Source organism: Ahaetulla prasina, chromosome 3, assembly GCF_028640845.1.
Source record: "Ahaetulla prasina isolate Xishuangbanna chromosome 3, ASM2864084v1, whole genome shotgun sequence".
NCBI classification, from domain to species: domain Eukaryota; kingdom Metazoa; phylum Chordata; class Lepidosauria; order Squamata; family Colubridae; genus Ahaetulla; species Ahaetulla prasina.
Window position 1 is genome coordinate 88,455,215 of NC_080541.1, and position 144,179 is coordinate 88,599,393.

The following is a 144,179-nucleotide window of genomic DNA, read 5'->3' on the forward strand; positions in this document are numbered from 1 at the left end:
AAAACCAACAAAGGCCGGCGGGGCCCGGTAGGCCCTCAGATCTCCACTGGGCCTCCTCCGGGCTCCGGGCTCCTCCTCGCCCCGGAAGCCGCCCGTCCTCCACCTCCCTCCACGACAGAAGCCCCCCCCATCAGGGCGGGAGATCTAAGGGGGCCCAAGGTGTCAAAGGCCCCCACCGCCGCCGCCGCCGTCGCCGCCGCCGCCAGAGTGCCAAAAGGGCCGGCGGCAGCCAGACAAGCCGCAGACCGCCCAGCAAGCCGCCCGGCTAACTGCCAGGGCCGCCACTGCTTCCTCCCACGGGCGGGGTCCAAGGGGCCTGGACATCAGTGACCCCCGTCGCCCGTCGCTGCCGCCGCCGCCGCCGCCGCCGCCGCCGCCGCCGCCGCCGCCAGAGTGCCAAAAGGGCCGGCGGCAGCCAGACAAGCCGCAGACCGCCCAGCAAGCCACCCGGCTAACTGCCAGGGCCGCCACTGCTTCCTCCCACGGGCGGGGTCCAAGGGGGCCTGGACATCAGTGACCCCCCGTCGCCGTCGCTGCCGCCGCCGCCGCCGCCGCCGCCAGACCGCCGAAAAAGGCCGGCGGCAAGCCGCGACCGCCCGGCAAGCCGGCAAGCCGCCCGGCCAGCCGCCATGACTACCGCTGCAGCAGGACGCTCCGGGGCTCCTCCCAACGCCCCCCGGAGTCGTCCTGCGCCAAGTCACCCCTCCTCCGGGTGACTGGATGCTCCTCCATCAGGTCCGGGGGCCTAAGATGTCACCAAGGCCCCCCCAGAACCGGACAGGGCCCGAAAAGGCCCACTGCCGCTCCCCCGATCAGCAGGGCGGCGCCATCTTGGACATGCTCAGTAGAGGTGCTGTTGTAACTTTGAACCCTCCCTAAATGAACTGGTGTAAATTGAGGATTACTGGTGTAATTCTTGGGGCTCTTGCTCTTGGTTCATCTGGTGCAAGGAGGCTATGCCTCACCATAAACCACTAGCTTTCAAATAATAAAATGATCGTTGAATCTTCTCCAGCTTCTGCCTTCTGTTGGGTGAGTTTCCCACCACAGATTGGAGCGCAAAATGCCAATTGTATACACAAATGAATTATGGCAGATCAAACCCCTGAGGCAGCATTTCCAGAAGATTTCCCATCACATCAAATACAAGGACTTTCAGTAGAAGCTGTTTCACAGACTGAGTTCCACATCATTGAGAGCCGATAAGTAATTAAATGATGGGAAATGATATGAAATGAATGAACCCGTTCTCGGATCTTGCCAGACGGCAGCAGTAAATCCTTGAAAAAGATTCTGTTCACCTAAAACTTGAATGGTGGTCTCTCAGCTGCTTGTTGGGTAGGATGGCAATTCTCAGTGTCTGATCAATGATGCGTTATCGTAGATGCTTAATTAAAGCCTAGCCCTTTAGAGGAATCTCCATCGGAACTTGTGACATACACTGTTATTGGTGCCCTGCCAAACTTAGTTTTATTATGAGTAATATAATGATAAATTCAGGAATGTGGCTGAAAAAGGGCAGAATAAAAGCCAAATAGAGACAGAATTTAGCGGGCTAGAATAACAACACAAGTACAGCCATTGCGCTAGTTAAAAATCCAGAAAAATATTGAGGTCCATAATGGAGCAGTGTGATTGGAAATGGACAATGGAAGTTTGGAAGAGTGATCCCAGAAGTGGCCTTTTAAAAAAAAAAATACATACTGTATTTTAAAACTTTTTAAAAATGTTAAAAGCACAAATTAGATACAAGTCACTCCCTGAAATGCTCAGTCAATTTAGCCAGCTCAGTTCATTATATGATTGTCTCCCATTTAACCTCATTTAAGTGGTTATCGTGAGAATAAAATAGATGGAGAAAGAGAAGACTGCTCAATATCCTGGGTTCCTGGAAGGATGATACAAAATATACTTTTTTTTTTTTTTTAAAGGAAAAATACAGGAAGATAAGGTTTCTAGCCAAGTCTACTTTTCTGCACAAAATTGAATAATCACTTTTCGGTTTTCTTCGTTGCCATCTAGCAGTTATGTTATCTGGATTTCTGTAATATAAACTACATAGGTTCCAGTTTTCGGCATGTAATGAATTACCAATGTCTGTTAAGAAAGGTAATAAAAACCAAAACATAATTTACTACCTTTATTTACTGTCTTTGGAGAATGACAGCTTTTCCATCCAGCTGCCATTTTTACTCTGTAATCCCTCACAGACTAATTCCAAACAATATGGGTTGAATTGGACTATAATCAGACCCTGGAATTAAAGTATCAAATGTTAGATGTCTGAATGTTTTGTTTGAAATGGTATGGGGTTTCCTGCCTGAGCAGGGGGTTGGACTAGAAGACCACCAAGGTCCCTTCCAACTATTCTATTCTATTCTATTCTATTCTATTCTATTCTATTCTATTCTATTCTATTCTATTCTACTCTACCCAATCTACCCTACCCTACCCTACCCTATCCCACACTACCCTACCCTACTCTACTCTACTTTAATCACAGTTTCAAGAAAGTGAGGTGCTTTCTTGAATAATAAGACTTCATATTATGATTCTGTGTTCTGTTCCCATCAAACGGATGGAAGAATTTCCTGTGTCCTTTAAAGGAAATCTGAATGGATTTTAGTGATTCAAATTCCCAGTTCCTGCACACAACATTGTTATAAGAATATTGTATTGGGGTGGTTTTCACTGAACGTACTTATCTTCATCTAATTGTAACATATATGGCTGCAAATCCTCACTAAACACATCTCAAAAGACTAATACCAGATTGCACTATTAGTATAAAGAATTGGAAAAGTTTGTAAAAATAAAATGCACATGTATTTCAAAGGATATGTAAACCATTTACTTTCTCTCAGTAAGTTCATACATGGGACAAGACTTGGAGAATTTCCTGTTTAATATCTGCTTACACATAATGACATTTTACTTTGTTATTCTTGCTGGACTACCATACATTACCTATTATGGCATTGAGCTGTACTTTGATATCAACTCAAACTGTATCTGTATTATATTACACAGTAATGTTGAAGTATGTAGCTGTGGCACTTATAGCCTGGAAAATAAGGGCAGTAAACCAAATATAATTCACATGAAACACAAAAAGTATCCTTAAACAACATCTAGAGATAATCAACCAGCTTGGATATCTGCATCTAAATTCTAGTTGCTAGATAGGGCTCCCTTGTTTGGGAGCTTTTTGAAATATCTTGCTTAAAGCTGTTGAAGAAAGGGTGCTGGGCTAATTGTGCCTTGGTCTGATCTAACAAAGCTCTCGGGATATTCTTAAGCTTTTCAAAAGTAACGACACTTTTCAAACAGATGGTTCATTGCAATTTTAATTGTTCTTTTTGCCCTGAGCTTCCTTTTGGAAAGTTATTTTGTAAATTTCATAACATAGCAAGCAAGGTTAAGATTAAGTGTCAGGTGATTGAAGACAAAAAACATAATCAGGGGCTGTGGTAAAATTAGAAATGTTATTAATGAAAATCTCCAAGTTAGGCTGTCAAGGATAGCTATAGTCAGTCCGCCATTGATAACAATTGCCACTGAAGCTGCTCACCTGGATTAAGAACCCCATTTGATCTAGGGCTGCTACATTGGGCCTACAAAAATCTGGATAATCAATAGGTGACAGGAAAGAGATATGGAAAATTCAAGGGCCTGTGTAAATCTTTGCCCACATTTGTAGCTGTAATTTAAACAATTGATTGCTTCCTTTTGCTTATCTTTCACAAATAACAATGCAGCTTGCAAGACTCACGATTATGAAGAGGATCTGTATTCCCTTCTTCTTTTGTTCCAAAAATGAATAAACAACTTTGATCAGTACTCCCCATCCTCTTTCCATTATAGCTGCAGCAAAAGTAATTGGGGATAATGGAACAAATAGGACTAAAGATAACAAACATTCTGTTAAACAAGAGTTAAGCAACTTGTTGGTGGGCTGGCATGCCATCACACAATCCTAGGAAGCTGGAATCCTATATCCGTTTATCCAAGAGCCAAACCTTTTGCATTCAAAGGAATTTCTGTCAAACTGGGGATTCAAGGCATCAAATCTATTATATCCCAAGAAAAACAAATTAGAAAAAGCTGCCCTATGGCATTCAGTAATATTTTAAGTGTGGTTCTCTATACTTATTTTACTGTGCAGAGACATAATTCTTGGGTACTAAGACTGTTCGTTAGTGCTATCGGATCTGACCTAAAAATATGGATGACTAATAGATGGTAGTGAATTAAGAGAGGTTATAGATCTCTTTGTTATCATCAAATGGTTGCCCAGATTTTTGAAGCCCAATTGCCACCCTGGAAAAATTACTTTTCTTTATATCCCCCCTCTAAGCAAGGCATAAATATGTCATGGTAAATATTCTTTTAAGTCATATCATAACACTGCCTACCTCTCATCCCCAGCCAACAGCTGAGAACTTTTTAAAAAATGTCTTTAGCTGCTTCAGTTTTAAAGCAATGCTTTCTGTTTTCTCCTTATGGATTTTTTTTTGGGGGGGGAGGGGGACATGGATATGACCCAAGATTCTTTATCAATTATGCAATTGCTCATCAGTAGTTGGAATCTTCTCAGCACCTATTGGTCAATTTAGCTTGTTGTACACACCATCCCTCCTCTCCAACCACCGATGCTGTCCTTCAAGGTTATTTTGTCTTGGGCTGGAGCAGAGACTTGACAGGTGGCTTCCATAGAATGTCCAACTCACATTTTTAAAGAGAGAAAATCCATTTAAACCAGGGACCATTTCGTCCAGCTATGTGTTCTAGCTGTTTCACCAATGGATGAACTTCAGGTTTTCAAAAGCTGCTGCTGAGTTGTTTCAAGAGCTTTTATCTCCTCCTGCTGCTTTTATTATTTGGGGTACATAATTGGTCTACTTTACAGACTACTTCCAGCTGCTGCATCCAAGACATCACTGCAAGTACTACTATTCTCTCAGAGCACTAGCCAAGGATGGAGAAAAGTAGGAAATAGTTATTTAGATGAATGGCTGTGGAAATAGATATTAATAGATAAATATTGTTTTTACTTCGTAATCTTTCCATGTAGTTTGATTTTTAAAGAGATCTCCTGCATATCTCTATATCTCACAGGAGAGAAGAGTCATTTATAATCTCTTTTCTCTCACATATGGCAGCCATTGTGGCCTAGTGATTAAGATCCTCGTCTAGAAACTAGGAGGTTATGAGTTCCAGTGCTACCTTAGACAAGTAAACTGGCTAGGTGCCTTTGGACCAGTGTCTCTCCCTTTCAGCCGAACCTACCTCACAGGCTCGTTGCTGTGGGAAAAACAGGAGGAAGAAGGATTAGCTATGTTTGATCTCTTGAGATACAAAAGCAAAAATGGTGGGATAAAAATATAATACACAAATCACTGTGGATTGCAGGAAAATACTAATGCTGCAGTAGCATTGGAAATGAAAATGTAAAGCTTAATGGGACAATTTAGGTAGCGATCATGACAGTATCAATCAAACAAAGACATGTTTTGGCCTTGTGTCTCTGAGCATTACCTTCACATATCATGTGTTGTTAGCCTGATTCCTTTCCGCATATCACTCATCTTTAAGTAGAAGTGCATATGAAACTCAATACTCTTGCCAACCATCTGCCTGCTGAAATCTCCGTTAATAGCAATGGTGGAATCTGAGCTGTGGCAAGCATCCATCACAAATCTGGTGGGACCAAAATTTCAATCTTGCCTTCATAAAGGCTGCTGCTGTCCGTAGCTGTTATTGTCAGCAAAAGCACTGCAGCTAATAACCTATTTAGTGTCCATCAGATAAAGATTGCCTTAAGTGGATTGAGACAGGTGTCTGAAATATGACCAAAGCTTATTATATTAGGAAGAGAATTTAAGCTGAACTAAGTACTTTAAATAAAGTAGTCAGCCCAGAAGCAGATTGATTTTTCATCTTTAGCTTTGTTTCCCTTCCTTTTATTGGATTGGCTCAAGATATATAGCATCTTTCATGGTACATCCAGCAAAGATTTACAAATATCAAATTCTTCCCTTAAAAGAACTACTTTGAAGATCTAATCAGAGGGTAACCCAAATTGCACACTGCACTATCCTTTCTGTGTGTAAAATTTGAATTAAATCCTTAGTGCACTATTTGGATTGACTCAGTCTAATTTTTTTCTGCATCATTTTTTTTTAAAATACATATCCATACATACTCATAACTTTAACTGGAAAAGTATAGGGTCAGCATGATGTACTAAGATTAGAAAAAGACTGTAATTTGTTTACATCCTGATGTCTTATTTTGGATTTGTCACAGATGGTCCAAAAATATTTTGCTACTATCAACGTTTTTAGGAAAATGAAAAAGGCATCCTATCTCCAGCACTTCAGGAACACCTAGGAATATTGTGATCTACAAATAGTTACTTGTGGTTTTGGAATATTTGATGCTTGCATTAATAAATTGGGAGACAAATGGCATATGTTAGTTACCTTGAACAAAACTAATTAGTACAAGAATGGCTTAAGATCTTTGGTAGAAGCTTTCCAAAATGTTTTGAATTACTTGTCTAACCTCCAGTGATCTAAAAATGACATTCATATATGAGATATAGTCCCCTATAAAATTGTAACAGCTCTGTGGGAGTCCTTCGGGAGATAGGGCGGTATATAAATATGATTAAATAAATAAATAAATAAATAAGGATTATCTGGAGCCATAGTAGTCTGGATTCTGTCCTTGATATAGGACAGTATTGGCGAACCTATGGCACACATGCCAGAAGCGGCACGCGAAACCATCCCGCGAAGAATATGCGGCCTCGCTGGCTCCACTTCTGCATTCCTGTGATCACATGCATGCTGGTCAGCTAGCCGTTGCGTGCGTCGGAGCGGCAGAACCTGGAAGAGTGGCGTTCCAGTACACATGCGCAGGCCAGCACCCGACCTTCCAGGTTGCATGCATGCGCAATGGCCAGCTATTTGTCGGGGTACTTCCATGCTGGTATCTGGGTGTTTGGGTGCCGGCTCGTGCATGTGCGATGGACCGCCACTCTTCTGGGGAATCACCACTCCAGTGCATGCAAAGGCCAGCAGGGCCATGCATACCTCATGGGATGATTTCGCAGGGCACTTCCAGCACACAGGCCAGCATGTGGGAACATCAAAGGTTCACCATCACGGATATAAACCATATTGGTTATTCTCATTTATAGCCTCTAATGGGACATCTAGTGCATGAACATTTTCATCTTCCTAGACCTTGTTGCTATCTTTGATACTGTCAACAAGTACTCTTCTGTACCATTTATGGAGATTAAGAAATGATGACATCATATTGTTCAATAAGACATTGCAGGTAGAGAGATCAGGCCTTTGGGGTTCAATTATTGGATATTTCAGAGCTTAGCCCTTTCTCCTGTTCTTTATATACATGAAGTTGTTGGAAGAGGCCACCCATCAGTTTGGGGTGAGGTATCATCAGTATGATAAAATCCAATTATTTATCTCTATCCCAAGCCAAATGGAGATTCAACAAAAGTTCTATGAGCCATGTTGGTGCAGTGGATAGAGTGCAGTACTACAGGCTACTTCTGCTGACTGCCGGCAATTTGGCAGTTCAAATCCCACCAGGCTTAAGATTGACTCAGCCTTCCATCCTTCTGAGGTGGGTAAAATGTGGACTCAAATTGTTGGGGAAAATATGCTGATTCTGTAAACCACTTAGAGAGGCCTGTAAAGCACTATAAAGCAGTATATGAGTCTTAAATGTTCTTGCTATTGCTAATCCAATGGTTAGAAACTGGATAATGAATTACTAGTCCATATTCAACAAGATGAAGTGGCTCTTTATCCAGAAACCTTACGATTTCAAGAAATTACTAATTGTGATCTCAACAGGATTATGCTTCCCTGAAGAGATCAGGTATATATAATCAGGAGTTCGTGCTGCACTCATGGCTCCTACTAGAAGGTCAGATGGTGGCAGGGGCCACAAAATTCTTTGCTCAACTCTAATTAGTGTAAAGTTTTCATCCTAACAGGAAGAGATTACTATGAGAACAATCATTCATGAGCTGATTATGTTTACATAAATTATACTTTGTTTTATACATGGCTGCCCTTGAAGACCACTTGAAAACTAACTATTGGTGTTTTATCATTGTGATTTTATACTATAAAAAGAGTTCCTACCAACTCAAACTTTGAGGCACTTTTTGACCAGAATTAAATTTTCCGTCTGTTTGGATAAATCAATTTCTTGGGACAAACAAGTCAATAGGGTGTTTGAATTAAACAAATGAGGAATTCTTGACTTAAATCTCAGGCACTTAGTGGACATATTGTTTTTTCTGAGTATGTTCTTCCTGAAAACAACAGTTTCAGAGTACTAAGGACTCTGGCTCCGAGTTTTCTAAAAACTATCAATGTTTTAGTAAGCAAGATGACAAGAAGTCTCAGGAAGTTGCTTAACTATTTGACTTAGTGAGTATCATTTGACATAATAATATATAAGTCTTCTTTAGTTTCAGTAAAGTCCCTGCCAGTCAGGAAAGCATTAAATAGGATACAAAAAGTACAAGTATATATAGGTAGAGTTTGTTGGAAAGAGTTAAGAGACTTACAGGTAGTCCTCAATTTATAACCATTTATTTAGTGACCACTCAAAGTTACAATGGCACAGAAAAAAGTGACATGACTAGTTCTCGCATTTATGACTATTGCAGCATCCTCATGGTCACATGATCAAAATTAGAGTGTTTGGCAACTGCCATGTATTTGACCCATCCCAGGGTCATGTGATTGCCATTCCCAACCCACTTCAAATCTCACAATTGATTTAACTGCAATGATTTGCTTAAACGCTGTGGCAAAAAGTCATACAATTAGGTGTGATTCACTTAGCAACCAACTTGCTTTGCAACAGGAATGCTGGTCCCAATTGTGATTGCAAGTAAAGGACCAGCTGTACTTGTAGATGGCATGAAATCAGGACTTTCAGAAGGAAGGACTGGTGAAGTCAAGAAAAAGAATTAGGTTTGGAAATAGAGAATCGGTGAGTTTAAAAATCCCAGTATTGGAGTGCGGGAAAGCAGAAGAGAAAGAGAGCAAAAAGGAAGAAAGGAAGCCAGAAAAACATTGGCTGGCCCAAAAAATTACTTGTGAATAAAAGGAAAAAGAAGAGAAAGCATGGGACTTTTCCTCCTGCAGCTCTTTGTTCAAGTAGGGTTCTACTCTCTAAAGTTAGCAGGCAAGATGGAAACTTAGATGGGGAGGCAAAGAATTTGAAGCATTGCACCTTGTGTAGGAATGGGGAAGTAGAGCAACGAGGCCGGAAGTTTTATCTGTGAGGAAATTGTCCAATGCTGTGGCAAATGAAGGTTTGAAAAATCAGATGGAAGGGAAAGGAGGTCAAGAGTAAATGGGCCAGATGGATTGGAGATTGGATTGAGGCAGAAGGCTGTAGCATTCAGGGAAGTAGTTTCCCAAGACTTTCTGCAGTGAGTACATTTGCCAAGAGAGGAAGGAGGGAGATGGTGCTCTTAACCGGTGATGGATTGATTATGTGCCATCAAATCAGTGTCAGCTCTTAGCAACCACACAGATAATATCCATGATGATTTATCTGTAACCACAACTTGAGATTGCAGGTTTGTTGTATGTGACAGAAGTTAGTTCTGAGGAGAGAAAGTGTCCCTGAAGAACGCTAGGAGATTCATCCCCAATGTTAACATTATTGTGGTAACTTACGTTATATTCTTCCTATGACTTTATGCTCTTTCCTATTTATATAAGTGAAACTTTAAAAAATTTACAACTTGCCAAAGAATATATATGTATATTTATATCAGATGCCCTAAAAGGGGCAAAACACACACCTTAGAGCAGTGGTGTCAAATTCGCGGTCCACGGGCTGAATGCGTGACACACTGGCCACGCCCACCTCCCATTTTAGCGAAGGGGGGAAAGTTGTGATATGTCACATGACGACAACATGTGGTTGTGAGTTTGACACCCCTGCCCTAAAGCCTCACTTGCTATGGTGGAAGGTATGGCAGGGACGTTTTAAAAATCAGTTTTACAGGAACTGAAAGAGATCCTGCTTGAGAGATTCTTGGAGAGAAATCACCTCTTGAATTTGGTACCAGGTTCTGCTACAGCAGGAGCAGTGGTGAAATGCTCCCAGTTCGGACTGGATTGGCTGATCTGGTAGTGATGGCAGAGGGTGGTTCGCAGAACCAGTAGCAAAAATTCCTGCCTCCCCCCCATGCCCAGCTGAGCCATGAGATCATCAGAGCCTTTTTTTGTTTTGTTTTTTACTTTTAAAAGCATTTTTTTAACAACCTCTTCAGCTGAAGATGTTGTAAAAAAATGCTTTTAAAGGGTTGAAACAAGGCTCTGACAATCCCAGCTGAGTTGTCTGATCATCAGAGGCTTTTTAAAAAAACTTTTAAAAGCATTTTTTAAAAGGTAAAAAAGCTGAAGCCTGCTAGGCAAAAAATGGGGGGGTGGGGGTTGATTTGAGAGAGAGAGAGAGAGAGAGAAAGAGAGGGGGGGAGAGAAAGAAAAAAAGAAAGAAGGAAGGAAGGAGGGAGGGAGGAAAAAGGAGGGGAAGGAAGGACTACAAACCTGGTACTAGACGCAGCTTCAGAGGATAATCCAGAGCTGGAAGGTACCTGGAGGTCATCTAGTCCAACCCTGCTCCAGCAGGACATTGTTAGTGAGTTTCTGTCTTTTGATCCCTCAGTCACATAGTTAAATAGCCACGCCCACCCAGTCACATGACCCCCACTAAGCCACGCCCACCAAGCCATGCCCACAGAACCGGTAGGAAAGAAATTTAGATATCACCACTGAGCAGGAGCTACCGAACTGTTAGCAAGTAAAACACATGTCAAAAGGGATGTTCCAACACTGCTGTGATCTGCCTTGCTGCTGAGAAAGCTTGGGGCTTGAATTTGCTCATTTACAGAGTTCCTCATGTAATAATTGACTGGCTAATTTAATGATAACTAGGTTCAATCTACTTATACGGTTCTTTTCCTGAGAGTGAATCTGTTTAATCCAGGGGTAGTCAACCTTTTTATACCTACCGCCCACTTTTGTATCTCTGTTAGTAGTAAAATTTTCTAACCACCCACCAGTTCCACAGTAATGGTGATTTATAAAGTGTATAATCGTCTTCACATGCCTCTCGTGCATCGTGGATTGGGTTGTGGGGGGGCACCAGCTACCAGCTCTGCTTGTCTGTTACAGCTGAGTGGTGTGGGGGGAGATGCGCGAGCTGTTCTGGGACGAGGCTCTTTTGTTTGCGGTCGCACTATAGCGCCATTTAAGTTTCACCTACGTAACGTGAACTAAACTTATGCGCGGGCGATACAAATAATATATTTTCAGAAATTTAAATTGTCACAGAGAATTTTATGAAAACCTAATAGAATAGAATAGAATAGAATAGAATAGAATAGAATAGAATAGAATAGAATAGAATAGAATAGAATAGAATTTATTGGCCAAGTGTGATTAGACACACAAGGAATTTGTCTTGGTGCATATGCTCTCAGTGTACATAAAAGAAAAGATACGTTCATCAAGGTACAACATTTACAACATAATTGATGGTCAATATATCAATATAAATCATAAGGATTGCCAGCAACAAGTTATAGTCATACAGTCATAAGTGGAAAGAGATTGGTGATGGGAACTATGAAACGATTAATAGTAGTGCAGATTCAGTAAATAGTCTGACAGTGTTGAGGGAATTATTTGTTTAGCAGAGTGATGGCCTTCGGGAAAAAACTGTTCTTGTGTCTAGTTGTTCTGGTGTGCAGTGCTCTATAGCGTCGTTTTGAGGGTAGGAGTTGAAACAGTTTAATGAAACAGTAATGAAAATGTTTTTAAATAATGCTATGAATTTTTTTTAGAAAGTCATTTAAATTAAAAAAAAGGAAAGTGCTTCAGTATCGGACAAAACCCCCATTGCCCACCATGAAAACAGGAACGCCCACTAGTGGGCGGTAGGGACCAGGTTGACTACCACTGATTTAACCAATGGAGGAAGCACGTTATTCTTTTTATTTAATCAGTGGAGGAATTATATATACTTTTAGATTCTGATTGGTCTGCTGTTCTCCATGGCATCTGCTTCTTCTAGAACAAAATGTATTCTTGAACTATAGTAATGTCCACTGGAAAGTAGAAATAGAAGGCATGCTCACATTTAAATCCAATAAAAAAAAAAATCCAAACTTGACTACAGACAAATAGCTTAGTCATGCAGAACCAGAATAACAAATTAGGAAACTTGCCATGAAGAGAACTGGAATCTTGCATTTTAAATCATTTTCCCCTGTAAAAAAAGGAGGAAAATATGGGATGGTTATATACAATCTTCTCTGTGGGGGCTCCCATCCTCTGGAACGATCTACCCCCCCCGGACTTCGTCAGCTTTCGGACCTTCGGACCTTCCGCCGCGGGCTTAAAACATACCTATTTAATTGTGCAGGACTGAGCTAGTTTTTAAATTTTGGGTTTTAAACTGGGTTTTACTTTTATATTTTTAATTTTTAATTTGACGGGCGTTAGAATAAGTTTTTTAAATGTTTTTATATTGTATCTATATTGTATTTATTTGTTTTTAGTGCCTGTAAACCGCCCTGAGTCCCTTGGGAGATAGGGCGGTATATAAATACGATTAAATAAATAAATAATAAATAAATAAATAAAATACAATATATATTTCGGCCTATGATCAACTTGAAGCTTTTAAGAGTCCTGTGGAGAACACTGCATTACCTGTTTTTAATTATTCACTTGCTTTTATTACTGCATTATTTTTATTTTATTTTGCTCATTTGAAATGTTTTGACTATTTAGAGTTGTAATCCCTAATTACCTATTATTATTATTATTATTTAAAAAATATTTTATTTTGTTATAAAAATAAAAGTATAATAATTAAAAGAAAGATAAGAAAAAGAAAAAAATAAGAAACGGAAGAAAAAATAAAAAATATGATTCCTACCCTTTTTTCGATCAAATAGTTGCTATTTTTCTTTTCCCACTCCATTTTTCCTTTTCCTTTGTAATTGTGTTCCCCAACCTTTTAACCATTTTTAGTCCTCAAGCCATAAATTATCAATTCAATCTTTTCTTCTTTCAACAAAAAATCCATAAAAGATTTCCAGTCTTTCAAATTCCAGTCTTTACCATTTTTTTCCTGACCAAAATAGTCCTCAAGCTTTGTCCATTTTATAATCAAATCTCCCACTTCTTCCATCATTGTGCGTGCAATAATCCTGCACAGTTAATTACTTGTAGAATTATGTTCTAATTTTAGTTCATAAAACCCAAATAAAAACAATACTGATTTCATCATGTTACTCCTCAATATTTTTTTTCAATCATTGTATTGATTTCAATCCAAAATTTATTTCCTTTTTCACAGATCCATCATGCATGATTGAAAGTCCCCAGAACAATTATTCTTGATTGTTTAGAACAGTGGTAGTCAACCTGGTCCCTACCGCCTACTAGTGGGTGTTCCAGCTTTCATTGCGGGCAGTAGGGGTTTTGTCTGATACTGAAGCAATTTCCTTTTTTTTTAATTTAATTGACTTTTTTAAAAAAATTCATAGCATTATTTAAACATATTTTCATTAGGTTTTCATAAAGTTCCCTGTGACAATTTAAATTTCTGAAAATATACTATTTGTATTGCCCGCATATAAGTTTAGTTCATGTTACGTAAGTGAAACTAAATGGCACTATAGTGCAACCACAAACAAAAGAGCCTCATCCCAGAATAGCTCGCACATCTCCCCCCACACCGCCCAGCTGTAACAGACAAGCAGAGCTGGTAGCCAGCACCTCCCCCAAACCCAATCTACGATGCGCAACAGACATGCGCAGATGATGATACATGGCGCATTACTGTGGAACCGGTGAGCGGTTAGAAAATTTTACTACTAACAGAGATACAAAAGTGGGCGGTAGGTATAAAAAGGTTGACTACCCCTGGTTTAGAATCTCCCATTAATAATGTGAAATATAATGTGACAAAGAAACAGGGGACGTTGTGCATGAAAGCAGCCAAATGAAAATGATGAAAACCCTTCAGAGGATTTTGAATACACCCAAACCTCATTTTGTTTCCACAAAATTCACATCTGGTATGTCAGCATTGATGAGGTTTTGTGTATAGAATTTTGATGGTATCAATTTCCAGTACCCTCAAGTGAAAGCTGGCATGTTTCCTATAATGTTTTGAAGCTTTTCAAAATAATGTCTTTACTTGCATTCCTGGGAAACAGGATTTTTTTTTTCATTCAGGCCTGATAAATCTGACTCCTTAACCGGAACTGGATTCAATGCTGCTTTACAGCCAATGTAATCAATCACTTAAGGGATGAGCCATTGTGAAGCAGCACCAGAGTCTCAAAGCTAGACACCATGCTAATAAAATAAACAATGAGAAACACAGGAAAGTGAAGTGGACCAAAATTGGTTTCTTCAGCCTGTAATCAAACCTGACCATCAAGAAAAAATGAGTTCACAGTCAAGGTACCAAATGTAAGGCTCATGTATTGAAGACTTAATATTGCTTTATTGCACATGATCTGGAGCATCCTTTTTCAATTGGCACTGACATAATGAAACCAGTCATGGCAAGAAGCAGCTGATATGCAGGCAAAGCAAGACTATATGAGAAGAATGTTTCCTATGTCAGATTAGAAGCTTTCACTATTATAGCTGTGCCATGTCTACCTTACTATTTCAACCCCCTCTCCTTAAACTGAAGAATTTCTTTGAAAAGCCGTGCTTCCATTGAGAATAAATGAACGCCTGCAGGGATATATGTACTTGGTATATTAGCAAACAAAAATTAACCCCAAAGCCTGTAGGCTACCCCAAACTGCATTAGATTCTTGAGAAAAAGTAAATGAACATTTCATAAATTGAGAGAGAAAAGCAGCTGGGGGAGGGAGAATAGTTATACTTTAAGGCCCTATAGATAATATACCATATTTTTTGGAGTATAAGACGCACCAGAGTATAATACGCACCTTAGTTTTTGGGGAGGAAAATAAGAAAAATGCTGATTGGCAGGTGGATCGGCCTCCTGGAATACCCTGAATAGCTGTTTCCAGAGGTGAATTTTAGCAACAGGTTCCTTGGTTGTGAGCTCTGTGCCTTTTTTTTTTCTTTTTTTTTCTGCCTCTGAAACTCTGTTTCAGAAAAAAAAACCTTTTTTCTGCCTCTGAAAGCCTCCAAAACAGAACTTCAGAAAAAAAGCCTCTGAAGCTTTGTTTGGGGGCTTCTTTTCTGAAGCTTCTTTCAGCCTCTAAAACCTCCGTTTGTGAAGCTGGGCGGGGCTATATTTGGAGTATAAGATGCACCCAGATTTTCACCTTCTTTTTTGGGAAAAAAATGTATATTATGTACTCCAAAAAAATATGGTATCTTAAAGTGCAGGAATACATGGGTGTGTTTATCTTCTTCTTGAGTACATTTTGAATAATCCACCAAATTCTTATCCAAAAGACCTTAATTTTCTTGCAAGTCCACCAAATATGAAAATATGTAGCATCATCACAATCACACCTCCAACATTTCGCTTGGATATTAGGATACATACATGATAATTTTTTGGGATCTAAATGCCATCTATAAAACATCTTATAAAAATTTTCCCTTAAATTCTGTGCTTGTGTAAACTTAACATTTCTAACCCAGATTTTCTCCCATGTTTCCAACATTATTGGTTCCTGAATATTCTGTGCCCATTTTATCATACAATCCTTTACCAAATCCTTTTCCGAATCTATTTCAAGCAACACATTATACAATCTCTTTATATGCTCCTGGGTCTGATTTCTAATTTGCTTTATTAAATTTTCCTCCCTTTGCATTATACCAATTTTTTTGATCTTCTTTCCATCTAGCACTTATTTGCCCATATTGAAACCAAGTATAATTCCTCCCTTCTTCATTTAATACCTGTAATGATTTTAATTGCAATCTACCTCCTTCAGCATACAAAAGTTCTTTATATACATGAAGTTGTTGGAAGAGGCCACCCATCAGTTTGGGGTGAGGTATCATCAGTATGATAAAATCCAATTATTTATCTCTATCCCAAGCCAAATGGAGATTCAACAAAAGTTCTATGAGCCATGTTGGTGCAGTGGATAGAGTGCAGTACTACAGGCTACTTCTGCTGACTGCCGGCAATTTGGCAGTTCAAATCCCACCAGGCTTAAGATTGACTCAGCCTTTCATCCTTCTGAGGTGGGTAAAATGTGGACTCAAATTGTTGGGGAAAATATGCTGATTCTGTAAACCACTTAGAGAGGCCTGTAAAGCACTATAAAGCAGTATATAAGTCTTAAATGTTCTTGCTATTGCTAATCCAATGGTTAGAAACTGGATAATGAATTACTAGTCCATATTCAACAAGATGAAGTGGCTCTTTATCCAGAAACCTTACGATTTCAATAAATTACTAATTGTGATCTCAACAGGATTATGCTTCCCTGAAGAGATCAGGTATATATAATCAGGAGTTCATGCTGCACTCATGGCTCCTACTAGAAGGTCAGATGGTGGCAGGGGCCACAAAATTCTTTCCTCTGTTAAGTTAAACCAGTCACTTATTACTGAAAGGGTTACTGCTTCATAATATAGTTTAAAGTTAGGCATTCTTAAACCACCTCTTTCCCGTGAGTCCTGTATTATTTTCATTTTAACCTCGCCTTTTTACCCTGCCATATAAATTTATTAATCCCACTCTGCCAATCTTCCAAATTTTTATCCTTTTTAATTATAGGTATCATCTGGAACAGAAACAAAATCTAGGTAACACATTCATTTTAATAGCCGCAATCCTTCCCAATAGGGATAACTGCAATTTCTTCCAGCCACTCATATCATTCTGAACTTTTGCCATAGCAAGTCATAATTATTCTTATAAAGTTTCTTGTTCGATGAGCTAATATAGACCCTAAATATTTAACCTTTTACTACCTCAAATCCTGTCATTTCCTCTAGTTTTTGTTTCTGTTGTATAGACATATTTTTAATTATCACTTTTGTTTTATTCTGATTTATTTTAAATCCTGATACCTTTCCATATTTATCAATTACTTCCAACAAAATCTACTTGAATTTATAGGATTCGTTAACGTAACCACTACATCATCTGCAAAAGCTCTAACTTTGTACTCATATTGTCTAATCTTAATTCCTCTATTTTCATTAATTCTCGTATTTTATCTAATAATGGTTCCAGAGTCAAAACAAACAATAATGGTGATAAGGGACATCCCTGTCTTGTTCCTTTCGCAATCTTAATAACTTCTGTCAAACTACCATTTACTATAATCTGTGCTGTTTGCTCTCCATAAATCGCTTTAATTATTCTAATAAAACAGTCTCCAAATTGCATTTTCTCTATTAATTTAAATAAAAAATCCCAATGCAATCGATCAAAGGCTTTCTCTGCATCCAAAAAAATAAGTGCCGCTGAAGTATTCTTCTTTCCAAATATTCCAATATATTAATAATCTGTCTAACATTATTCCTCATCTGCCTCCCTTTTATAAAACCAGATTGATCAGTATGAATTCTTTGTTGTAAAACTAACATTAATCTATTTGCTATTATTTTTACAAAAATCTTATAATCATTATTTAAAAGTGAAATCGGCCTATAGTTACCAGGTTTAGAGCAGTCTTGCTCCTCTTCGGTATCAGTGAAATAAAAGATGTTTTCCATGACGGGGTATTCCCACCCTAATTGTATCTGATTAAATAATTCTTTAAGTGGGCCTAATATTTCATCCTGTGTTTTTATAATAAGTTGCTGTAAGACCATCTGTACCAGGGTTTTCCCATTTTAATTGTTTAATTGCCTCCACTATTTCTCCAGTAGCTATCGAACGGTTCAGCTCCTCACGCTGTTCTAATGTTAGAATATTCACCTTATAATCTTTCAAATGATCATAAATGTCACTATCCAATATTTTGTCTTTTGCATATAGTGCAGTATAAAATTCTGAGAATGCCTTTTTAATTTTATCCTGTTGGTATATCTCTTTACCTTATATTCTATTTTTGTATGACACGTGCTTTCTGTTTCTTCCTTAAATTATATGCCAACCATCTCCCAGGTTTATTTGCATTACAAAAGGTATTATGTTTAGCATATTGTCTAATCTTAATTCTCTATTTTCATTAATTCGATTTTATCTAATAATGGTTCCAGAGTCAAAACAAACAATAATGGTGATAAGGGACATCCCTGTCTTGTTCCTTTCACAATCTTAATAACTTCTGTCAAACTACCATTTACTATAATCTGTGCTGTTTGCTCTCCATAAATCGCTTTAATTATTCTAATAAAACAGTCTCCAAATTGCATTTTCTATTAATTTAAATAAAAATCCCAATGCAATCGATCAAAGGCTTTCTGCATCCAAAAATAACTGCCGCTGAAGTATTCTTCTTTTCCAAATATTCCAATATATTAATAATCTGTCTAACATTATTCCTCATCTGCCTCCCTTTTATAAAACCAGATTGATCAGTATGAATTCTTTGTTGTAAAACTAACATTAATCTATTTGCTATTATTTTTACAAAATCTTATAATCATTATTTAAAAGTGAAATCGGCCTATAGTTACCAGGTTTAGAGCAGTCTTGCTCTCTTCGTATCAGTGAAATAAAAGATGTTTTCCATGACGGGGTATTCCCACCCTAATTGTATCTGATTAAATAATTCTTTAAGTGGGCCTAATATTTCATCCTGTGTTTTTATAATAAGTTGCTGTAAGACCATCTGTACCAGGGTTTTCCCATTTTAATTGTTTAATTGCCTCCACTATTTCTCCAGTAGCTATCACGTTCAGCTCCTCCTCTGTTCTAATGTTAGAATATTCACCTTATAATCTTTCAAATAATCATAAATGTCACTATCCAATATTTTGTCTTTTGTATATAGTGCAGTATAAAATTCTGAGAATGCCTTTTTAATTTTATCCTGTTGGTATATCTCTTTACCTTATATTCTATTTTTGTATGACACGTGCTTTCTGTTTCTTCCTTAAATTATATGCCAACCATCTCCCAGGTTTATTTGCATTACAAAAGGTATTATGTTTTAGTATATTGTATATTCGTTGCCACCTGGTCTGCCATTAACATATTAAATTGACTCTATAATATTTTATAGCCTCTTAAGTTTATGATCTTGTGGGTTTTGAATTAATAACTGTTGCTTCCTTTGAATTTCTTCTTCCAAATATCTACGCTGCCTTTGTTTATTATTCCTTTGCCTGTTGTCCAAGTAAATCAATATCCTCTAATAAACGCTTTGCTCGCTTCCCACACAGTTCCTATAGGTGTCCTTTGTACATATTAAAATCAAAAAATTCTTTTAACTGTTTCTTACAATAAGTTACATTATCCTCATATCTAAACAGATTTTCATTCAACCTCCATGTTCTACCACCTTTTTTCCCTTGTAATAATTCCATCCATACTGGGCTATGGTCAGTTAAACACCGGAAATATCTTCGTTTTCTTCACCCTAGAAAGCAAGTCATTAGAAATTAAAATAAAATCAATGCGTGAAAAAGATTGATGCCTATCAGAAAAAAAAGTAAAATCTCTCTCATCTGGATTCCGTAACCTCCATATATCTCTAAACTCAAAGTCTTCCATCATTTCAAAAAAGGATTTTGGTAATTTTGCATGTATAGGTATCTTCTTAGAGGAGGTTCTCTTATCCCTTCTTGTATCAATTACTCCATTCCAGTCTCCTAATAAAATAAACGAACTATAATCCCAGAGGGTCAACCTCTCATGTAACATTTTGTAAAACTTTTCTTGTTGCTGATTAGGTGCATAAATACCTATCAACAAAGTCTTTTTTGCATCTATCACCAGTTCAATAGCAATAAATCTTCCTTGAATATCTGCCTCAATTAGCTTAGCTGGTAAATCCTTCCTGATATATACAACAATTCCATGCTTCTTTTCCAAAGCTGATGCAACAAAATGGTTACCCAATTTTGAATTAATTAGATATTTTTCGTCTGATAATTTTATATAGAATAGAATAGAATAGAATTTTATTGGCCAAGTGTGATTGGACACACAAGGAATTTGTCTTGGTGCATATGCTCTCAGTGTACATAAAAGAAAAGATACGTTCATCAAGGTACAACATTTACAACATAATTGATGGTCAATATATCAATATAAATCATAAGGATTGCCAGCAACAAGTTATAGTCATACAGTCATAAGTGGAAAGAGATTGGTGATGGGAACTATGAAACGATTAATAGTAGTGCAGATTCAGTAAATAGTCTGACAGTGTTGAGGGAATTATTTGTTTAGCAGAGTGATGGCCTTGGAAAAACTGTTCTTGTGTCTAGTTGTTCTGGTGTGCAGTGCTCTATAGCTGCTTTGAGGGTAGGAGTTGAAACAGTTTATGTCCAGGATGCGAGGGATCTGCAAATATTTTCACGGCCCTTCTTGATTCGTGCAGTATACAGGTCCTCAATGGAAGGCAAGTTGGTAGCAATTATTTTTCTGCAGTTCTAATTATCCTCTGAAGTCTGTGTTTTTCTTGTTGGGTTGCAGAACCGAACCAGACAGTTATAGAGGTGCAAATGACAGACTCAATAATTCCTCTGTAGAATTGGATCAGCAGCTCCTTGGGCAGTTTGAGCTTACTGAGTTGGCGTAGAAAGAACATTCTTTGTTGTCCTTTTTTAATGATGTTTTTGATATTAGCTGTCCATTTGAGATCTTATATATGATAGAACCCAGAAATTTGAAGGTTTCTACTGTTGATACTGTGTTGTCAAGTATTGTGAGAGGTGGAAGTATGGAAGGGTTTTTCCTAAAATCTACCACCATTTCTACGGTTTTGAGTGTGTTCAGTTCCAGATTGTTTTGGTTGCACCATAAGGCTAGTCGTTCGACCTCTCGTCTATATGCGGATTCGCTATTGTCTCGAATGAGACCAATCACTGTTGTGTCATCTGCGAACTTCAGTAGCTTAACAAATGGATCATTGGAGATGCAGTCATTGGTATACAGAGAGAAGAGAAGTGGGAGAGCACACAGCCTTGGGGCCCCTGTGCTAATTGTACAGGTATTTGATGTGATCTTGCTTAGCTTCACCTGCTGCTTCCTGTTTGTTAGGAAGCTTGTGATCCACTTACAAGTCTGTTCCGGTACCTGTAGCTGGTTTAGCTTAGTTAGAAGAATGTCTGGAATGATGGTATTGAATGCTGAACTAAAGTCTACAAAGAGGACCCTTGCATAGGTCTTTGGAGACTCAAGATGTTGTAGGATGTAGTGCAGAGCCATATTAACAGCATCATCTGTTGATCTATTTGCTCGGTATGCAAATTGCAAGGGGTCTAAGAGCGGATTCGTGATGGTTTTCAGGTAGGAAAGCACTAGCCTTTCAAAGGTTTTCATGACTACAGATGTTAGAGCAACTGGTCTGTAGTCATTCAGTTCCTTGATGGTGGGCTTCTTTGGCACTGGGATGATGGTAGAGCGTTTGAAGCAAGAAGGAACATAGCACATCTCTAGTGATTTATTGAAAATATGGGTGACGAAAAGGCAGCACAGACTTTTAAGCAAGAAGGAGTTATCTTGTCTGGGCCTGGAGCTTTTCCTGGCTTTTGTCTGTGAAATAGGTCCTGCACTTCCTTTTCTGTGATCACTAGTGTGATCCCAATGAAATGGGGTCAGTTGTAGGAGGCTTGGCTGTTGTTGGTGTGTCTGAGATGGGGGTTGTGGAGATAGGTGGCTGTAGTTTCCTTTCAAACCTGCAGTAAAACTCATTCAGGTCATCTGCCAGTTGTTGATTACCTTCAGCCTGGGAAGGAGGTTTGCCATAGCCGGTGATATTTTTAAGAGTTTTCCACATGTTTGCTGGTTCATTTGCTGAAAATTGATTCTTTAGCTTTTCAGAGTAGCTTCTTTTTGCTGCTCTTATCTCCCTTGTTAGTGCATTTCTGGCCTGATTGTACAGCATTTTATCACCTTTTCTGTAGGCTTCCTCTTTGGAATGTCGTAGCTGCTTAAGTTTAGGTGTAAACCAAGGTTTGTTATTACTGTGTATTCGCAAGTTCCTTGTCACAAGGACACATATATCCTTCCTATATGTGTCTCTTGCAAACAAATCACATCATTTTTAAATTGTTTCAAGTAGTGAAATATTTTCCTTCTTTTCTGAGCTGAATTCAAGCCATTAACATTCCATGACAAGATTCTATTTGCCATTACTGGCCTCCTGAAGCTTTGAAGCAGACAACGGAAGCTCCTCCTCCGGTATCTTCCGTCTAGCTCCTCCCACAGCTTCCATAATGGGATCCTGACTTTTACTTTGAGACTGTTGCTCTTCTTTACGCTTAAGGGCTCCTCTTGTCACCCTTTGCTCTTGTGGTTCCTCTAATACTGGCAGCAATAAAGGCTCTTGGGTCACCACGCCTTCTTGAGTCTCTTGAAGTTTTTCTATCACTTCTATTTCGACTTTCAAAACTGTAGAAAGAAAATCCTTTGCCTTTAAAACAGTGTCAATTCTATGTCTCCTTCCTTGATAGAATAGTGTCAGTCCAACTGGCACCTCCCATCTGAATTGAATCTGATGTTTTTTAAGTTCTTGTGTAAAAAAAGCAAATTCCTTCCTGTCTCTTAACATCTTTGAAGGAATCTCTTTCAACACCTTCAACTCCTGTTCTCCAATTTTTAAAGTTGTCTGATATGAAACTTGCAGAATTTGATTTCTCATAGTCCTTTTCACAAAATAAACCACAATGTCCCGAGGAAGCTTTCTCTGTCTTGCAATCCAAGAATTAACTCTATATATTTTATCAATTTGGTAAGCTACCTCTTGAGGGTCCGCTTCAATAAATTCAGCCAATGCTTCTGATATAATTTTTCTTAAGTCTTCCACGCTCTTCTGCATACCACGAATTCTAAGAGCTCCTTCCATAAGTTTATATTGTAATATCACAACCTGATCTTCATTTTGATCCACTTTTTTCTGAACACCTTTCATTTCGTCTTCTAAATGCTTATTTGACTGAGAGATCTGTTGCATTTCCACTTCCAATCCTTCAATTTTTTTACTCAGTCCTTGAACTGCCATAAGAATATCTTCTCTTATTTTTGCATTAAAATTCTCCATCAACTCCTTTTGCCTATCTTCAGAAAGTTTTAATTGTTCTTTCAATATTTCCTCAAGACTTGGTTCAGATCCTTCTTCCAGAAGGCTTTAAAGGTTTAGCTGCCATTCTGTCTTCAAAAGAATCAGGAATTCAAACTTAATAACTCTCCTTCCCTCCTTTCAGTATAAAAAAACTCCGTTTGTAACAATCCACAAGTAACGCTGCTTCATCGTACTAAAAAAATTTTACTTTCACTTTTAGACGCCATTTTAAAAGTCAATTAATCAAAGACAAAGAAAGGTTTCAAGTTTCAAAAAGGGAGTCGGTACTTGCCGTGCTGATTCTGCATCAAAGTTCGAACGCTTGTGAAATTCCCGTCTGCTTGGAATATCAATCAATTTAATAAGTCCTCTAGAGCAGAAGCGACATTCCTCTCCTTTTCCCTGATAAAAACAGGGGCGTGCTGAAGTTGGAAGGAGTGGAATTCGGTGGGGTCATAAATCCAGGAAAATTCGCTCTTGAGAGCAAACCCCCTGTCAGACCTGCCACTCTTCCACAATTCTGATAACCTCTTTCACCCAGAGATTATGCTAAGCTCAGTGAACAGTGATTTATTTTCTGTTTCACTGACTTTTACAATCTTCTAACACGGAGTGCTCTGTTAGAGCACCCAGCAGGAGGGTGACGTCACTGGAGCCTCACATGGGTGTGTTTTAAGGGCTGTCTCAAAATCTGGATATAAAGTAATGTAATTTGTACTTTTTTTCAAGGTTAATCGGCTTCCTATTTTCATGTAAACACATGTTTCAAAGATTTCGGTATGCATTGTTAAAATGTTTGGCAAGCCTTATATGGGCATAGTCCTAATTACTTAGGTATAATGGGGGCAATGGAATTGCCTATGACCAGAGGTGCACTTTTGGACCAGATGACATGATATTATTCAGGCTGTGGATCTTGTAACAATGCTTCATCAAAAATCAAACCTGGAATGCAAGCTTGTTGCCGGCTTATTGTTTTGGCACCACAGGGGAAGTAATTATGCCATTTTCTATTCACAGAAGACAATTCACCAAATCCAGATTGTCTTATATTGCACACTTACATTTCCACTCAAACAAAGCTCATTTCCCCACTGATTGAATAAATATTTAATTAACCTATGTCGATAGGTTTTCTCCAAGACCTGTCCTCAATCTGGCCAATTAGGTTTCTCAATGACCTTAAATGTTGTTCAATCAAGTCCTTGCATTTTCTTGCTACTTATCTTATTCTATTTCCTTCCACTTGTCTTAGCATTATGGACTTCTCAAAGGAGCTTAGCGTTTTTAAAAGAGAGTTGGACCTGGTGATTTTTGCCTCAGGTGAGATCTCTAATTGATTTGTTCTATGATCCTTTTGCTTGTTTTCCATGGAATTCTCAGGAGTCTTCCCTAATACTCAAAGTTCAAAAACATCAATACTCTTTCTATCCTGCTTCTTCAAAGTTCAATTTTTGCATCTACAGACCACAGGAAAAATCATTGTCTGCATGATTCTTGTATCTGTAGCTATAGGCCCATCACAACTTCTAAATATCTCTGTCCTAGTTCTTGACATATTTTATTTGCTGTTGGCAAATTCATTCAGTCTTAAAATTCAGAAGTTATCCACCCATTCAATGTCTTTATTGTCCATTCTAAGTTGGTTGCTATCCCTGTTAATTTGGTCTTCTTTACATTTAATCATGGCCCCATTTTTTTATTGTGTTCTTTGACTTTTATTACTAGATTATTTGCATTTTCAGATATCAGTGAAATTGAAATAGTGTTTATTTAAGGTCAACAAGGTAGCCAATATTTCTTCTAATTTTTGAGTTGTCAAATACAGGAAAAAATGGTTTCTATAGCTTTTCTCAATCTAAGTACAAATTTGTGTGCCACAATATGAATATAAAATAATCATGCCATCCATACACAGGCATTATAAATCTTCCTATTGTGTTCTAATAATTGATAATGGCAACCAATATTTTGTAAGCATTTAAAATTTCTCTCTTTTTTAGATTTTGTATTATAATGAAAGAAAAATAAAATAAAAAAGCAAGTGAAGCCTTATGTAAATTGCATCTAGACAGCCTCCTTTCTTTCATTTCCCCCCCTGTATTTTCATTTTTCTCTGGATATATTGTGAACCTGGTTAGATATTAAAGGTGATTAGTTTTAAAATTGAATATTTTGTAAAGTTAACAGTAATTGTGGATGCTGTATAGCTCAAAACTAACAGATATTAATTAAAAATTTGTTTGAGGGGAGAAAAGAAAGTCAAGCTTTTTTAAAGTGAAAGAGCTCTCAGTGTTGTTTGTTCATTCCTGCAAGAAATACCTTCCAGTCATATGAAGGCACCATAGGAGAACTTATTTATTTGTTAAATTTATTTGCTGCCTATCTCCTCATGGGGATATTCTAAAGACCTTGCTAATTTCTTCCTTTACACACACACACACACACACCAGGGATGTTATTCAGAAGGTTCTGGCAGGTTCTGGAGAACCAGTAGTGGAAATGTTGAGTAGTTCAGAGAACCGGCAAATGCCACCTCTGGCTGGCCCCAGATTGGGGTGGGGATAGAGATTTTGCAATATCCTTCCCCCAGGAGTGGGGAGGGAATGGGGATTTTGCAGCATCCTTCCCCTGTCATGCCCACCAAGCCACATGATGCCCACCAAGCCACGCCCACAGAAGCGGTAGTAAAAATAATTGAATTTCCCCCAGTGACTCACAGATATTCATTTAATTTAATTCTCTCTTGATGAGCCCAGAAATTAGGAAACAAAGTTCAAGTGAAGTGAAACAGGAGAAGGGAAGAAAAGGGAAGAATTTTTTGGAAGAAGACTACCTTGATTTCTCCCTGTCAGTTGCCATCCTAGTACACCAAAATACTTCCTCTTTGAAAAGGAACCAGTCAGACTGTGACAGCTGTATGGCAATAATATTTGAAATGGAAATTCCTTATTTCTATTTGAGTGTCCTTCATGAACCTTTGGCATACCAAAAACAATGGAAACTATTTTGGCTAAGTTTCTACCATACCACTGACAAGATTTCGACCCATTTTTGCAAGACCATTTTAGAGCAGTAACTAGAAACATTAAGGATATCAATGAGTAAAAAAGATAATGAAATGTAGTTCAGGGAGTTAGTTACCCTTTTAAGTTTTTTTTCTATCCATTTTTCTTTTAGCATTCTTTTTAGAAGAATTTTGAACTGCTACCATTACCTTTATGTTGAGAAATTCCTCAACCCTCTCTCCCTATTACTAGATTTATCTTTAAACGCATGCAATTTTTAAAACATTTATTTTAATGAACCAATATCGTCCTTAGTAGTTTGTCCCCCCCTCTTTTTTTTAATCATCTCCAACAGCCTGTTGAGTAGCAACTGTCATTATGGATGCTTTTGAATACCTTTCCTCCAATAAAGGAAACATGCATCATTTCTCTTTATAAAATATACTCATGGAGCACTTTTAATCATTATATTTTATAGTCTAAATCAGTATTCATTTGTATTTTCTCTCATATGCTTCAGCAACTTATATATTTTTTGCTCTGCCTGCATGCTTTTAATTAGAAAGTGACTTATGGAACGACACTGCAAACAACTACACCCACCTGCTTTTGTAACCAACACATTATTGAGACAATAATAACACAATGTCAAAACAGTTAGGATTCCTTGTGCAATTATTCTCAGTATCTTTTAATAGACAGGTATGCATTTCTGGTTATACGTTATTTTCAAGACATTTATAGAAAGCGATGAAATGCATATACATTCCATTTCAGAAGTTTTCATTCAAGCCATGACATGTTCAAAGCCATTTTTATTTTTCCCCTATCCATCTTCCTCTGAAGCTATACATTTAAATAGCAAAGCAAGTTTTCTACTTGTCAGATAGCAGAAGCTCTCCTTCATGTAACAGTGTCTTCTAAAACAGTTTATGAACTAGTCTAACAAATAGATCTTGTTCACACACAACTGAAACAGTCCAGACTGTCCCCATATCTGTATCTCCATGAAGCAACAGAGGGTTTTATTTAGGGGGAATCAAGGATACACGCCACACCTTTTGTCTAATCACTTTCTTTCTCTGCTCTATTCCAGGGGTGAAATCCTACCGGTTCAGACCAGTTCGGGAAGACTACTAGTTATTATGGGCATCAGTTCGCTGAACCTGTAGTAATTACCCCTCCTTGGCCCCACCAACGCCCGGCTGGTCACCACTCACCTCTTCCAGCCATTCAATATTCCACAGAATTCAATGTTAAATGCAGCTGAGAGAATGCTAACTTTTCTTTCTCCATTCAGAATGGAGCTGCTGCAGCCTGTCCCTTTAAGGTAGTCCCCAGGAGGGAGGGGGCAAGGAGGGAACCATAAAGGGAGCAGTAGCTTTATTGTGAATGGAGGGAGAAAAGTTAGCATTCTCTCTGCCACAGAATTCAATGTTAAATGCAGCAGAGAGAATGCTAACTTTTCTCCCTCTATTCACAACGGAGTTGCTCCAGCCTATCCCTTTTAAGGTAGTCCCCAGGAGGGAGGGGGACGGGGAGAAGCAGCTGGAATGGACCTGTTTTTGTGAAAGGCAAGAAAATGGGGAGGGGGATTTTCCTGCCTGTCATCTATTCTTCAATCTCAGCACAGACTTAGGGAAGGATGGTCGGCAGGAATATTCCCCTCCCCATTTTCTTGCCATTCGCAACAAGGAGTGGCTGGGAGGGGAGGGGCCAGTGAGGAGCCCCTTGATGTGAGTGATGTTGAGTTGGCCATGCCCACCCAGTCACATGACCTCCCCCCAACAAGCCACGCCCACAGAACCAGTAGGGGAATTTTTTTAATTTCACCCCTGCTCTATTCAATGAAGACTTTGTTACCCTCTTTGCTCATTGGCTAATCAGAATTTTTTTTATTCCGCCTCCAAGCCGCTCTGATTGTGAAAATAAAGTTCAGCTCTACCTATCAGAATTCTTTCTATGATGGTAAGGCTAACATTGCTTGGGATTCATTTGTTTGCTAACTGTCGGAGGGGCCCCATAGAACTAGCTGCAATACGGCAGAGTATCTGAGCAATGTGAAATCATGACTGTTATTTCCTATGAACTGCATTATGATGCAGACTAAATTTGTGTTATATTTTTGCAGTGATATTATATTGCTTATCTGATTCTGCTACCTTGTGAAAGACTTTGCATTTTTCTTTATTAAATATCATTTTGTTGTTTTCAGCCCATTTTTAATCAGAAATTTTATTTCTGTCATCCAGGGTGTTATTTATCTTACTAACAAAGACCTGAAATTTGTGACACCTTATTTTATACTTCACATCATTTTCATAAAGAAGCACTGAAAGGAATTTTACATACAATTTTGAGTCAATTGTGTACTCTTTTAGCTGTCATACCATATTTAGCAATCTTGCTAATCATAACAGGATGGTGCACTCATTTCCAATCTCCTCAGGATTCCATTTAAAGATATACCTTATTATGCTTCACCTAAACACATTTCTATCAGTTCTTGTCAGTGGGACGTATTTCACATTAAAAAACATTTTTTAAAAAGTATCTCTCCAAATTATACAATTTGTTTCTGCCAGTCATTTGTCTGCAGGCTTCTTTTTTCCTCTACGGTCTTCTTCCACAGACTAGAAGTATGGATGAGAAGATCACCAAGTCTCTACTATCTTGAAATTCCTTTTTTACATCTTCAAAGTCCATAATCATATGGTTGTATTTGCTTTTTATTAGTGTAATTTGCCTCATAGATGTGTAAGAAAGTTGTCAGTGTACTTCATAAAGCTTCAAAGTCATAATCCCGGTCATTGGTCAAATCAAACCACACAGTTCACAAGCTGATATATCTTATCAGAAGATATTACTTTCAGTGTCTCTTCCTTTTAGTTGTCACTCCCATCCCCTAGGCCCGTGATGGCTAATCTATGGCACACGTTCCACAGGTGGTACACAGCACCCTCTCTGTGGGCATGCGAGCCACCCCTCCCAGTTCAGCTCTGCCGCGCATCCATGCATACCTCCCACTGGCCAGCTGGTCATCGGGTCTCTGCTGCACATTGCTGCACATTGCTGCACATTGCATTTTGTGGGTTTGGGTGCATGCGCATGCATTTGCGTGCACACTTTGGGTACTCGGTCCGGAAAAGGTTAGCCATCACTGCCCTAGGCTTTCTCCTTTGCTTGACTCTCCTCCTTATGGAGAATTACTGCCTCAATCTGTTCCTGTTCTAGCACTTCCATCATCAGATAGGAGAGCAAAGTTCTGTTTTACTTTCCTTATTAGTTCACTTTGTGACTTTTTGGATTTCTTCTACCTAGAAAAGTTCCCTGTACAAATGTTGTTTCTACCAACATTGTGCACTACACTTTTCACACAATAATATTAAACATTCCGAACAAGTAAATAGCACTTTCCAGATACTAAAAAGTTCAATAAAATCCTTATGAATTATCAAAATGTTATATGCTTATTTCTAAGATCAAGCTAGATACAAAGAAATCACATTGCTGCTCCTGCCTGTCTGAAAATGATGGATGAGCTATAGACTTCAATTCAAAAATGATGATAGAGGATCTAATTTATTTAAATATGAAAAAAAAATTTCCAGGATATAATTTTACATTAATTATTAATAATTCACATTTCCAGAAAATAATCATAGCCATAAGACTGTGGCTCAAATTTCTACCTCTCATTACATTCTGCGCTTATGCGCTTATGCATATATGGGGAAAACATTTTAAAAACAACAAATCAGCTTGTAACATAGCAGCATATGCTAAATAAGGATTCACAAGCCAATCTGGACTCTTTTCACCAAAGAAAATCTTGTTTATCCCACTTCATAGTCCCTCCAGCTGAACTAGTTTCTGGATTGTGTACAAACCTAATGAAGCTATTTGTCATTTGACAAGTTTGCAGCTCACAAATGTTACAGTGCTCTTTCTTCTTTACGCTCCCTGAGTCACAAAGTCCAATGTCTAATATTTTTGTCATCTATACTATCAAGGTTTCTAAGAGAGACAGAGACACTGAGAGAGACAGAATAGTAGATGGGAAAACAAAAACAACAACAGAACCCTGACCTCAAATGTCTTCCACGGTAGAAAAGATGGGGTGATGAGACATAAAATGTCAGATAATCTTCTTTTTAATTCATCTGACATAGTTTATGATCTTTGGCTTAGTTAGGAATGTTTCAGGCATGTGGCATTTCTATAGCAATGAACAGCTTCAAGGATCTTGTATCTGCAGAGCCTGGAAACAATACATTTTGGGGCTGTATCCATCAAATGTGACTGTAGTATCCCAGTGCAAGCAGTGTCTGAGGGCTCATTAGCAGTGTAATTTCAACTCCAACAAACTGTTTATTTCCTAGCAAGATGATCACCGTGCTGTCAATAGGTATAGCCTATTAAAATAAATCTTAGGTTCTGTAATTGAGCAGGAAAAAGAAGATAAATGAGGAGTTGTTTCTCAAGGAATTCTACATTTCCCCCTGACTGAAACCATAAATACGGCAGCCATATTTACACCTGTTGAACAAAGGGCAAATGCTTCAGTGGTGGCCGCTTATTTTGTTTCTACTACTAGTAAAGAAATGAGTGAGAAATCATCATTTGTATAATTATTCCTGAAGGTGTGTGTGTGTGTGTGTGTGTGTGTGTGTGTGTGTGTGTGTGTGTAAAAGGCAGCACTAATCACTGATCATAACAGATCACAACAACACAAGAACAAGCACTGAACACCAGATTCATAGAAGCAGGGGTTACCACACTAGTCAGAACCCAAGGGGTAGATGAGTGTGTCTCAGATGAGAGATGCATGGACTTTAACTCCCAGAATTCTCCAGCCAGCCATCAAGGAGTTTCCACAGAAGATTGTGGAGAATAACAGAGCTAAGAACTGTGGGAGTTCCGGATACAGAAGGACAGACAGGCATTAGATAATCAACCAGATACTGTAATAGTAGACAAATTAATAGACAAAGACCAGAAAATCTCGGGAGGCCAGGCAAGCAGGGCAAGGCAAGGCGCCTCTCGATGTGAGTGAAGTGGAGTTGGCCATGCCCATCCAGTCACATGCCCACCCAGCCACGCCCACCAAGCCACGCCCACAGAACCGGTAGTAAAAAAAATTGAATCCCACCACTGAAATGCCTATATGGCAGGCTATGCCATCACTGCCACTGAAGAACAAGGGCCTAATTGCCACAAAAAGATATAAAAATATAGGGCTGACCAGGATTCTAAGAACCGTCTCTTTTATTTCTGGAGCTCCTTGTTCTGTTCCTTGAAGATGCAGATGCAGATCTTCAAAGTGCATCTGCTACAAGGTAGATGCAGCTCTAAAGTTAGCCAGATGTGGCTCAATTAAGTGGCTTAACTATATTATATATTATAACTGTGTTGAGCAACTGCTCAAATGCAGAGTTTCTGTTCTGATCAGGAATACGAAGAAAATAATATCAGGGAAATGAACAGTGTCCAACCGCAGGAATTGGGCTGGACTAGAGAAAGCTGGTAAATAGACAATAGTGACAACAAGTATGAAGATGCACCCACCCCAATATGGAGTTACCATGTGGATGTACAGCGTAAATAGAGTTTAATGATTAGATAAATGTAAGCTTCACATTCCTTTACAGCTGGTTTGACTTTTCTTTCCACTCATTTAGCCTATGCTTTATTCTCTTCAGTTGTCTGGATTCTTTCCTATCTGCTTTTGCATCTCAGTGGATTTCTTTTAGTTATTCATTCATCTATGACTCATTACTAGTGGTCATGACAGGTTTCTCTTTCCCCGTAAGTATCATGGTAATTATTGGATCGCCTAACAGTGTAACTAAAGCTTGTCATTCCATGGTTGGGAATACAAATTTTAGGCATACTGTATATAATGTTCATCTCCAAACCAAGAAACAACATTTAAACTCCCAAAGTTTTTTTTTTTTTTTGGATCAACTTGAAATCCAATTCAAGGAAGAATCCCTCCAGCTCTAGCTCTGTCTCCTTCCTCCATCCCTCCTTCTCCTTATTTGATAACTAAAGTGGGAGCAACAACGGTGATTTTAACTGTGCCTCCATTTTTACTCTCCCTGTGACTATAGAAATATTTGTTTCCTTCCTTTCTTCTCTGTTGCATGGCAGAAATTATTTAAGAGCAGCTAGAGATAAAAACACTTTTTCTTTCTCCCATATATAAAAGTTGTGCCATAATTCCAAAGATAGTATTTTAGAATTCAACTTCTGAAGAACTTTAGTAAAGTCACTAGGGATTTGCTTGCAAAATTTTAAAAGTGGCCAGAATTGCATGTAAATCAGGGTTTTTTTTAGTATTTAAAGAGGTAGAGTTTTAATTTCCATATATCAACTCTTCCTTTCCCAAACCCCCCCCCCCAAATTAAACAACATGAATAGGGAAAAAAATGATGCATGATTCTGAATATGCATAAAAATACATAGGTTACTTTTTTATAGGATACTGAAGTTATTAAATTAACAATGATATGTGATAGGGTGGAGAGTAGTAATACTCTACAGTAGATCATTGATTGTCAGAACCGAATTGTTATTTCAGTTCTAAAGGTAGCCAGATGTGGCTCAATTAAGTGGCTTAACTATATTATATATTATAGTTATGTTATGAAGCAGCTGCTCAGATGCAGAGTTTCTGTTCTCATCTGGAATACAAAGAAAATAACACTAGAAAAGAGCTTATCCAGATCAGAAAAAACTGTGCCTTGGTGCTTTTTTAAAGTATATTTTAAATTAATTAAAATTATTAGTAATCATAAACTGCCAATTATCTTTTTATTTGCTTGTTTGTTTCTGGCATCTGCTTGATGCTAGATCAAATGAAACTCAAATCATTTGGGACTGCATTTCATTGAATGCTACAACCAGTATAAGATGGAGAGAACAAAAGACTTTACTGAGCATGCCAATATTTGGTCTAGAAAAAATTCTAAGATAAAATTTGCCTTCTGATACTTGTTGAATAATTCTGCATTCTGCTGATTGATAAACTTAAAAACAGAAGAGTCTTGATGATTACATGCCACCGGGAAGCCCAAAAGTAACTTGTGCATGCAATAGCCTTTTCTGTTGTTATGTCCCGTGAATTAGAATAGAATAAAATATATTTTTTTATTGGCCAAGTGTGATTGGACACACAAGGAATTTGTCTTGGTGCATATGCTCTCAGTGTACATAAAAGAAAAGATGTTCATCAAGAATTCTAAGGTACAACAACACTTAATGATAGTCAAAGGGTACAAGTAAGCAATCAGGAAAAAATCAATATCAATATAAATTGTAATTATTTGTTTAGCAGAGTGATGGCATTTGGGAAAAAATTGTTCTTGTGTCTAGTTGTTCTGGTGTCCAGTGCTCTATAGCGTTGTTTTGAGGGTAGGAGTTGAAACAGTTTATGTCCAGGATGTGAGGGGTCTGAAATGCTCTCTCTAATTAGTATTCAATGGCATACTTCCTGCATTCCGAAACAAAAGGTAGCTATTGATCACCTTATATTTTATTCCTCTCTATTTGCTTTTCCCAATCTCCCCACTGAGCCTTCTATACTGGTAAAATATCACCACTTCCTGGATTGGAAAAATCCATAGTTTAAGTGTGGTAATCAAAGCTAATATTACTGTAAATTGGTGGGAGTTCACTGGAAGCTCATCTTTCAAACATTTCCAAGTGGTAAGGAGATGGCTTATCATTCGCATAATAATTCCATCTTTATTTTCGGTTTTCTTTTCCTGGTTAAAAACAGTCCCTATGAGAACACTCTGGCCTCTTCTTACTTAAATTTATTTTGAACATAGAAACAGTGATTGCCTGAGCATTCCCAACATTGTTGTGTATATTTAATTAGATTTCATTTCCACATCTTTGTAAACAAAATGATTCTAATTTAAAAGTAGTAAATTATTTTTATACAGTGGTAAATATATTTAGTAGTACCTGTGAGAGGGATCTTGGAGTCCTAGTGGATAACCATTTAGATATGAGCCAGCAGTGTGCAGCAGCTGCTAAAAAAGCCAACACAGTACTGGGCTGCATAAACAGAGGGATAGAATCAAGATCACGTGAAGTGTTAGTGCCACTTTATAATGCCTTGGTAAGGCCACACATGGAATATTGCATCCAATTTTGGTCGCTACGATGTAAAAAAGATGTTGAGGCTCTAGAAAGAGTGCAGAGAAGAGCAACAAAGATGATTAGGGGATGGAGGCTAAAACATATGAAGAACGGTTGCAGGAACTCGGTATGCCTAGTTTAATGAAAAGAAGGACTAGGGGAGACATGATAGCTGTGTTCCACTATCTCAGGGGTTGCCACAAAGAAGAAGGAGTCAGGCTGTTCTCCAAAGCACCTGAGGGTAGAACAAGAAGCAATGGGTGGAAACTGATCAAGGAAAGAAGCAACTTAGAACTAAGGAGAAATTTCCTGACAGTTAGAACAATTAATAAGTGAAATGACTTGCCTGCAGAAGTTGTGAATGCTCCAACACTGGAAATTTTTAAGAAAATGTTGGATAACCATCTGACTGAGATGGTGTAGGGTTTCCTGCCTGGGCAGGGGGTTGGACTAGAAGGCCTCCAAGGTCCCCTCCAACTCTGTTGTTATATTATATTATATGAAAATTATCCTTTCGTGAACATAATACCTGAACATCATCTTCATTAAAACTTATTTCAGTTTTGCTATTATTAAAAAGAGAAAGATTTCCAATTCTGACTAAATTGATTCTCTTATTGGCTTCTTGCTTGGACACTAATATGATTTATTAACTCAGACTGAATAGCATGCTATATATTTGATTTCCTCATTCATATGGTTGTCAATTCACTGTGAGTCTGAGTGTATAATCAGAAAGAAAAAAAATATAATGCTGGTGATTGTTGAAATAATCCTTTCACGAAGTTGAATTAATATATATTTAGTATAATTTAATATAAACATTAATAATAGAAATTTAATATAAACATTAATAATAATAAAAATAGAAATAGAAAATAATAGAAATAGAAATAGAAGAATACTTGCTTCCTTAACAAGTATTTTAAAATTCTTCTTACTGTACTAGTATTTCTATCCTGTGGCATCAAATGTGTCAATTACATTATAAATCATATTTGATATAATGTCCCACCCAGGGATTACATTTTAAACATATACATAAATATACATATATTAATATCAAATGCATTTTTTAAAAAATAATATTTTCCCATGCAAAAAGATTTCAGGTAATTCTAAATCTTTACATATTCAGCTGCTGACATATAAATGTGTTCACAATGCATAGTGAATATACATTACATTTATAATTAGAAGATATAAATGCTGTAGAAATGTGTTAACAAAAACTATAACTATAATTTTATTTATAGCTAGGACCACTATCTGAGTCCATTCTCTTTAATACCAATTGTTTAAATATAGCAACATAGAGAACTGTCTAATAGAGAATAAGAATCCTTCCATACAAGGTCTGATATGTCACTTTGGAGTCAGTTTTGGGCGTCTTTGTTTATACAATGTCAAGTAGATTAGAAGGATAAGCTGATTTATTTCTGGTTCAGCTTTTATGTATTTGAAACCAGAGTCTTAAATACTTTTTCCCAATTTGGAGGAAATTTTGCTTCATTTCATCTCTTGGCTTCCAACATTCCAGCAGATAGATAGATAGATAGATAGATAGATAGATAGATAGATAGATAGATAGATAGATAGATAGATAGATAGATAGATTGACTGATTTTACAGAGATTGGTCGGTTTTCAGTTCTCTTACATAGTTACAATTCCTTTTTTGGGTGGATGGGAGTGTGGGGAACGGAATTGCTTCAAACCAAAAAGGCAAAAATAAAACAAAAAAATTAAGTAAGACTATTGATTAGGCTTGGGGTACAATCAATTGATTGTATTTCCCTTTTAAATCAAAAAGAATGACAGGAATTTTTTGGGGTTCTTTCATTCACATGGCAGGATAGTGAATTTTATTCTTCTCAGCACACTGAAGTTGACAGCATTAAAATTATTACTGATCACCTTTGAACAGTGGTGGGATTCAAATAATTTAACAACCAGTTCTCTGCCCTAATGACAGGCTGGGTGGGTGTGGCCATGGGGAGCATGGCCAGGGGATGTGACAGGCAGCACTCGGCCTCCTGCACATCCCAGGAGAAAAAATGGACCATGGGAGGTGCTCCGCCCCGCCCGCCATTTTGGACCTAGGAGGCTTCAGCCTCCTGCGAGCAAAAATTGGCCACAGAGGGGCATGACCCCCATGCCCCATTTTGGGCCTAGGAGGCCTCCCTACACTTACCTGGAAGCCAAAATGGGGCACATGGGGACTTCTGGAAGGGGCAAGGCTAGCCAGTAATTTAACTACCAGTTCGTCCAAATTGGCCCGAACCGGCTGAATCCCACCACTGCCTTTAAACCATTTTTGAGAGATGAAGGGCACTTTGAAATATCATCAGTCTCAGGTCCTTTCATTGACAACTGATTGGAATTTCAGGCAGTTGTTTCCCATTCTGAATCTTCCCAAATTCACTCAGGAGATCTTATAGGCGTTACGGAGACCTGGTTGGGCACTGAAGGGGGCGTGCCCCTGGTCGAAGTTGAATTAATATATATTTAGTATAATTTAATATAAACATTAATAATAGAAATAGAAAATAATAGAAATAGAAATAGAAATAGAAATAGAAATAGAAATAGAAATAGAAATAGAAATAGAAATAGAAATAGAAATAGAAATAGAAATAGAAATAGAAATAGAAATAGAAATAGAAATAGAAAATAATAGAAATTTAATATAAACATTAATAATAGAAATTTAATATAAACATTAATAATAGAAATTTAATATAAACATTAATAATAGAAATAGAAATAGAAATAGAAATAGAAATAGAAATAGAAATAGAAAATAATAGAAATTTAATATAAACATTAATAATAGAAATTTAATATAAACATTAATAATAGAAATAGAAAATAATAGAAATTTAATATAAACATTAATAATAGAAATAGAAAATAATAGAAATTTAATATAAACATTAATAATAGAAATTTAATATAAACATTAATAATAGAAATAGAAAATAATAGAAATTTAATATAAACATTAATAATAGAAATTTAATATAAACATTAATAATAGAAATTTAATATAAACATTAATAATAGAAATTTAATATAAACATTAATAATAGAAATTTAATATAAACATTAATAATAGAAATAGAAATAGAAATAGAAATAGAAATAGAAATAGAAATAGAAAATAATAGAAATAGAAATAGAAATAGAAAATAATAGAAATAGAAAATAATAGAAATAGAAGAATACTTGCTTCCTTAACAAGTATTTTAAAATTCTTCTTACTGTACTAGTATTTCTATCCTGTGGCATCAAATGTGTCAATTACATTATAAATCATATTTGATATAATGTCCCACCCAGGGATTACATTTTAAACATATACATAAATATACATATATTAATATCAAATGCATTTTTTAAAAAATAATATTTTCCCATGCAAAAAGATTTCAGGTAATTCTAAATCTTTACATATTCAGCTGCTGACATATAAATGTGTTCACAATGCATAGTGAATATACATTACATTTATAATTAGAAGATATAAATGCTGTAGAAATGTGTTAACAAAAACTATAACTATAATTTTATTTATAGCTAGGACCACTATCTGAGTCCATTCTCTTTAATACCAATTGTTTAAATATAGCAACATAGAGAACTGTCTAATAGAGAATAAGAATCCTTCCATACAAGGTCTGATATGTCACTTTGGAGTCAGTTTTGGGCGTCTTTGTTTATACAATGTCAAGTAGATTAGAAGGATAAGCTGATTTATTTCTGGTTCAGCTTTTATGTATTTGAAACCAGAGTCTTAAATACTTTTTCCCAATTTGGAGGAAATTTTGCTTCATTTCATCTCTTGGCTTCCAACATTCCAGCAGATAGATAGATTGACTGATTTTACAGAGATTGGTCGGTTTTCAGTTCTCTTACATAGTTACAATTCCTTTTTTGGGTGGATGGGAGTGTGGGGAACGGAATTGCTTCAAACCAAAAAGGCAAAAATAAAACAAAAAAATTAAGTAAGACTATTGATTAGGCTTGGGGTACAATCAATTGATTGTATTTCCCTTTTAAATCAAAAAGAATGACAGGAATTTTTGGGGGTTCTTTCATTCACATGGCAGGATAGTGAATTTTATTCTTCTCAGCACACTGAAGTTGACAGCATTAAAATTATTACTGATCACCTTTGAACAGTGGTGGGATTCAAATAATTTAACAACCAGTTCTCTGCCCTAATGACAGGCTGGGTGGGTGTGGCCATGGGGAGCATGGCCAGGGGATGTGACAGGCAGCACTCGGCCTCCTGCACATCCCAGGGAGAAAAAATGGACCATGGGGAGGTGCTCCGCCCCCGCCCGCCATTTTGGACCTAGGAGGCTTCAGCCTCCTGCGAGCAAAAATTGGCCACAGAGGGGCATGACCCCCATGCCCCATTTTGGGCCTAGGAGGCCTCCCTACACTTACCTGGAAGCCAAAATGGGGCACATGGGGACTTCTGGAAGGGGCAAGGCTAGCCAGTAATTTAACTACCAGTTCGTCCAAATTGGCCCGAACCGGCTGAATCCCACCACTGCCTTTAAACCATTTTTGAGAGATGTAGTCATAGAACCTTTGTCATGGTCAGATCACTCTCCTTCGCCTGGACTTTCTGACCGCCACTCAACACCGCGGGAGGCGGAACCAGCGTTGGTTCCGTCCCAGGCGCCTGATGGACCCGGAGAGGTTCCGGACGGAGCTTGGGCCACTTCCTGAGGGTCTGGCTCACGGCACGGCAGAGGAACCAGCCGCAGCCTGGCAACGGGCTGCGGCTGGGGCTTTAGACCGTGTCGTGCCTCTGACCTCTGACCCGGCGCAGATCCCAACCGCCCTTGGTTCTCCGAGGAGCTGAGGGGATGAAACGCCGGAGAAGACGCCTAGAGAGCTCCTGGAGGTCTAGCCGCTTAGAGGTTGATCGACACTAGTTAGGTCCTATACTAGGACCTACCTAGTGGCACTGAGGGAAGCGCGTTGCTCGCCTCCTCCCTCATTGCGCCGGCAGATAACCGCCCAGCCGCCCTGTTTGGTGACCCGTTCCCTCCTTCACCAGGGGAGCGGGATGACCCGTTGCAGGGGCGTGCTGAGGAGTTTAACGGTTACCAATAGGATTGGTCATCGTTCATGACCAATAGGATTGGTCATCGTTCATGACCAATAGGATTGGTCATCGTTCATGACCAATAGGATTGGTCATCGTTCATGACCAATAGGATTGGTCATCGTTCATGACCAATAGGATTGGTCATCGTTCATGACCAATAGGATTGGTCATCGTTCATGACCAATAGGATTGGTCATCGTTCATGACCAATAGGATTGGTCATCGTTCATGACCAATAGGATTGGTCATCGTTCATGACCAATAGGATTGGTCATCGTTCATGACCAATAGGATTGGTCATCGTTCATGACCAATAGGATTGGTCATCGTTCATGACCAATAGGATTGGTCATCGTTCATGACCAATAGGATTGGTCATCGTTCATGACCAATAGGATTGGTCATCGTTCATGACCAATAGGATTGGTCATCGTTCATGACCAATAGGATTGGTCATCGTTCATGACCAATAGGATTGGTCATCGTTCATGACCAATAGGATTGGTCATCGTTCATGACCAATAGGATTGGTCATCGTTCATGACCAATAGGATTGGTCATCGTTCATGACCAATAGGATTGGTCATCGTTCATGACCAATAGGATTGGTCATCGTTCATGACCAATAGGATTGGTCATCGTTCATGACCAATAGGATTGGTCATCGTTCATGACCAATAGGATTGGTCATCGTTCATGACCAATAGGATTGGTCATCGTTCATGACCAATAGGATTGGTCATCGTTCATGACCAATAGGATTGGTCATCGTTCATGACCAATAGGATTGGTCATCGTTCATGACCAATAGGATTGGTCATCGTTCATGACCAATAGGATTGGTCATCGTTCATGACCAATAGGATTGGTCATCGTTCATGACCAATAGGATTGGTCATCGTTCATGACCAATAGGATTGGTCATCGTTCATGACCAATAGGATTGGTCATCGTTCATGACCAATAGGATTGGTCATCGTTCATGACCAATAGGATTGGTCATCGTTCATGACCAATAGGATTGGTCATCGTTCATGACCAATAGGATTGGTCATCGTTCATGACCAATAGGATTGGTCATCGTTCATGACCAATAGGATTGGTCATCGTTCATGACCAATAGGATTGGTCATCGTTCATGACCAATAGGATTGGTCATCGTTCATGACCAATAGGATTGGTCATCGTTCATGACCAATAGGATTGGTCATCGTTCATGACCAATAGGATTGGTCATCGTTCATGACCAATAGGATTGGTCATCGTTCATGACCAATAGGATTGGTCATCGTTCATGACCAATAGGATTGGTCATCGTTCATGACCAATAGGATTGGTCATCGTTCATGACCAATAGGATTGGTCATGAACATAGGATTGTCATCATTAGCATGAAATGCATCACACCTGATCTAGTTGGTATTAAAATTATTACTGATCACCTTTGAACAGTGGTGGGATTCAAATAATTTAACAACCAGTTCTCTGCCCTAATGACAGGCTGGGTGGGTGTGGCCATGGGGAGCATGGCCAGGGGATGTGACAGGCAGCACTCGGCCTCCTGCACATCCCAGGGAGAAAAAATGGACCATGGGGAGGTGCTCCGCCCCCGCCCGCCATTTTGGACCTAGGAGGCTTCAGCCTCCTGCGAGCAAAAATTGGCCACAGGGGGGCATGACCCCCATGCCCCATTTTGGGCCTAGGAGGCCTCCCTACACTTACCTGGAAGCCAAAATGGGGCACATGGGGACTTCTGGAAGGGGCGAGGCTAGCCAGTAATTTAACTACCAGTTCGTCCAAATTGGCCCGAACCGGCTGAATCCCACCACTGCCTTTAAACCATTTTTGAGAGATGAAGGGCACTTTGAAATATCATCAGTCTCAGGTCCTTTCATTGACAACTGATTGGAATTTCAGGCAGTTGTTTCCCATTCTGAATCTTCCCAAATTCCAAAATCTTTGGAATATTTAGGTCATGCTTTGTCATGAACTTCAGTCTGCTGTATCCCATTCTGGCATTATTTTATTTATAGCTAGGACCACTATCTGAGTCCATTCTCTTTAATACCAATTGTTTAAATATAGCAACATAGAGAACTGTCTAATAGAGAATAAGAATCCTTCCATACAAGGTCTGATATGTCACTTTGGAGTCAGTTTTGGGCGTCTTTGTTTATACAATGTCAAGTAGATTAGAAGGATAAGCTGATTTATTTCTGGTTCAGCTTTTATGTATTTGAAACCAGAGTCTTAAATACTTTTTCCCAATTTGGAGGAAATTTTGCTTCATTTCATCTCTTGGCTTCCAACATTCCAGCAGATAGATAGATAGATTGACTGATTTTACAGAGATTGGTCGGTTTTCAGTTCTCTTACATAGTTACAATTCCTTTTGGGTGGATGGGAGTGGAGGCACCGTTTATCGGTGGTTCTCCTCTATCTCTCCGACCGTCGCAGACGGTGTTGACAGGGGCAGAGGTCGGCCCGGGCGCCTCACTTGTGGGTGCCGCGGGGTCGATTCTCTCGCCTTCTGTTCAACATCTATATGAAGCCGCTGGGTGAGATCATCAGTGGCTTCGTGTGAGGTACCAGCTGTCGCTGATGACACCCAGCTGTACTTTTCACACGGGCCACCCCAATGAAGCTATCAAGTGCTGTCCCGGTGTTTGGAAGCCGTCGGGTCTGGATGGGGAGAAACAGGCTCAAGCTCAATCCTCCAAGACAGAGTGGCTGTGGATGCCGGCATCCCGGTACAGTCAGCTGAGTCCTCGGCTGACTGTTGGGGCGAGTCATTGACCAATAGGATTGGTCATCGTTCATGACCAATAGGATTGGTCATCGTTCATGACCAATAGGATTGGTCATCGTTCATGACCAATAGGATTGGTCATCGTTCATGACCAATAGGATTGGTCATCGTTCATGACCAATAGGATTGGTCATCGTTCATGACCAATAGGATTGGTCATCGTTCATGACCAATAGGATTGGTCATCGTTCATGACCAATAGGATTGGTCATCGTTCATGACCAATAGGATTGGTCATCGTTCATGACCAATAGGATTGGTCATCGTTCATGACCAATAGGATTGGTCATCGTTCATGACCAATAGGATTGGTCATCGTTCATGACCAATAGGATTGGTCATCGTTCATGACCAATAGGATTGGTCATCGTTCATGACCAATAGGATTGGTCATCGTTCATGACCAATAGGATTGGTCATCGTTCATGACCAATAGGATTGGTCATCGTTCATGACCAATAGGATTGGTCATCGTTCATGACCAATAGGATTGGTCATCGTTCATGACCAATAGGATTGGTCATCGTTCATGACCAATAGGATTGGTCATCGTTCATGACCAATAGGATTGGTCATCGTTCATGACCAATAGGATTGGTCATCGTTCATGACCAATAGGATTGGTCATCGTTCATGACCAATAGGATTGGTCATCGTTCATGACCAATAGGATTGGTCATCGTTCATGACCAATAGGATTGGTCATCGTTCATGACCAATAGGATTGGTCATCGTTCATGACCAATAGGATTGGTCATCGTTCATGACCAATAGGATTGGTCATCGTTCATGACCAATAGGATTGGTCATCGTTCATGACCAATAGGATTGGTCATCGTTCATGACCAATAGGATTGGTCATCGTTCATGACCAATAGGATTGGTCATCGTTCATGACCAATAGGATTGGTCATCGTTCATGACCAATAGGATTGGTCATCGTTCATGACCAATAGGATTGGTCATCGTTCATGACCAATAGGATTGGTCATCGTTCATGACCAATAGGATTGGTCATCGTTCATGACCAATAGGATTGGTCATCGTTCATGACCAATAGGATTGGTCATCGTTCATGACCAATAGGATTGGTCATCGTTCATGACCAATAGGATTGGTCATCGTTCATGACCAATAGGATTGGTCATCGTTCATGACCAATAGGATTGGTCATCGTTCATGACCAATAGGATTGGTCATCGTTCATGACCAATAGGATTGGTCATCGTTCATGACCAATAGGATTGGTCATCGTTCATGACCAATAGGATTGGTCATCGTTCATGACCAATAGGATTGGTCATCGTTCATGACCAATAGGATTGGTCATCGTTCATGACCAATAGGATTGGTCATCGTTCATGACCAATAGGATTGGTCATCGTTCATGACCAATAGGATTGGTCATCGTTCATGACCAATAGGATTGGTCATCGTTCATGACCAATAGGATTGGTCATCGTTCATGACCAATAGGATTGGTCATCGTTCATGACCAATAGGATTGGTCATCGTTCATGACCAATAGGATTGGTCATCGTTCATGACCAATAGGATTGGTCATCGTTCATGACCAATAGGATTGGTCATCGTTCATGACCAATAGGATTGGTCATCGTTCATGACCAATAGGATTGGTCATCGTTCATGACCAATAGGATTGGTCATCGTTCATGACCAATAGGATTGGTCATCGTTCATGACCAATAGGATTGGTCATCGTTCATGACCAATAGGATTGGTCATCGTTCATGACCAATAGGATTGGTCATCGTTCATGACCAATAGGATTGGTCATCGTTCATGACCAATAGGATTGGTCATCGTTCATGACCAATAGGATTGGTCATCGTTCATGACCAATAGGATTGGTCATCGTTCATGACCAATAGGATTGGTCATCGTTCATGACCAATAGGATTGGTCATCGTTCATGACCAATAGGATTGGTCATCGTTCATGACCAATAGGATTGGTCATCGTTCATGACCAATAGGATTGGTCATCGTTCATGACCAATATGATTGGTCATGAACATAGGATTGTCATCATTAGCATGAAATGCATCACACCTGATCTAGTTGGTATTAAAATTATCCTAAAATAAATTTTATTTTTTTCCTAATGTACAGTACAGGCTCAGGAAAGCATATGTGCTACTTCATTGTGTTTTCCATAGTTGTTATTTTTGTTTTATTTATTTTTTAATATTTATAAACTACCTTACTTGTAAAGGATATTGGGCCACATTCAAAATGAGATAGAAAAAATAATCAAAAGAAGGAAACGTAGGAATAAAATCCAATAAAGCCTCCAGGATAGATACTCACAATCAATAAACTGATTAAACTAATTTTTGGAATGTAAGCAAAGAGGGGGATATAAATATTTATGTGGGGAAATCATTCATCCTTCCAATTTTATGGAGAATTTTCAACAGAAGCATATATTTGAAAATACAAAACTCTGAACTAAAGCCAATAAAATTTGCCTTCAGTTCCTTAACTTTCTTTCTGTATGTTTTAAAAATTAGGCTATAGAATAAGTTTTTAATTGTTGTTTTAATCTGTATTTATATGTGTTTTAACTGCCTGTGAACCGCCCTGAGTCCTTAGGGAGATAGGCGGTATATAAATATAAATAAATAAATAAATAAATAATTACATACAGAAAGCCTTTGGTTACTTCTAGTTCAACATGGGCTTGCCCTTCACAGTCTATGGGATTTAAAACTTAAAATTGTAGTCACAGATTACATTTGATATAGGAAAACAGTTAGCAGTGGTATTTATATACCAACAGATGAGGAATTAGTGTTCCTGAATCATTACTTTGCAAAAATTTTCATTCCATTGTTTCTCGATCTCCAAGCTGTCCCAAGAAATTTTACTGTTTGGAACTAAAGGATCCCAAAGGACTAAATTGCTAACCTCCTTCTTTATGGCATATAAAGATTTACAGCTTGGGTCAAAGCTTGACTAATAGGACAACTGTCAGACTTGCCCCAATCTGATCTCCTAGGAAACTAAAACTCTCAACTCCATTTGGCTGAACTGAAAAGACAATTTTACTAAGAAATTGCAATAGACTCAGGCAAAATCTAAAGTTCCTGTGCATCAATACAAAACTAACCTCTTGTTCCCAGCTTTATCACCCATGGTCAGTCTGTGTGTAGCCAATCTGGTACCACTGAGTTGTTTTGGGAGACACTGAGGTAATTTGGACTGATAAAATTCCATTCTCAGGGTAAATGGCCTTAAAGATGCCAGCATGAACTAGATTCCAAAACGTTCTTCCTCAACTGTCAATTTGCCCTTCAAATTGCCAATCATAAAGATATACAACTTTATTGCCCATTTTTCCCCCCTCCCTTGCACTGATGATGGGAATGCCAGCGAGGCACCAAACTGAAGGTGGTAGATCTAACAACATCCTTCACTGTTAATTTTTTCAGAAGGCACATAGCATAAAACAGCTTGAAGCATCTTTCTCTGCCCCTGTAAGCATATCTCCCAGGGGTGGTTAGATCATTTTGTGAGCCTGGGGAAGACTGAATTACAATCTCATATTCATTCAGAAGCAAAAGAAAGATTAATTGGATAGAAAGGGAAAGATCAATTTATTAATCTTTCACTTTCTATCCAGTTGGAGTTCACCAGTTTCTGGCAATGTAAAACTCAGATGTTATATGAAACTGAGAAGATTAGTTACTTTTTATGTAGTTAAATTAGAGGTGTAATTGGGTGAAAATGATATCCTGAACATTTTGCAAAAGTCTTCTATTTTTGTGACATTTCACATTACTGTATTTTGCAAGCTCAGTAGCTATAGACACTTAATATGAATAGTAAAACTACAACATTGGATAAATAAATAAATAAATAAATAATAAACAAATAATTACATACAGAAAGCCTTTGGTTACTTCTAGTTCAACATGGGCTTGCCCTTCACAGTCTATGGGATTTAAAACTTAAAATTGTAGTCACAGATTACATTTGATATAGGAAAACAGTTAGCAGTGGTATTTATATACCAACAGATGAGGAATTAGTGTTCCTGATTCAAATGTTGCTGAATTATAATTTTCAGTCTTCCTGAGTTTTGGCCATGCTAGCTGGGAGAGTAAGACACTGTACTAGTCAAGTAACATCTGACCACAGTTTTCCCACTTTTGAAGCTCTATTTCGGAGTGTTCCGAATATTACACACACACACATTTTGTTCATCAGCTTAACAGGTGAAGTACATCAATACTAATTATACCATGCTGCAGATGGGAATTGAGTCTAAAAGAATCATTTGATGTAGTTCACCAAATAAATTTAAAAGAATTATTAGAATTAAGCATATGAATTTCTGAATCATTACTTTGCAAAAATTTTCATTCCATTGTTTCTCGATCTCCAAGCTGTCCCAAGAAATTTTACTGTTTGGAACTAAAGGATCCCAAAGGACTAAATTGCTAACCTCCTTCTTTATGGCATATAAAGATTTACAGCTTGGGTCAAAGCTTGACTAATAGGACAACTGTCAGACTTGCCCCAATCTGATCTCCTAGGAAACTAAAACTCTCAACTCCATTTGGCTGAACTGAAAAGACAATTTTACTAAGAAATTGCAATAGACTCAGGCAAAATCTAAAGTTCCTGTGCATCAATACAAAACTAACCTCTTGTTCCCAGCTTTATCACCCATGGTCAGTCTGTGTGTAGCCAATCTGGTACCACTGAGTTGTTTTGGGAGACACTGAGGTAATTTGGACTGATAAAATTCCATTCTCAGGGTAAATGGCCTTAAAGATGCCAGCATGAACTAGATTCCAAAACGTTCTTCCTCAACTGTCAATTTGCCTTCAAATTGCCAATCATAAAGATATACAACTTTATTGCCCATTTTCCCCCTCCTTGCACTGATGATGGGAATGCCAGCGAGGCACCAAACTGAAGGTGGTAGATCTAACAACATCCTTCACTGTTAATTTTTTCAGAAGGCACATAGCATAAAACAGCTTGAAGCATCTTTCTCTGCCCCTGTAAGCATATCTCCCAGGGGTGGTTAGATCATTTTGTGAGCCTGGGGAAGACTGAATTACAATCTCATATTCATTCAGAAGCAAAAGAAAGATTAATTGGATAGAAAGGGAAAGATCAATTTATTAATCTTTCACTTTCTATCCAGTTGGAGTTCACCAGTTTCTGGCAATGTAAAACTCAGATGTTATATGAAACTGAGAAGATTAGTTACTTTTTATGTAGTTAAATTAGAGGTGTAATTGGGTGAAAATGATATCCTGAACATTTTGCAAAAGTCTTCTATTTTTGTGACATTTCACATTACTGTATTTTGCAAGCTCAGTAGCTATAGACACTTAATATGAATAGTAAAACTACAACATTGGATAAATAAATAAATAAATAATAAACAAACAAACCTCTCTTTACTTGAAGTTTCAAAACTATCAATGTTCATCCATTAATAATGAAAACTTCTGTCTACTATGCACAGGTTTTTACCCGTCAACATAACAGTCATCTTTCTTACAGGTACTCTAGCAAACCATAAACTGAACAAGTAACAAGAGAATTATAACGTTTTACTATCTTAATTATTACTGTACATTATTTTAAATTTCTCAAGACACAACTAGATAGATTCAAAGAATATGGCTGTTTTATGAGGGTTTTAAAAAAAAAAGATGTGAAAAATGATGGTTAAGTGCTTGGTTAGTGAAGCCTCACAAAGTAAACCTGTCCGAGAATCTAAATAAATGCTGAGTATTAGGCAAAGTTTATTAATATTTCATGTAAAATAAATGAAAAATAGATTTTTATATATATAAATAAGTAGCGGTATTTTTATTGAACAGATAAAAATCCCAAATCAGGCAAGTAAAAATGTGATAATGGGATGGATGATGATATGGATGGATGGAGAGAGGGAAGGAGGGAGCCAGGCAGGTAGGCAGGCAGGCAGGCAGACTTTACATTAAATTGCTTTTCTGTTTTCATAAAACTGTATTTTCGATATATACACATTGCAACATGCAATATGTATGTGTATTTAATATATAGTCAAAGGCAACACTTCCTTAATAAATGTCCATCTATCTAGAGAGACCAAAAGAAGATTTTTTAAAAAACATTGCTTCATCTTTGATCACTGATAGAAAAATCAAGAATTAAAAACACATGCTAAGGGCAAAATGATACTGCACAGCGTATTCATTAGTTCAGTTTTTCAGGAAATTTAGTATTGTACTAATCCTAAACAAATGTGTATTACAGTTCCTGTACATGTTGGATCATGCAGAGCCTACCTGCACTTTCTATTGTCTGACTGCTGAAAGTTTTGTAAATATGAGAATGCTATATATTGCATGGATTTATTTCATTGGTCAGAATCATTGATATAAATGAAATAAACCTCTGCTGGAGAAATGTGACACTAACACGGTATGCTATAGGTTACACATGAGATCCTCTGTTTGTGTTTCTTGACTTTTTTTTAATTAAAAACCACGGAAGATAAATAATTTAATTTCATTTTTTACTCTTCTAATTTAAAAAAAAAAATTAATGGGTCCTAGGCACTATGGATACTCTCCCTAATGGGTAAGTTGCTCCTGACTTTAGGACTTGATTTTAATCTTTAATTTAATATTGGTATGGATAACATAGAGATGGGGGATGTATTGGATAAATTATGTTGGTTAATTGTGAAAAACTGAAGGAAAACGCAAAAGACAGAAGAACTGAAACTAACTGAAGTTACTTCCTGCCATACTTTTATAACTCCCTAGCTGGAGGATTGAACATAGGGCTGCTCTCAAAGATAATCTATAGATTTCAATTAATGCAGAATATGGCTGCCGGAATGTCAATGAGTATAATCACATGGGATCATATTATTACTCTTTGCGGTTTATTTGATGCTGAATTATTTGCCAAAAAGTGGTGTAGCTTATTATTGAAGGCCAATATTGCATGCAACCTAATACCTCAAGAAAGGCCACTTCCTGTACCATTTTTACTACTTTCAGGATGAGGTTTTATATTATCTAGGAAAAAGCTTCTGTAAGCCACTCATATATTCTCTTATAATTTTGCTAGTATGTATCTTCTACATACTAGCAAAATTATAAGAGAATATATGAGTGGCTTACAGAAGCTTTTTCCTAGATAATATAAAACCTCATCCTGAAAGTAGTAAAAATGGTACAGGAAGTGGCCTTTCTTGAGGTATTAGGTTGCATGCAATGTTGGCCTTGAATAATAAGCTACATCACCTTTTGGCAAATATGCTAGTATGTATCTTCTACATATTGGGACACGGTGGCTCAGGGGCTAGGACGTTGAGCTTGTCAATCGAAAGGTCGACAGCTTAGCGGTTTGAATCCCTAGTGCTGCCGTGTAACAGGGTGAGCTCCTGTTACTTGTCCCAGCTTCTGCCAACATAGCAGTTTCGAAAGCACCTAAAAATGCAAATAGAAAAAATAGGGACCACCTTTGGTGGGAAGGTAACAGCATTCTGTGCGCCTTTGGCATTGAGTCATACTGGCCACATGACCACGGAGATGTCTTCGGACAGCGCTGGCTCTTCGGCTTTGAAACGGAGATAAGCACTGCCCCCTAGAGTCGGCAATGACTAGCACGTATGTGCGAGGGGAACCTTTACCTTTATCTTCTACATAACACCATGATTGGTGGCCTAATCAAGATTTTATAGGAGAAAACCACCCTTCTGGACTGTCTAATCTAATTTACATATCAGGGGACTAGTGGCGAGTTGCTACCAGTTTGCACCGGATCGGACAAACTGGTAGCAACAGCGGCAAGAGGCTCTGCCCACCCACCCGGGCACTTCTGCGCAGAAGCACCGCACATGTGCGTGAGTGCGCGCGCACATATGAGCGAACCGGTAGCAACAGGATTTAGAACCTGCCCCTGCAGTGGACTTTTACTGTGGTTTGTTCATCAAGCCATTATAGACTGGATTTACACACCAAGACAATAGGAACAAGATTATGGAGATTCATGGAGATAGTTTTGAAGAAACTATCCAAAAACCATTTAGACCATGGATACATTACCACACATTGAGACTCGGGAACTATTCCATTACAAAGAGAGGAATGGATGAAAAAGCATAAACTTGCAAGATTCTGTCACTATAATCTTCCACAATAAAGTATAATTCTTATCTTTTAATATGAATGGAATCTAAAGAAGAACTATATACCACTCAGAATTAAATTCATTTGGAAACTGAAGCCTTGTAAATAAAAAAATAAAAAATATCAAAAAATAAAAACCTTTTGGTGCACTGAAACAAAATGGCCTACCTATGAAAGGCCAAAAAAAAAAAAAAACAGAGGCCCTAGTTAAAGCTTTATAGTCTCTTAAAGTTGAAGAATTTACAAAGAAGCCAGCTGATTTTCTTGTTCTATTTTCACATTTAAATCACAAGTAATTTTCCAGATTCTGAACGTCTAAAATTGTTACTGAAAAGTGAGAGCAAATATTCATCTTCCATGAAAATTGTATTCAGGTTTTCAAATTAAACCTTAGAAGTACCTCTGTCTATGCAGAGTTTATATTTCCACACTCCATATTAAGTACCTTATTTCGCTTCATGAAAAATGAACCCTCCATTAATATTTTCAGTCAAATAGCTGCAACCATGCCATTTCTAAAATAAGCAACAAAATCCAAATTCAGGTTTCATTATATTATCTCATTCACGTTCCAAACAATATGTTACTCTTTCAACTGAAAGCCATTGAGAAATAATCAAGGCTCTAACCATTGTAATATACTGGAGTTGGCAGGAGCTGTATTATAATAATAAACATTGCAATATTCTTGGTTGACAAGGAAGTCATAGAATATATCATATTAATGTACGCATGGATATGATTCTGAAAAGTGGAAAGATTCAGCGCAAAAGTACTGTGGCGCCTGGAAAGTTTGCTCTTACTAGAAAAGGACATTTCCATACCACAACCAATTTTGGTTCACTGATTCATCAAAAGGGAAGGAGGGAGGCAAAAAGGGAAGGAAGGAAGAATATTTTGAACTGGTTTAGAATTCTTGTGTTGAAATACAAGTAGTCCTTGACTTAAAACCATTCATTTAGTGGCTTTTTGATGTTACAACAGCACTGGAAAAAGTGTCTTATGAAAATCTTATGAAAGGCCCTAAGAGTTGTAAACCTAATCCTGTGTAGCTTCTTTTCCAAAAACACTACACTACTAACCAGAGCATATAAAACATTTGCTAGACCAATTCTAGAATACAGCTCGCCTGTTTGGAACCCTCACCACATCTCTGACATCAATACAATTGAGTGAGTCCAGAAATATTTTACAAGAAGAGTTCTCCATTCCTCTGAAAACAACAAAATACCTTATCCCACCAGACTTGAAATCCTAGGCTTAGAAAACTTGGAACTCCGTCGCCTTCGACAAGACCTAAGTTTAACTCATAGAATCATCTATTGTAATGTCCTTCCTGTTAAAGACTACTTCAGCTTTAATTGCAACAATACAAGAGCAACCAACAGATTTAAACTTAATGTTAACCGCTTTAATCTAGATTGCAGAAAATATGACTTCTGTAACAGAATCATCAGTGCTTGGAATACTTTACCTGACTCTGTGGTCTCTTCCCATAATCCTAAAAGCTTTAACCAAAAACTTTCTACTATTGACCTCACCCCATTCCTAAGAGGACCATAAGGGGCGTGCATAAGCGCACAAACGTGCCTACCGTTCCTGTCCTATTGTTTTTTTCTTTTTTTTCTTTTTTTCTTTCTTTTCTTTTCTTCTTCCTATATATATATTGATGCTTATACCTCCTAATATTTACTCATATATATGCTTATATACTATATAATCCTTTTTATATGATGTTGTGACAAAATAAAATAAATAAAAAATAAAATAAAAACATTTTTCACACATACCGTTGTGACATCCTAGTGGTCATATGATCAAAATTTGGACACTTGGCACCTGGCGTGTATTTACTACGATTGTAGTATCCTGGGGTCATGTGATCACTTTTTTCAGCTTTCTGATAAGCAAAGCCAATGGGGAGGTCAACTTCACTTAACGAGCATGTTACTAACTTAGCATCTATGGCAAGAGAGGTCAGGCCTTTTTTGCCATAGTTGTTAAAGTGGGGCAAAACTCACTTAACAACTGTCTTGCTTAGCAGCAGAAATTTTAGGCACAATTATCAGTAAACTGGGACCATGGCATCAGAGAAGCATGATTTCAGTTTTGTAGGTTGGGATCTGCCCAGTGTTCGCTATAAAATGGGCATATATATAAATGTTTTAAATAAATAAATTCCACAGTCTCATTCTTTATCTGTTCAAAACTTCCATAGGATATTTTTTAATGATTTGCTAAGAACTTCCTAAGGCTAATCCAATTCAGAGGTATTGTAATAATGATACACTACTAAAGAATTGTAAGGGATGCGGGGCTCAGTGGCTAAGATGCTGAGCTTGTCGATCGAAGGGTCGGCAGTTCAGCAGTTCGAATCCCTAGTGCTGCATAATGGGGTGAGCTCCCGTTACTTGTCCCAGCTTCTGCCAACCTAGCAGTTTGAAAGCACATAAAAAATTCAAGTAGAAAAATAGCGACCAACTTTGGGGGGAAGGTAACAGCATTCCCTGCGCCTTTGGCATTTAGTCATGCCGGCCACATGACTACAGAGATATCTTTGAACAGCACTGGCTCTTCGGCTTTGAAATGGAGATGAATACCGCCCCCTGGAATCGGGAACTACTAGCACATATGAGCAAGAGAAACCTTTACCTTTACCTTACTAAAGAATTCTACATTCCAACACTGTTTAACTGTGATATCGGTTATATTAATAATTATTATGCTTCTGATTTTTTGGGCTAGTAGCAAATTCTAACTGAGTTTGGGAGATCAAGAATGCTAAAAGCGTTTGGAAAGACAAATCATTGTTCGTTGTATATATATTCCTGCAAAGCTTTAATTTAAGGGATTTAGTCAATTTGCAAGCCCCACAATCTGATACTTCCCTCTCACTACTTTTAAAAACAGAAAGTCTCAACCCATTCTTACATCTTTTAGCCAACTTGCCTCTGTGCAAATAGGAACCAATGAGGACATTGAGGACAGGAATAGATGACATCAATCTTCACCCAGTCCATTAGAAAGGCAAACTCTAATCTATTCCAGTTCTGCAGCAAAAAAAACCAGTTTCTTGAGTTCTGCAAACAGAAGCAAAATTGTTTGGTCTATCTTATCTTACTGTAGGCCAGGCCTGCAAAATTCATAGGAAGGAAAGAGCTACATTAATACCTCATAAAGTATCACAAAGGAACACCCAGTGTGCCCATCAACTATTGTGTGGCTAGAAGTACGGCATCAGCGAGGGAGCCAGCAATGAGTGTGAGGCGTTGGAGGCATTCAGCTTTTTTAAAAATGAGTGGCTACAAAAACCTAGATGGCAGATCCTTTATGTCAGCCGTGACATTTACTGGCAGTGGATTGGTTATTTTTAAAAGTAACAAAGCGGCTCGGTAGACTACATAAAGTACAGCCCTGATGTAGGCCAACACCTTATGTCATAGCTGTGTCAGTATGCCTTTTTTCTCCTTTTTAAAAAAACAGATTGGCTGAGGAAATAGTGGGGAAAAAAATAGATGACTTTTTTCTAAAAAATAAAATAAGGTAAAATAAGTATATTGATAGAAGAGGAAATATGGGCCTGCTTTTTTTATAAAGCCCATTGACAAAAGTTCTGCCATTTCTCTCTTTTAATCTCTGAGACAGGAAAAAATGATAAAACTGCAATGCCCCCCTCTTTTTTTTTTTTTAGATTCTCCAAGAGGAGTAAAGAAGCAATGGGATCTACCAATCATGCCTCTGGTAAATGTGGTTTGGACAGAATATCAGGCTATCACAATGGCCCAATTGGGAGGAAGTGGTTGAAATGTGAAAATGAATTTCTTAAGCCATCTTTATTTCTAGTCAGTTTGGGCATGGAAGTTGAGCAGCTAAAGCTATAGTGTCAAAAAAAATCCTCTCAAATCTCCAAATGTTAAGTATACTACAATCTTTATTTTAAAAGGTGGTGCGTCTTCTTGGTCTGAGATCTTAAACATTAATTTGATTATTTAAAATAACACACTCATGTCATCTCATGTATCTTATCATATCATGATGTCATACTGTATTATGCTTTTCTTTGAATGTTTCCATAGTGGAAATCTCACTAACCTTTCTATTTTGTTCTCCTTCTTTCTTGCCATATAAGGCATTGTTTCATTCTCCTTATATAATCACATTTCTCTACAATGCCATATACATCTTTAAACATATACATTTTGACTTGTATGAAATATTTCATAGTACAATTTATACACTAAATTCTACATAATGTGGGAGGTATGTTTGTAAAAGAGGGCAGCCTTGACAGGGAACTAAAACTTGTATAATGACTTTCTCAAACAAGAAATGAGCAGGAGGCTCCTCAAATCTCTATAAGCAAAGAAATCCGTAGAATATTAGGTTAAAAAGCCTGAGGAAATTCTTCTTGAGGGTAACCAGATCATTCGCTTCTAACCAGCACTAAGCCACTGAAACATAAGATCTTCTGTTTCTCCCCCCTCCCCCAGGAATGTCATTCTTAAGTTGGCTGAATTAGAACAGAGTTGAGTGATTTTCATTAAGAGGATGCAGTAAGATGGGCCACACCACAAAGTTGTAGTTAACAACATTTCATCAAGAAGTGGTAGATGTCAGATTGTTACCAAGGACAGTGATTATTGTCTTCACATTGTGGTATAGGCCAGTGGTGGGTTTCAAAAATGTTTAGTACCAGTTCTGTGGTTGTGGCTTGGTGGGCGTGGCATGGCTTGGTGGGCGTGGCAGGGGAAGGATACTGTAAAATCTCCATTCCCACTCCACTCCAGGGGAAGGTTACTGCAAAATCCCCATTTCCTCCCAATCAGCTGGGATTCGGGAGGCAGAAAATAGATGGAGGCTGGGCTAGTCAGAAGTGGTATTTACCGGTTCTCCAAACTACTCAAAATTTCCACTACCTGTTCTCCAGAACTGGTCAGAACCTGCTAAAACCCACCTCTGCTATAGGTAGGCCTGAAGGAAGGAGAGATTTGATAATGTGTTTTAACCTTATCACAATACAACAGAATATACATTCTCAGGCTGCTTCTGTGGGTGACATAACTGTAACCAAGGCATCAAATAAAACCTGAATACTTGGAATGCAGATGGTGAAGAAGAGATTGATTGAAGGGAAAGCTTTGAATTCAAAACAGCTAACACTCTTTCACTCCCTAAGGGTCTACAAGACGAGGGAGAATTGTACAAACTACAGTCAATGGAGGTATATGAGGAAGTACACATATTTTTTTTCAAAAGTAACTCTCAAATGGCATTAATTCTGACATCTGATTTCAAATCCTTTGACATAAATCTCATTGTTACCTGCCACATATAGTTCTAAGGAAAGCAGGTAGAAGTAAAAAAACAAAACCTCAGCAATTACAGAAGATTTTGAAAAAATTATGAAAACCAATGGCGAACTATAAGTTTGGCCTTTTGCATTTGGTAGTCTTTTGAGCAACTATTCTCAAAGTTCAATAGCAATAATTTCTTCAGAAAAAAAATGAAGCCATGGATGTATAGAACCGATCTTAGATGCAGCTTGAGCTCATATTAATTTCTTTTCTTAATAAATTAGGTTTCACCTGACATACTGCTTTTAAAGAGTGCAAAAAACCAGAAAATGAGGTTGCAATCAAAAAGGAAAAATATTTTGATTTATGTTCACCAGATCACATGTTAGTTTCCTGTGAGAAGAAAAAGACAACCAACCAGCTGTCTTTTCCCCTGATTTTAAAACATTCAGAGCCAAGTGGAACATATTGTAGTATATTTTAAAGCAATTAAAAAGCAAGATTTTTCAGCATATATTTGAGTGCCAAAGATATTGCTGTCCATAGCTCCAGGCAGTATATATACAAGAAATAGTAGCATAATTTTAGGACCACTTGGAAGAATACACTATAAAAAGTGCTTTGGAAATGCAAAATAAAGGATAGAAAATATGGTATGGATAGCAGCAATCAATAATATAAACCAATCCAGTTTATCTCTTCTCTTAATCATTAAGGGTAGAGGAATAACTCCAGATAGTCAATGAGAAATATTTGACAGACCATACAATCACAGGTACAAGGTTGTGACTTCTGAGATTAATATTTCTCTGTTACATGGCTTAATTTTTGATTTACTGTTAAGTTACTCAGCAACAACACAAGTTCAGTACATTAGCAAGGGATGAGTTTATACAAAAGGGTAGATGACTTTATCTTTACTGTGGTGTTGTGCTCTCTATTTCTTAAATGAGAGAACAGAATATAATAGGCAATTTTCATAACAGCAAATACTATAGAGTTGTTGTTTTTTAATGAAATTAGATACAATGATTAAAAATGATTGAAAATGAAGGCATAGAAGTGTTCTGTTCCATTGGGACAATAGCTTCAGATCTCTATTATCTAATGACAACAGCTGCAGAAAGCTGAACCAATTTATTTCTGGCTGGGAATTTGAAATCCAATTGGAATTGGTCATATTTACATCTTTGTTTTATGGTGTAGTTCAGGGGAGCCTGTGCGTTGGCCATATCCTCACTTGCAGAAATGTCTGCCTCATTGAATGGGCTTCAAATCTTTCAACAGGATTGGTGGCTTGACATCTTTTCAGCTACTCCTCAGAGTTACTATTGGGATCTTTTTAAAAAAAGAAATCAACCAGACAAATTAAGTTAGGATGTGCAAGAGGAAATATTTATTTTTTATTTTTTAGTGAATAGGTTTAAAGAAGACTGGGGATTATTTTCAAACTCCCTTTGAGGATTTTGGGCATGAAATTGCTTACTTTATAAAAGAGATGTGAAAGAGAATTATAGTCTATTTTGTACGTATGTAATAATTATCAGAACTGACATTCAAATTGGAGGGCATCTGGTTATCCAGCTTTAATTTAGAGATTGGTCTCTTGGTCCTGAATTGTGAGAGATCTTAAGGCAATAATTGATATTTTAACAAAGTTTCTTCCATAACGTAATGTGACTACACGTACAATTTTTCTTTAATGCTTCCTCTATTTGTCCACCAATTGATTTCTTGGGAAGAAAGACTATCTGTTTCAAATGTAGACAAATGTATATTCACTAACCAATCACTTCTGCAGAATATTGGAATTGGGTCAATTTTAGCCACGCCAGTTTAGCTGATGGCAGAAGATGGTGGAGGTAAATTTCTAATTGTCTACAATCAAATTAAAGCTAAATGCCATTTTCAAATATCACCTTCTGCCACATGGCATCTAGAGGCTACATATTTGAACAAAGGAATATGTGAACTGTAGTAGTCAGGAAATCACAAAAGATGATTTCTCAGTAGAACTGAGTCTTGAACATTCTCCAAAATAGATAAAAAGTAATCGAGTTGTTAACTTTTTTGATATTAATTTGATGCTTGTAAAATGTTGTACCATATGTCAAATATTCATTAGCCTGCAACTAAAGAATGGTTAGACTTCTAGAAATACTCAGCTCTTGTTGAAATTTATACCTGAACTTTGCCAAACCTCATTCCTTATAAATCATTGGATTGATCTCATTAATCATTATATGATTTCTCCCTCTCTACTTATTAATTGCTACGCATTCAGATTAATTAATGGTTATAATGTGTCTCAAACTAGCTTTAAACCTGGAGGTTTATGTTACAAACTATAAATTGTGCTATTCCCTATAATTTAGCCCAAAATTAAAGCAATTAACACATTTTCAGAATTGTTACCATATTATATTATCCTGTTAAACTAATTATCAGCATATTTGAAACTACATTTTGCACCAGTTTCTAGATTGTCTTCAAAGCCTGTCTATATAAAAAGTTATCTTTATCAAGTTATATTTATCACAAATATGTGTCATACAAGATGAAGCTAAGTAAAGCTAGCCAATGCTCCTTAGGTTATCTAGATCCCTAGTAATGCAAAAGAAGGAATACAGCAAGACATATGAACTTGCTACTTAAGAAATAAGAATTCTAATCCAAAACAGGCTTTTAGCTTAATTTCCAGGAAAAAAAATTAACTGTTTTGGGGCATCTATCAGACGAAAAGAGTGATGTTGTGTATTCCTCAATAATGCCTCATCTCAAAGCTACCTGCTGACATTTGATTAAAGAAAACCATTTACAGCCTTTGATAAAATACTGTAGTAAAGCATACAGTAAAATGTCTTACCGGAGGTGTGACCAGCGTCGCGATGAGATGGACATAAACCCCGGGAGCTCTGGGGGAGTGCCGAAAATCCCATCATTATGGGGGTCTGTAATGGACCATAGCTGTCCTGCAGGGACAGCGAAGAAAGAAGGAACCGTCGGAGCGAACAGGGAAGTTGCAAATTCCCTGCAGCACCGGTCTTTTTGCCTTCAACCCAGTGATGAGGACCACAGCCATTACAAGCTGCCAAAGTCGGGACGGCCACATAAGATCGTGCAGGAGGTTGAAGCAGTAAATTGGACAAAATGTTGAAGCCGGGTGAGTGAACACCAACTCATGGTGAGGCATCTTAAAATTGATATTTGCAACAAACTTTTAAAACCTTGGAATAGCAGCTAAAATGACAAGGACTGTTAATACAATTAAATAAAAGAAACGGAAACAGTACCCAAAGACCTGACAAAATTCGGCTTTTGAAATTGATGTTTAGAGCCTTCAAATAAAAAGAGAAAAATAGAACTTTTAATTAAAGGTGGAATCTGGACAATCTGGAAGTTTTTAGCAACTGATTAAAGATTATGAACAAGGCAAAAAGGGAAAAAGCTGAGGATTTAAAATTGAACTTTGATGGAGCATCGACTTCCTCTCCCTTCTATGGATTTGAACTAAGTAAATTATTAAATTGAAGTTATGAATTTTAAATGGAATAAATTGGAAAAAGAAAAAAAAAGTTGAAACAAAATAAGGTGCGGCTCTAAGTAAAATAAACAAAATGGATACTTTTGTTAATTGTGGATTGATCTGTGGACTATAAAGTGACATCTAAAGGCGGAAGAGGAGCTACAAGCACTTGGTCATTGTTGAAAATCTTTTATGATTGTGATAAGAATGGTGAGAATTTTAAGGGAGGTCTCTACCAAGAAGCTGTCTGACCTTCACAAGAACAAGAGCTACAACTTCAAAGAATGAAATAAAGAACAACTGAAAACAAGAGAAACATACAAAGGATTTTTAAGCAAGGAATACAAAAAACAGCTATAAGATTGGATGGAAAATAATGACGTAACAAAAACTAGAGCTGTTTTTAGCAGTGACAGTGAATAAAGAATTTATGATGTTAAAATACAAACTTAAAAGATTATACAGAGGCTACCAGAGAAATATAAAGATGGGGTGAAGAGGAAAAAAGGAGAACTAATAGAAATACAGGATAAGGTAAGAAAGCATGGAATTTTAAGCAGATAAAAATTGAATCGAAATAGTTTAAGAATAAAACTTCTGAGATGGGAATACACAAGTATAAGCATGAAATCTTTTAAAATAAGAGAAATGTTTGCTCCTTTTTACTTTTTTTTAAATAAAATTAAGAAATTAAAATCTTCATTGATAAAGAAATGACTGATATTGAAGTTTTGGAAATGGGCAGAATTTATTGAAATATAAGATATATTGTTTTAAAGCAAGGAACTTTAAAGAAAAACAAGAAGGGAATTAATATAGATTAAGATTGAAATATTAAAGAGATGAGAATTATTATATAAGAAATCATTTGAAATAATGAATATTAGCTGGTATTATTTTGTCTTTTTTGTTTTTCTTCTGATAAAATTAAGAATAATATTTTTTTTAAAAAGTGTTTATGGAAATGTAATGGAATTATGGATGTTGATGATACAGTATAAGGATTGAAAAGAAAGAAATTTGTAAATGGGAATATAGGGTTTTAATATGGATGGTTGAGATAAAGGGGGGCAAAAAATGGGAGGGACTAGACTTGATCAAAGGGTTAAATTCAGGACAGAGGGTTAGACTGAACTTTATATTAGAGATATGCAAATAGTGAAATTAAAAAAAGGGGAAGGGAAATATAGCTGTTAAAGTATGAAAGAGGGTGGTGGAAAATTGAATTGGGTTTGACTATGTTCCTGACTAATATTTTGTTCAAAAGTATATTATATGTGGTTTGTTTTTAAAAAATAAAAATATAAAAATAAAATGTCTTACTGTAGGCATAACTATAGAATAATTATTTAAAGAGGGTTTTTTATTTTATAAACTATATTCATTATTTTGAGAGGAGTTGGCACGGTGTGCAAAACCTGCATAAAAACATCTAGATGTACTCAGATATAAGCACCTCAGGACAGATGTTGCATTAATGGTTGTTAACATAAGGCAAAGAAAGGAAATTAATGCAAATTAACAGGAAGAACCCAAAGCTGGGTCAGATATTTCTTCCAATTTCAGCATTACTGTCAGCTATTGAAAAAAAATGATCACTAGGGGAAAAAAAGCAAAGAAACAAACAGGATTATTTTTTCCTCTCCATTTATGGAACGTTGGATATTTGCTCTGGATTATGGGAGAGCAATGCTACCAGACTGATCTTCTTATATCTTTCTGGGGATTTTCTAGCTGTTGATCATAAGACATTACTTGGATCAATGAGCATGGAATTAGGAGCCCTGGGATTTCAGGAGGTACACACTTATCTACAGAAGCTCTTCCATGGAATGGCAGTTGCAAATCACTGCCTTCACTGCTGTTTAGTGTTGACATGGATGAGATCATCTGAGTGGTCTGAGATGCATGTGATCTGTAACGGATCAGACTTTTTTTACTTCTTTCTTTTCCATCTCAGTCAGGAAATAGTATATAGTTGTCTGGGGGTAGTGCCAATCTAGAAAAGGAGAAATAAAGGTGAATCAAGATAAAAAGCAAATGCTGGGAATTTGCTGCAGAGGACTGCAGAGTATGTACATTATGTACACTGAGAGCATGTGCACCAAGACAAATTCCTTGTGTGTCCAATCACACTTGGCCAATAAAATTCTATTCTATTCTATTCTATTCAGAGTAGAAATGAGCCTCATCTGGAAGAGATTTATTACTATTGAAGTAACAGTAGATCCATAGCTTGTGTTGAATAGGGTGAAGTTCATGATTCCAAAATATCACTAGATGCATGTGTCTTCATTTTCTAGGAGAAACTGTGTCAGTGCTGGGTTTCTACTGGTTCGCCACGAGTCAGAAGAACTGGTAGTGGCGGCGGCGGGAGGCTCCACCCACCCACCTGGACGTCATCATGGATGATCTGTGCATGAGCAGAAGGTTCTGCACATGCGCAGAAGCTCCGTGTGTGAACGCTTACAGTTCCAAACCAGTAGCGAAGGTAAGTGGAACCCACTACTGAACTGTATCTATCTTGACCCGTTCCAGTCTGGCTTCCGACCCGGTTATAGCACGGAGACGGCTTTGGTCGCGTTGGTGGATGACCTCTGGAGGGCCAGGGACAGGGGTTGTTCCTCTGCCTTGGTCCTATTAGATCTCTCAGCGGCCTCGATACCATCGACTATGGTATCCTGCTGCCCGGTTGGAGGGATTGGGAGTGGGGGCACCGTTTATCGGTGGTTCTCCTCCTATCTCTCTGACCGGTCCCAGGCGGTGTTGACAGGGGCAGAGGTCGCCTCAGGCGCCTCACTTGTGGGGTGCCTCAGGGGTCGATTCTCTCGCCTACCCTGTTCAACATCTATATGAAGCCGCTGGGTGAGGTCATCAGTGGTTTCGGGGTGAGTTACCATCTGTACGCTGATGATACTCAGCTGTACTTTTCCACCCCGGACCACCCCAACGAAGCGGTCGAAGTGCTGTCCCGGTGCCTGGAAGCTGTACGGGTCTGGATGGGGAGAAACAGACTCAAGCTCAATCCCTCCAAGACGGAGTGGCTGTGGGTGCCGGCATCGGTACAGTCAGCTGCATCCGCAGCTGACTGTTGGGAAAGTTAGTGGCCCCAAAGGAGGTGGTTCGCAACTTGGGCGTCCTCCTGGATGGACGGCTGTCTTTTGATGAACATCTGGTGGCCGTCGCCAGGAGGGCCTTTTACCAAGTTCGCTTGGTTCGCCAGTTGCGTCCCTTCCTTGACCGGGATGCCTTATGCACGGTCACTCACGCTCTGGTTACGTCTAGGCTGGATTATTGCAATGCTCTCTACATGGGGCTGCCCTTGAGGTGCACCCGGAGGCTGCAGTTAGTCCAGAATGCGGCTGCACGAGTAGTAACGGGAGCCGCTCGTGGCTCCCACGTGACATCGCTGCTCCGTAGCTTGCACTGGCTTCCTGTGGTCTTTCGGGTGCGCTTCAAGATTCTGGTAACTATCTTTAAAGCGCTCCATGGCTTAGGACCCGGGTATTTATGAGACCGCCTGCTGTTACCCTTTGCCTCCCACCGACCCGTACGCTCTCACAGAGAGGGTCTCTGTTATATTCTGGAAGTAACGAGGCTGGAGACCAGGGTAGTGACAACAGCTCTTTAATATAGGGTGAACCCAGCAACAGGCTGGGGGAAAAACCTCTCCTTTTATACAGTTCTGTTGAGGTTTCCCAATCAGCAACGTGCTGATTTCCCGCTCAAATATTTAAAGGTACAAACGTTAATACATAACACTCCTCCCCTCCCAGAAAACACTTTGTCTCTATTTACATATTTATTCACATGTTATTTTTCGACGTAGTCACGCAAATAACCTGGGCGTCTCCTAGTTCTTTCTGACCTGCGCGGTTCAGTTCTGGTTGGTTTTGAGCTGGTCGGAGGGCTGTTTTCTCCTCCCAGCTCTTCTCTGGGCCATCGGGCCCGGATTATTGGCCGACTTTTTCTTGGCCATCCGCCTTGGATTAATTTTGAATTTTCCTGCTTCCTCGGGACCTGATGGCGCCGCTGGAACTCTGGGACCTCAGCTAAGTCTTGCGCCCCGGTCATTGTCAGCTGTGGATTCAAAGTGGTATTGGTCATTACCTGTCTCTGTTGGTTTGGTTTGGTCAGTTATTCGCTTCTTAACTGATCTATGTGGCGCCGCCACACTCGGTTGTCTGGTAGCTCTACCACGTACGATTTTGGGCCGTTATCTTTATTATTTGTCCTGCGAACCAACTCGGGCCGCCCCATAGTTTCGGCCCACACCCGTCGCCTATGCTCATTTCCTTGTCTTTTCTAGTTCCCCTTGTAACCCTCGGTGTGTAATGGGGTTCAAACGGTCAAGTGGGCACCGGAGTTTCCGCCCCATTAGCAATTCGGCTGGGCTTTTCCCAGTGGCCGTGCTTGGGGTTCTGTGCTGGACGGCCAGGAAAAGTCTATTTTGTTTGCCAGTCACCTGGCTTGAGCCTGGACAATGCCTCCTTAGCGCCCGGACGGAACGCCTGCAAGGCCATTCGACGAGGGTGGAAAGGCAGAGAGGGCATGTCGGATGCCTTCCTCTGCCAGGTATTCTTCAAACTGGGCTGCCGTGAATTGGGGCTCATTGTCGGACACCAGAGTGTCCGCAACCCGTGAGTTGCGAATAGGTGGCGAGGGTTGCGATTACTGCTCGCCGTGGTGGACTTCATGAGTATGATCTCCAACCATTTGGAAAATGCATCCACCACCACTAGGAATGTTGGCCATGGAAAGGGCCAGCAAAATCAATGTGGATTCTTGACCAGGCCCTTGGGGCTTTTCCCATTCTCTGACTGGGGCTGCTGGTAGAGGTCTGACCTTGGCAAGCTTGGCATTTCCCTACCCTCTCAGCAATCTCTGCCCATGAGTGGCCACCATACATAGCTTCTAGCTAACCCTTCATCCTTACGATCCTGGGTGACCTCGTGGAGGAGGTCCAATACCTTTCCCTTAGCTTATCAGGAATTATTACACGATCACCCCATAACAGGCACCCCTTGAGCCGAGAGCTCATCTCGCTTTTTAACAAATTCTTGAACTGCTCGCCCGGCGCAGCGGGCCACCCTCTTTGTACCCAACCGAGTACAGTCCTTAACATAATGTCCCGGTATGATGCCCGAGCCACTTCCTTAGATGTGACTGGGCCAGAGTCCAAAGAGTCAATAAGCAGGATGGGCGTCCCCGGAGTGGGGTCTTCGATCGCCCCTGGTAGTGGGCATCTGCTTATCGCGCCTGCATGCCCCACTTCTTTCCTGGTCGATGCTGCAGCTTGTACGAATAAGCTGCCAAGAATATAGTCCATCGGGTCAAGCGTGGCGACAGTGCCACAGGCGTTGGGCGGTCGCCAGCCAGTATCCCTAGTAGCGGTCTGTGGTCAGTCACGATTTCAAAATTCCGTCCAAAAACATACTCGTGGAATTTTTTGACCCCTGACACAATGGCTAGTGCCTCTTTGTCTAATTGGCTGTAGTTCCTCTCTGGGGAGGACATCGTTCTAGAGTAGAACGCTATAGGGGCTTCTGTGCCGTTTGGAAGTCTATGGCTGAGTACAGCCCCACCCCATAAGGGAGGCATCGCAAACCAGCACTAGGGGTAATGAGTCGTGATATTGATGAGCAGGCTATCACTTGAGAGCAGGTTCTTTACTGCTTCAAAAGCCCTATTTTCTGACTTTCCCCAAGACCAAACAGTATTTTTCCTAAGAGCCTATGCAGCGGTTCCAAGAACGGTTGCTTTGTTCTTTAAAAGACCGCGTAAAATTAACCAATCCCAGGAATGCCTGCAGCTCTGCTTTGTTTTTGGGCGCTGGAGCCTTCCTAATTGCCTTAACCTTGCTCTCAGTAGGGTGAATTCTTCTTGTCTATCCGTAGCCCAAGAAATCGAGATTCGACCCCTATCTGGCATTTATTTGTCTTGACTTTTAATCCGCTGTCCGGAAAATGCCAAGACCTTTCTTAACGTTCCCCAATTCCTCCATGTTTTCCCTGAAATTAGGACATCATCAAGTAGGGAACTACCCTGGGAGCCCTTGCAGTAGTCGCTCCATCAGGTTTTGAACAGCCCTGGTGCCACACTGACCCCAAATTGCAATCGGTGCACTTGAATGCCCCCTGTGCGTTACAATCGCTTGGGCTTCTGTGCGGGCGCTACGGCAGTTGTTGGTAGGCTTGGGCCAAGTCTAACTTTGCAAAGACTTGCCCTTGCCCCAAAGAGTGCAATAAGTGTTGCACCACGGAACCGGTAAGCGCTTTTCTGTAAGGCTTTGTTAAGCGCCGCCTTGTAGTCAGCGCAAATTTAATTGACCCGTCCGACTTTATTGGGGTGACGATTGGCGTCTCCCACTTTGCGTGATCGACTGGCACCAAAATCCCCTGATTTATGAGCTTGTCCAGCTCCTTATCGATTTTTGGTTTTAGGGCAAAAGGGACTCTCCTCGCCTTAAGCCTAATGGGGGCTACCTGGGGGTCTAAGTTGAAGGAAATAGGGGTCCCCTTGTACTTGCCCAGGCAGTCCTTGAAGACATCTTCGAACTCGTTAAAGAGAATGTCTTTCAGGTTACAGTCACTTCTGTAGATGCCAGTCACTCCCATGCCCAGGGCACGAAACCAGTCTAGTCCCAACAGACTGGGCAGAGTTCCTTCGACGATCGTGATGGGCAGGGTCTTCTTGTGAGGGCGTGACGACTCGGACGGAGGTGGTCCTCGAACAGGGATGCGATTCCCTGGTAGTCGTGGACTCGTAGTCGTTGTGCTTGCAGGTGGCGCGCGACGGACGGCAGCGACCGCCAAAGTGTCCCAGGACATGATGGTGATCGCTGATCCCGTGTCTACTTCAAGCCGGCACCGCACTCCTCTATTTTTGGCTGGTGAAGATCTTCTTCTCCACTTTGGTCGAGGCGCGGCCTATGACCACAGTTGTTTGGTTGAATCAGCCTTTTTGTTTGAGCCAATCATGGTCGCCTTGCCGATTCCGCGCCTGATTGGCCGATTTGAATTTTCGGCGGGAAGGTTGGGCGCTCGACAAACTTGAGCTAGGTGCCCTTTCTTCCCACACCGCCGCATGTGCCTTTAAACTTGCAGCGTTGGCGCTGGTGTTGACCTCGCAGCTTCCGCATTCGCTCGGTCCCCTTTGTCGCGTTTCTCTGCGGCAGACCCTTCCTCATCTTCACCGTCGGATTCGGTCTGAACCTCCTCCTGGTGCACCGGAGTTGCCTTCGCTCGCCTTTTGTGGAACCGCTTCTGCAGCGTCCTGCCGCTTGGGATGACATTTCATGTGCTCTGGCTTCGTCCAGGCGTTGGCCAGCGTTAGGTTGCTCTTTGCTAGCAGCCGCCGCCGAACGGATGTCTTTGACCCCTCGGATGAGTTGCTCGAGGAGCACCTCGTCTAGTCGCGGTATCCGCAGTCCTTGGGCGCTTTCTTAGGGGCGGCCATGTAGTCACCGATGGATTCGCCTCCATCTGCCTTCGCTCTCCAATTCAAACCGCACGTATTTGGACGGGCGTTGGCGTGCGGGTTCTTAGCAAAGTCTGCAGAGTTGGCCACGACACCGACTGCAACGGCGTTGGCTCTGCCAGGGCTTCCGCGATGTCGATGACCTCCGGACCGCAGTGGCTTAAGAAATAAGCCCTTTTCGGTTATCTGGAACTCCTTGCAGTTCGTTGGCTTCTAGAAAGCTTTGAACGGGTCATATATTCCCATTTCTCCTTAGCCGGGTCAACGGTGCGGGCGGAGTGTAACTGGCCATCTCGCTTTTCTGCCCTGAGTTTGCTGGGTTGGTCTATCGTGCTTCAGCTCGCTTCAGGTTCTCCTTAGCCTCGTAATCCCATCCTCGTCGCCAGTGGTAGGTTCTGGAAGTTACGAGGCTGGAGACCAGGGTAGTGGCAACAGCTCCTTAATATAGGGTGAACCCAGCAACAGGCTGGGGAAAACCTCTCCTTTTATACAGTTCTGCTGGAGGCTTGTCCAATCAACAGCGTGCTGATTTCCGCTCAAATATTTAAAGGTACAAACGCATGCCCCAGGAGTAGGGCCTTCTGTGGGGCAGTGACGCCTGGAGGCGCCATGCCTGATCTTCGGACCTTCCGTCGTGAGCTCAAAACATATTTATTTATTAAAGCGGGACTGGCATAATTATTGATGAATTTTAATTGGGTATTCTTATATTTTTAAATTTTAAATCTAAATTTTAATAATTCAGCCTTTTAAAATTTGCTCTTTTTAACTGTTGTTTAAATTGTATATATTTTGTTCTTATTTCGGCTGTACACCGCCCTGAGTCCTTCGGGAGAAGGGCGGTATAAAAATCTAATAAACCATAAATAAACCATAAACTGTATTCATCTGTGTGCAAGCCATAATTTTTCCTTGACCAAATATCTAAGATTCTATCATTCTTGCTCTAATGATTTCACCAAAGAACCCTGACCCCACACAGCTTCTCCTTCCAGCCCTGTGCATTTGGTGAAATCAGAGGCATGAGGCTGGTACCTGGCTATCAGCAGAGAGGCTGGCCCTTGCAGCGGGTACACTAGGATGAAGTGGTAGTGGTGACATGCCTCCTCTTGTAGACACACAGTGCCCTCGGCCTGGATTCACGCAGGGACTGCCACGCTTCCAACAAAGGGATGCCACTCTTGCTCCACAGCTTGGCCACTGGGACTCCACACCAGGGGTGAAATCTAAAAATTTTCCCTACCGGTTCTGTGGGTGTAGCTTAATTGGTGGGCGTGGCTTGGTGGTCAGGTTACTGGGTGGGTGTGGCCAATAACAATAAATAATAAAAATAATAAACAAAGTACACAAACCAATAAGATGTACCAAAAACTAACTTTCACACTTTACACACACACAACACAACACAACTGACTCACACACAATGTAAAAGCAGCTGCACCTCACCCAAAATGGCCCCTGCAACAAGTAGGAACCTCACACAGCCACAAAAAGCCCCAAAACTAACTTTCACACTTTACACACATACAACACAACAGACTCATACACACACACAAAAATGTCACATAGAGCTTTGTGAGATTTTGTGTGTTTGTGTAGTTAGAGAGAAACACTACAGAAACACACCAAATCTCAGAAAGCTGCACAAATATTTTATTTTATTATTTTATTTTATTTATATTTTTAGATAAAAGCAACTAAATTTAAAACTTCCTTAACTTTAAAACTTCATTAACTTTAAATTGCTATGTCTAAAAAAAAAAAAACTCCTAAAAAAACCCCAATTAACTATTTTTTTTTAAAGCTCCCCCCCACTGTACTTATCTAATTCAAGGGAAAAGGCAGGCAGATTGAGTTGCTCACTGATGAGATGGATTGCAGGCAGGCAGATTCAACTGCTAGCTGATGCAATTGATTGCAGCAGCCGAAGCAAGGCTGGAATAGCGAGAGAGACCGAAAAAAGCAGGAAGCTGCCAACTGGGAAAGTGGGGACTGGGCGATTAGGTGGGCATGGGCGGGGGGGAGGGATTTTTGCGACTGGTTCTCCGAACTACCCGCTCCCATAGCTACCGGATCATGCAATCCAGTCCAAACCAGGAGCATTTCACCCCTGCTCCACACTCTGGCTCACCCTAGCCTCAAGGACTTCTACCTTGAGAAGATTCAAACTTAAAGCAAGACAAGGCCCATTGCGATTCATTGTGTCCTTCTCTTGAGTTATCCTGCATCAAATTGTCTTGTCGCAAGTTGGCTCTGGCAAGTTGGCTGCGGCAGCTTGACTTGGCCAAAGCAAAACAGTCAGGGAGAGATAACTGGACAAGTTGGCCAGGGTGGGTCAGCCAAGATGAGTTGTCCTAGACCCATGTGGCAGAGCATATTCTTCTGAAACCTCTACCTTTCTTTGATTCCACAGGTTGAAGTGAATCCCACCTGCCTTCATCCCACCATCTCATCAGATTCTGCTCATGTGATATGTAATATGGACTGATTTTTTTTTTATTTTTTTTTGCAAATTATCTAGCTCCAGGAGCCAAAGGCAGGCCAGGTGGAAGAGGTAACAAGGCCTCCATCTCCTGTATCTCCCCCCGCCCAGGAAATTCTTCCAGACCCAGCTCAGGACAATCAGTCCTGGTTAGATCCCAGGTTTCATAGACAAGAGAGGCGGAACAACAGAAGCAGGGCTGGGGCAATTGGATTTGTTCGTCACGAAGCAGTATAGCAGCCCCTCCTGCTTTTATACCCTGTATACTGCTTCGTAACGAACAAATCCAATTGCTTAGAGAGAACTTGAACTGAAATGCTGTTTATTTCTGACTTCCTGGTTGACACGCCAGCATCAAGAAAGATAACAGAAAAACCTTGGCAGACGCTTGCTAGGTTGCTGCCAGAGCTGATAGCTGCCGTGGACTCAATTGCCGGCTAATTGAGTCATTGCTCGTGCCTCCCGGACTGCGGTGGGGGGACAGAACAGGCTCTGCCCACTCAGCTGGATGCTTCTGCGCATGTGCAGAAGTGTTGTGCATGTGCATGAGCACTTGTGCGCCTATGAGCGAACTGGTAGCAACAAGTTTTGAAACCTGCCCCTGCTTTGGACCAATCTTTCTCTTTCTCTCTCTTAGCGATAAGAAGGAAGCAATGACAAACTACTTTTGGGGGGCAAAATACTACCCCATAATATTAAAAAATATTATTATTTTTTGTACATTACTCTGGATCTTTGAGGAAAAATAAAAATATAAAGCTAAAATACATAATATAGATAAGCATCAGTCTGCCTACATGAAAGGCATTTGCATGCAAGTAGATATGAATCCACAAGGTAAGTATTTGCATGCACATACTATATATAAGAGACAAAGCCATAGTAACAGCACATGCAGTTTTTACTGTTCTTTATGAATGTAATGATAATTATTTATGACCACATTTTTTGCGACCAGTCTTCAGTATACAATACAGTGGAAATAACAGGGCAAGATTTTAAAAAATCATGTTGTTTTTTCTTACTTCCTTTTTATTTAGTACAGAAGGAAGAAGAGCTTGATTTTTTTATCTTGCTGCAAGGCAAAAAAAAAAAAAGTTTCTTCAATCTGTTTATGCCTTCAGGTAAAATAACAATACAAAATGCTTGCCTTCAGATAAAAAGAAGGGCAACAAACAAAATAAAGCTATATGAAGCATATGGAACAAAATCTAATTATAGCTCTTAATTTAAATAGCATCCATGTTCATTGTTTAATCCCCAAGTAAACAAAACAAACTTATTTGTTATTAACCAGCACCTATAAGGTTAGAATATCACTGTAAGACCTATAGATTTATTCTGCAAAAGTGAATGGCAAATACAACTAGAGCCAGAGGTGCAGCAACCCCATGTTTTATATAAATTACAATTTATTACTAAATAGTGTTCTGCAGTTAGGGCTGGCCACAGAAGGCTAAAATAAGATTAAATCTCCATCTTGCTTATTGATGCAATAAAAGGGGGAGGGTTGATTGGATGGTTGTAGCTGCCACTTTGACATTACAGACTCCGATGTCCTAAATCATAGAAACCAAATTGTAGTAAATGGTCATAGTTTATTGTTGCTAGACTGATAAATGCTGAATAGCCAGGCGCAGAAATGGAATGGCCATTTAAACTGTGTCTAATTAATAATTATGAATGTAATAAGATTTTCAGAATAAGTGCACAATTTGTACAAAAAAATAAATAAAATATTATGAGCCAATAGTATGAGCTTTGTCAGCAGCACTACTGAGTATTAGCTTTTATATATGTTGGTTTGTAATAGATGCCAGAACATGATGATATACAAAGGATCTGAAGTTGTATATTAGAAATGTACTATTTTATGCATGCTATGTAATATATTAGCCCATATTTTCAGTAAGATATTACCACTGCTGTCAACATCTTAGAGCAACTCATTTGTGTGACTTCAGTTTTGATATTTTTCACTTTTATTTACATGCAGCTCATGGAAGGCGTTCTTGCTTCAAGTAGGGAGAAAAACATTTGGCTTCAAATATTATACTGTGGTGCCAGAGCACAGTGTGATCCCACTAATTTAATTAAAATTTTCTCATAGACACTGTCATTACTGCATAAACTTATCTAAAATTATGAAACCTCCCGAGACTTCATAGACCTTTAAGGTCCAAATAAGTTTTTTTGAGCCAGTTTTCTTCTGCAAATTAAATCCCTATGTGCTGTGTGTGTGTGCGTGTGCGTGTGCGTGTGTGTGGGTGTGTGTGTGAGTGAGAGAGAGAGAAAGAAAAAAAGGAAGGAAGGAAGGAAGGAAGGAAGGAAGGAGAGGGAGGGAGGGAGGGAGGGAGGAAGAAAGGAAAGGAAAGGAGGGAGGGAGGGAGGGAGAAAGGAAGGAAGGAAGGAAGGAAGGAAGGAAGGAAGGAAGGAAGGAAGGAAGGAAGGAAGGAAGGAAAGGTTCATTGTCACAGGAAAAAAGGTAGATAAAAGATTATGGTACCATATCTTCAAATTACTGACTGCATTCATTGTCTCAGAGATTTCCCCCCTAAAAAATAATAAGCCTTATAAAATGGCAGGACATGAACAGTACTGCATGCAGCTCCAATGAATCTACATTGAAAGACTAGTCTGATTCCCGTCCTGCCAAAGTGAAATATAATCCCTAAAATGATCACAACCCCAATATAACAGAATAGAATATTTATATTGCAAGAGCTATGTTGATAGCAACAAATCCAGATGACTCACTTACTGCAGCTGAGCCATCACTAGGAAAGGAAAAATTCCAAGTGAATTATTTGCTATGAATTAAGTTAAGCTATTGCAACTAGATACCACTTTGATTAAAGATTTAACTTGGGTCCTAGTATCTTTTTAATGAGGTCATGTTTATGTTTATTAATGCATATCTCCACACCAAATTGCTTAAATATATCTTTTTTTTTTAAATCACCAACATATAAAATGTCTGATCCTATTAAACTAGGGCAGCTGAAGGAACTGTTTCACTATCGTAATTCCTGCCAAAATATTCATTGTCACCATAATATTCTTTGGTAATTTGCTTTCATTCCAACTTCTCTGCAGCATAGAACAAATGATCTCCAGAAAGCCCGCTCTGGGGCATCCAGGGACAATAGGACGCTACAAATGGAGAAACCCTTCCATACTTCCACCTCTCACAATACTAGACAACACAGTATCAATAGTAGAAACCTTCAAATTTCTAGGTTCTATCATATCGCAAGATCTAAAATGGACAGCTAACATGAAAAATGTCATTAAAAAAGGACAACAAAGAATGTTCTTTCTGCGCCAACTCAGTAAGCTCAAACTGCCCAAGGAGCTTCTGATTCAGTTCTATAGAGGAATTATTGAGTCTGTCATTTGCACCTCTATAACTGTCTGGTTCGGTTCTGCAACCCAACAAGAAAAACACAGACTTCAGAGGATAATTAGAACTGCAGAAAAAATAATTGCTACCAACCTGCCTTCCATTGAGGACCTGTATACTGCACGAATCAAGAAGAGGGCCGTGACGGGTCTGGAAAAAATATTCCTATAAATTAGAATACAAGATTCCTATATGGGCGAGCCCTAGACATGCAATAGAGAATATAAATATAGAACAGAAACAGGAAATGATTACTTATAAAGAACTTTTGTATGCTGAAGGAGGTAGATTGCAATTAAAATCATTACAGGTATTAAATGAAGAAGGGAGGAATTATACTTGGTTTCAATATGGGCAAATAAGTGCTAGATGGAAAGAAGATCAAAAAATTGGTATAATTCAAAGGGAGGAAAATTTAATAAAGCAAATTAGAAATCAGACCCAGGAGCATATAAAGAGATTGTATAATGTGTTGCTTGAAATAGATTCGAAAAGGATTTGGTAAAGGATTGTATGATAAAATGGGCACAGAATATTCAGGAACCAATAATGTTGGAAACATGGGAGAAAATTTGGGTTAGAAATGTTAAGTTTACACAAGCACAGAATTTAAGGGAAAATTTTATAAGATGTTTTATAGATGGCACTTAGATCCCAAAAATTATCATGTATGTATCCTAATATCCAAGCGAAATGTTGGAGGTGTGATTGTGATGACGCTACATATTTTCATATTTGGTGGACTTGCAAGAAAATTAAGGTCTTTTGGATAAGAATTTGGTGGATTATTCAAAATGTACTGAAGAAGAAGATAAAGTTCCTGCCACAATTTTTCCTTTTGGGAATTATAACGGATTGTACAGGGATTGAGACTAAATTGATTCTGAATTTAATAACAGCAGCAAGACTGTTGATTGGACAATACTGGAAGAAAGAAGAGACCTACAATAGAAGAATGGATACTGAAAGTCATTAATTTGGCTGAGATGGCTAAAATCTCAGCTTTTTAAAAGACAATACGCAGGAAAGATATTTAATTGAATGGAAAAATGGATTGATTATCTACAAAAACAGATATCAGATTAAGAAATATCAGATTGCCTTTGAATAATTAGAAAGTTATTTTATGTAATGGGAGGGGTTGGGAGATGAAAAGCTTTGGATGTGGTTATTTGGGGAAAATTTTATTCTATGTTTGGTTTATGTATAACAATACTCAGGATTGACCCGGAAGCCGGGGAGGAGGGGGAAGGGTTTTGGGAGGGGGGGAAAAGGGGGGAAAATGTTTTTTTTTAAAACTCTTTCAATAAAAAAAAAAAAAAGAGGGCGTGAAAATATTTACAGACCCTCGCATCCTGGACATAAACTGTTTCAACTACTACCCTCAAACGACGCTTATAGAGCACTGCACATCAGAAAAACTAGACACAAGAACAGTTTTTCCCCAAATGCCATCACTCTGCTAAACAAATAATTCCCTCAACACTGTCAAACTATTTACTAAATCTACACTACTATTAATCTTCTCATCATTTTCATCACCACTCTTTCCACTTATGACTGTATGACTATAACTTGTTGCTGGCAATCCTTATGATTTATATTGATATATTGACCATCAATTGTGTTGTAAATGTTGTACCTTGATGAATGTATCTTTTCTTTTATGTACACTGAGAGCATGTGCACCAAGACAAATTCCTTGTGTGTCCAATCACACTTGGCCAATAAAATTCTATTCTATTCTATTCTATTCTATTCTATTCTATTCTATTCTATTCTATTCTATTCTATTCTATTCTATTCTATTCTATTCTATTCTATTCTATTCTATTCTATTCTATTCTATTCTATTCTATTCTATTCTATTCTATTCTATTCTATTCTATTCTATTCTATTCTATTCTATTCTATTCTATTCTATTCTATTCTATTCTATTCTATTCTATTCTATTCTATTCTATTCTATTCTATTCTATTCTATTCTATTCTATTCTATTCTATTCTATTCTATTCTATTCTATTCTATTCTATTCTATTCTATTCTATTCTATTCTATTCTATTCTATTCTATTCTATTCTATTCTATTCTATTCTATTCTATTCTATTCTATTCTATTCTATTCTATTCTATTCTATTCTATTCTATTCTATTCTATTCTATTCTATTCTATTCTATTCTATTCTATTCTATTCTATTCTATTCTATTCTATTCTATTCTATTCTATTCTATTCTATTCTATTCTATTCTATTCTATTCTATTCTATTCTATTCTATTCTATTCTATTCTATTCTATTCTATTCTATTCTATTCTATTCTATTCTATTCTATTCTATTCTATTCTATTCTATTCTATTCTATTCTATTCTATTCTATTCTATTCTATTCTATTCTATTCTATTCTATTCTATTCTATTCTATTCTATTCTATTCTATTCTATTCTATTCTATTCTATTCTATTCTATTCTATTCTATTCTATTCTATTCTATTCTATTCTATTCTATTCTATTCTATTCTATTCTATTCTATTCTATTCTATTCTATTCTATTCTATTCTATTCTATTCTATTCTATTCTATTCTATTCTATTCTATTCTATTCTATTCTATTCTATTCTATTCTATTCTATTCTATTCTATTCTATTCTATTCTATTCTATTCTATTCTATTCTATTCTATTCTATTCTATTCTATTCTATTCTATTCTATTCTATTCTATTCTATTCTATTCTATTCTATTCTATTCTATTCTATTCTATTCTATTCTATTCTATTCTATTCTATTCTATTCTATTCTATTCTATTCTATTCTATTCTATTCTATTCTATTCTATTCTATTCTATTCTATTCTATTCTATTCTATTCTATTCTATTCTATTCTATTCTATTCTATTCTATTCTATTCTATTCTATTCTATTCTATTCTATTCTATTCTATTCTATTCTATTCTATTCTATTCTATTCTATTCTATTCTATTCTATTCTATTCTATTCTATTCTATTCTATTCTATTCTATTCTATTCTATTCTACTCTATTCTATTCTATTCTATTCTATTCTATTCTATTCTATTCTATTCTATTCTATTCTATTCTATTCTATTCTATTCTATTCTATTCTATTCTATTCTATTCTATTCTATTGTATGTTGATGTTATTTATCTCTATGTGCCTGTTGATGGCCAATTAACAATTCCTGAGTGCCATGTTTCCAGGAATTCTCTAGCATTTTTGGGCATGGCTTGGTGTAGGATGCTCACAGTTTCCCAGTTGAAATTATGGTCTGTGCATGTGTTGTGAAATTCATCATATCTTCTGACTGGTAGTTGATGTTCATGGATGTGCTCTGCTAACCTTCTGTTAGCCCCCACATAGTGGCTGTTAGAATCCTCACACTTTGTGTTGTAGATGACTTTTCTTTTTTCCTTTTGGAGCTGCTGGGTCTTTTGGCTGATTTAGAATGTTTTGGTTGGTTTGTGTACGATGACAATACAATGTGTTTGTAATAGTCTGTTGGTAGTTTCTGAGATGTTTTTGATGTATAGCAGTGTTATCCTTTTCATAGCTTCTGTACCGTAGTAGATTGAGCAGTCAGGCACTTTTTGATAAAGTTGCATGGGTATCCCTTTTGTTGAAAGATGTTATATTAGATTTGTTTCCTTTTTCTGATGTTCAGGGTTGTTGTGGTGTGCATATGCTCATCTAAATAGCGTTCTTACACAACTTCTCTTCTGTGAAGTTAGTTTATTATTTTATTTTATAAACTATATTCATTATTTTGAGAGGAGTTGGCACGGTGTGCAAAACCTGCATAAAAACATCTAGATGTACTCAGATATAAGCACCTCAGGACAGATGTTGCATTAATGGTTGTTAACATAAGGCAAAGAAAGGAAATTAATGCAAATTAACAGGAAGAACCCAAAGCTGGGTCAGATATTTCTTCCAATTTCAGCATTACTGTCAGCTATTGAAAAAAAATGATCACTAGGGGAAAAAAAGCAAAGAAACAAACAGGATTATTTTTTCCTCTCCATTTATGGAACGTTGGATATTTGCTCTGGATTATGAGAGAGCAATGCTACCAGACTGATCTTCTTATATCTTTCTGGGGATTTTCTAGCTGTTGATCATAAGACATTACTTGGATCAATGAGCATGGAATTTTAAGCAGATAAAATTGAATCGAAATAGTTTAAGAATAATATTTTTTTAAAAGTGTTTATGGAAATGGGCAGAATTTATTGAAATATAAGATATATTGTTTTAAAGCAAGGAACTTTAAAGAAAAACAAGAAAAAGTCAAGGAAACAATTGGCCCATTGCTGGGAGAAAGTGGCAAGAAGATGACAAGCAACAGGGAGAAAGCAGATCTACTTAACTCATATTTTGCATCTGTCTTTACACAAAAGGAAAAACAATCCAACCTATCAAAACAGCACCACAAAAACAGATTAGAAACACAAGTTAAAATAGGGAAGAAAATGGTAAGTGAACACCTGTCTACCCTAGACGAGTTCAAATCACCAGGACCGGATGGATTACAAGGTTCTGAAGGAACTGGCAGACGGATCTCAGAACCACTGAACTATATCTTTCAAAGATCCTGAGCACAGGAGCTGCCAGAGGACTGAAAAGAGCTGATGTAGTTCCCATCTTCAAAAAGGAAAAACAGATCCAGGAAACTACAGACCTATCAGTCTGACCTCAATACCGGAAGATTCTGAAAAGATAATCAAGCAACGAATCACCAACACCTAGAAGTAAACAAAGTAATAACCAAAAGCCAACATGGGTTTGTCAAAACAGATCATGCCAGACTAATCTTATCGCATTCTTTGACAAAATGACAAAATTAGTAGACCAGAGGAATGCTTTGATATAATTTACTGGGATTTTCTAGCTGTTGATCATAAGACATTACTTGGATCAATGAGCATGGAATTAGGAGCCCTGGGATTTCAGGAGGTACACACTTATCTACAGAAGCTCTTCCATGGAATGGCAGTTGCAAATCACTGCCTTCACTGCTGTTTAGTGTTGACATGGATGAGATCATCTGAGTGGTCTGAGATGCATGTGATCTGTAACGGATCACACTTTTTTTCCTTCTTTCTTTTCCATCTCAGTCAGGAAATAGTATATAGTTGTCTGGGGGTAGTGCCAATCTAGAAAAGGAGAAATAAAGGTGAATCAAGATAAAAAGCAAATGCTGGGAATTTGCTGCAGAGGACTGCAGAGTATGTACATTATGTACACTGAGAGCATGTGCACCAAGACAAATTCCTTGTGTGTCCAATCACACTTGGCCAATAAAATTCCATTCTATTCAGAGTAGAAATGAGCCTCATCTGGAAGAGATTTATTACTATTGAAGTAACAGTAGATCCATAGCTTGTGTTGAATAGGGTGAAGTTCATGATTCCAAAATATCACTAGATGCATGTGATCTGTAACGGATCAGACTTTTTACTTCTTTCTTTTCCATCTCAGTCAGGAAATAGTATATAGTTGTCTGGGGTAGTGCCAATCTAGAAAAGGAGAAATAAAGGTGAATCAAGATAAAAGCAGCTGCACCTCACCCAAAATGGCCCCTGCAACAAGTAGGAACCTCACACAGCCACAAAAGCTCAAAACCAACTTTCACACTTTACACACATACAACACAACACAACTGACTCACACACAATGTAAAAGATGTTGAGACTCTAGAAAGAGTGCAGAGAAGAGCAACAAAGATGATTAGGGACTGGAGGATAAAACATATGAAGAACGGTTGCAGGAACTGGGTATGTCTAGTTTAACAAAAGAAGGACTAGGGGAGACATGATAGCTGTGTTCCAATATCTCAGGGGCTGCCACAAAGAAGAGGGAGTCGGGCTGTTCTCCAAAGCACCTGAGGGTAGAACAAGAAGCAATGGGTGGAAACTGATCAAAGAAAGAAGCAACTTAGAACTAAGGAGAAATTTCCTGACAGTTAGAACAATTAATAAGTGGCTTGCCTTCAGAAGTTGTGAATGCTCCAACACTGGAAATTTTAAGAAAATGTTGGATAACCATCTGACTGAGATGGTGTAGGTCCCTTCCAACTCTGATGTTATGTTATGTTATGTTATGATATACAATTTCGATTCAAGTTCAATTTAAATAAAAATTCTATTCTATTCTATTCTATTCTATTCTATTCTATTCTATTCTATTCTATTCTATTCTATTCTATTCTATTCTATTCTATTCTATTCTATTCTATTATTCTATTCTATTCTATTCTATTCTATTCTATTCTATTCTATTCTATTCTATTCTATTCTATCCTATCCTATCCTATCCTATCCTATCCTATCCTATCCTATCCTATCCTATCCTATCCTATCCTATCCTATTCTGTAATTCTCTTCTATCCTATCCTATCCTATCCTATCCTATCCTATCCTATCCTATCCTATCCTATCCTATCCTATCCTATCCTATCCTATTCTATTCTATTCTATTCTATTCTATTCTATTCTATTCTATTCTATTCTATTCTATGACTGTAAACCTTGTTGTTGGTATCCTTATGATTTATATTGACTGTTAATATGATTTGATTGTTTATTTGTACCCTATGACTATCATTAAGTGTCATATCTTATGGTTCTTGATTAACATATCTTTTATGTACACTGAGAGCATATGCACCAAGACAAATTCCTTGTGTGTCCAATCACACTTGGCCAATAAAAATTCTATTCTATTCTATTCTATTCTATTCTATTCTATTCTATTCTATTCTATTCTATTCTATTCTATTCTATTCTATTCTATTCTATTCTATTCTATTCTATTCTATTCTATTCTATTCTATTCTATTCTATCCTATCCTATCCTATCCTATCCTATTCTATTCTATTCTATTCTATTCTATTCTATTCTATTCTATTCTTCTTTCTGCCTCTATTCTATTCTATTCTATTCTATTCTATTCTATTCTATTCTATTCTATTCTATTCTATTCTATTCTATTCTATTCTATTCTGCTCTATTCTGTTCTATTCTATTCTAGTCTATCCTATCCTATCCTATCCTATCCTATCCTATCCTATCCTATTCTATTCTATGACTGTAAACCTTTTTGTTGGTATCCTTACGATTTATATTGACTGTTTCCTAATATGATTTGATTGTTTATTTGTACCCTATGACTATCATTAAGTGTCATATCTTATGGTTCTTGATTAACATATCTTTTATGTACACTGAGAGCATATGCACCAAAGACAAATTCTTTGTGTGTCCAATCACACTTGGCCAATAAAGAATTCTATTCTATTCTATTCTATTCTATTCTATTCTATTCTATTCTATTCTATTCTATTCTATTCTATTCTATTCTATTCTATTCTATTCTATTCTATGACTGTAAACCTTGTTGTTGGTATCCTTATGATTTATATTGACTGTTAATATGATTTGATTGTTTATTTGTACCCTATGACTATCATTAAGTGTCATATCTTATGGTTCTTGATTAACATATCTTTTATGTACACTGAGAGCATATGCACCAAGACAAATTCCTTGTGTGTCCAATCACACTTGGCCAATAAAGAATTCTATTCTATTCTATTCTATTCTATGACTGTAAACCTTGTTGTTGGTATCCTTATGATTTATATTGACTGTTAATATGATTTGATTGTTTATTTGTACCCTATGACTATCATTAAGTGTCATATCTTATGGTTCTTGATTAACATATCTTTTATGTACACTGAGAGCATATGCACCAAGACAAATTCTTTGTGTGTCCAATCACACTTGGCCAATAAAAATTCTATTCTATTCTATTCTATTCTATTCTATTCTATTCTATTCTATTCTATTCTATTCTATTCTATTCTATTCTATTCTATTCTATTCTATTCTATTCTATTCTATTCTATTCTATTCTATTCTATTCTATTCTATTCTATTCTATTCTATTCTATTCTATTCTATTCTATTCTATTCTATTCTATTCTATTCTATTCTATTCTATTCTATTCTATTCTATTCTATTCTATTCTATTCTATTCTATTCTATTCTATTCTATTCTATTCTATTCTATTCTATTCTATTCTATTCTATTCTATTCTATTCTATTCTATTCTATTCTATTCTATTCTATTCTATTCTATTCTATTCTATTCTATTCTATTCTATTCTATTCTATTCTATTCTATTCTATTCTATTCTATTCTATTCTATTCTATTCTATTCTATTCTATTCTATTCTATTCTATTCTATTCTATTCTATTCTATTCTATTCTATTCTATTCTATTCTATTCTATTCTATTCTATTCTATTCTATTCTATTCTATTCTATTCTATTCTATTCTATTCTATTCTATTCTATTCTATTCTATTCTATTCTATTCTATTCTATTCTATTCTATTCTATTCTATTCTATTCTATTCTATTCTATTCTATTCTATTCTATTCTATTCTATTCTATTCTATTCTATTCTATTCTATTCTATTCTATTCTATTCTATTCTATTCTATTCTATTCTATTCTATTCTATTCTATTCTATTCTATTCTATTCTATCTATCCTATCCTATCCTATCCTATTCTCCAGATATCCCGTGGTTTCATTTTGTTTCATTTCTTTGTCCAAGTACGTGTTTGTGGAGTGTGCATTCTTCAAATGATTTGCCAAACAAAGTTAGGGAGAGCAGAATATTTTCTGAATTTGTACAAAAATAAATAAAAATATAAAGCTAAAATACATAATATAGATAAGCATCAGTCTGCCTACATGAAAGGCATTTGCATGCAAGTAGATATGAATCCACAAGGTAAGTATTTGCATGCACATACTATATATAAGAGACAAAGCCATAGTAACAGCACATGCAGTTTTTACTGTTCTTTATGAATGTAATGATAATTATTTATGACCACATTTTTTGCGACCAGTCTTCAGTATACAATACAGTGGAAATAACAGGGCAAGATTTTAAAAAATCATGTTGTTTTTTCTTACTTCCTTTTTATTTAGTACAGAAGGAAGAAGAGCTTGATTTTTTTATCTTGCTGCAAGGCAAAAAAAAAAAAGTTTCTTCAATCTGTTTATGCCTTCAGGTAAAATAAAATACAACAAAATGCTTGCCTTCTCAGATAAAAGAAGGGCAACAAAACAAAAATAAAGCTATATGAAGCATATGGAACAAAAATCTAATTATAGCTCTTAATTTAAATAGCATCCATGTTCATGCGGTTTAATCCCCAAGTAAACAAAACAAAACTTACTTGTTATTAACCAGCACCTATAAGGTTAGAATATCACTGTAAGACCTATAGATTTATTCTTGCAAAAAGTGAATGGCAAATACAACTCAGAGCCAGAGGTGCAGCAGCCTCCATGTTTTATACTAAATTACAATTTATTACTAAATAGTGTTCCCGTGTTAGGGCTGGACGCAGAAGGCTAAAAATGTTAAGATTAAAACTCCATCCTTTGTAGTTGCATTGTGACGTGCAATAAAAGGGGGAGGGTTGATTGGATGGTTGTAGCTGCCACTTTGACATTACAGACTCCGATGTCCTAAATTATAGAAACCAAGTTGTAGTAAATGATCATAGCTTATTGTTGCTAGACTGATAAATGCTGAATACCCAGGCGCAGAAATGGAATGGCCATTTAAACTGTGTCTAATTAATAATTATGAATGTAATAAGATTTTCAGAATATTTTCTGAATTTGTACAAAAAAATAAATAAAATAAAATAAATAAATAAAATTACACAATATATAAATATGAAATACAGAATATAAAATGGTGATAAAACACAGTCATGATTGCAACTAAAAAGGGACTCAATCCAATTGGACCAAAATGCCTATAATTTTAATTTGATCAGGTATTATCTAATTTGCTTGGCAAATGTTAGGTATTCAAGTTTTTTCTCTCTGACTGCATTTGCATCTCATCTATTATCTATTCCTGCCCAGTATCATTTGACTTTGGCATTAGTTTAAAATGACACTGAAACATGCAAGCTTTACATTGTCTTTCATTCATCAAAAATCCTTTGCTGCTATCCCTATTCTCCAGATATCCCGTGGTTTCATTTTGTTTCATTTCTTTGTCCAAGTACGTGTTTGTGGAGTGTGCATTCTTCAAATGATTTGCCAAACAAAGTTAGGGAGAGCAGAATATCCAAAGTGACCTTAGTGAATAAAAATGGACAAAAATTTAAGAAGTAAAACAGGCCAACAAGCTATAGAAACATTGTTCTCTGAGCCAGAGTGCCACTGATGCACTGATGATGTTACCTAGTTGGGTAATGAAATGTCTGTAAGAAAACAACCAGGTTTGGATAAGCAGCAAAATGTTTCTAACCAGAAAAAGAAAAGAATTCCAGTTGTCATGACTCAACTTCCAGACAAGCTTGTAGAACAGCAAGAATCTCAGAGTTCAAACCTAATTTATTATTATTGGGATAGAAACAGTTTTTAATTGGCCACCTTAGTTGTTCTAAACAGAATGAAAGAACAAAACAGAAAATACATGGACTGCATGACTATGTGCAATGTAAAATGTAAAGGGCAAGTCAAAAGACAATCTTCTTCCTGACCGGTTCAAGGTTGACTCAGCCTTCCATCCTTCCGAGGTTGATAAAATGGGGAGCCAAATTGTTGGGGATAATATGCTGACTTTGTAAACCACTTAGAGAGGGCTGTAAAGCACTGTGAAGTGATATGAAGTCTAAGTGCTATTGCTATTGCTATTCTTTTATTTTATCCAGTTATTAGGCATCATACATACAGAACACATATGGACAACACATGACCCACAGGTTGCAAATCGCCCATCAAATTGCCTTGTGTGCCATGTGGTGTTATTTTAAAAAGAAATACATTCATAACTATCATTACTGAAAGATGGACTGCGGAGTGCCTCCAAGTTTTGCTGCTGCTATTCTATCAACAGCTGATTCACCATCAGGCATTCTTTTGCAGCTTGCCATGACTTATCAATAGACCTATTTTTTCCTTCTAACATTGTGCAGGTAGATCATCTAATAGAGTGTGTGTATCCTTAATGACCACTTAACGCACTTAGGGGGAAAAAATCAGCTCTTTGGACCCAATATTATGTGTGACCTTGGCAAGCCTTGATGTGCTGCCAACTAATATTTTGGGGAAGATATAGGGCTGATGTTTCCAACCTGATTTCAGAAGAAGCAGTTTGCAAAATCATTTGAAATTAAGGATAGTATATGAATCAAATATATCTTAGTTTTTATTTCCCCAATATAAGATTCCTTTTAAAAAAAACAAATAAAGCAGAGACATTGTTTTACAATGTCGGACGCAAAAGTATACAGATGCAAACAAACCTTAGGGGTAAAGCTTCTGGAAAATACAATGTTTCTTAATCAGCTAGGAAGTTTCTCAGGTCAGAGTCATTTTATGTCACTTGGCACTGTGGAAGACAAATTACAGCACTGCACATACACAGAGACTGTGGGCTTCTGTCCATGCCGTTGTTCCATACTTCCACACAAATGACAGGAACAAATGTCAAGCCATCACAAGTCATGTTGTATGAACAGCAGACACCTTGCTGTTAGCAAGAAACTCCCAGAGAGAAATCTAACCTTAATTTTCCAGAGGCACCAATTACATTTCCAATTGTGCATTCAGCTGTACTGAATGAAAAATTGGGAGATAAGATAATACAGGTGTTGTGGAAAATCGGATGAACCAACTTTTCTATACTCAATCAATCTGAGTGCAACTTACAATCCTATAACCTTTTCCACCCCACCCCACTGCAATCCTTCGTATATTAACTCCCTTTTTACCAGGGTTTTGCTACACTTTGTGACAGGCTCTGAACCTGTCATTTCACTTGGTGATCTTTTAGGCAAATGTGTCTAGCGCTACTTATTTATTCTTACTCTGGATATATAAAAATGCATGCAAGTTTACAACTGAATCTATTCACTTTCTGAACTAAAAGCACAATTCACAGACATATTTACTGACCAACCCAGGTGAAAGTCAACCCAGGCCAGTTAAGTTCAAGTTTTAAAAGTAAGATACTCCAGGTGGTATTTCACCTTATGTGATGAGTTTGAGGTCTACAGTTCAAATCCACGAGTGATGTAATTTCTCACTAAACCTGACATGTTCCAGAATGACATTCTTAAATCCTTTGGAATTTTTCCATTTCATATAAGCATGCCATCATCCCACTCAGTTTGCATAGGAATAATCGCTTGGAACCCATTTGTTATTGTACAGATAGTCAATGTCTTACGGACCACAACTGAGCCCAAAATTTCCGTTGCTAACACGACAGTTGTTAAGTGAGTTTTGTCACATTTATTTATTTATTTATTTATTTATTTTATTAGATTTTTATACCGCCCTTCTCCCGAAGGACTCAAGGTGGTGTACAGCCAAGTATTAAAAAAGCCCACAATATACATGTTAAAAAAACAAAACTAAAACAAGCATATTACAATTGGCCAAGAATTTAAAACAATTTAAAAATTTAAAATTATAACTAGCCCCAATTAAAATTAATAAGACATTTAAAACTTTCAAGCCAGTCCCGCTTGAATAAATAGGTGCGTTTTCAGCTCATGGCGAAAAGTCCGAAGATCAGGCACTTGACGTAAACCAGGGGGAAGTTCATTCCAAAGCGTGGGAGCTCCAACAGAGAAGGCCCTACCCCTGGGGGCCACCAGCCGACATTGTTTGGCGGACGGCACCCTGAGAAGACCCTCTCTGTGTGAGCGTACGGGTCGGTGGGAGGCATCAGGTAACAGCAGGTGGTCCCGTAAGTATCCGGTTATGACCTTTCTTGCCACAGTTGTTAGGTTAACCACTGCAGTGTTTGAGTTAGTAACTTGGTTGTTAAGTGAAACTGTCTTTGCCATTGACTTTGCTTGTCAGAAAGTCACAAAAGGTGATCACGTAATCCCAGAACACTGCAACTGTCATAAATATGAGTTTCCAAGTATCCAAATTTTGATCACATGACCATGGGGATGCTGCAATAGTTGAAAGTGTGGAAAATGGTCGTAAATTACCTTTTTCAGTGCTGCTGTAACTTCAAACAGTTACTAAATGAATGGTTGAGGACTACCTGTAATTTACAAATCTTTCTTATGGTACTTTTCCGCATAATGTCCTCATCTGCCAGAACAAATCCTTTTTCTTTTATTGCCTACTTTGAGTCAAATACTCCAAGACTCCATCTTTCATGGTTGACACATTCACACCTTCAAATCCTAACTCTTTATGTGGCATAAAATCATATATTAAGATATTAACATACTGTATATTCAATGTAATAATAGGTAACTACACGATCTCACGATTTTGGCTGCTTCTGGCAGCTGAGTCAATTTCTTTTTGGCTATATTTTGATAATATATGAGTTTGCACTAAAAATGGTCTTTTATTTGGAATTGGTGTAGCTCTGCAGAATTTGTGAATGATCTGTTTTACTGTACCTTCCGTTACTTATTACATCTTTTGGCTCCTGCAAGTCAGCTATTTCAGCTTCGTATCCCACATATAGAGCTGTAATATACTAGAACATGTCAGTGTGCATTGTTTAGAATTGGTATCCCCAGCCCCACCCCCATGATCTATCTTAGTAACATAAAAGTCTGGCTAAAACTATTGGGAAGAGTGTAAATATTGTATCATTCAAATTGTATTGCAATTCACATAGACTTTTAAATGCCACAGAAACATGCCAATTTAGCAGCCAGGAAGCTGGCCCTTATAGCAACCACACAGTTTTGTTTTTACATACCAGCAGACAGATGTTCTGCTCAATGTAGGAAGATCTGGGTGGAAGAGTGGCTGAGATGTTTGCTCTTCTAGACTTGCAATTGCTTTACCAGGAGGACACTAATTGGATGGCATTTTTTATTTTTATTTTTCTATTAATCAGTTGGAGGATGAGCGTTGATTAGGTCACGGGGGTTTCCTATTCTCTGTGTACTGAGTTTGGCAGAAATGAAATGGATTGTAAATTGATTTCAAATTGTTTTGTAAAGGACTGGGGAGTGGAAGCAATACTGGAAATTGAAGTTGCTATCAATTTTCATTTCTTTTCATCTCAACACTCAGTGAGATACTTGGCACGCTCTGTCCCATCCGGCTGTTCTCTACAGCTTTATTTCCTCCTTTTAAAAAATATTTCTGGAAACCTGGAGATATCCTGAATGGGTTTCTCCATCTGTCTTACATATTGCAGTTACTGTTTCAGATCAGTCATATCCTTGAACTGAAAATATTAGATAAAGTCCTACCTAGAGTCAAATCTGCCATTTTGGGTGGAATCCTAAGTTACTTAAAACAAATGCTAGTGACGTCAAAAAAGTATTAAATTCTTATCTTCAGAAATATAATATTGCAGAAATATTATAAACATTGATGTTAAAGCTGTATGATTGTTATTTCTGTTCTGGACCTAGCTGGACTATACTGTAAAAAAGGAACAAAGACTCACAACCTTGTTTGTCTAAGGGTGTGAGTCTGTGAAATGGTGGGGGGGTGTTTTCCCATTACACAATATTGTACCTCTATTTTATATGAATTTCCTAAAACATATCATTGCAAATACAAATTTTACACACACACACACACACACACACACACATATATGTACATATATATATAAGTATCATTCAGAAAAGATTATATAGTATATAAACATATATATATAAGTATCATTCAGAAAAGATTATATAGTGTATAAACATATATATATAAGTATCATTCAGAAAAGATTATATAGTGTATAAACATATATAAGAGTAAATATTAGGAGGAATAAGCATATATATATAAGTATCATTCAGAAAAGATTATATAGTGTATAAACATATATAAGAGTAAATATTAGGAGGAATAAGCATATATATATAAGTATCATTCAGAAAAGATTATATAGTGTATAAACATATATAAGAGTAAATATTAGGAGGAATAAGCATATATATATAAGTATCATTCAGAAAAGATTATATAGTGTATAAACATATATATATATAAGAAGAAAAAGAAAACAATAGGACAGGAATGGTAGGCATGTTTGTGCTCTTATGCACGCCCCTTATGGTCCTCTTAGGAATGGGGTGAGGTCAATAGTAGACAGTTTTTGGTTAAAGCTTTTGGGATTATGGGAAGAGACCACAGAGTCAGGTAAAGTTTTTCAAGCACTGATGATTCTGTTACAGAAGTCATATTTTCTGCAATCTAGATTAAAGCGGTTAACATTAAGTTTAAATCTATTAGTTGCTCTAGTATTATTGCAATTAAAGCTGAAGTAGTCTTTGACAGGAAGGACATTACAATAGATGATTCTGTTACAGAAGTCATATTTTCTGCAATCTAGATTAAAGCGTTAACATTAAGTTTAAATCTATTGGTTGCTCTTGTATTATTGCAATTAAAGCTGAAGTAGTCTTTAACAGGGTGGGGTCATCTGTAAGGTAATGTCCATCAAGTATGTACTTAGTGTTTGGGTTCTTTTTCCAATATGTAAGACTGAGCATTTGCTGGTTGAGATTTGAGTTGCCAAGTTTTAAGAAAATGCCATTTAGAATAGAATTTTATTGGCCAAGTGTGATTGGACACACAAGGAATTTGTCTTGGTGCATATGCTCATCTAAATAGCGTTCTTACACAACTTCTCTTCTGTTAAGTTAGTTTATTATTTTTAGTAATGGAGCACTTGGTGTTGTGGTTAGCTTTATGATTTAATAGTTTTTAATTTTCCATCACTAACTCCACTGACAAAGGTTGGTCCCTCTGTTCAGCTGCTACTGCAGAGCTATTTGTATAATCTAAGAAATAGATTTCAGAAGGAGTGTCACAACACTGAGATGCCAGCTCTGTACCTTACATATATATATGTATATATATATAAGTATCATTCAGAAAAGATTATATAGTATATAAACATATATAAGAGTAAATATTAGGAGGAATAAGCATATATATATATATGTACATATATATATGTATATGTATATATATATATGAAGGAGAAAAAGAAAAAAAAACAATAGGACAGGAATGGTAGGCATGTTTGTGCTCTTATGCACGCCCCTTATGGTCCTCTTAGGAATGGGGTGAGGTCAATAGTAGAAAGTTTTTGGTTAAAGCTTTTGGGATTATGGGAAGAGACCACAGAGTCAGGTAAAGTATTCCAAGCACTGATGATTCTGTTACAGAAGTCATATTTTCTGCAATCTAGATTAAAGCAGTTAACATTAAGTTTAAATCTATTGGTTGCTCTTGTATTATTGCAATTAAAGCTGAAGTAGTCTTTAACAGGAAGGACATTACAATAGATGATTCTATGAGTTAAACTTAGATCTTGTCAAAGGCGACAGAGTTCCAAGTTTTCTAAGCCTAGGATTTCAAGTCTGGTGGGATAGGGTATTTTGTTGTTTTTAGAGGAATGAAGAACTCTTCTTGTAAAATATTTCTGGACACGCTCAATTGTATTGATGTCAGAGATGTGGTGAGGGTTCCAAACAGGCGAGCTGTATTCTAGAATTGGTCTAGCGAATGTTTTATATGCTCTGGTTAGTAGTGTAGTGTTTTTGGAAAAGAAGCTATGCAAGATTAGGTTTATAACTCTTAGAGCCTTTTTTGCGATGTAGTTGCAGTGGGCTTTGTCACTTAGATCATTTGACATGAAACTCCAAGGTGTTTAACGGGATGGGGTCATCTGTAAGGTAATGTCCATCAAGTATGTATTTAGTGTTTGGGTTCTTTTTTCCAATATGTAAGACTGAGCATTTGCTGGTTGAGATTTGGAGTTGCCAAGTTTTAGACCAAGCAGTTAGATGATCAAGGTTATTTTGAATGGTAAATGTATTGTCTGTGGTGTTAAATAGTTTGACATCATCAGCAAAGAGAACACAATTACTTGAGATGTGGTCACAAAGATCATTAATGTATAAGATGAAGAGTGTTGGTCCAAGAACGCTGCCTTGAGGAACGCCACTCTTGACAGGAACAGGATTTAATAGAGCATTGCCAATTTTGACCACTTGTTGCCTGTTAGACAGAAAAGCAGATATCCATTTGTGAAGGGGTCCTGAAATGCCATAGGATTTTAGTTTTAGGAGAAGTTTATCATGTACTACTGAGTCAAAAGCTTTGCAGAAGTCTATGTAGATTGCATCTATTGTTTTGCCTTGATCAAGATTTGTAGTCCATATGTTTTTACAGTGGAAAAGTTGTAAGTTGCATGATATTTTTTTCCTGAAACCAAATTGTTTATTGGAGAGTAGATTGTTAGTTTCTAAGTGTGAGGTAATGGATTGGTTGATGATTGATTCCATGACTTTGTAGGTGACGCAGCAGAGAGAGATTGGTCTGTAATTTTCTGAGCTGGGGTCTCCTTTTTTGAAGATTGGGATGACTATGGCTAGTGACCAAAGTTTGGGAAGGGAACTGGTAGTGAAAGCTTTATCAAAGATTATGCTTAGGGGTTCTTTTATATTAGTGGAAAGTTTTTTTAAGAAGTATGCACATAGTCCATCAGGTCCAATAGATAGCGATGGTTTCAAGTTATGAAGAGCTTTTCCAACATTATCTTCTGTGAAATCTATATGAGTTAAATCATCATATTCATTGCTGGTACGTTTGTGGAATGTCGGATATGTGTCATCACTGTTAACAAAAACTGAGCCAAAGAAAATGTTGAAGAGGTTTGCTTTAACTGTTTCGTCATTGCATTCTTTGCTGTTAGAATCTTTTAGTGGTGGGATGGATCTTGAGTCTTTAAGTTTATTGTTAACAAACTTATAAAAGGCACAATTGGAATTTGTGCGCAGAAGGTCCTCTTCTTGCTTGGTGTGGTAATTTGTGCATTCAGTTTTTATTTGGTTGCATATATTTCTGTAGCGGTTTTTGAAATTTGCTACATAGCCTTTTTTGTTTCTTTTTCCAGAGGATTTTTTTGATTGAAGCTTTTTATTGATATGGATAGTTTGCTTTTCCTGATCATGGTTGTCATTTGTGGTACATATAGTTTAATGACTATTGATTTCAAGTAGGAAAACTCTATAGTGGTCTTCAGCAGTTATGCAGGTTGCAAACAGATTTTGCCAGTCCAGAAATGAAAGATCATTGTTTATAAGGTCGTAATTGGCTTTTTTGAAGTTGTAGTGAGGAATACTATTGTTATGACGATTTAAGTATGGACATATATTGAGACGAAAATCAATCATGCAGTGGTCACTGTTGGAAAAAGGTTCTTTAATTTGTAGTCCATAAATTTGAGTTGTTGCAGAAGATGAGATCAAGGCAGTTGTTGAGTCTTGTATTGTTAGTTACAAGTTGTTCAAGACCTAGGTTTGTAATAGCGTTGTATAGTGTAGTATGGATTGGATCAGTTGTACATTCATTAGTTATCCAGTTAATGAGAGGTAGATTTAGGTCACCCAGGAAGATGAGAGGATGTGGGCAAGAGGTAGCCCATGTTAGCAGTGAGGTTAGCATATTTGCATGAGTAATGTCATAGTCAGGGGCTCTGTAGAATAGTAAGAATTGAAGAGTGGTGTTAAGGGATAGGTCGCATACAATAGTTTCAGGAAGAGAAAGTTTATGTGCAACTTGGATATTTTTTAGATTCAGTGACTTTTTGTAAAAGATAGCCACTCCACCACCTCTTCGGTTTTCACGATCTGATCGATAATGGAGTCAGGAAGGGATCAGTTGTTTGAGATGATGGAGTCAGGAAGGGATGAGTTCAGCCATGTTTCACAAACAAATATGATATCAAATGTATCACTGTTTAACCAGAGGATAAATTCAGGTAATTTGTTGACAATGCTTCTTGCATTTATCAATTTGCATTTGAGATCTGAAGTGATTGGTGTTGAAGAGGTAAGGGGCATGCATATCTAGTTTTGGATGTTAGTTTGTTGGGGGTTGTGTACAACAGGTGGTTGTATAGATGGTTGGATGGTTGGATGGATGTTTTGGGAGGTGAGTGTTTGGATGTTGGGCAGTTGATTGTTTATTGAGATGTTTGGTTGAATGGTTGATTGGGTGGCTGGTTGGATGGTAGTTTGGCTGGTTGGTTGGATGGCTGGTTGGGTGGATTGTTGGGTGGCTGTTTGGATGGCTGCTTGGATGGCTGTTTGGATGGCTGGTTGGATGGTTGTTTGGAAGGCTGGTTGGACGATGTTTTGGATGGCTGGTTGGATGGCTGGTTGGATTGCTGTTTGGTTGGTTGGTTGGATGGATGGATGGTAAGGTGATGGGTATTTGATTGAATATTGGGATGGCTGATTGATTGTTTTGGGTGGTGGGGGGTTTGGAGGTGATTTTTTGATTGTAGGTTTTATTTTTTATGCAATCAGCACGGTAGTCAATGTATAGGTTGGATTCACCATTGTCTTGTCTTTGTTTAAGTTCTGTGCGAAATTCACGAGAACGTATCCATTGTAGAAAAGATAGATCAGGACGTGATCTAAGTTTATTGTAGGCAGAGTTGGTTTTAGCAATTGAGTTTATAGTATAAATGAACTTACGTTTGCTGTCCTCATTTATGCATGTGACTCTACAAAATCTTGGTGCTGTTGATCCATCACTGTTTTTATATTCTGGTCCATCTCTGTAGACAGCAATTATTTCACTTGGGGAGATGGTTGATGAGTTATAATTTTCAATGATGTTGTGAATCTTATTGATATCAGGTTCGTTAGTGTTTTCTAGTCCAAATAATATTGCATTATTTATTTTTTGTCCTCTCTCCATGGCATATTTGATTAGTTGGTTAGTAGTTATTTGTTGTCTAGGTTGTGTTGTAGTTATTTGTTGTCTAGGTTGTGTTGTAGGTTGTGTATTATGTAATGATAGTTGAGTTTGGAAGAGATTTAGATCATCTGAGTTTTCATTTTTTAGTGTTGTAATTTGTTTTATCAGGTTTGTGAAACTTTGTTCAATAACTGTTAGAATTTTTTTTTTCTAAGTTTTGTTCGATAGCTTGTATTCTTTTTTCTAGGTTTTGTTCAATAGCTAGTAATCTTTTATCTAAGTTTTGTTCAATAGCTATTATTCTTGTTTCTAAGTTTTTATCAGCATCAATGGTTGATCTGTTGGATTTTCTGGCTGGCTTTATGATATTTTTGAGTTTTTATGTAATTAGTATTAAGTAGTATCTTTCTTATTTCTTTTGTTTTATTGCACACTCTTTCCAATTTTAGATTGAAGAAGTTTCTTTCACTTAATCAATTTTCCTTGGTTTTTATCTTTGTCTTTTACTTTCACTGACAATCACTATGGCAATCACTATGGTAACGGTGAAGATTCACGGGAAATTTAAAATGATGAGACTGGGCAGTTGAAGAAGCCTCCCCTAGTGTGGTCACAATAGCGGGAACTTCAAAAAGCCATGGAGATTGGAGTCTCCTGGGAACTCACCAGCTAAAGCAGAGCAGGGCAGGGGCTTTTTCTCCAGCAGAAGGAATAGGATGAATATTGAGATTCCAGCAATCCAGTTGTCCAGTGGCAATGGCAGACCCGGTGGACCAAGCCTCGACAAGCAGCTGCAGCTGTAGACCCGGCGATCCAGGTGGTCTCAGTGCGGGAAATTCAAAAGTTGTTTCTGGTGGTGGGGCGGCGGCTCCTTGACTCTGGTGGTGGTGGCAGTCTCGGCTTCGGCGGTGGCGGCTGCCTCGATCTCGGCTGCGGTGGGCGTCTCAGTCCAAGCTGCGGCGGGCGCCTCGGCTATGGTGGCAATGGGCGCCTCGATCCCGGCTGCGGCTGCGGCGGGTGCCTCGGTCCTAGCTGTGGTGGGCGCCTCGGTCCTAGCTGCGGTGGGCGCTTTGGCTGCGGTGGCAGCGGGTGCCTCGGTCACAGCTGCGGCGAGCGCCTCAGACCTAGCTGCGGCGGGCGCGTTGGTCCAGGTGGCAGCGGCCACCTCGATTCCGGCTGTGGCGGGTGCCTCGATTCCAGCGGCGGCGGTGGATTCAGCTGATTCCAAGGTTTCAAGCCTCGGGGACTGCTCTCCTCAAGAGCTTTCGCTCTTTTACAGAAAGCGTTCCTCCGGGGCAACCTTGCTGGTCGCCATCTTTGGCAGTAATCTTTGTGCCATCTTGTGTCTTCTTTGTGTCTTTTTGTCATCTTGTGTCTGTTCTTGTGTCTCGTTGTTCTGGTGTGCAGTGCTCTGTAGCGTCATTTTGAGGGAAGGAGTTGAAACAATTTATGTCCAGGATGTGCGGGGTCTGTAAATATTTTCACAGCCCTCTTTTTAATTCGTGTAGTATACAGGTCCTCAATGGAAGGCAGGTTGGTAGCAATTTTTTTTCTGCAGTTCTAATTATCCTCTGAAGTCTGTGTCTGTCTTGTTGGGTTGCAGAACCAAACCAGACAGTTATAGAGGTGCAGATGACAGACTTAATTCCTCTGTAGAACTGGATCAACAGCTCCTTGGGCAGTTTTAGCTTTCTGAGTTGGCGCAGAAAGAACATTCTTTGTTGTGCTTTTTTGATGACGTTTTTGATGTTAGCTGTCCATTTTAGATCTTGTGGTATGGTAGAACCTAGAAATTTGAAGGTCTCTACTGTTGATACTGTGTTTTCTAGTATTGCAAGAGTTGGAAGTATAGAAGGGTTTCTCCTAAAGTCTACCATCATTTCTACGGTTTTGAGCGGGTTCAGTTCTTTTTGCCATTTTAAGAAAATGGCAAAAAGAAAAAGCTATCAAACCTCTGTTATCAGTATTGGAGCAATTTTAGAAAAACACAGTTAAGTGTTGCAAAACTTATATTACACCATTCTTTGATAAAGGAGCACATTTTCCCAATATATGAGCTTTCTGCTTAAGAGGTGTTTCTGTGAATTTTTACCAGCCGCTGCCTGGCTGGTAAATATGCAGAGCAAAGAGCAATGTTGGCTGCTTCTTTCCTGCTTTCTCTCTGAAAGTCTCCCCTTGATCCCCTCCCTTCACTCTCACTGAGAACAGCAGGTAGCAATTTTCTACTGGAAACAAGCCATTATTAGACCATGAAGTGGAGGCTTACTTAGTTGCCATGCACAGCGTTTCTTGGGGATATTATACACTGCAGGATCTCATTCATTTGTTATTTATCTTGACATTTCCACCCATGACTGCACAGATATTGTAAGTGATTGCCTAATCCCAGTTGTAGATATACTTGGCACCCTATAAAATGCTTGCATCCCTGAAGTCAATGGATAGAATAGAATTTTTTTTATTTATTTTTTTATTAGCCAAGTGTGATTGGACACACAAGGAATTTGTGCTTTTAGCTTGATGTTCAGTCAAAAAGGCATGCAAGTTTGTGTGCATATGCACATGTGTGTATCTGCATTGTCTCTATTTTTTTTAAAAAAATGACATCCACAGGTACATAGTATATCTCATTTAGACCCATGGAGTGATTAGAGCAGAACAGCACATGGTTAGAAAACATAATTACTAATAGAAGAGCACACAACTTTTTAAAAATGTTTGCTGAATGATATTCACCTATAGCAAATACGATGGCATAGTTTCACTGGATGGGGTTTAAAACCTGGATTTTGACTCTTCTTTTCTGAGTGAAAGCATGTCAAAATTCAACTCTTGAAATATTTAAATGTATGTGTCTTTCTTTGGCACCATTTTGCATTTACAGTGCTTTCAAGAGTAAAATATCTTGGGAGGAAATATACGGATAGACGGATTCAGGTTGTTTTGCTTATTTCAGTTGAAATATGATAATTCAATTTAAATTAAATCATTTCCATGTCAAATTAATGATTGGAAAGAATACCTGAAAACTTTGCTACGTGAATTAGGATGAAAGTGTTTAAAGGACTGTTAAGTTTGAAATGATGAACATGCAAATGGATTGATTATTGAATTATAGAAGAGTATGGTGATATACATGTCAGCAGTAGTAATATTCAGTTGACCTATATGCCGTCATATTTAGCCATGTTTTCTAAGACAGGGGTCTCCAATCTTGGTCCCTTTAAGACTTGTGGACTTCAACTCCCAGAGTCCCTCAGCCAGGAAAGCTGGGAGTTGAAGTCCACAAGTCTTAAAGGGACCAAGGTTGGAGACTCCTGTTCTAAGACATGTGCATGTGTGCAAGCTGTGTGCAAGCCGTGCGCGCAAGCAAAGCACATGTGCCACACGCCTACATGGAAGGCCTCCATGCACATTTTTGGTGCGTGGTGAACCGGTGATAAAATTATGTGAAACCCACTTCCGCATGTCAGCCATATCTCCCAGTAGCCATGCAACTAATGTGCAAAAGATGTGAACCTATATGTAAATAATTCATTCTTTAAAAGAAAACTCAAGATCATTCAAGGTCTGCCTTCCATGGAGAAACTCTGTTTTGTAAGGACAAAAAAAGAATGATACATAGAGAGAACCCCTTCTACGAGGACTTGGTTTCACCAGTTTAATTAGATGTTTCTAGATTGCAATTAGCCCTTGATTTACAACAGTTTGTTTAGTGACCATTTGAAGTTACAATGGCACTGAAAAAAGTGACTTATGACCGTTTTTCACACTTAGGATGGCTACAATATCCCCATGGTGATTTGATCAAAATTCAAAATTTTGGCAACTGACTTATATTTATGACAGTTGCAGTGTCCTGGGGTCATGCGATCACTTGTTGTGACCTTCTGAGAAGTAAAATCAATGGGGAAATCAAATTCATTTGACAGCCATGTTGCTAACTTAACAACTGCAATGATTCATGTAGCAACTCTGGCAAGAAAGGTTATAGAATCAGGCAAAATGCACTTAACAAATGTTTCACTTTGCTACAGAAACTTCAGATTCTATTGTGGTTGTAAGTTGAGTACTGCCTCTATAATGAAGAAGTTAGACAGTTGGATGACATTTGAAAATACTGTAAATTACCTGTGTGGATAGTCTCTGTCTCATCATTTTGTTCCAACCTACAGAATCTGGGTCTCAAACCTTTCAAAAGCCTAGCAATCTGGATATTTCAGTTGTGTATAAATTAATGATAAGATAGCTGTCATGTAGTAAGGAGTTATGCATGTAACAGTAAACTGACTTACATTTCTTGAACTAACTGAGAATCAGACTACAGCTGTTTCCTGTTTATGAATTCTGTAATGCAGTGTTTGGCATTAAAATGTACTAACACATGTACATATTAAAATAAAACACATATCATGGATTCAGGAATATGAACATACGAAAATAGTTCTGTACTAAAGCAAGTACGGATCTCTGCATTCTTTGCAGAACATTTGCTCTATGTTGTTTTCCCTTGAAATTGGTTATATTTCAAGGTCAGGATAGATTTGTAGCATTCTGCTTTGGGTTGATATTTCTAATATGACAAAGTAGTACTTCTCTACACAAATTCCTTGCAGTTCTGTTCCTTGCTGTTTAATAGTTCCCTACTTTCTGGAGAAGAAATTGCTAAGAAACAAAGATCTGGGAGACCAAGTACTTTTTATACTTTTTAGGGATGTTTGTTATTGAAGAAAGGTTGAAGTTTTCACAGACGAACAGCCAGATAACAAGTAAAATCCGTGTGACTCATCCAAAGGAACACGCTTCTTTCTTTATTCTGCAGATTGCATTGATAAGAAAAATTAATATCTTTTCCATCTGGCAATGAGATAATTTAGTAATGAGATAACTATTCCCCCAGTGTATAGTATAACAGAATCTTCCTTTCTAATTTTAAAATCGTTTTACTGGATACTTTTCTTTGGATTTGCCATGTCAAATATATTGTATTTGGTCTCCAGAGAAACTTTGCAAGACCCACTGTAAGGTGGACAGTACCTCAAAATCTTGCAATAGACAATTAAATATGATTGAACACTACGAATGCTCTTCCCTTACTATACAAAGAAGTCGATTGAGTTTTGACTTATTGTTTATCTTTATTGAAACTTTTCAAAGCAAAAGGGAAAAAAAATCTATTTCTCATCTTGGTGAGAGCTTCTTGGAAACAGCTGTTTTTGGATCCCAATGCATTAAAACAGAAATGACGCATTTCATTCAAATTGGGTGGATAGACTGTTGTTTGCTTCTCTTTTATCTGCAAAAGAAAACAAACCTCAGGTAGCTTAGCCTGAGGGCAGAAGCCCACCTAGGAATCTGAACAGAGATCTCCTGCTCGCTCAGCTGGCATGAACTGTCACCCATTAGCTTATTTGTTTTCTTCAATCTTTTACTTCACTAAAATAGCTTTTTAGCTGAAAATCTTGCCTGACAAATGCCTGATTCTCCTACATCAAAATACCCTGTTTTCATAGAAGACAGTCAATATATTTTAAGAAGGAAAATGAGATGAGGGGAAGGTGTAGAATCAGAACACCAATAGTTTAATGACTTTATCTCTGCATGATGATAAGGATTAAGACCGATATGTGTTTGTTTGATTTACTAAAAATACTTTACTGCAAACTAAATAGTTGTTTACTTTATATTGAGATTCTCATTGGATTTCAGCCCAGTACTACTGGCTAGGTTAAGGTAAAGTAAAAGAGATAAACAAAACTACAAGGTAGAGCTTATAGTTAAGACAAAAATAATTAACAACATTAATATAATATATGGCTGTAAATTTAAAAAGTAGAAGATGACAGTGGGAAAAACTGTTAGAGCAGAATGAGACTATACTTGAGTTACCTGGTATTTTTTATTAATAAAAATTAATTGACCTACTGATTTGCATTAATCAGAATCAGTTACCTTGCTGGAACCGTTTTAATTCATACTGTAGGAATTCATATTGTACCATGTAGGATATCTAATGTACTTAGTTTGAATAGATACTTGGTAGCTAGTCTCTATTTGCTTAATACAGAATTTTTTCTCCATTTTATTTGATTAAATTATGAAATTATATTAGGATCTTGTCTGGGCAAAATGCATTCATTCTGTCACTGATCTATTGCATTGTCAAAATGAAATTCAGATAGAAATACTTTGTTTAAATTGGTCATAACTTACTTTGTGACATCTTTGGCATTGCTATTGCTTTCTTTCTTTCTCATTGATGAGACTTTCATATAATAATTGATTCATATCACAGTTCATAATTTGCAACCATTTTGACAGTCTCATGATAACAACAATGGAAGAAAATGACAACTATACAAATGAACAAATGAGCTTTGGGAGGAGGCAAAATCGCAAACATTTGCAATGAATCCTAATTTCTATTATTCCACTCCCCTTTTCCCCAAAGAAGGTTACTTGTCAATTGTACTATAATATAATAGTCCAGTAAATGACTCAACAGAAGTCCTATGATAATTTAGATGTAGTCAGGAAGGATAGAAAAGACCCAGGTTATAGTTCATCCTCACCATTGAAGCTCACTAGGTGACTTTGGGTCTTTGGCCCATGAGGTAATTCTAAGGGAGGAGAGAAGTAGGAAGAAGGTATGCATGTGTATACCACAGATTGCTCCTGGAGGAAATGCAACATATAAATTTAAGAGATAATGAAGATATATCTTCCTTATAGTAAAAGTTTTGAACTCCGATTATTATAGAAAATGGCAATTAGAAAAACAAGGGTACAATAAAGAATGACATCTTACTATATAATTAGGGTACAGTGACCTAATTCCATCTTTGAAAAATTTTCCTTCTGTCAATAAACCTATGCATTACTTCATTTTTCATTTTTCATTGTTCCAATCAGATTTCTGCTATTTTCAGTCGTGATTACCTATGCCCTTTGATTATAGAAATGGTTTGTTCTTAGACAAATAACTATTTAGCTAAGATAATATCTGTAAAAACATTAAGAATGTCTTCTGAACAGAATGTCTGTGGGATTTGTTCACAGACATTCAGAAAGATTGTTTGACCTTTGGGTGCTTTCAGACAAGAAAGAAGTTTGTAAAATGAATTGCAATACATATTTAAAAATAACCTGCTATAGATATGGATACAAAATTCAGAATAATTATGAAGAACTGAAGGATAGGAATTCACCCTATCATATGAAGTGGGACATGTAAATATGATTTGTTGAGGTAAAAACAAGGTTATGGTCTAGATCCTTGATACTTCTTCTCTGGTTTAATCTAAATAATAGAGATGTGGAGATCAGTGTGAATCTGGTTTGATTTATCTTTCATACTTTTATATATTATTCTGTATCACCTATTTTCTTTCCCCTTTTAAAAAAATTATTAGAAATTCCACTCCTATTGTCTTCAATGCAGCTCCTCTAATAAAGATGGATGTGGATAGATGGTTTTATATGTAATTCTTTACCATTTTAATTTCAAATATTTGCCCCTAATATTAACTTTTTAGCCTTTCTTTTTTATACTTGTTTCCAAATATACATTTTATCTGATCTTTTAATCAAGGAAGATGTTTGTTCATTTATTTCACAATATTTATATACCCCCACAGACTCTATAAAATGAAACATAAAAAAGTGAACATCTTCATCAGGGCCAACGGCTTTCCACCTCCTCCTCCTCCTCCTCCTCCTCCTCCTCCTCCTCCTCCTCCTCCTCCTCTTTTACTGCTTTGTGTGTTGAGAGAGATGCAAAGTTCTAGTTCACACTCTTCTGGCAGCCTCAGCCATTGTTATTTGATGCTGTTGTCCTATGTCTTTCATGTTGTCTCTCCACTGTACGCATGGCAGAATTTATTTTGAAAGGCAGACAATATCATTCTTACTGAGAGCTATGGCAGGTATCTTTTACTCTGGTATCTGTATAAGACTCAAGTGTTCTACTGATTTTCATACGCAAATCAAAAAATGCAATTAAAAATTAAAGCATGCCTAGTACTTCTATGCATTCACCAAACTGGACAGATATGATCTTTGAACCTCACAAATAGTATATGACAGTCAATATGTATCTCTCCGTGGGTATGGAAAATGTGTATTGCATTTATAGATGGTAGTGCACAAGTCAAGATTGTGCAATCACTCTCACATTTTTTTCCAGATGTGTTGTAATATGATCACATACACATATTCTATATTGCAGTAAAGTTATAGTCTCATGTATGCATGCTACTGATACAGAATTATTTTGTCTTAACTGGGTTAAAGACCATGGTGAGGGTTGCTCTGTTTAAAATGCATTAGCAAAAGGAATGAGATTCCTGGACAAAGTCTTTGGATTTCGTATCACTTAATAGAAATCTTTCTGTGTTCCATTTATATTGTTTTATCTTGTCCGTTTCACTAATTCATTGGGGAGAATTATGTTGCTAACCAAGAGGGAAGTAGAAGTGAGGGATCTGAATCACTGAGTAAAAACCTTATTAACAGCTATTCATCCAATTTAATTATTTCTGGAATGCTGCCACCAATTACTTTTTGGCATGCTGGTTTAAATTGCATTTTATGTCACTAGTTGCTATCCATTTGCGTCATCAGAATGAATAACCATTTGAAAATTTCAGTCTGAAATTTGATCTCAATTTACCCTGAAAAATAAAGGCAATGTTAAAAAAATATTTAAATATTATTACAAAAAATCATATTACTAAACAGTGTATGTCAAAAAGATAGTCTGTCTTGGTTAATGCCCTGGGAAAATTTGGCTGATATTCACAACCATTTTCATTATTTTGCATTTTAAAATGACTTGGCAATCTAGAATACATGCTTCTCTGAAGCCAGAGCACAAACCGAGAAGGTAATATTTGGCAAAGGTGCAATCAGAAAAAAGAGGAAAGAAAAAAGATGGTGATTTGCCATAAAACCCATTAATGTAAATAATTCCGTCTGACTCATAACTCTATTAAGATGAAGTGAAGAAAGAATACAAGCTAATTTAAGTTCATTGGCTTTCTGTAAGGAAGTAGACCAGTTCAGTGATCACATTGTTCTAATGATAATAGAAGGCACTGACAGCAGGTCAGAATGGATTTTAGTTGCAAGTAAATATGGCAAGTGTTCACTTTCATTGAAAACAATGGCTTGCCTTCTTGGATGCACAAGATGGATGGAGCGCTTGTATATTTCTGCAGAGGCATTTTTTCTGTCACAGCATTCTATGATCATTCAATAAGCAACATGGAAGCAACAGTATTTTAAAAAAGATTCTCATGTTGTTGTTAACCCAAGGGGCATTTCTAGCAAGGTGGGGGAAGGATGTAAAGAATGGGTTTTAGCTTTCTTTCCAATGCCTTAATGATAGCTGTGTCCTGAGTCATATGCCTTGGAGAAAGTAGGGAGGGCAAGTTGGAATGGAGGAGTCAGCACATTCTAAGTAATTGATCCTTCATTCCTTCCTAAACCTTCCTTCTTTCCTTCTTTCCTTCCTGTTTTGAGGATCTATGGCTTATGTGTTTCAGATAACTATTTCAGGCACCAGGTTTTGGTATCAATGAAATAACTACCATATTTTTCAGAGTATAAGACACACTTTTTTCCCTCCTAAAAGAGGCTGAAAATTTGGGTGCATCTTATACTCCGAATGTAACCCCATGTGGTGCCCAAAATTGCTACCCAGAACAGCTGCTGCCTTCTCTTACCCCTTCTGTGCTTTGCCTGCTTTAGTCACTGGAACTCCCTCCGAGGATCAGCTGTGCTTTTGAAGCTGTTTTTCAAGCACAACGCAATCTTCCGTGCTTTGCCTGCTTTTCTAATTGCTGCTCCCTCCAACAATCAGCTGTGCTTTAGAAGCTCAGCCCCAACCAGCTCCAACCTCAAAACCAGCGAGCGAACTAATGTGCTGGGACTAGCCAGATGAATACTTGGTAGGCACAATTCCCACCCCTAGTTTCCTCCCCAAAAACTAAGGTGCATCTTATACTCCAAAAAATACGGTATACTGTCTTGGTTCCTGGTTTACTTATTACTTAGAACAGATGTACTGGAATCAATTCATATTAGTGGTCCCATTCAGTTTGACTAAATCTGCATTTAATCTTCCTTCCTTCCTTTTTGTGCCAAGGAACAGTTTTTATCACTATGGTGCCAAAATAATATGACTGGCTTTAAGTAACCAAGTACATCAACTAGGTGTACATGCCGCAAGCAGCAGGTTCTCCTGGGCTTACTGGGATGGACCAGTGAATCTGACTCAGTATAATACAATTTCCTAATATGAACAATGCACAGGGCATCTATTCCTTCAAGCACACATTGCCTGTAATATATAGTAAGTATAAAGTAGATTCTTTCTGAGCTGCAAATCATTTCAGTCTTGACAGACTGGTAAATTCCAGCCTGTCATGTTTCCTAATGACAGTTGGAACTGGCTGAATACAGAGTGAAGAGAATGCTTGCCAATTTAATTGGATAAGTATTTCAAGATGAGTAATTTCAAAAGAGCTTGTCAGAATCCTAATTTTTCTTCTTGTTTTGAGAAGATGTTTTAAACCTGGTAACTAGGTGGGCTGCAGGTTGCAAAAATTAGGATTCCTTCCAATACCTATCCTGAAGCTATATTAAAACCATAAAATTATTCTGGTATTGATGTCGGGCTGAGTTCAAAATTAATATTACAAATCTTATACTCTAATGAAGAAAATAGCATTGAAGAGTTTGACTCCCTCTTGTAGCCAAATGACAACTTTCATGCATGAGTGGAAGATAGTTGTAACATGGCAGAATATCAGAGTTTTCAGAAGCAGTAACAACATTTAGGGGCAGGGATAGGAGAACTACAGCTGATCTATTCAATTACAAATTGGAAACAGAAAGAAAAGGCAAAATAAATAGAGCATCCTCAGAGGACAAGGCTGACCTTCTCAGCAAACAATACACACAATATTTTGTTACAAGGAAAGGGGAGGATAGACAGGAAGGTTCGTCTGGCCCATAAACTCAAAGGGACTGTTAAATCTAGAACCTTTTAATTTTTTTTAAATTTTCAGTATTTAAATTTTCCGTCATCATATTATTTTTATATAGTCCCAAATACTGGTAATGGCTTGTCTCTTTAGAGCTCAAAGAGCAAATCCCACTGGTAAATATGTAAAATCTGAGAAGGTGACCGGCTTCAGTTTTCCCATTTTCTCATATTTCCATTATCTCAAAGATACTTTTATATTTATTATTAGAGTTATATCTCATATTTATTTTGTAGAACTCAAGATGCTCTTGTCCCTATTTTCAATCACTACACTAAACTGTCTTTCTTATAAGACAAGAGCAAAATGTCTTTCTTTCTTTCTCTCTGTCTTTCTATTTCTCTCTCTTTCTCTTTCTCTATCTCTTTTTCTGCCTCTTTCTTGCTCTCTCTTTCTGACTATCTCTTTCTTTCTCTGTCTCCATCTCTCTCCGTCTCCATTTCCATCTCCATTTCCATCTCCATCTCCATCTCTCTCTCTCTCTCTCTCTCTCTGTGTCTTTGCCTATTTCTCTCTCTCTCTTTATGTCTGTCTGTCTCTGTCTGTCTCTATGTCTCTGTGTCTCTGCCTGTCTGTTTGTCTGTTTGTCTGTCTGCCTGTCTCTCTCTCTCTCTCTCTTGCTCTCTCTGTCTCTCTCTTTGTCTCTCTCGCTGCCAGAACTTGGAATCTTTGGTACCCTCCTCCCCCAAAAGGGTTCACAGGGTATTTCCTATAAGTTGAACATCAATAAATTATTCTGCAACAATAAACTATTCTGAAGTAACTGCTCATGTCTTTCTTGGTTCATTGGGCCTGATAGAAGTTTAGGTAATTTAGAGGATAAAATGATTGGGTAGATTTGAAAGTTTTATATCCAGTGAGGTTGGGATGGGCTAGCTAGAGAAACAAGTAGGCTGGCAAAAGAGTAGGAATTTGGCCAACTTCCAGACTGAATGATTTGGAAATCAAACTGAGTTATTTCTAACTCAGTTTAGAGTTTGGGGAAAAAAATTACTCATCTCATTTCCCAGTCAGATCAGCATGAACACAGGGAAGTAGAAAACTGCCAATCATAATTCAAAAAAGACAGTTTCCCATGGTGACTATTATAATTTAGAAGCTTGATAACCCTGGGAAAGGAAAAATATTAATACAGGTATTTATGGCTGTACCTAAAATATAAAGCAAATTATGCATAATCTAATTATTAAAGGTCATTTTAATCCAGTTATTAAATGTCATTTTCTGAATATATTTCTCTGGCCACTTTAGGCTAGCACATTAATAGGGATACTATTAAGCACTAGGGCATTAGAGGAACTAAAATTCTGCTCGCACTTTGGCATCTCATGTCAGTTAGCACTCTGTTTCCTTAATCTATAAATAAATTGCTGAATAGAGAAACATGGCAAGAATGAGGACTATACAATTTATTTTATTAATTTTTCTAAATGGGCAATTTTAGCTGTTAATCTTGAAAAGTATGGACTTGAACAATTTTATTTATATATGAATATTAATATATATGTATTTTCAGTGCTCATTAATATAGAAACAGAATGGAACAGATTTATGAATAAATAACTGCAAAAATTAAAAGATCAGAAATAGACTCATCCATTTTCTACGTATTTAGTAGAAAAAATAATACCTCAGAGAAGTTCATTTGTACCAGAAACCAAAATAAATTTCTGTTGAAGAGTAAATTGATTTATTGACTATTTCAGTTACCGGAAATATCAAGGATCACCTAAATGGGGGTATGTGATAGTAGTTGTGGTTTACAGTCATATATTAGCCAATTTATGTTGACCCCTTGTAATTGTAACTGTAATGTGTGTGTGTGTGTGTGTCTGTTTCTATCTCTTCATCTCTATCTATCTATCTATCTATCATCTCTATCTATTCAATCAATTGTTTGAATACATTACAATTATAAGGAGTTAACAAAAAATGGTTAATTAGCTAATTCCTCTAGCAACTAGCATATTTTATTATAGATTAGATTCTATAAACAGTTTATAAACTACAAATTAAATGAAACCATATCTTAAAGAATTGGTTTTTCTCAAATGCAAAGAACTTTCATGTTTCATATTTATTTCCATTCTGATATTTTCTTTTCTTTTTTATCTTGAAAACCTTGATTTCCAGTGTTAGTTATTTTACTTCTTTCTCCTGTATTAAACCCCTTGCAGCAGCATTCTTTGGGGTTAATACTTTTACTTATCCTGTTAGCACCTTGTTTAAGCATGTCTGCAGATTCTGGGCAATCTCTTGGCTATGCTGCTAGCTCCACAAAATCTTGTAAGCATTTTTCTATTCCTGACTTAGCTAATATCATTATTATTAATAATTGGTCACGTCAGTGAGGCTACTCGCAAGGAGGCAGCATTGCTGCTAGTAATGAATTACACTGGCCCAGGCCTACTTAGCCCAACCAGTTAAGCAGCCTGATGCTGGAAACAACAATTCAATTCCCTGGTCGGTGTTCTGGCTTCTTGTTTCTTGACTCTGGGCTCAGACTTTGGAGTCATGAGTGCATTCTGGATTGGTACCCTGGATTTGGATATTGTGTCTTTGGACTTGTGCTTAGACTTTGGATTTGGTATTTTGCAGTGGTGAAATCTGAACTGGTTTTTTACCGGTTTGCTGGCCGCGCATGCGCGCCGCATAACATGTGCGCATGTGCGGTGCACACAAAATGTGTGCTGTGCGCACATGTGCAGTACACACCAAAAGGAGGCTTGGGAAGGTAAGTAGAACAGTGAGGGTGGATAAGCTGTGCCGTGCAATTTAGCTTCACTAGAAAGTAGGATTTCCTGCTTTCTAGCAAAGCTAAACTGCGCGGCACAGTTGTATCGACAGAAATACCGGTTCGGAGGAACCAGTAGCTTTTTAAACTACTGGTTTATTTTTATTTATTTATTTATTTAATCAAATTTTTATACCACCCTATCTCCCGAAGGACTCAGGGCGGTTTACAGCCCGATAAAAATACAAATATAATACAAGATAAAAAACTGAATTAAAAAACTTATTTAAATAGGCCAAAATTTAAAATTATAAAAAATGGTTCAAGTGAACTGGTAGCTAACTACTGGTTCAACTGAACTGGTAGCTAACTACCAGTTCATCCAAACCGGTAGTTTTTATCACTACTGCTTTGCCCAAACCGGAGCGAAGCAGTCGCATTTCACCCCTTATATTTTGGTTGGTTGACTTCATGCCAGACTTTGCTTTATTAGAATTTTGAGGGGGGCTGTTTGCAGGCACATTGAGTGCAAAGGACTTGAAGGAATGACATTAGGGGCTGGTGGTGTTTAAATAAAGCCTTTAAACTCTTGTGTGTGTGTGCGTGTGGCCTGGAACAGGATACTTATTTGACTTACTTGACTCCTTTTCCACTCTTTCCATGTTATTTATTGTAATTTAGCAAAGAATAGAAGTTATAAATTGACACAAGAACACTTTTTTAAAAAAAAGGAAAAACAAGGTCATGTTTGTTTCCTTTTGACATTTTATTCTGTTGTTCATATTAGACACAATGCTATTGAAAGTGATCAAAAATGGTTTTTTTAAAAAAAAATTGGCCACAAAATAAAAATCCAAAGGTTTGAGTTTTATCCTTCAGGCTTGCAAATGATGGAAATCTCATCTTATGCTGATTTTATTTTTCAGTTACACACACAAACATGTTTCTTTAGAATCAATATTTTCAGTTTCCATGAAGCTCTGCTATAATCCAGATTATAAAAAAGATAATTGACAGATCCTTTTGAAAGAGGAGAAGAACTTCAGACAATGAAAAATATCAAAATGGGAGAAGCAAAGGTCATGGCCAGGAATTTATGAAGATATAAGAAAGGAGTAAAAAGAAAGGAGTAAAAAAAAATAACCGATGGAATGGATTAATACTTAAAGGGAGTTCATTTGGAATGTATCTCAATATACGTGATTATTATTTGATTTCAACACCCCTAAAGAATGATTACTTATTAAGAAGCTGAAGATCTGTCAAATCTTCCTCCACTTGTGGGGATTTTATTGAACATTCTAAATGGCCGGTTAAGGTCAAAAGGGCAGAGGTGAAAACTTCAACTAGTTTCAGTTTCAGTTAAGGTCAAGCGCCCATTTTAGGGAGGTTAAGAATGCAAGTTAAGAAGGTTAAAGGAGCAATTTAAGAAGTTTAAAAGTGCACTCATTAGAAATACAGTCATGGTCAACTAGGGTCAACGGAGAGTCAGGAAACAGAAACAAGTATGATTGGTTGAGGATCATTCCTTGCCAAACTTTACCACAGGATAGGACACAAGTGTAGAGGAGACAGCTGGAGCAAATTTTAAAAGGATAATAATTTTTTCAAGGAAGAAAAAAAGAGATAATTAAAGCCCCCAAAACAACAGAATTGGACAACAAGGCAGAAAAGAACATCCTGAAAGAAAGAAAAGCTGATAATCAATGAAAAGAAAGTGTGAAAAGAAAATATCTTGTAAAATGCTGTAGGCATAGCAGCAGAAGATTTGTCTGTTGTGTATGTTCTGTGGTAGGGGGGAAAATTCAAAAATTCATCCAATTCATCCCCATGTTGGCTGGGGATTCTGGGAGTTGAAGTCCAAAAGTCTTAAAGTGCTTGTTTATTTGTATCTCACCAGGCTTTAACCTGCCTTCCATTGAGGACCTGTATACTGCACGAATCAAGAAGAGGGCCGTGAAAATATTTGCAGATCCCTCGCATCCTGGACATAAACTGTTTCAACTCCTACCCTCAAAACGACGCTATAGAGCACTGCACACCAGAACAACTAGACACAAGAACAGTTTTTCAAGGCCATCACTCTGCTAAACAAATAATTCCCTCAACACTGTCAGACTATTTACTGAATCTGCACTACTATTAATCGTTTCATAGTTCCCATCACCAATCTCTTTCCACTTATGACTGTATGACTATAACTTGTTGCTGGCAATCCTTATGATTTATATTGATATATTGATCATCAATTGTGTTGTAAATGTTGTACCTTGATGAACGTATCTTTTCTTTTATGTACACTGAGAGCATATGCACCAAGACAAATTCCTTGTGTGTCCAATCACACTTGGCCAATAAAAAATTCTATTCTATTCTATTCTATTATTTTTACAAATAATTCAAGGTGGTGAACATATCCAACACACTTTCCTCCTCCTATTTTCTCCACAACAACAACCCTTTGAGGTGAATTGGGCTGAGAGAGAGAATGACTGGCCCAAAGTCACTCAGTCAGCTTTCATGGCTAGGGTGGGATTTGAATTCACAGTCTCTCACTTTCTAGCCTGGTGCCTTAACCACTAGACCATCTTAACTAAAACTTAACTAAAGACTAAACTTGGCAATCAAATTTGCCAAGATAGGCCATCCCTGATATAGCATATCACTCCATATTTTCTGTCTTTGTTAATTACTAAGGATATTGATTTTAGTCTAAAGATATTTATAATAATTCATGTTTCAAATTAGTGTTATCACGGGAAACTTGGGATTTGTTTTTTCTTAAAATATACTGCATTTGCACTATGCTTCAAAGCTTTACTGACTGCCACAGCCCATTAGAGAAGGCTTGATAATGATGGAAGTACAAGTAGCCCTTGCTTATCAATAGTAATTTGAACCAGGAACTCATCTTTAAGCAATGTGGTTGTAAAGAGTGAACATGTGAACATGTCAGCTTCTAATGGCTGATGACTCAGTTGCTACCGAGGTGGGTTTCAGCAGACTCTGACCAGTTCTGGAGAACCGGTAGCAGAAATTTTGAGTAGTTCAGAGAACCAGTAGTAAAAATTCTGTCTGGCCCCGCCTCCATCTATTCACTGCCTCCCAGCTGACTGGGAAGAAATGGGGATTTTGCAGTATCCTTCCCCCAGAGTGGGGTGGGAATGGAGATTTTACAGTATTCTTCCCCTGCCACGCCCACCAAGCCACACCCACAGAACCGGTAGTAAAAAAATTGAAACCCACCACTGAGTTGCTATCATTAGTGAATCCCTCACGGTCACAGTGTTCTAGGGTCATGTGATTACATTTGTATTTTGTAATCTCCTGCCAGCTTCCGCCTTTGACTTTGCTTGTTAGAAACTGGCAGCGAAGGTTGCAAATGGTGATCATTTGACTGTAGGATACTGTGACAGAATTGCAAGCCAGTTGTCAAGCTCCCAGGTCACTATCATGTGACAATGGAGAGGCGGTGACAGCCTGACTTTGGCAGACTCATCACAAGTCTCTGCCATTCAATGCCATTATAATTTAGAATGGACACTGAAGAAGTGGAAATTATGTGAGGACTACCTGTAATAGTAGTAGGGAAAAATGAGGCAGAAGAATTGTTCCACTCTGAGTACAGATGGAGGAAATGGCGACAGAATTGTGTCATGAACTCATGAGGAAAAATCAGACCAAAAGCCTAATCTGGCTTGTTCTGCGCATGACAGTGGTGTGAATGCAAAGAAACATTCTGTTAATTAGAGTAGGAATATTACTTATTAAACAACAAGCTTATTTCCTAAACAGCAGCTTAATTTAAGCTTCCAAAGATTGGAAAGAAGAGATTCAAAACATTCAAAGAGATCTTCTGGTTATTATACTTATCAATAAATATATATCAAATTTTTAAAAAAAGTCAGTGGCTTCTAACTTGAGGAAGTTAGAAATATATGAAGGCTGAAAGTTCCTATTGAATTTTCCAAGATTCTGCATTTTGCCAGCAGTGTCTGCATTAAAATACTGTCAGCATGTTTGAGGTAGACTAGGTCAGGAAACAGACATAACAAACACTATGGCTCTATTGATGCAGATTTTATAACAGAATCTTGAAACTCTGGCAGTGTTTCTCCTTTTTCTCTTTTATATTGAATAGAACCAAGATGGGACAACTTTGAGTTTCTTTCCTGAGCTAAACCATTTTACTAATGGTTGTCACATACTTTCTTCAAGGCCATCTTTGTACTGCTCTACAAATTGCACTTTGAAATTTTTGCAATTCTGGATTCCTTGTTTATGTCCTGTGATGAAGAATTTAACATCAGCACCAGGATATCAAGTTGCTGTTACACTCACAAACACAAAGAATGATAAAAAAAAAAAAGAATTGAAAACCCAGAAAAAAAATGCTTTTTCATGCCACTTATTCATCTCGGCATCTTAAAGTTATAGAGTGAAGCACTATTATATACAAAAAGCTTCGCTACATCATTTGTAAACCTTTATTATCCCTTATTATTTCCCAGGTACATTAAATAAATTCTATCTCATAAGATTTAAATCAGAATCCACATTAGCTTTTTTTGCCCACAGAATCCAACAGAAATTGAGGCTGATCATTTTATAATTGAATACTGGATACCATGATTACTAGTTTGAAGGATATATTTTTTTTTGTTTCCTATTAAATATAATTGTTTTCCTTGTTAAATATAATTTAGTCTTGCAAATAATGTTAATGTAATTGCCTTTCAAAAGAGATCAAATTTCCACAATAGTTATGAGCATTTTCCTTTCACTCAGCATCCCAGAAATAGAAATTACAGAACCCACACAAGAAAGTGCAGGGGACAGTGAAATTGTGGGTTGTTGACAGACTTATGCATTTATATGCATTTTAATTGCACTGACACTTTCATTTCTTTGTAATTGCTCTTTAATTGCTTAGACTTTCATACATTTAAAAAGCAGTTAAAACCACATAGTGTTCCTGGAGACAATTTGAAGCATTTACTGTAGACATTTTAAAGAGATCATGTAAAGTACAATTTTCACAGTCTCTATTATACTAAGGAATTTAAAAAATTATAGTTGAATAATTTCCCTCTGTTGTGCATAGAAATTATCATAGAAGGTTTTCTCTGTCTCTCTCACTTCAAGCTGCTTGGGTACATGAGCAGGATTTTGAAATATATATATATATATATCATTCTTCACTGTTATGGGAGGAGGGAAAAGAGAGAAAGATGGGGAACATGGCACTACAGATTTCAAAACAAAGTCATTTGGGCCAATTTTCTAAATTTGAACGCAATTGTGACGAAAGCTGAGAACAGGAATAGATAAAATTAGGTTATTTTCATTTTCTTTCAGTTTTTGTTCCTTTACTCAGAGACAGGAATTGACAAATCCATTTCATTTTTTCTTCCTTTTATTAAAAAAAATCAATTGTATTTGTTGAATATATTGGCTCTGTGAAATTTGAATCCACAACTAGCATCAAATTTTTAAAAACTTACTAATGACTCTAATTAAATCTCATGTCTAATTAAATCTCATGTTATTAATAATTAATAAATAAACATGAGAATTTTAATCTTACATCTATTTTTCAAGTCATTACAAGTGTTACAAGTCATTCTGGGAGGGAGATAGCTGGTCTCCAAAATTTTAAATTTATTTTATATATAAATATATAAGGTAAATGTCTATATATCTCCAACCAAAATAAATTTCCAACTATTTTTACAACAATTTCTAATACAGAGAAGAACACATTGTCTCCACCTCCTATGTAAGTAAAGGTAAAGGTTCCCCTCACACATATAGTCGTTCCTGACTCTATGGGGTGGTGCTCATCTCTGTTTCAAAGCCAAAGAGCCAGCACTGTCTGAGGACGTCTCCATGGTCATGTGGCCAGCATGACTAAACACCAAAGATGTACAGAATGCTGTTATCTTCCCACCAGAAGTGGTCCCTATTTTTCTACTTGCATTTTTTATGTGCTTCCAAACTGCTAGGTTGGCAGAAGCTGGGACAAGTAATGGGAGCTCACCCAGTTATGCGGTACTAGGGATTCGAACCACTGAACTGCTGACCTTTTTGATTGACAAGCTCAACATCTTAGCCACTATCTCCTATGTACCATAATGTAATTAAAAATGAAACACTTGTCAGAAAAGATGTGGCAAGTAGAACAAAATCCCAAATTCAAATCCAGACATTTAAATACAAAACTATCAAGGTCCTGGCTGGATCCATCATACCAGTTTCTTGTACTTTATAAATTTTAGGTTCTTTCTACTTGATTTTAAGCACACTAGCAAAATGTTGGTTATGTACTTAGAATATAAAGCTATATTTGAACTAGACTTAAGCAAATCTAATAAATATTTGCACTGGTTTTTCTCTTAGTAATGGTTTTCTTATTTATGCATTAATTTGTGATATATATTTTTAAAAATCCTGGGTTTGCATTTAAACGCTGCTTTTAAAACAGATTCAGTTTATTTTTAATCAAATTGCACATTTTAAATATAATTTGATGAATTTTTTTTAACATGCAATGTGCCCACTTGTGCAGGAAGTTTAAGTTGGAAGATTTTCCAAGCATTTCTAGATGTGGAGCACAATTAACCATGTCTTTCCAACATGGCTAATTAATTCTTCCTATCCAACCTGGATAACATATCATCAAACACCACACACAGTGGACTAACCTGGCAGATTTAAAATAAATAAAAGAAGATAATGCCAAACAACTATTGTTACCAAGAAACCATATGATTCAGAGGAGTTTTTGAATGACATAAATGAAATAAATATATTAATTATCCTTGTTCATTGAATCCTCTTGACAGCCGGGTATTTTATTTACCATGAAAGCAGTTGCTCAATAAACAAAAACAAGTCATTATTAAAAGCTACCATTTTCTCTAACTTGTGTATTCCCCTCCCCAAACACACACACCCCCGAGATATTCCTAAATCTTCGGGTATCGTTTTTAATACTGTTCAGTAAATTTGTTTTGTAATTCTGCAAGCCAGCAGACCAAAGTATCTGTACTTCTTCCATCATGTGAGATTTAATTAGAGTCATTAAGAAGACCTCACAAATTTGATACCAGTCATGAATCCAAATTTTATGGGAAGCCTGACAAATGTGTGTGTGTGTGTGTGTGTGTGTGTGTGTGTGTGTGCACATGTTCTTAAAGGGTTAGGGTTGTAGAGAGCTTTGCAGAGACTTTGTCAGAAAAGTGTGTGAATAGAGGAGGTTTCTCTTTCTCTTCAATGTCAATTTATTTGTGTAGTGTGTCTCCTACAGATGTCCCTCGAAGCAACAGTTCAAATTCAATAACGGTTAATTTCCATTTTGGTTTATTTTTAAAGCATAAAAACTTAAATCAGCATCAGGCATACTGCTAAGATTAGCGTTATCAGTATAAATATCAGCAGAGTATCGCATTAACTAATAATGCATACAAAAAGATTTCTTCTATACACTTCATATCCTGAGTGAGAAAAGCAAAAGATCAAGCAATACGACCACAAAAGATTTCATCGTCATATTTTTTTCCCCCATCAAACTCTCTTGTCCAGAATATTTATTCCCATTGCAGTGTCCACCAAAATTATGACTTGTCTACAGGTAACAAGAGTACCTGATAGACAAGAAGTAGAGTCCTTTATTCCCGGAATACTTTGTAGAAAAGCTGAAATGCATGATCTTCAAATTTAAAGTGAAAGATCAAATTTCAAGATATACCACTTTTACAGTTTTAATAAAAATGAAGTAATAGAAACATTATCATGAGTGCTTAATTCTTGCAGATCAGTGTTTAAGTAATAATGTACTCATGGCAGTGGTGGTGTTCCCACCTCACCTAAGAAAACACACGTGCCGACGAACGTCTGCCAGCAATTTATTTACAAGTTGGCCTGGTTTCCTTTGGCAGAGGAAAATTCTGGCAGCTATTCTCCAAGTGCCTGCCAAGTTTCTTATCAAGAGTCAGCGTGTTTACAGTCCATTGCCGGAGCAACCAGGAGTCTAAAGAATGGTCAAGAGTTACTCACGAAAATCCAAATCCTTTTCAAGTGTGGACCCTGATTTACTGGCATGTCAGTAGAAGGGATCTTTTTTCCCTTCAAAATTTATTTATGCCTCTTTGTACCTTTCACCTCCAACTTAAGCAGAACTTTTACCATGCTGACAGAGGTAACCCCTCAAGTAGTGTATGGATGGTTAGCATGGATTTTTTTTTATTAAAGTTAAATATAGTTTATCTGCAATTGTGCATTGAATAATTTCCCTTTTTGTCACGTTTTACATTATAATTTGGTAGCAACCTTTGGGGAGCCTCAAAATCCTGTAGCAATAGCTTCATTCAGATGTATAAGCTGCACTTAAAGTTTGGAATTGCAGGATTCCAATGGTAAATGGTATGCAAACACAATTATTTTGAAAATTGCCATTTCCCAACCACATAATTAGATCAGACTCCCCAGCCTTACCTATTAAAAGGAAACTAGTCTAGTGAAGAGAAGGACCAGGGGAGACATGATAGCAGATTTCCAATACTTGAGGGGCTGCCACAGAGAAGAGGGGGTCAAGCTATTTTCCAAAGCACCTGGAGGCCAGACAAGGAATAATGGATGGAAACTGGAGTGATTCAACCTAGAAATAAGGAGAATTTTTCTGACAGTTAGAACAATCAACCAATGGAACAGCTTGTCTTCAGAAGTTGTGGGAGCTTCATCACTGGAAGCTTTCAAGAGCAGACTGGGCTGCCATTTGTCAGAAATGGTGTAGGGTCTATTGCTTGGGCAGAGGATTTGACTAGACGATCTAAAAGGTCCCTTCCAACTCTGTTAATCTGTTAAAAACTCTATTAAGATGTTGCCTTCATGTCATTACTATCCCATGACTGAGATGGACTTAAATCATATTTATCAATACTATTATAAAAATGGTATAGGCAGTTCTTGACTTATAATAGTTCACTTAGTGACCATTTAAAGTTACAACGAGACTGAAAAAAGTGATTTATGACCATTTGTCACACTCACAACCATTGCAGCATCCTCATGGTCACATGACCAAAATTTAGATGCTTGGGGACTGATTCATATTTATGACAATTGCGGTATCTTGCGGTCATGCGATCCCCTTTTGCCACCTTCTGACAAGCAACTGGGGAAACCAGATTCACTTAACAATTGTGTTGCTAATTTAACAACTGCAGTAATTCACTCACCAACTGTGGCAAAAAAGGTAATAAAATGGGGCAAAACTCACTTAACAACTGTCTCATTTAGCAACAGAAAGGTTGGACTCAATTGTTGAGGACTACCTATAATGCCTCTTCTATTGAAAGCAAAATGCAGAGGGTAATATGATTATTTTTTCTGTCATGTCATGTTTGTTTTGTCCCCTCTCATCCTGGACATAAACTGTTTCAACTTCTACCCTCAAAACGACGCTATAGAGCACTGCACACCAGAACAACTAGACACAAGAACAGTTTCTTCCCGAACACCATCACTCTGCTAAATAAATAATTCCCTTAACACTGTCAAACTATTTACTAAATCGGCACTACTATTAATCTTCTCATCGTTTCCATCACCCATCTCCTTCCACTTATGACTGTATGACTGTAACTTTGTTGCTTGTATCCTTACAATTTATATTGATATTGATTGTTTCCTGATTGCTTATTTGTAGCCTAAGACTATCATTAAGTGTTGTATCATTAAGGGTTAAATTTGTACCCTATGACTATCATTAAGTGTTGTAAGTGTTGTACCTTGATGAAGGTATTTTTTCTTTTATGTATACTGAGAGCATATGCACCAAGACAAATTCCTTGCGTGTCCAATCACACTTGGCCAATAAAAAATTCTATTCTATTCTATTCTATGTGATGTCTCAAACTGCAACTGATAACTTAAAGATGGCCAAAAACTGAAATGAAGAAGAGCTATTGTGGATGCTAGATTCAGAGAAAGAAAGGTAAGGGAAAAATGGCTAGAAAGCAAAAATGGAATTAGGCCACTGATTTAAAATGATTGGAGAGGATTTGGCATAGCTGTTACTATGCAGGAAGGAAGGCAACAAGGTATGGGATTAGTAGGCTTGGTGCAGTTCCCCAGGGAGGCAGAAGAAGATGCAAAGACCCAAGTAGAAGATCAAAGTTTTGTTAGCTGTGAAAAGTTGCTAGCTAAAATTTTAATTGAAGCCCTTGATTAACTCTTTGGGGAATTTACTAATAACTACACAGCAATAGCTTAAGGTAGAAATACTGATAAAGTAGCTGAAGCTTGGCTGCACAGGCAAGGAAATAGTTAATCTCCAAAAGAGAACACAATTAGGTTATAAATCAATTCACTGAACTCCACAGTCTTCTGAAGTCAGAAGCAGGAAGGAGGGGGGGGCTTAGCTTTTTTAACTGAATGCCATTCGCCTATATAGTCATGCATGGCTGAAAGAGAAATAAAATCTTTTCTATCTTTTAAATATTATGATTTTTTTAAAAAAAGTCAACTGATGAACAAGGAAGTGTTTGTGCTCTGTGTTTTATCTTTTCAGTTCTAAAGAACTCCCTCACAACATTGGTTTGTGGAGGAAAAGGAAAAGAAAACACTTCTCTTTATGTAAAGGTTGAAATGTTTCAGGTATCAACTAGTCTGACATTTTTATGATATATATATATATATGGTCTTTGGTTATTCGGGTTTTCTCCCGTGTAAAATTGGAAGTGTCTTGGCGATGTTTCGACAAAGTCTCATTTGTCATCTTCAGGCTTCAGCTTCGTGCTTCTGGGAGCAATGTGTGATTGCAGCTGTTTCTTCCTTTTTAACTGCTAGTGGTTTTTTTTAAAAAGTTCTGGTCTTTTTAAAGTCAATATCGTGTCCTGTGGCTTTAAGGACACGACATTGACTTTAAAAAGACCAGAACTATCGCCAAAACTGAACACTTTAACAACAGAATAATCAGAGAAGCCATCGAGATAGAAAAACGCCCACACAGCATGAACAAACGAGATGATACCTCCCGCCTACCAGCCATTTGGAAACCCGCCCTTATTGACAAACGAGTCCCTAACATGAGGAATGACACCAGACCCACACTCACGAGGTCCACACAGGATGTCATCACCACACATCCACCCAGAAAGCAGACCCAAATCCACACTAATCATGAAGCACAATCAAGGACCAGAAGCCAGACTGCAGCTGCAACATTAGCCATTTCAAACCCCTCCAATCCATACATGCAGCAGACAGACACCCACTATGAAGATGTAGCACGACCACAAACACGAAGCCAAACAACAGCAATGCAGCTCACCAGCTCAAATCCCCCTGCAACTCAGACTAATCTGAGCACAACCAAGCCCCCACCCAAACAGGACACACCCCCAGCCAATCAGAGCACAAAAAAACCCCATCCAATCAGAGCACAGCCAAGCTCCCTCCCAATCAGTTCAAACCCCCACTAGCAGTTAAAAAGGAAGAAACAGCTGTAATCACACATTGCTCCCAGAAGCACGAAGCTGAAGCCTGAAGATGACGAATGAGACTTCGTCGAAACGTCGCCAAGACACTTCCAATTTTATGTGGGAGAAAACCCGAATAACCAAAGACCTACATACAAACACCCGCGAAAACCTCAGAAAACAAATATATATATATAGATATAAACATACATATACATATATACATATATATATATACATACATACATACATACATACACACACATACATACTTGCTTACACACACACACATATCAGAGATGGTATTCAGCAGGTTCTGACCAGTTCTGCAGAACCGGTAGGGGAAATTTTGAGTAGTTCGGAGAACCGGTAAATACCACCTCTTACTGGACCCGCCCCCATCTATTCTCTGTCCCAGCTGATCAGGAGGGAATGTAGATTTTACAATATTCTTCCCCTGGAGTGGGGTTGGAATGGAGATTTTACAGTAACCCTTCCCTGGAGTGGAGTGGGAATGGAGATTTTACAGTATCCTTCTCCTGCCACACCCACCAAGCCAAGCCATGCCATGCCCACCAAGCCACGCCCACAGAACCGGTAGTAAAAAAATTTGAATCCCACCACTGATATCAGATCTGTAGTATTAATTAAACTCCTGCCTGGGATGGTTTGTTTTATATTGCATGTGTGCTTTTCAAGCTCCTAATTGTCTTTGAAAGTATATAAAGTCTTTTGTAGTGACTAGTAGTGTGATGTAAATCTAATCATGGATCATTTGAGATGAAAGCAGATGGTACTTCTGGAAGCCATATACAAAGCAAAATACAAAGATTACTAACTCCTAGTCTGTTGGGCAGCAATAACTGAGAATAATTTTGCAGTTGCTACTCCTCTGTTCGAATAAATTCAAGGATAAAATTTAAGTTTATAAATATGATCCCAGACATATCTGATCTCAGGAAGGAAGAAGAGATAAAATGAGAATGATACCTGATTGAAACCTAGTGAGTGGATTTGAAATTTGCTTCTGGAAAATAGTCTTCTCTTCACTGCATTGAAATCTTTCATTACTTGATTTTTTTCTTTTATTTTTTTCAATCATTTCATATATAAATAATTGCATCTAATCTCAGTTTGTTTTTCTGACCTATAAAAACTATTGTTCCTTTGTTACAGATTAGTGTGGAGATGCCTTCTTACAATTATGTTCTACTGATACTTGTCCTTCAATTCCCTAATTGCTTTCCTTTCCTATAAAAAAATACATTGTTTGGATCTTTTTTGTTCTCAGGGCATTTTAGAATTTCTTTTGAATCTTTTTGTTCTTTTGCTGATTTTGAAATACCTTACTATGAAATGATCATGGACTCTTACATGCTCCCCACACAATTCTTTTTACATCAATTGGACTCTATATGCTTATGTTGGAATACGGTTTAAGTCACCTCAGCTCAGATTTTCAAAAGTTTCCTTTTTAGTACAGCATCATTCCTTTTATCAAGTACTATATTTCATATTTTAAATGTTTTTGTTTTGTTCTGGTTTCTATTGCTATTGTTTATGTTTAGATTTGTATGTGTTCAAGTAATGCCTTTAACTGTAAGTCACCTAGAACATATGTTCTAAATAGAGTAAACAAGTAAATAAATATTTCTGCAAAGCTAGTGATAATACAATATCATTGCTTCACACCAGAGCTCTTTCTAATGTATAAACTATGCAAGGTGTTGCTAATGCACTAATTTGACCATTGTTGTTGCCTGAAGCAATATGTAGGTAAACGCTCTTCTCCCTGGCATCATCAATTTAAAAAGTCATCTTACTAATTTAAATCTTCAGCTGAGTATTGTTGAATAGAAAGACCACTTCTGATAGGTGTATAACCTCCTACCCATGGTGGCTCTGTTCATAGAATTCCCAGGTGATGCAAGATGAATATGAGTGATATTTTTACTAAATATCTTCTGAAGCCATGTACAAGCCTTAGGTTTGAATCCCCAGATTGTATAGCAACACCGTACTTACTGCATTTAGTGAGTGTCCTTCATTGGGAGACAGAACTGTGGCTAAACATAATAAAACAAAGACAAGTATGCATTAAACTCATTTTATTTATTTTATAGGTAGGGATATATCCTTCATAAATAAAGATTTAATTTCACATAATAGCATAAAAAGAGGGGGGACCGTAGGAAAGGGAATTTTTTAATCTGATAATCTTTAATTTCAACTAACTTCTTCCCCTGTTGCAATTTACCTTTCCTTCCAAGCTGTATTTCTCCAATTACTGATCTGTCCCAGGCCTAGTCTCTGGTTTCTGTTTCTGCCAAATTCTGTGATAAAATACCCTGAAGCACTGGTGGGCTTTTGTTTTGTCTCACAGCCTCTTGAATTGTTTAGGCTGCAGAAAACAGTTTCTTGGCATCCAACTGTGACAGCCGTCAAAACTGTATAATCTTTACTCATCTGTAGTTACCAAGTATACTACGAGGAGATGAGATAAACCAAAACATTGAACTTCTTAAAATAAAAGCTCTTTTGCTCCGTTATAGGCAATTCCAGCCTGGAAAGAATTTCAGAAGGCAATTGGATATTATGGGGCATAAATTGTTACAAAAAGGAAGGAGTGGTTCCTGAAAAATGCCAGAACAAATGCAGGCAGTGCCCCATTTTGTAAATGTTTTTACTGTAACAAACAGCCAAAATCCACTGGCATTTTGGCCATACACTCTTATCCTGCACAATGTTCCAAAATATATGGCAAATACTAGATGTGTCCTGAGTTACGGAGAGAAAACGTAGAATCCTAGGGCAGAAGGGACCTTCTAGTTCAACACCCTGCTCAAGCAAGAGATCCGATACCATTTCAGATATGTGCTTGTCCAATATCATCTGAAAAAAAAATCCAGTGATATTTTTACTGTTCAATTTCTGAAGACAAGACTGATATTAAGTTCCTCTCTGTCCACATTTTGTCCCTTGTTGATCCTCTTATGTTCCTCTACGTCTTACAGTGTGCTATAGAATATCATGGAAAATGTCCCAGGTACATAGTAGCACATATAGAAGTCAAAGACTTTTTAAAGCCATGTTAAATGTATCTCATCCTTTTACACAGAGAGTATAGCATCTCTCTGACAGCTGAGTTGCCCGATCCCAGCTGAATTGCCTAATCATCAGAGGCTTTTTTTTCTTTTAAAGGCAAAAAAATGCTTTTAAAGGAAAAGAAAAGCCTTTGACGATCAGGCAACTCAGCTGGGATGGTCAGAGGAGCCTTTTAAAAGCATTTTTTCTTTGGCCGAAGAGGTTGTAAAAAAATGCTTTTAAAAGTTTAAAAAAAATGTTGGCCATGCCCACCCAGTCAGATTAAAAAAAACTCACCAAGCCACACCCACAGAACCTGTAGTAACAAATTTTACATTTCACCCCTGGACCAAACCAAAAAAAATGATAACTGAACAGATGAAAGAAGTTGGGCCTGAGCACACCGAAGCCCCCATCCTTCAAGTCCCATCAATAGCTACCAAGTTTAAAAATCAACAGGGCAAGAGTAGCTACCAGTCATGTGAAACAACAAAGCAAGAACTTTTGGAAAGAAAAAGGGGTCCTGAAGCCTTCCCACTTTTTGACTTGTCTTTGGATCCAGACTTAATAGCTTCCATCCCTCTGGCTTGTGCATGGCAACCTAGTTGAGAAGGGCTAGTGTGGATGAGTATGTACGTGCGAGTGAAAAAAAAGCAAATGTACATTGCAATTCATAAAGTCATTTTTGCATGTATTTGCATACACACACACACACTTCTACAGTACTTGAGCATCTCTTTTGCTTCAATGTTCTTCATTATTTAGAACAGAGGTGTCAAACTCAAGGCCTGGGGGCTGGATCTGGCCCACGGGGTACTTAGATCTGGGCCATGGAACCATCCTGCAAACAGTGAAGAACTGGCCCACAGTTCCTCTGCCAGCGAAAACAGAGCTCAGGAGGGCTATGAGCAGCCTGCCTGGGCTCCGTTTTTGGACATGATGGCCTCCTGCAGCCCTCTGCCAGCGAAAACAGAGCCTGGACCAGCCACGCACAGCCTCCCAAGCTCTGTTCTCATTGCCATAGAGCTGCAGGATATTGTCATGGCCAAAAACGGTGGCTTGATGAGTGACATCCCTGGCCCTGCCCCCCCCCCAGGTCAAACCCAACCCTAATGCGGGCCCTCAATGAAATTGAGTTTGACACCCCTGATTTAGAACCAGAGAAAATACTTCACAAATTAGTAAATGGTAGTTAGATTGGGCAACATGACCGATTGTATGAAACAAAAGATGATCTTAGGTTCTTTATCACACCATATGGACAGTATCTAAAACACCCCTTTGTGATCTTTTTTTAAAAAATAAGCAGAGGTGGAAAATGGGAACCCCATCAATAAGGGGACAGAGAAAATATAGGATACCACTATAGTGTGAAGAGCCCTAAATGTTGCTTGCTTACTAAAAATTACAAAAAAAACCCAACATTTTTCAATGAATGATTTTAATCTGTGTAGAAAATGGAAGGGGAACTGTCCATATGAGAAGAGATTTAGGTTTTCTTCCTAATCTAATGTCCTGATAGCTCTGCTCACATTTTTCCTCTTTCAGGCTACATTATATACCATGAATGAGCTAACTTGACAACAGGCCAGTAAATCAAATAAATGAAATGTTATTATCTACTTTTTATCAACAGCAAATTGTCTGATAAAGCAATCTCTTAAATTATTTCCAATTAATGTGACGATCATTTCTGATAGGCAAATACAAAGCAACTGGTGGCAAGAGAAATGATACTCAGTTCATCAATAAGTTGTAATAATAACCAGCTGTACATTTACTTCTTCATGCTGCATATTCCTGGGAGGAGCAAAAACAAGCATAACAGTATTTAACTTCTCGGGTTGAATACTAGAAAAATACCTACCATTCTCATGGGCTGGAGGAGTGAATATAAAATTCCAAACATTTAATATATATGTATTGTATATCCCACAGGATCGCTGTCAGTGAGAAATATGTCATCCAATAAGTAGGTTGTTTAGCAGATTTTTCACTCTCTGCAACAGGGAATGGAGCAAGTGCACCGACTTATAAGTAGGAAATTAAAGGACGTATTCCTGGACACTTCAAGGTAGGGCTTAAGAGTGCTATGCAGCAGATGATTCCAGGAACAAATAATCAAGGCTGTGCTTCTTATCTGAAATCCTTCTCTTTATTTCCACATGTCTATTCTTTTGTGGCTCAGTGGCTAAAATGCTAAGCTTGTCGATTGAAAATTTGGCAGTTCAAACGGTTCGAATCCCTAGTGCCATGTAACAGGGTGAGCTCCCTTTACTTCTCCCAGCTTCTGCCAACCTAGCAGTTTGAAAGCACCGTAAAAAATGCAAGTAGAAAAATAGGGACTGTTATGTATTCATGTTTGTACCTTTAAATATTTGAGCGGGAAATCAGCACGTTGCTGATTGGACGAAGCCTCCAGTAGAACTGTATAAAAGGAGAGGTTTTTCCCCCAGCCTGTTGCTGGGTTCACCCTATATTAAAGAGCTGTTGTCACTACCCTGGTCTCCAGCCTCGTTACTTCCCGAACTTAACATTGGCGACGAAGGTGGGATTTCGAGGCTAAGGAGAACCAGAACCGAGCTGAAGCACGATAGACCCGAACCCAGCAAACGCAGGGCAGAAAAACGGAGATGGCCAGTTACACTCCGCCCGCACCATTTGACCCGGCTAAGGAGAAATGGGGAACGTATATGACCCGTTTCGAAAGCTTTCTAGAAGCCAACGAACTGCAAGGAGTTCCAGATAACCGCAAAAGGGCTTATTTCTTAAGCCACTGTGGTCCGGAGGTCATTGATATCGCGGAAGACCTGGCAGAGCCAACGCCGTTGCAGTCGGTGTCATGGCCAACTCTACAGACTTTACTAAAAAACCACTTTGCACCAACGCCGTCCAAATACGTGCGGCGGTTTGAATTCGGAGAGCGAAGGCAGATGGAGGCGAAACCATCGGTGACTACATGGCCGCCCTAAGAAGCGTCAAGGACTGCGGATACGCGACCTGGGCGAGGTGCTCCTCGAGCAACTCATCCGAGGTCAAAGACATCCGTTTGCGGCGGCGGCTGCTGGCAAAGAGCAACCTGCGCTGGCCACCGCTCTGGGCGAAGCCAGAGCACATGAAATGTCCACCCAAGCGGCGGAGACACTGCAGAAGCCTGTCCCACCAAAGGCGGCGCGAAGGCAACTCGGTGCACCAGGAGGAGGTTCAGACCGAATCCGGCGGTGAAGATGAGGAAGGGTCTGCCGAACCGAGAAACGCGACAAAGGGGACAGAGATGAATGCGGAGCTGCGGTGGGCAACACCAGCGCCAACGCTGCAAGTTTAAGGCGCAACCTGCCGGCAGTGTGGGAAGAAAGGGCACCTAGCTCAAGTTTGTCGAGCGCCCAACCTTCCGCCGAAAATTCAAATCGGCCAATCAGAGCGCGGAATCGGCAAGGCGACCCGCGATTGGCCCAAACAAAAAAGGCGCGGATTCCAACCAAACAACTGTGGTCATAGGCCGCGCCTCGACCCGAGTGGAGAAGAAGATCTTCACCAAGCCAAAAATAGAGGGGGTGCGGTGCCGGCTTGAAGTAGACACGGGATCAGCGATCACCATCATGTCCTGGGACACTTTGGCGAAGTCGCTGCCATCTGTCGCGAAGCGCCACCTGCAAGCACAACGGCTACGAGTCCACGACTACCAGGGGAATCGCATCCCTGTTCGAGGGACCACCTCCGTTCGAGTCGAGTACGGTCCACACAAGAAGACCCTGCCCATCACGATCGTCGAAGGAACTCTGCCCAGTCTGTTGGGACTAGACTGGTTTCGTGCCCTGGGCATGGGAGTGACTGGCATCTACAGGAGTGACTGTAACCTGAAAGACATTCTCTTTAACGAGTTCGAAGATGTCTTCAAGGACTGCCTGGGCAAGTACAAGGGGACCCCTATTTCCTTCAACTTAGACCCCAGGTAGCCCCCATTAGGCTTAAGGCAAGGAGAGTCCTTTTGCCCTAAAACCAAAATCGATAAGGAGCTGGACAAGCTCATAAATCAGGGATTTTGGTGCCAGTCGATCACGCAAAGTGGGAGGCATGTCGTCACCCCAATAAAGCCGGACGGGTCAATTAGAATTTGTGCTGACTACAAGGCGACGCTTAACAAAGCCTTACAGAAAAGCGCTTACCCGGTTCCCGTGGTGCAACACTTACTGCACTCTTTGGGGCAAGGGCAAGTCTTCGCAAAGTTAGACTTGGCCCAGGGCTGTTCCAAAACCTAATGGAACGACTGCTGCAGGGGCTCCCAGGGGTAGTTCCCTACTTCGATGATGTCCTAATTTCAGGGGAAAACATGGAGGAATTGGGGGAGCGGTTAAGAAAGGTTTTGGGTATTTTCCGGACAGCGGATTAAAAGTCAAGGCAAACAAATGCCAGATAGGGGTCGAATCCGTCGATTTCTTGGGCTACGGATAGACAAGAAAGGAATTCACCCACTGAGAGCAAGGTTAAGGCAATTAGGAAGGCTCCAGCGCCCAAAAACAAAGCAGAGCTGCAGGCATTCCTGGGATTGGTGAATTTTTACGCGGTCTTTTTAAAGAACAAAGCAACCGTTGCGGAACCGCTGCATAGGCTCTTAGGAAAAAATACTGTTTGGTCTTGGGGAAAGTCGGAAAATAGGGCTTTTGAAGCAGTAAAGAACCTGCTCTCAAGTGATAGCCTGCTCATCCAATATCACAACTCACTACCCCTAGTGCTGGTTTGCGATGCCTCCCTTATGGGGTGGGGCTGTACTCAGCCATAGACTTCAAAGCGACACAGAAGCCCCTATAGCGTTTTACTCTAGAACGATGTCCTCCCCAGAGAGAAACTACAGCCAGCTAGATAAAGAAGCACTAGCCATTGTGTCAGGGGTTAAAAAATTCCACGAATATGTCTTTGGGCGGAATTTTGAAATCGTGACTGACCACAGACCGCTACTAGGGATACTGGCTGGCGACCGCCCAACGCCTGTGGCACTTTCGCCACGACTGACCCGTTGGACTATATTTCTAGCCGCTTATTCGTACAAGCTGCAGCATCGACCAGGAAAAGAAGTGGGGCATGCGGACGCGTTAAGCCGATGCCCACTACCAGGGCGACCGAAGACCCCACTCCGGGACGCCCATCCTACTTATTGACTCTTTGGACTCTGGCCCAGTCACATCTAAGGAAGTGGCTCGGGCATCATACCGGGACATTGTGTTAAGGACTGTACTCGGTTGGGTACAGAGAGGGTGGCCGCTGCCGGGCGAGCAGTTCAAAGAATTTGTTAAAAAGCGAGATGAGCTCTCGGCTCAAGGGGTGCCTGTTATGGGGTGATCGTGTAATAATTCCTGATAAATTAAGGGAAAGGTATTGGACCTCCTCCACGAGGTCACCCAGGGATCGTAAGGATGAAGGGTTAGCTAGAAGCTATGTGTGGTGGCCACTCATGGACGCAGAGATTGCTGAGAGGGTAGGAAATGCCAGGCTTGCCAAGAGTCAGACCTCTACCCCAACGGCCCCAGTCAGGGAATGGGAAAAGCCCCAAGGGCCTGGTCAAGAATCCACATTGATTTTGCTGGCCCCTTCCACGGCCAAACGTTCTTAGTGGTTGTTGATGCATTCTCTAAATGGTTGGAGATCATACTCATGAAATCCACTACGGCCGAAGCAGTAATCGCAGCCCTCGCCACCTATTTGCAACTCACGGGTTGCGGACACTCTGGTGTCCGACAATGAGCCTCAATTCACGGCAGCCCAGTTTGAAGAATACCTGGCAGAGGAGGGCATCCGACATGCCCTCTCTGCGCCTTTCCACCCTGCGTCGAATGGCCTTGCAGGCGTTCCGTCCGGGCGCTAAGGAGGCGTGTCCAGGCTCAAGCCAGGTGACTGGCAAACAAAGATAGACTTTTTCCTAGCCGTTCAACACAGAACCCCAAGCACGGCCACCGGGAGAAGCCCAGCCGAATTACTAATGGGACGGAAACTCCGATGCCCACTTGACCGCTTGAATCCCCATTACACACCAGAGGGTTACAAGGGGGAGCTAGAAAAGACAAGGGAAATGAGCATAGGCGACCGGGTGTGGGCCCGAAACTATGGGGACGGCCCTAGTTGGTTCGCAGGACAAATAATAAAGATAACCGGCCCAAAATCGTACGTGGTAGAGCTACCAGACAACCGAGTGTGGAGGCGCCACATAGATCAGTTAAGGAAACGAATAACTGATCAAACCGAACCAAATGAAACAGAACATGACCAATACCAATTTGAATTCACAGCTGACAATGACCGGGAGGCGCAAGACTTAGCTGAGGTCCCAGAGTTCCAGCGACGCCATCAGGTTCCCGAGGAAACAGCAGGACGGTTTCAAAATAATCCAAGGCCGGATGGCCAAGAAAAAGAGTCAGCCAATAATCCGGAGCCCGTTGGCTCAGAGAAAGAGCTGGGAGGAGAAAACAGCCCCTCCGACCAGCTCAAAACACCACCCAGAACTGAACCGCGCAGGTCAGAAAGAACTAGGAGACGCCCAGGTTATTTGCGTGACTACGTCGAAAAATAACATGTAGATAAATATGTAAATAGAGGCAAAGTGTTTTCTGGGAGGGGAGGAGTGTTATGTATTCATGTTTGTACCTTTAAATATTTGAGCGGGAAATCAGCACGTTGCTGATTGGACGAAGCCTCCAGTAGAACTGTATAAAAGGAGAGGTTTTTCCCCCAGCCTGTTGCTGGGTTCACCCTATATTAAAGAGCTGTTGTCACTACCCTGGTCTCCAGCCTCGTTACTTCCCGAACCTAACAGGGACCACCTTTGGTGGGAAGGCAACAGTGTTCCGTTACCTTTTGCATTTAGTCATGCCAGCCACATGACCATGGAGACGTCTTTGGACAGCACTGACCCACCAGCTTTGAAACAGAAATAAGCACCATCCCCTAGAGTCGGGAACAATTAGCACCTATGTGCGAGGGGAATCTTTACCTTTACCTTTTATTCTAGACTAGACTTTGGACTAGACTTTTTGTTAAAGAAAGCAAAAGAAACTAATCTAGTAGTTATTTAGAAAAATAAGAAACAAATAAATAAACAAACAAAAACAAAACACCCCAAATCCAACCCAAATTGCATTTTGCCAAAGAGGTGCTGCAATTGCCTAAAAATATTGACCTAAAGCAGACATGATTAAGTTAGATTCCTTGTCCTTTGTTCTGGTAGTTGGCCTGGCTAGAAGTATATAGGTTGAATGAAGAAGTAAGCAAAAATGGTGTGATCTTGCAAAAATGCAGGTTACCACCAGAGAGCAGTAGTGATATAAAAAATTCTGTATCTGTTTTCTGATGTGTAGTGGACATTTGCTTCTCTGCATCCCAGATCTGGTAAGTCTGATATGTCCTGGAGTCTTGTGTATTTTGTTTAAGATCCTGTAATATTGTAATGGAATAATGGAAAAGGGTGGGTATTAGGGGTGATACTTAAAGGGTTGGAAAAAATCCAGAGGATCAAACTTTGCTGCTAAATTTATATGGCTGCTCAGAGTCATTGTGTAAGTTGATTGACCATATAAATTTTAATAATAATAATGATGAAGAAGAAGAAGAAGAAGAAGAAGAAGAAGAAGAAGAAGAAGAAGAAGAAGAAGAAGAAGAAGAAGAAGAAGAAGAAGAAGAAGAATCTAAAGCAACACAGAAATTATAGCCTTATTCTTGTCCTGCAATCTGATTCCTCAATCTTATCAACTATGTTTAGAGGTGAGATGTGTACATAGGTAGAATTCTTCACATTGCTGGGAATGTTCCCTGAAATCAAACTGAGTTTTCAGTTTATAATTCAGTGTTCTCAGATATTTATTTTATTCCTAAATAGTTTCCATGTTCTCTTGGGCCCTATTCATGTCCATAAATAGAATCGTTCTTCTACCACACAACTGGCTTTTTTTCTTCCTACCATATATAACCTCATAGTTGACTACTATTAGCAATAGCAATAGCAATAGCACTTAGACTTATATATCTCTTCACAGTGCTTTACAGTCCTCTCTAAGTGGTTAACAAGAGTCAGCATATTGCCCCCAACAGGTTCTCATTTTATCGATCTCAGAAGTTTGAGAGTCAACCTTGAGCCAGTCGGGATCAAACTGCTGGCAGTGAGCTGTGAATTAACTTGCAGTACTGCATTCTAACCACTGTGCCACCACAACTCAGTGGTATCTTGGATGCCTTAGACAAGATTTTTATTCAATTTAAGGATCTCAGCTTCCTTTGGATTGTCTAAACATTTCATTTGCTTCCCAAACCTTGATTTTGGAAATACTCTTCTTTTTTTTTGCCTGCTCTATATGATTTCCATATATACTGTAAAAGTAGATTAAGCTTTTTCTGAACCATGTTCTATGCCTTTGGAAAGAACAGTGATGGCTAACCTTTTCCAGACTAAGTGCCCAAAGCACACCCAAACCCCCAAAATACAATGCACATGCGGGCCCTGTGCATGTGCCCCACCCCCCTGTGCATGCGCACACGGGTGCCCCCACATGCCTCATACATGTGTGGCAGAGACCTGATGAGCAGTTGGCTGGTGGGAAGCATGTGCACATGCATGGCAGAGCTGAACTGGGACAATGGCTCACGTGCCCACAGAGAGGGCGCTGTGTGCCACCTGTGGTACATGTGCCATAGATTCACCATCACGGGGATAGAATGATTCTCTCTGATTGCTGAATAGTCTTAATACATCGTAGCGTAATGTTGCAGAGGAGGCGTCTTTTCCCAAAATGTATTTAGTGAAAATAGCTTGTGAAATTATAAAACTTTCCACTATTACCTTTTTTCTTTTCATGATTTGACAAAAGAGTAATTAAATACTATTCTGTTTTCCAAGGGTTTTTTTTTTCATTTAATGGGTGGAATTGACCTTTTTTTAAAATGAAGTTTTATATTTTTTATCACATATCAAGGGTTGCATTATCAGAGAGCACTGACTTCCTGTTAGCATTGGAATGCAGACAAATGAACAGACGCTGCACACAAAAGATCTATTTCAAAATATTTGAGATATTTCTGAGGAGTTGAAGCTGTTCAGATGTAGACAGGAGTGGGAAAGTAAAAAAAAATAAGAGGAAAGGGGAAGAAAAGAGGAAAAGATAAAGTTTCCCTTGAGTCCACTTCTATTTATGGTGATTTCATGTACAACAGTATAAAAATTGCTTGCCATTATTATTTTTTAAAGGTGTTTTTTTTTTCAAATCCCTAGTCTAACTTATAACCATGGAATTTTCATATGGTCTTTCATTTAAATTCTAGGCACTTCCAAATTTCCTTGTGAGATCAGCCAAAATTGTCTAGGCAATTCCCTGTTACTTATGTTCAACAGCAAAATAAATAGTATTTTTGAATATATGATAAAGTATCACTGTGACATTTGCAATCAGGGAAAAGTACGTGCATTCAGCAGTATTGTATGAATCCTTGTCAATCTATCAAGGAAAGCCAAATGAGATACTTGGATGTTCGGTAAATTTCTTACAAGGAAGGCTCTCACAAGTAAAAGTTTGTACACAATTGCAACCTAAGCCATTATACTGGAGGAGATGTCTTCAAATGACCAAATTACAGCATGAGGTAGCCCTCAACTTACAACCATATCTTCCAGACAAGCTGTGATATCTTTTTGAAGACATTCCAAAGCTAGCACAGATTTACTAAGATAACACAAGTTGTTTTGAAAACCGTTTCTGCAATTCTCCAAACTGATGTCCCTTTTTGAATACTGTCCAAATACAGCACAGATAAAGCTTCAAACCGAGATAGAGTAGCTTCATCTATGGAGAGGCTTCATCTATCTAAACCTGCACTATTTTCAGAAAGTTTGGAGAACTTTGTGACTCTGAGCTATCTTCGGAGCCTTCCAGATGCATGGACTTCAACCACCAGAATTTTTAGCAGTGGCAATGCTGTAATTATGGAAAATGATTAGGGGACTGGAGGCTAAAAATGTCCTGCAACCATATGAAGAATGGTTGCAGGAATTGAGTATGTTTACTTTAACGAAAAGAAAGACTAGGGTGACATGATAGCAGTCTTCCAATATTTGAGGGGCTGCCACAAATAAGATGGGGTCAATTTATTCTCCAAAGCACCTGAAGGCAGAAAGGATGGAAACTAATCAAGGAAAGAAGTAATCTGGAACTAAGAAGGAATTTTCTGACAGTTAGAATAATTAATCAATGGAACGATTTGCCTCCAGAAGTTGTGAATGCTCCAACACGAGAGGTTTTTATGAAAAAAATGGACAATCATTTGTCTGAAACGATATAGGATCTTCTGCCTGAGCAGGGGTTGGACTAGAAGACCTCCAAGGTCATTTCCAACTCTGTTATTCTGTTAGGTCAGGAAACAGAGAGTGTATGGACCATTGGACCTCTATCCTTAGATTATAGGGTACCTTGAAAGCCTTCTTAGACCGGGATTCCCTATGCACAGTCACCCATGCCCTCGTCACTTCCCACCTGGACTACTGCAATGCTCTCTACATGGGGCTTCCCTTGAAGAGCACCCGGAAGCTCCAATTGGTTCAGAATGCGACCGCACGGATGATAGAGGGAGCAACTCGAGGCTCCCATATAACACCTCTCCTGTGCAGACTGCACTGGCTTCCGGTGGTCTTCCGGGTGCAATTCAAGGTGTTGGTTACCACCTTTAAAGCGCTCCATGGCATAGGACCGGGCTATTTATGGGACCGCTTGCTGCTACCGATGGCCTCCCATTGACCAGTACACTCCCATAGGGAGGGTCTCCTCAGGGTGCCGTCGACCAGACAATGTCGGCTGGCGACCCCCAGGGGGAGGGCCTTCTCTGTGGGGGCTCCAGCCCTCTGGAACGAGCTACCTCCAGGGTTACGCCAACTCCCTGACCTCCAGACCTTTCGACGCGAGCTGAAGATGTTTCTGTTCCATCGTGCAGGACTGGCCTAACAGTTTTTAATGGGGGTTTTTATTGGATTTTACAGTGCTCAGCCAAACTTGAATTAGTCTTTTAAAATTTGTTTTTAATTTTTGTATCTGTTGTTTTATCTGGCTGTGAACCACCCTGAGTCCCTTGGGAGAAGGACGGTATAGAAATCAAAATAATAAATAAAAATAAAAATTAAATTATAGAGTTTCCTTCTTCCTCCCCTTATTACAAAGGAGAATTTGCACCCCTTATTACTAAAGAGGATGCACCTCCTTTCTTTCTCAAGTTAAGTGGATGTTTAAGAGTATTACCAAAAGTCTTCTTCATTAACATTTGTATCCCATATCTGGGACTTCTGAAATTATATGTCTTCTTCCTGTTACAATTTCCCCTCACTATAAATTCAGTTTTTAATCAAATTCCATATCTGAGGAGAACAATTTTGTCTCTTCTTGTTATGTCTCTTGTCTAGGAATTGTGTTGGATGCTGGACCATCAGAAGTACTGAGTTGGCCAAGTGTAAAATAGAAAATTGTCTTTACAAGAAATTCTTTCAAGTATAGTAGAACTAGATTTATGAAGACATTTTTTTAAAAATGGCTAGGCAGAAGATTGCACAAATCAAAAAGAGGGCTGTGAAAATATTTACAGACCCTTCACATCCTGAACATAAACTGTTTCAACTTCTACCCTCAAAACTCCTACCCTCAAAATGACCCTATAGAGCACTGCACACCAGAACAACTAGACACAAGAACAGTTTCGTCCCGAACACGATCACTCTGCTAAGCACTGAGCAGAGCAACACTGGTCAAACTATTTACTAAATCTGCACTACTATTAAACTTCTCATCGTTCCCATCACCCATCACCTTCCACTTATGACTGTATCTTTGCTGCTTGTATCCTTACAATTTATACTGATATTATTTCCTAATTGCTTATTTGTAGCCTATGACTATCATTAAATGTTGTATCATTAATTGTTTATTTCGTACCCTATGACTATCTTTAAGTGTTGTAAGTGTTGTACCTTGATGAAAGTATCTTTCCTTTTATGTACACTAAGAGTATATGCACCAAGACAAATTCCTTGTGTGTCCAATCACACTTGGCCAATAAAAAATTCTATTCTATTCTATTCTATTCTATTCTATTCTATTCTATTCTATTCTATTCTATTCTATTCTGCTTTCTTTTTAGTGGGAAGGTAACATTTTCCTGCCTTTCAGAATAGGCTAGAGAATTAGGATACCTAAAATGGTAATTACTAGTTCCTTGGTTTGGTAAAAATATAACATTCACATATATACAGCTTGACCTTTGAAAGTCCAACTAAATACTAATCTTTGCCTATGCAAATGCCAAGTTTTAGTTGTATGGATTGCCTAGCAGTAATATAATGGTCCGAGAGCAAGTTAGCACATTTATTTGGAGGGTAAATGTTAAAATGTCTTATTTTCAGATGTTTGCCTTTGACCATAGTTTCAGGGCACTCACTGATTAGAACATACCATAAATGAGGCTCTAATATCTTTGGTAAAAAAAAAACCTGGCAATATATTTGCTCTTAAAAAGTAATAATAACAAGCAGTCTGAAGCATAAGGGAGTCAAGTGTTCTTTCTAAATAGCATTTCTGCTATTCTAAAACTATCTTAAACTTGGATTGTGAAAAAGAAGTCAATTCATAGGTTACTTCAGGGAAATAAGGGAAGGCAAATGGCAAAACATATCATTGTATCATGATACATTTCCTGAACTTGTGTTAAACAATGGGACTCAAGCACATAAAGTCAGGGTTTGCGCTGTGAGGTCACTGCAAACCTTTCATCATTTCTCCATCATGCTGGCTTGCTGTGGACACCCATGAGAAGAGGTGACCTTGGAAGAAGAAACCCCGTGGAGGCGATTGATCCAAAATTTGGCTCATGCAAGATAACTGTTAGAAGTAAAGCCAGACTAAATTTTCTTCTTTCTCTCTTTCTCTTCTTCCCTCAACATGTGCACAAGTCTTAATTCCATTCCAAAAAGTCATGGCTTTTCCTTCCTCATTTACAGTTAATTCTTTAAACATAAAATTTGTTCTGGGGTGGGAAGGCAAAGTTATTTTTTTACTGAGGGGGGCATATCCATAATGTTAATTTCCACTATGTTGAATAGTGCCTCCTTCAGCCCTTTGCTTGTACATAGGAGATTTGATGCACTTTGCATATTCCTGCTACTTTAGACAAGGCAACACGGCCAATGTTGTACAGTACTTCTCTGAAGATGATACAGGATGGATAGCACCTCTATCACTATTAGAAGTGACTAGGAAAAGGAAGTTGTTTGAACTACCAGAAACTAAATTTGTCATATTTTTAAGGCAAAGCAAAAATATTTATTACCCTATTTTTGTTTGTTCCATTTTAATTATCTTCTCATCACAAATGCCAGATGATGGAACTGTTTGGCACAACACAAATTTGGATTCTTACATGGGTCTAGAAAAAGAGTCCCTTTTTAATCTTAAATCACAGCTTTTCTCTCTCCTACATTCATTCATATGACTATGTGATGTAGCAGGCATTGTGCTGAGTTGGGGAAAATTTACTACTCTATAAATAGTAAAACAACAACAACAACAACCTAGAATTTATAGTATCTTTTACATCTGGGCTCATGAGAGTTGCGGCTCTGCCACAAATTAATCCCCTCTGTTGTCATTGCACTGCATTGATTGATTGATTATATGCCATCAAGTCATAGTTGATTCTTAGAAACCACATAGATAGATTTTTTCCAAAACAATCTGTCCCTAACCTAATCTGTCAGGTTTTCCAATGCCTCTGTAAATATCTGCTGTTGTCATTAATGAAAGTTATTCTGCAATATGAATGTCATGTCTAAAATGATGTGATATGCTTTTTTTCCGTCGTTACTTTACTTGGGTATTGTTAATACAATAAAAGCAACACTTCTAGCTTGCCAGTATTTTTTCATTTCCTGGACCCTACAGAAAGTTTAGAGTCAGCGTCTATCTGCCTGCACTGCAGCCATCCTTGAAGTGAACATCATGTGAGTTATGTCAGGGTTGACAAGCTAATCCAGTGGTTCTCAACCTCTTCTTCACCACAGATTCCCTTTAAATACCTTTTGTTGCCACTGACCATGGCCACGGAGCACCAAGACTTAATGCAAGATTTAAATCATAACATTTCTTCAATCTTTCGTGGATCCCCTGTGACATCACAGCCCCAAAGGTCTATAGTTTATATATTTCTTTTCTTTTTCTTTAAAGGTAAAGGTAAAGGTTCCCCTTGCACATATGCGCTAGTTGTTGCCGACTCTAGGGGGCGGTGCTCATCTCCGTTTCAAAGCCGAAGAGCCAGCGCTGTCCGAAGATGTCTCCATGGTCATGTGGCCAGCATGACTCAACACCAAAGGCACACAGAACGCTGTTACCTTCCCACCAAAGGTGATTCTATTTTTTCTACTTGCATTTTTACATGCTTTCGAAACTGCTAGGTTGGCAGAAGCTGGGACAAGTAACGGGAGCTCACCCCGTTACACGGCAGCACTAGGGACTCGAACCGCTGAGCTGCTGACCTTTCGATCGATAAGCTCAATGTCCTAGCCCCTGAACCACCGCGTCCCTCTTTTTCTTTGCTATATTCTTAACTTTATTGTCAGCCTCTGCTATGATGCTTGCTTGCTATCGGCTGCCATTGTAATGGGAGGGGGAAGGTTTTGCTGGTATATGGGGGGGGGAAGCGAGCTGGTGGAGACGTCTCGAGAAAAGGAGGAAACTTCTCACAGGCTTCAAGCAGCTGTGAAAGGAGCTGATAGCTATCAAGGTCAACAGTTCAGGCATACCAGAGAGATGGGGCCCATCTGAAGAAGAGCCCCACATGACACCTTGGGGAGATGTGGATTGGACACTCAACCTGGTTCCTTGGGGGGAGGGATTTGGAATTGCTTTCAATATCTAATTTTCGCACCTATTGCCTCAGACTTTTCTTTTCTTTTCTTGGGTTTTGAATGGAGGCACGCCTGACATTTATTTTCTATATTTTTCTAGTTTTTCTTCTTTTCTGTACTTTCTATTTTAAAAAAAAAATAATTTAATTTTTGTATTAGCTTTTAACTTCTTCACTGAAGATTTAGTAAAAGTGTTGCCAAGAAAAATAAATAAATGAGAAAGTGTCGATGTTTGAAATCCAGAATGGTACAGATTTTGGATGATCCTTGTATGATTTTGACATCATGCAAACTGCATGATCAGAGTACAGACATCAGAGACATCAGAATAACTGCATCCTGGCAATGTGGTTGTAAATAAAAGTGTAATCTATAGTTGACTTCAGACTTTTTAAAAGCATGGTGGGCACGTTTCTGTAAATGCATGTCTTTTCAAAGTGGTGGAGTTCAATTCTCAAAGACCATAATTTCTATAAATTATGGAAGCTGAAGACTTCTGAAAGGCACAAGGATGTGGAATATATATGAGCAAGGAAGGTAAAGGATACGGTTGTTTTAATTCACTCTTTCCTTGGCCTTATCACTGCCTTCCAGTCACTATTTATACTGAAGAGCTTTGAACTCTGATTTTCCCACCATCTCCCAATCCTAAAACTGATTTGTGGAGGTCCCACAATTCTGACAACTAGATAATATTAAGAATTCTCTATTTTAGCTCACTGTAATGAATAACTGAATGGCCTCAGTTATCTAGTTATAAAATACCCAGGCAAAAACATTAAATCTGATAGTTGGAGAAGAACCAAGCAAGATATATTGGCATTTTTTTTTCTGTTGCCACCAAACCTTTCATGTTGTAAGTAGAAACATTTACAACTTACACTTACAAAACCTTAACTAAAGAAATTTCTTGATATTAGTTGGAAAAAAAGTCACATATTTATAAACTCTATTCATATGTATTTGGAGAAAACACATTTCCAGATATACACTACATAATAAAATACATTAACCACTGTTGTTCTTTTCACAAAGTCTAGACTTAAAATGAAGTATGCAGAGGAAATAGGGGAAGAACTATGAAAGTGATAAAAATACAAAAACTAGAAATTTTTTTTAGGTAGGAGAAAAGTTTCCAAGGTATTTTCTTTTCTCTCTCTCTCTCTCCCTCTTTCGCCTTATAAAAATGTCACTGCTGAGTTTCTGCTGAATATTTATTTTTTATTTATTCATTTTTTTGATAACACACTTTATATTCTTCCACATGGTATTGTTTCCACTCCACAATCCTTCATGACATAATTTGAATCCAACTTTTTGATTGTCTTCATACTAATCAAACTCGTAACAATATTAAGAATATAAAGAGCCAATCAAGAATCCTTGTCTAGCTGAACAGTGGGATGCTACAAAATATCCAAAGTCCTGTCACATACAAAAAAAGAAATGAAATTTTGAAGGTCTTTGTCACTCCATTTTTTTTTCTTATATGGTCTTTGCTTTTATATGATGGCTTTCAATCTATCCATCATCTATGTATCTATTATTATATATCTTCCATCTATCACCTATCTGTTGTCTATCAGAAGTTGTGAAGCTGCTGGTGGGGTGGTAAAGCTGTTAGTTACCAAACCATCATTGAAATTCCAAACACAATTGTGCAGGTGGCTTAACATAATATTACCAATTTTATGAAGAGATATATTTTCCCCAATAACTCCAATAATGGCTGTAGGCCAAAATGGGGGATAGGCTGCAGGAACTGGAACTTACTGCATGGGCATTTCTAGGCTTTTTCTATTCTGCTGAAGTAACCAAATTTTATCAACTTCATGTCAAAATGCAAACACAAAAGATGCAGGCAGGCAAATAATTTGCCTGCCCATTTAGGGCAACAGCAGGAAAAACAGGCAGAAACCCTGTTATTTTCACCTCTACTAAATCAAATCAGGATTCATTAAGTTGAGTTTGAGGAGCGAGGAGCAAGTTTCCACCATTTTTCTTCAATTAAAAAAATAACCAGCTCTGCAAAGAAGAAGGGAAGGAGGGAGAGAAGGAAGGAAGGAAGGAAGGAAGGAAAGAAGGTAGAAAGGAAGGAAGGAAGGAAGGAAGGATGGAAGGAAGGAAGGATTGTCAACAACATGTGATCAAGAACATTTGGACTTGCATTTGAAGCACCTTCAAATCCTTTTTGACAACTATAGGTATTCTGGAATGGTACTATATATGACAAATTTTAAATATTTCAAAATGGTGACCAGTTTGCCAACCCACTTAGGACCAATTGACACTTGCAGCAATAGAAAACAACAAAAACAATGCTACTATTGAGGTAAAATGAGACCTTTAATTCACAAGAAGCTATTAGAGAATTTTTCTCCCTCCCCTATCCGAAAGAAATGTAGCTAAATAGTCCTCCAAATTTCCCTACCAATAATTATGGTGGATTATTCGGACTCTTTGTCAGTGCTGCATAAAATACTTATAATGCTTGGGAAATGAGGGAGAAAGTTTCTTCCTTTCTTTCCTTCCTTCCTTCCTTCCTTCCTTCCTTCCTTCCTTCCTTCCTTCCTTCCTTCCTTCCTTCCTTCCCTGAAGTTTTCTAATCTGCTGTTCAAGGTGAACAGGAAGTCTGCTCACTTGGCAATGATGAAATATTTGCTGCAGTCCTCTTCCTGCTTTAAATACTCATTTTACAAATAGGAAGCCTATATGCGCAGGGACTGTTCGCATAGGGACAAAATGTCTACCAAGAATGGATCCTGTAGGCACTGGGGATGAAACTTTCCTAGGTTTTTTTAATGAGCTATCTAGCATCTAATCTAATCCTTTTAATCTTTTTAAGAGGAGATTCGAGACAATTTTAGCAGACTCAATCAGAATCAGAACCTAGAAGAGGATGCAAATAATTAGAAAGGAGGGCTATTAATGAATTTTCCAATTACTTGGGCTAGGGCTGTGCTGCTCAGGAAAAAAAAAATCTAGTCATTTTGACAGCCTGCATTAGGAAGATAGTATTCCTACTACAGCACTGTTTATACATACAGTACAGAGCCTTGGTTTCCATTCTGCTCAAACGTACGCAGCTATTAAATTGCCCAAATTTTATGTTTTAGAGACAATTGCCTTGTTTTCATTCTTTGACTCATTTCTCCAATTCACACTTCTTTAAAATATTTCCCCAATATATGCTGCATGTTATTTTAATAAAAAGCAAGAATCATTCAATGTTTTCAGCTGTCTGTGCTTTCATTGAATTTTCCTCTAGTTTTAGCTACTTCCCCCCACTACCACCAACTTTTGCTTCAAAGTATTAATCTTAGTCAGTGATCCCAAAAGCCATTCAACTATGACCTCTGGTGCCCAAATTTGCTTCACACAGAATCTGTGGGGGTTTTATTGTAGTCACTGATAGGAACAAATGGGAAAAGTGGATATTCCTAATCCAGAGGAAGTCTGAATTAGTCTGAATTGCAAGTCTAAATAAATATACTGTATCCAGTACTTTCTTCTCTCTTCTCAGTTTCTTTCACTTGTTCTATAGAAAGGAAAGAATTGCATAAAGGGATCAGAGCAGGTTTTGAACAGCAACTACAACAAAATAGAAATAAGGAAGAGGGAAGAGAGTAAGGCAAGGATGTGTGATGTTAGTAGTCCTCAGAGACCAATAAATTATGACCACAACTATAGCCAATGTCATTTAAGTGCTCTTTAGTTTCTGATGATAAAGCACTAGCTTATCACTGTGCTGACAACTGCAAGCCTCTGTGGCCTCAACTTACAGCCTATCCATTTGTTATTCAGCCATCCAAGCTGCACTGAATTTAGTGCAACTCAAGTGGGTCATGAGCATGAATAGGTAAAAATATTCCCTGGGCTTCAATTGGCGAGCTGAGGCAAGCGGCAGAGTGATGTATAAGCACATAGTCTGGTTCTGCTGATTGTATGATGGTATAGTTTGTCAACCACCAAGAGGAAAAAGTGTAACCGGAAAATAGATGTCGCCTTCCTGCTTTGTCTCTCTCTTTCTCTCTTTCTCTCTCTCCCTCCCTCCCTCTCTCTCTCTCTCTCTATCCCCCCTCTGTATTTTATTAGTAAGTTAGGAATTTATTGTTGGATGGATGGATGGATGGTAGATAGATAGATAGATAGATAGATAGATAGATAGATAGATAGATAGATAGATAGATAGAAATATCCATCTGGATCAGTTCCAAGCTGGGAGAAAAACACTGGAAACATGAAGGCTAATTGGAAAGATGGTTTAATGATGAAGCAGAACCACATGTGATTCTGGGCAGCTGAACAAATGAAGTTGAGAGTGAAGGTACCAGGGGTGGGCGTCACATACTGTAACAACTGATTCGCCCAGGAGTGAAAATATGAGCGTGCGCTGTGGGCTATTAAGAAAAGGTGGAGGCTGCTTTCTCCCTCTAAAAAAACATGTTTCTCCATTTCTCATCTAGGGAAATATAATATTTCGCCTTTTTAATATTTCTCAGAATATTTCATTCTTCTAGGAGGGTGGGTGCTGACTTTCTGTAGGTAGGTAGGCAGGCAGACAGGCAGATGATAGGTAGGTAGGTAGGTAGGTAGGTAGGTAGGTAGGTAGATAGAAAGATAGATAGATAGATAGATAGATAGATAGATAGATAGATAGATAGATAGATAGATAGATAGATAGATTGATTCATATCTATGCAAAGCAGAAAGGTTTGATTATGCTCCTAGTCTTCTTAATAGAAAGTGAAACTTTGGCTTTATTTCTATCCTTGGACATCTTCTGGGTTTTGAACTGAAGATCAAAACTCATGGTTTTATAACAAATTAAATTGTATTTCCATCTATAGAAAGCAGCCACGCATAATGACTTGGTTCATCTAGAAAAATACTAAATATTATCAGACCATGTTGGTATTTGGATAGGAGGATTCCAGAACATCCTATAGTTGTAGACTGGACCGGAAATCAAGCAAACAAAAAATCTGGAGAAAAGCAGTGACTGCTAGGAAAATTATGGAAATGTCTACATAATCATAAGACATCAGCTTGACTTGAAAGAATCTTTACTTTTCATCCTAATACTGTGTACCTTGATTTTCTATAACATTTCAGGCAGAGGCTTTTCCAGTCACTTAATATGGTCTGAAAATGTCAAACACTAAAGCTGAAAACTTCTGCTAGTAAAACAGGTGTCTCTTGTAAACTATAGTTGCCTGCTCTATACCAGATTTCCCCCTTATTTCTGTCTATTATCTTAGAAGTTACACTTCTAATCATGACCTTTTTAATCCATTTTTTTTGTTCACTGAAATCAATGGCCTGTAAATGACAAATACTGTATTGCAATTATTTGGGGAATAATTTTAATTGATATTTTTTTCAGCCTTGAATGAAAAGAGTCAACTAGAACAAGCTATATCTTTATTGAATTCCAGGAAACAGTAACTGTAGCAATTGACAGTTCCTGAGCACATTGAAATTGTATTCAGAATTATGATGCAGTCAGATCTTTTCATCTCTCATGCAGCATCATATTCTTTGACAACTGGGATTTCTTCTTACCTTGAATCTTCTTGGTCCATTGACGGATGCTTGTTTACATCCTTTTCATCTTTGCTTTCCTGTACAAGTAAATCTTCTGAGTTAGGCTGGACTTCTATTGCTAACTGAAACATGGTAAATACTATATAATGCATGATGTGAACGTATCTTTTCTTTTATGTATGCTGAGAGCATATGCACCAAGACAGATTCCTTGTATGTCCAATCACACTTGGCTAATAAAAAATCCTATTCTTTTCTATCCTATGTCATTGGAGTCTTTCCCATATTTGAATTTGGGCAATTCATGACCATCTTCAAAGCTGGTCTGGCTTAAATTTATATAGTAGCCAAGTATGACCTTAGTCTACTGAAAAATAAAATTTATCTTCAGATTGGGTTTCTAACTGCTGTTACCCCTCTCCAGCTGACTTTGTGGGTTGGTTTGAAAAATGTATTAGGGACACCCATTTTATTCTTCAGAAATCAGCATAAAAACCCTGGCCTGAAGCTATTAAGCATCTGCTTGTTGCTGAATAATTGAAGCAAAAACTTTCTTATCTGGATCAACTGTTGTTTTTTTTACTCATTCTATTCTGTATTCTATTTTCTATTAGTTGTTTTAATAGAATTCTTCTGGTTTACGCCCTCTTCTAGTGCAGGTACGTCTTGATTCCAGGCATATTTCTTTTATATTAAGCAAATATGGAACTTTCTCTCCTCTCTTTCTCTCTTTGCAATTAGAAAAGACTGTTCATTTTAAGCAATTCACTGTGCACAGCATGCCTCACCAATTCTGATATTTGGTTCAGAGTTCATATTCTTCTGAATCTTGGTTTTAATTTAAATATATATCATGTCTCTAGGTAAATGGCAGCTGAAATTACCTAGCAAGGTTTGGGCTGCTACACTGTGCCACCCACATGGGGATGCTGTTGAAGGGTGTCCAGAAAGTTCAGCTGGAACAGAACATGGCAGCTACCAGTCTCTGAGAGCATAATTAAATGTTACTTGAAAACTCAGACACCCGCATGGCCATTTTAAGAGAATGAAGAAAAAAATACTTGGAGAGAAGAGTTTAGTCTGGCGAGAAATAATAGGAAAGCAGGATTTAACCATTTCCTCATTCAAAATCCATGGACCTCTTTCCCCTCACTCCACAAAATGTTAAATATTGTGATTGAGGGCAATTTAGGCGAAGATAAGTAATAGGAGATTAAGCAGTTTGGTTTCCCTTTCTCTCCTTCCCTGCAGGAGAACATAGCGTGAAAGATGATTCGAAAGAAATTAGACACCTCTGTCCCACTCATCTCCCAGCTTCTCTGCCAGCTTTCCAGAGTATCAACGTTTTTCTCTCTCCATTCCATAAACTTTTGGAAGTTTATATTTGATTTATTATTTTATGTCTTTATTTCCTGATGTATTATCTTCAGAATGATATACTTAGTTTTCCTTCTTCCAATTATACTCCCATGAAAGCAATCCTATGCAGGAACCTGGAATGAGAAAAATAGCCTACTATAACCCTAACCCTCTGGACACTCAGAAACTTTCTTGGTTGAAACCAAACTTGTGGTCCACCACCAGCCTGCAGAGCTGGGAATGGAGTCAGACAGCAATGAGGCTGAGGAAGAACATGGACCAGTCCTGGAGCCTGGGGAAGGCCCGGATGAGGGCTCTGTGTCGGAGGCAGAGGTGGGGCCAGAGCCATCTGGGAGTGATGTGCAGACTCCGGAGCCTCCAGAGGCTGACAGTTATGAGGCAAAGGAACATGCACGCATGAGAAGAGCTGCCAGAAGGCAAGAGCAGCTAAAGCAAAGAGGACGATTCGGAAGTAGGGCCAAGAGATGATTGGCCCTTCCCATAAGGCTTAAAAGACCAGCAACGGCATTTGGGCTCTTTGTTGGAAAACAACGCTGATAGACTTGTTTTTTGTCTTGCTGCATTTATTTCTTGTCGCCATCTTCTGCTTTTGAACTTTTGCCAAGAAAAGCCTTTGGCAGTTTGCCTAATTAGACCAAGGTTGGTGATAAGACTGAAGAATTGTGTTATGAAGAATTTGCTTTGATTTAGTTTGGATGACACTCAGAATGAGTTAATTCTCAGCTGTTTTAATAAAGTCTGTTTGTTTTTGAACTGATTGCATCTAATACTACCTACTTGGGCCTGGGTCACAACAAGATTAGCCTACTCCTAGTTCAACACTTTGACCACTGCAACCCAGTTAATTTGTTTACTGCATGTGAATGCATTGTTTTTACAGGCACCGATGGATGATGTTTATGGAAATGCATGACCAAGCTCAATGAACTTAAGTAAACACACTGTACATTTAGAGAAGAATTCAAAACTGAGATGACTTGGTTCACACTTCATTCCCTGAGCCACTTTGTCACACCAATTTTCTAGGCTTATTTTTCCCAAATAAATGACTTGTGTTGTCTTCTTTATGAATTAATTTCAGTATTCTTAGCTATTATACATTTATTCTTCCTTCCAAACAAGTAAATGAATGTAACTGACTGTTTGCTACATTAAATGAGGACAATTATAGTCTACACACAGTCTAAGAAGCATCCACGAAGTAATCCTAACTTTTCCACCATTCAGGTCCTCGGTGTGGCCTGCCTTGCAGGTGATCATTGATTCACCTTTTTTAATAGAATAGAATAGATTAGAATAGAATTTTTTATTGGCCAAGTGTGATTGGACACACCCCAGGAATTTGTTTTCCTGCATGTGCTGTCAGTGTACATAAACTAAAAGATATGTTAATCAAGAATCATAAGGTACAACACTTAATGATAGTCATAGGGTATAAATAAGCAATAAGGAAACAATATCAATATAAATAATAATTTATATAAATATAAATGGCAGTGTAAAA